The sequence below is a fragment of the Maniola jurtina genome, chromosome 4 (assembly GCF_905333055.1).
Source record: "Maniola jurtina chromosome 4, ilManJurt1.1, whole genome shotgun sequence".
NCBI classification, from domain to species: Eukaryota; Metazoa; Arthropoda; class Insecta; order Lepidoptera; family Nymphalidae; genus Maniola; species Maniola jurtina.
The window spans coordinates 8,974,702-9,093,672 of NC_060032.1; the positions used below are offsets into that span (position 1 = coordinate 8,974,702).

General features: G+C 35.8%; 11 protein-coding genes across 25 annotated transcripts; 7 read left to right on the forward strand and 4 right to left on the reverse strand.

The window, feature by feature from the left end:
- The first annotated feature begins 1,640 nt into the window (after positions 1-1,640).
- On the forward strand, positions 1,641-8,137 carry LOC123864491 (lipopolysaccharide-induced tumor necrosis factor-alpha factor-like). Its single transcript, XM_045904974.1, has 3 exons — positions 1,641-1,932; positions 6,212-6,500; positions 7,217-8,137. Exons 1-3 carry the CDS (start codon positions 1,920-1,922, stop codon positions 7,320-7,322), a joined length of 408 nt encoding a protein of 135 aa, XP_045760930.1. The 5' UTR covers positions 1,641-1,919; the 3' UTR covers positions 7,323-8,137.
- A 6,375-nt stretch (positions 8,138-14,512) lies between these two features.
- Positions 14,513-22,308, forward strand: LOC123864454 (integrator complex subunit 8). The gene is made up of 10 exons (XM_045904896.1): positions 14,513-14,750; positions 15,175-15,384; positions 15,583-15,680; positions 16,110-16,240; positions 16,519-18,109; positions 18,520-18,682; positions 19,036-19,384; positions 20,077-20,320; positions 20,601-20,859; positions 22,278-22,308. Exons 1-9 carry the CDS (start codon positions 14,633-14,635, stop codon positions 20,838-20,840), a joined length of 3,144 nt encoding a protein of 1,047 aa, XP_045760852.1. The 5' UTR covers positions 14,513-14,632; the 3' UTR covers positions 20,841-20,859; positions 22,278-22,308.
- LOC123864487 (S-formylglutathione hydrolase) lies at positions 22,177-26,042 on the forward strand. Of its 3 annotated transcripts, none has more exons than XM_045904968.1 (5): positions 22,177-22,324; positions 22,768-22,995; positions 23,619-23,864; positions 24,831-25,050; positions 25,497-26,042. In XM_045904968.1, exons 2-5 carry the CDS (start codon positions 22,781-22,783, stop codon positions 25,677-25,679), a joined length of 864 nt encoding a protein of 287 aa, XP_045760924.1. In that variant the 5' UTR covers positions 22,177-22,324; positions 22,768-22,780; the 3' UTR covers positions 25,680-26,042. The 3 variants fall into 3 exon arrangements, with proteins under 3 accessions (XP_045760924.1, XP_045760925.1, XP_045760926.1); XM_045904969.1 differs by having other exon boundaries at positions 22,182-22,267; XM_045904970.1 differs by having other exon boundaries at positions 22,210-22,271; positions 22,763-22,995.
- Positions 22,350-46,319, forward strand: LOC123864461 (sodium-dependent phosphate transporter 1). Of its 5 annotated transcripts, none has more exons than XM_045904916.1 (11): positions 37,133-37,221; positions 37,426-37,655; positions 38,273-38,903; positions 39,220-39,465; positions 40,320-40,502; positions 40,909-41,064; positions 41,450-41,940; positions 42,508-42,731; positions 42,926-43,111; positions 43,639-43,785; positions 44,794-46,319. In XM_045904916.1, exons 3-11 carry the CDS (start codon positions 38,711-38,713, stop codon positions 44,882-44,884), a joined length of 1,917 nt encoding a protein of 638 aa, XP_045760872.1. In that variant the 5' UTR covers positions 37,133-37,221; positions 37,426-37,655; positions 38,273-38,710; the 3' UTR covers positions 44,885-46,319. The 5 variants fall into 5 exon arrangements, with proteins under 5 accessions (XP_045760874.1, XP_045760872.1, XP_045760869.1 ...); XM_045904913.1 differs by having other exon boundaries at positions 37,139-37,348; XM_045904914.1 differs by having other exon boundaries at positions 37,139-37,276.
- LOC123864485 (presenilins-associated rhomboid-like protein, mitochondrial) lies at positions 27,001-35,563 on the reverse strand. Its single transcript, XM_045904963.1, has 9 exons — positions 35,335-35,563; positions 34,982-35,171; positions 34,514-34,642; positions 33,963-34,125; positions 33,729-33,824; positions 33,361-33,485; positions 32,915-33,016; positions 27,734-27,831; positions 27,001-27,219 (listed from the first exon to the last, which is right to left on the reverse strand). The coding sequence occupies exons 1-9, from the start codon at positions 35,379-35,381 to the stop codon at positions 27,132-27,134; spliced, it is 1,038 nt and encodes a 345-aa protein (XP_045760919.1). The 5' UTR covers positions 35,382-35,563; the 3' UTR covers positions 27,001-27,131.
- A 3,242-nt stretch (positions 46,320-49,561) lies between the features above and the next one.
- Positions 49,562-56,236, forward strand: LOC123864492 (lipopolysaccharide-induced tumor necrosis factor-alpha factor homolog). The gene is made up of 5 exons (XM_045904975.1): positions 49,562-49,638; positions 50,045-50,110; positions 50,655-50,720; positions 53,076-53,206; positions 56,064-56,236. The coding sequence occupies exons 2-5, from the start codon at positions 50,057-50,059 to the stop codon at positions 56,158-56,160; spliced, it is 348 nt and encodes a 115-aa protein (XP_045760931.1). The 5' UTR covers positions 49,562-49,638; positions 50,045-50,056; the 3' UTR covers positions 56,161-56,236.
- Positions 56,237-58,374: 2,138 nt separating this feature from the next.
- LOC123864489 (protein Mpv17) lies at positions 58,375-60,093 on the reverse strand. The gene is made up of 3 exons (XM_045904972.1): positions 59,954-60,093; positions 59,649-59,922; positions 58,375-58,753 (listed from the first exon to the last, which is right to left on the reverse strand). Exons 2-3 carry the CDS (start codon positions 59,838-59,840, stop codon positions 58,394-58,396), a joined length of 552 nt encoding a protein of 183 aa, XP_045760928.1. The 5' UTR covers positions 59,841-59,922; positions 59,954-60,093; the 3' UTR covers positions 58,375-58,393.
- A 551-nt stretch (positions 60,094-60,644) lies between these two features.
- LOC123864488 (dnaJ homolog subfamily C member 5) lies at positions 60,645-74,360 on the forward strand. The gene is made up of 2 exons (XM_045904971.1): positions 60,645-61,364; positions 72,618-74,360. The coding sequence occupies exons 1-2, from the start codon at positions 60,779-60,781 to the stop codon at positions 72,641-72,643; spliced, it is 612 nt and encodes a 203-aa protein (XP_045760927.1). The 5' UTR covers positions 60,645-60,778; the 3' UTR covers positions 72,644-74,360.
- A 14,529-nt stretch (positions 74,361-88,889) lies between these two features.
- LOC123864460 lies at positions 88,890-97,551 on the reverse strand. Of its 2 annotated transcripts, XM_045904912.1 has the most exons (8): positions 96,557-97,550; positions 96,179-96,424; positions 95,665-95,838; positions 95,009-95,221; positions 94,191-94,433; positions 91,306-91,509; positions 90,518-90,647; positions 88,890-89,120 (listed from the first exon to the last, which is right to left on the reverse strand). In XM_045904912.1, the coding sequence occupies exons 1-8, from the start codon at positions 97,076-97,078 to the stop codon at positions 89,011-89,013; spliced, it is 1,842 nt and encodes a 613-aa protein (XP_045760868.1). In that variant the 5' UTR covers positions 97,079-97,550; the 3' UTR covers positions 88,890-89,010. The 2 variants fall into 2 exon arrangements, with proteins under 2 accessions (XP_045760868.1, XP_045760867.1); XM_045904911.1 differs by having other exon boundaries at positions 96,179-97,551.
- Positions 92,591-94,164, forward strand: LOC123864481 (neuronal acetylcholine receptor subunit beta-3-like). Its single transcript, XM_045904958.1, has one exon. It carries the CDS (start codon positions 92,684-92,686, stop codon positions 93,941-93,943), a length of 1,260 nt encoding a protein of 419 aa, XP_045760914.1. The 5' UTR covers positions 92,591-92,683; the 3' UTR covers positions 93,944-94,164.
- Positions 97,552-98,529: 978 nt separating the features above from the next.
- Positions 98,530-114,720, reverse strand: LOC123864475 (antichymotrypsin-2-like). 8 transcript variants are annotated; one of them, XM_045904949.1, is made up of 9 exons: positions 114,408-114,626; positions 114,056-114,150; positions 113,522-113,656; positions 112,870-113,076; positions 111,996-112,094; positions 111,081-111,221; positions 108,869-109,078; positions 107,342-107,486; positions 98,530-99,724 (listed from the first exon to the last, which is right to left on the reverse strand). In XM_045904949.1, the coding sequence occupies exons 1-9, from the start codon at positions 114,433-114,435 to the stop codon at positions 99,591-99,593; spliced, it is 1,194 nt and encodes a 397-aa protein (XP_045760905.1). In that variant the 5' UTR covers positions 114,436-114,626; the 3' UTR covers positions 98,530-99,590. The 8 variants fall into 8 exon arrangements, with proteins under 8 accessions (XP_045760905.1, XP_045760906.1, XP_045760903.1 ...); XM_045904950.1 differs by lacking the exon at positions 98,530-99,724 and adding an exon at positions 100,668-101,285; XM_045904947.1 differs by lacking the exon at positions 98,530-99,724 and adding an exon at positions 101,292-101,465.
- Between the last annotated feature and the right edge of the window lie 4,251 nt (positions 114,721-118,971).

Below are 118,971 nucleotides of genomic sequence, written 5' to 3' on the forward strand. Positions count from 1 at the left end.
CCAGTAATTATAACAAAATCTTATATGCTATTGTTTAATAATGTTTCCAGCTACATGGCCCAATATCTAGAGGCACCAATGACAACCAAGGAAGAAAGACCTTACTACAGCTTAAGTACAAGGAGGCCCAATCAAAATGCAACACGGAAACGAAGAAGAGAACATTTTGCATGTACGAGTATCTATGTAATCTGAGTGAATAGGCATCTTCTAGGTAAACGCGTCCCATCTTAGGCCACATCATCACTTTCCATCAGGTGTGATTGTGATCAGCGCTTACCTATAATTTAAAAAAACTACATAGGATTTAGGTACATAACACGTATAGATACGCTAGATATGGTCTCGCAATTTTCAAATTGTCATGGTGGTCCCATAATGCTAACAATTTGTATGCTAGCCGTGGTTAAACCTGCACTTTCAATATACAGGTTGATAGGTAAAATATTTCACAACATACATGCTGGTATATTAAATATACATATCAACTTGATGGGTTTCCTGCATACCCACTTAAGAATTATTGCCACTGATTCTTGACTCTATCACATTAAAACAATAAATTTATATTAAATAACTCTACTTATAAGCCCTGATTCTACATCTTGGTAAAAAAGTACCTACACCTTGTACATCTTGGCCGTTTATTGTTCGTAAAACTATTACGTGACATTACAGATTTTAAGTCCATAAGGAAATAGTTTAGGCGACTATCACGAAATTGAATTTTAGGGCCATCCATAATCCGTTGATTATGGACCGAAATGGCCCCAAAATGGATGGGCAGTGAAAAGATAAAATACGTCTGTTTTTAACTTTTGTATAACAGACAGACTTACAGACAGGCATACTTTTTTAATTATTATTTTATTTAGTATGGATTATAGCATCATGGATTGTTGTATCTTGTACCTAACCTACTTATGTAAAATAATCTATCTAGTTGTTATTAATTTAGGTACATGAAATGGTTGTTTGTTGATACAATATTTTATGGGAAGACACTGCCTCCCGAAACACAGTTTTCATTTCCTCAGGAGGTAGGGCCTCACACTAAAGCCTGTAATACTACTTTTTGTAAGTTAATAAAGATTTATTTATTGAATTATTTATTTAATCTTGTAAAAATATCTACCTACACATTGTCAGCTACCTTTTTTTTAACGTTGGGAAATACGTTTACGCATTAGTTTTTGTTATTTATTTTTAAAGAAACAAATGCGCGTTTTTTTTTTTTAAAAGTTCAATAACTCAAATAGGGACCATTTATTTATTTATTTATTTTCATAGTTGTTGATTTTGTCATCATTTGATAGCATTCCTACAAGGCCTCAACGGGATCGTTTACCGGTCACCCTGTAGTATTGTAGTGCTATTTTGATGACAATCGTTATTGCATTCGCTAACAACGATTGTGGCTATGTCACTCGCGACTCGCCAGACTGGCGCGCTCCGTTGCGCAAAAATGGATGATGGATTAAATTAGCTTACCTGCCCACCACTGTTGCTTATTGTTCAATTAATCGCAAATTCAGCGCTATATTTAATATAGTTCGACGTATAATTATGGTGACGCAGGCGCATGTCGTTTATCTCTGTCAGTCTACTGAGATGTCTCTTTCTCGCTAGCCTTCTGTTGAAACTCGCGGCTCGGAGTGCATTGGCATTCACTCGCACTGTACAATTCTCACGTCATCAAGTAAACAAGTTTTCCACACACGGAACACGGAGATTAGTCGTGTTTTACCTTTTATAACATTTATCCGCAGAACATTATTGTGATCTGGACTTGTCAGAAAATCCAGGGAAAAAACAGCTTCCTTTCTTTTATTAAGAACATATCTTATAGCGAATTGACATGAGTCGTGTACCAGCTTTGAAATATTAAGAAATCAGTGCAAAGGTTATATTTCATCATAATGGACGCAACCAGTAAGTTAATATTTGTTTAAAAAAAATTAAAGTAAGATTTAAAAAATTCCAACATTTCTTATCTAGTCAGTTAATTTATTTGATTTAATTCAGTTAATGTTGGATATTACCGTATTTATAAAATGTCAATGTTTGAAACTGTTTCTGATATGAAATGAAAACTCTTTGTCAGTAATTAACTAAATTGTATAGGAGATTACATTATGTAGGTACGTTACTCTAATTACGACACAGTATAAAATTATGACTTACGTTTGTTTGCCATTTTCTGTTTCTTACGATTAAACAATACCAGACGCTTACGTAAAGGTGGGTCGTGCTCTAGTTGCAATTGAGAATTTCAGAAAATATTTTTCTATTATAATCTAAGAGTTATCTGTTTCATATTTCCCTTTGCCTGTTTAATTTTATCTTTCCTATTTCTTACGCCTTTTCATGGCAAAAATATCAAGTATCTAAACTATTGCAAAATAGATTATTTTACCCAATTTAAGAATCTCTCCTTAACATACCCAATTAAAAGCATAATCTTACGTACCTATTTGTTCTTAAATTAGTACAATGAGAAAACGCACACTAGTGTACCCTATATTTTGTTTTGTAGTATTAGCTTAGGTACTAGGTATATTTCTAACGTACTCAAAAGAAATGCGATTAAATACTTAGGTAACTATTTATAATAGGTACCAACTACAAACTGTATTAACGTTCTTTCATTTTAACGAAGATCTTCAAATTAATTCCATAAAGTAGATAACTTTCTGTCCTTGATGATAACTGTGTTGTGCAAGTCACTTCTTGGAGCAAGATACTTAGAATGCGAAATTATTACGCTAAGCCAACAACTAAAATCCTATAGAATGTGTTGTATATTTAAGTTCATTTTTGTTTATTTGTCATACTAAACCACATTAATTCATAAAATTATTCCGTTATACACATTAAAACAATGACTTTTCCGCATTTTCTTTCGCATGGAATTCATGTTTTATCCATATTTTCTTTTATCCCGTGACATATTATATCTGTCTTCAGATACAAGCTGCCTACATAATAATAATATGTCTGTGCAAATCAGCAGTTAAGTAACACACAGACAAACAGGCAGCTGAAACATTTTCGTGTCTATAGTATTCTATAGTATAGTTTTGAAAATGTGTATACCTAGTATAAGGCAATAATTAGCAATTCTACTAGGTAGATCCTATTTTCGTAGGTATTTCCTTTACATTTTCACCCTTCCAGGGTAGCCCGCTTCCATCTTAGACTGCATCATCACTTAGTTACCACCAGGTGAGATTGCAGTCAAGGGCTAACTTGTATCTGAATAAGTAATTTTTTTTTGTTTTAAAGCTTCCGTACTAAAATGGTCAAAAAAGAACCCTATAGTGCTATTAAGTCCGACCTTCCGTCTATCCGTCCGTCACAGCTGCTAATTTCAGTAGCCATCGACTTGAAATTTGGAATAGCCTAATTGCAAATGAAAGAATTCAAAAACGTTATTATTTACCTTAATATTTTTATGACATAGGGTTTTCCGCAGCCTAAACAATTATATGACAACGCAATAATATGCTCAGTTGTTTTTAAAAGTATCACGGTTTTTAAAATAACACAATATGACTACAATGAATCATTGTTATGTTTTCAACTTTCATGATTTCCCGTTGTTTATTTAATCCAGTAATAATTATATAGGTATATACTTCAACTTTGATCACGTAGTAGGTATAGATAACTAACATAATGTACGCACATTGAGTTAGATAACGAACTATCGATTTGCGATGAGACTAACAAGTACGATATCAGGCCCATTTTATAGTTAACAGATTTGGAATTCTTCAATACATTTTGTATATTTTTAGGGTTTCGTACCTCAAAAGGAAAAACAAAACCCTTTTAGGATCACTTTGTTGTCTGTCTGTCTGTCTGTCCGTCCGTCGTATCTGTCCTATAGGGTAGAAACCTATATACTTCCCGTTGACCTGGAATTATGAAATTTGGCAGGTAGGTAGGCCTTATAGCACAAATAAAGGAATAAATCTGAAAACCGTGAATTTGTGGTAACATAATTTAAAAAAAATTAAAATGTGTTTCAATTTTCAAAGAAATATAACTATACCAAGTGGGTTATCATATGAAAGGGCTTTACTTTTACATTCTAAAACAGATTTTTATTTATTTTTATGCATAATAGTTTTTGATTTATCGAGCAAAATTTCGGAAAAAATTCCCGAGTACGGAACCCTCGCTGCGCGAGTCTTACTCGCACTTGGCCGGTTTTATCATAATAATGATGAGAAGCACAGGTCTCCTCTCAGGATGAAAAGGGTTGCTATATATAGTCTGCCAAGCTGACCCTGTGCTGATTGGCTGACTTTACACACCCTTGAGAACCATGGTGAACACACCATGGAGAACTCCCAGGCATGCAGGTTTCCCCAAGATGTTTTCCTTCACCGCTTAAGCAAGTTACTTGCTTAAAAAGCATATAACTCCGAAAAATATTTATTAAATTAATAAATCTAAAAATCTTTTTAGTTTGGTAAATATTTATTTAAAAATTTTATTGAATGCGATTTGGATATTATTTTATCTTACAATACATACTTATCTGTCTCTAGCAAAACCAAATTAGTCATTGGCAAAATAAAATGAAGCAGTTTTTAATTTTTAACGCTTTCCGTTTTCGCAAACCTTGGCTTAGATACGGCTCAAATAACTCGAAGTTTTAAAATAATTTTTCGTCATACACGCGCTTATTATGAATGGAGGAAAATCTTATAGAATATTTATCCATACTAATAAATATCAAGGTGTCTGTCTGCCTGCCTGTTTATCTGTAACTTTTCATGCGCATCCGTTCAACCGATTTTGACAGAAGGTTCAGTGATTGCTTGCACATTATGCATCCCAGAGAACTTTTTAACCCCCGAGCCAAAAAGTTTGACGTGTGTATCTGTGTATCTGTCTGTGGCATCGTAGCTCTTAAACTAATGAACCGATTTTAACTTAGTTTTTTTTTTGTTTGAAAGGTGGACTTGATCGAGAGTGTTCTTAGCTATACCTAATCCAAGAAAATCGGTTCAGCAGTTTGAAAGTTATCAGCTCTTTTCTAGTTACTGTAACCTTCACTTGTCGGGGGTGTTATAAATTTTTAATTAACGAGAGATTTTGAATACCTAAATCCACACAGTCACAAAGTCACGCGCATCATCTAGTATGTTACAATTGTTCATAATGGCTATAAAAATATATAACTTAGGAAATTAATTGACTTAATTAGTAATTGGTTCCAAACCGCGTATTTTACCTACTAGTTAAAGAGAATTGTTGGGTTAATGAATAATTGTTTATTAAGAGGCCATAATGAAGCAAAATGTGAGAAGGATAAGTATGTAGATTTATTAACTCGTAGTTAGTGTACCTGGAAAGAGATAGCTCAACTGGCAATGGCAGCACAGCAACGTTAACCACGATAGGCACAAAAAAAAGGTGTTTTTAAAATAGATACCTACTTGCTGAAAATACAAGTATATAGGATGACTTTTTTGGAAATTGTAATTTTACACATAATAAATTAATGTCACAAAACTAGGAATTGTATTATTATTTCAGATTGAAACTAAAAACCTAGATACTTAGGTAGGTATTAGGATTTTTTCGATATCTAAGAAAATGTATCCAACTGTGTTTCTAATTTCATGACGAACTTAGATTAAAAAGCACGTACCTACTTACACCTATCTAGTTTTCAAATAAATAGTTACCTACTTAGGATTCAAAAGTCGCAAACTTTCTTATACCTATTATTATTAATTGAATATATTGTCGGCAGTAACAATAATAATAAGCAATTAAATATCATCTGCTTTAACGGTTAAAGAAAACATCGCAAGGAAACCGCTTGTCTGAGAGTTCCCATAACATTCTCAAAAGTACTGTGAAGTATGCCAATCTCCACTTGGCCAGTATGGCAGACTATGACCTAAGCGGTTCTCATTCTGAGAGGAAACCCGTGCTCAATAGTGGGCCGGCGATGGGTTGATCATGGAGATGATGATTTTTTAATCTCCTCTATTTATTATCTCATTATTAGAATATTTACAAAAATAAAATATCAGAAATAACAAAAAATAAAATAACAGACACAACAAACTATAAAATACCTAACTAAACAACAAAAGAAAATAACAGAAACAACAAAAAGTAAAACAACAGAAACAACAAAAAATAAAATTACATACCTAATTGTTATTTTCTATTTTATTTTCAGTGGAAAACAAAATGGGCCTACCACCGCCGTACGAGCAACTACCACCAAACCCTGCTCCGCCGCCATCATACTTCGCCAGTGCACCACAACCACCGGCCATCGCCCCTGTGCCGCCTCGCACTGTCGTCGTCACCTCAACGAATGAAACAAACCCTACTTCAATAAAGCTGGGCCCAGGTCGTACGGGCATTATGTGCCCCAACTGCCACCAGTCCATCGTGACTAGAGTCCATTACGTGGCTAACAATCGGACGCATATCGTATCAGCCGGTCTTTGTATTATTGCTGGGTACGTAACTCCATTTTCTCACTATTACAAAAAAAATGTAACATTCTACACGTTCAGTCTTGTACCAAGAAATATTTCATTCATCAGTGTTTAAATTGGCAATGGCCATCATGGCTTAGAGCCTCAAGATTGGGTGTCAAATCCAGCTCGTTGGCCTTGCCACTTTTCGCGTGGGAGCCGTGTCTATCCCGCTATTGCTCGCATTGTGTTCTTCATCGCTGTCTTCACCTGCGTTATTGCCGTGTTGGTGAAGGCGATCGTAGGAGCTGACGAGGTAGTGGGCGCCTGTTCGGTAGGTATAGCCTGGGGAACAGCCGTGGTGGTGCTCGAGCTTACGTCGAAAGTAACTTACAACGAACCAACTAGATGTTGTGGGTATATTCAATCACTCGCCATTCAGTCTGAATCACGCTACCGAAGTTTTCTCTTCGGAGCATTACAAGTTCCAAGATAAAATGGTGGGACCAACTGAGTCACCGAGCATACCAATAATCCAGAGGAAGAGCTTCTTATTGTTACCGACGTAACTTTATAACCATCACACACATCACGTATAAATAAATAGACATAGACAGCTGATGTAGTCGGACTGAAATATGATTTCTTTTACGAGAAGAGCAAAAGTGACTAAAATATAAACGTCACAGTTAAAGACTACATTTTTTGGTATTTAATTTTATTTTTTTTAAAACATTAAAACTTTATTTCCTTTACAGATGCTGCTGTGGTTGTTTCATCCCATACTGTATGAAGTCCTGCAAAACAGCAAATCACTATTGTCCGAAATGTAGAGCCTTTATCGGTTCTCATATACCTTCGTAATTCATTTCAGCCTTGATATCAGCTAATATTTTGAAAATCTAGTAGGTACTTATTACGGCTAATGTTTTAAAACTAGTGGCGAAACATTTCGAATTTAACTTGTACTTAAATCTTAAGTAGGTATAAAATTATGAAACATCTTATATTATCTTCAGAGATATTTTTGGGGTGTCAAGACTCATATATTAAAATCGTTTTTGACCTTATTTTTGCATCACTTGCATTTTTAAGGCTTTTCTTTTTTTTAAATAAGAAAATTATTATTATTATTATTTCAGAAACATCTCCCAACAAAATAACCCATTCAATTACATTTAACTTTCATTAAGGTCATTTTTGTCTTTCAGTGTTATATGTATTACATTGAAACAGTTTTGATTGTATTGGCAAATGGGATTCACACATAGTAAAGTTGAATAATTATATCAATAAGAACTACTTATACAAAACAGGGATCATAGTCCCGATTCCCGACAGATATTGCGTCGCCAACGAAATCAATAAATGATTTTATTTGCCACTTTAGACTAAGTATAATTAGTTTATAAACATAATATTATAATATAATTTTTAATGGTTGAAGGTACACAATACTTATACACCGAAATTTAATTGTATTTTATTATTTATATAAAAAACACAAATTTCCTACATTAAAAGTATATGTGAATACGTAGGTACTTATATACAACTTTTCTGTGATATATTTTGTGTGTGTATATCAACGTGTTTACTTTTTAGATAAGTATCTATTTGATTAAGATATACATAGGTACTATTTAATACGTTTTATTAAATCCTTTTAAAATGATAAACAGGCATTTTTTCTTGCTTTACTCTTTATTAGTTGTATATTTACACGATTTTACGGCTAATGACTTTTGTAAATATATAATAAATTATGCATTTCTTAGAACTGAATGCACTGGAATGCCCGTGACTGGAAAGCATTTTGTAGCCAATTAAATTAAGAATAGAACAAAAGGTCAACAAAGGAGTCCTTAAGAAGAAACTAAAAGAAGTAGTATTAGGGACTCTATTTAATAATATTTAACATTAGAGGTTAAAGGCACGGCTTAGGATAATTGAGCGCTAACTCGCCAACAAACTGTGATGCAGTTTGGTGAGATATATTTAATAAGGATTTCTTGTGTCGGCAAATTAATAAATTAAAAAAAAGTAGGTATGTACCTTATTATTGTTGCCAATATTTTTTAAGGACATTATTCCTTAAGACAATAGGCGGATCAAAAGCTTAGGTTGTTGCGTTGCGGTAGAGGAATTCAAAATTCTTGCTGAATTTTTATTATTGGTATTTATTTTTTATTTTAGTAAAGTTGCGGGACCGTCAAGGCGAAGGCGCAAGACGCATTTTAATTTCGAACAACTAGGTTTTCTTAAATTAGTGAAATAAATCAAAATGTAAGTAAGTACCTATGTTTACGGCTATATTAGTCCGCGATGCAACATCGTTTTTCAGTGAGCCTAACGTACGCCTTCAAAATAATGTATTCGTCGTATAGATACCCAAATATCGTCTGCAATTAGGGCAGTAATGTTCCACGTTTTTCCACCTCTTCACCACGTACGGTATGATGCAGCAGCATAGCCACCTGACAACAAGGTAGATACATCATTTTATGTAATTGTTACAAGATTATTCTAAAACTCCTATTCTAAATAAGGTTTCTTGGGACATGGATGGACGAAACAAGGGTCGGACGGACAGAACGACAGGCAGATAGTAAACGCATTGGTTTTCGAACGTAAAATGACGTCAACATCTTTATGGACTAAGAGCCATATTCGTTATATTTTTATAAAAGCTGAAAGTTTATGTGCGCTGATAATGTCCCCAACACAGGGAGGAACGATCAGCGACTATGAAGTTTGGATCATGTGGATTTGAGAGATAACATGAAATAAAGGTGTAAAAAATTTAACGTCAAAGTATAAAGCCTATATTTTTTTCTTCGGAATAGTATTAGAAACCACGTCATGCATTGCCAGACACTAAGTGCCAACCCCCGCCAGACACCCTTAAACTTTTACAATTTAGTAAACTTTACCTACTGTAACTAAGGGATGTAGTTAGGTAAAGTTAAAATAATAATTATGAACCCACCGCAAATGAAACTGAAAATTACTAAATGACCTGAACGAAGGTAATGAACCTGCTAATGTAACAATTCGTGCAACTAATCTACATTACTAGTAGGCATGGCCTACCTACTGCAGCAACTAATTATTCCTTTATTAACGGATCAGCTGTTAAATGTCGCAGAAAGATGTTAATTAGGACCTACTGGGCCGTGCATAATGTAGGTACATTGTCAAGGATTTAGATAAAATTACTGACTGCCGGGCTGACGCCCGCGACTTCGTCCGCATGGATTTAGGTTTCAGACTCCATTCAGAGTTTCAGCCAAATCCGTTCAGTAGTTTTTGCGTGAAAGATTAGCAAACATACACACATACATACCCACAAACTTTCGCCTTTATAATATTAGGTATAGTGTGATTATCATCATTATCAACATCATCATGATCATCCCATCGCCGGCTTCCTATAGAGCACGGGTCACCTCTCAGAATGAGAAGAGTTTTGGTCATAATCTACCACGCTGGTCGAGTGCGGATTAGCAGACTTCACACACCTATGTGAACATTATAGAAAACTCTCAGGCATGCAAGTTTCCACACCACATGTGATATTTGTAGCGCACATAGCTCTGTAACGTTGGAGGTGATGCCCGGGATCGAACCCCGACCTCCCGAGTAAGAGGGTAAGAGGGATCTCTCCGTCACTCGCTTCATACAAACGTAGTTCCAATTTCATTTGAATATTAAGCAACCAAAGTCCATGAAATTTTGCGGACATATTCTAGAAGCTAATATCTATGTCTGTGGTTTTCCAGATTTCTGTTAAAATATTCGGTTACAAAGTTACGCGGTCTTAAAAATTTACATACAAATCTTTGAGCCCCATTAATTTTAAAACTACATATTTTTAGAAAAATCTAAAACACCACAGACACAGATATTAGTTTTTAGAATATGTCTGCAAAATTTCATGGACTTTGGTTGCTTAATATTCAAATGAAATTGGAACTACGATTGTATGAAGCGAGTGACGGAGAGAGCCCTGTTAACCACTAAGCTATCACAGCTTTATTAGGCTTCATTATTTATTATTTATTAGCTCATTAGTGATTATTAACTTCATTGTTGGTACAATCTGCACGAGTATTTCCGGTAGCATGCGTAAAAAATGTTGTTTGTAGAAAAGGACACTACTTAGTCATAATTATCGATTTAAAAAATATCAATGATTGATTGGTTCATTTAGCACAGTGTTGTTTTGTGTTATCAGAGGTGATTGTGCCTATAGATATGCAAGTGATGATAATAATTTGAAGTGATTGAATTGAATATGTAATTTGGAAGAGGCTGAAGTTGGTACGACTAATAACTATTCATAGATACGAACTTGTCCCAGTGGATTTTGGGTTTTCAAAAATCTGGGAGCTCCCATTTCCGGGGAAAAAAGTAGCCTATGTCCATCTCCGAGATATAGTCTATCTGTGTACTTTTCATCAAAATCGGTTGAATAACCTTTAAGAATTCCGTGGGAAACCTTCGATTTTCCTAGGTAATAAAAAGTAGCCTAGGTCCGTACCACATAGCAAGCTAACGCCAAAATCGGTTAAACAAAGGGGCCGTGGAAAGGTAACAAACAGGCAGATACACTTTCGCATTTATAATTTAGTAGGTATAGAAGAATGGATAAGATTTTAGTTCCATAATGTCTCAGATACGTTAAACGCCCTAAAACTTTACCTCCTCACTAGGTATTAGATAGGTAGGTACTTAGGCTGAAAGCGTACCTACTTTGATTTTGCTCAGACTTATGTTTCAGTTAAAACGAGACAGATTTGTGCCAGTGATATAACGCTGTCTCGTTTCCGCCCTATAAATCTCAGCCTTAGATAAAACCTCTGAACTTACCAGAATAATATTCCTAACACTAGAGCGATGATGTGCGTCAATGTTGTATTTTTATAATTTGCTTTGGTCATAACATCTTCTTGGCAGTAGGGGCATCGCATCCCGACAGGCTCTGACCCCACTTGCAACAGATCCATCTCGATGGAGACCTCATTGCTCTGTGATATCTGTTTGTAGTTATTCGCCTCCACTAAAAAGATAAGTAGAAACAGTTAATTTGAAAATTGAAATATCTGCCTACTCTACAAATATTGGCCGGCAAAAGACCAGCTTTTTTATATAATAAAATAACGAGCAAACGAGCAGGCGGGTCACCTGATGTTAAGTGATTTCCGCCGCCCATGAACATTTGCAGCACCAGAGGTACCGCTGATGCATTGCCGGCCTTTCAGGAATTTGTTGGTCCGCCCCTTGAATAACCCCATTTTGTGAGCTAGTGGGGACACCGCCGACTGGAGTTGATTCTACAGTTTGCATGTGCGTGGAAAAAAGGACCACCGGTCGAAGAAGAACATCGTGGCTCAAGAATTTACACCAATGGTACGGGAAGAGATCCCGATCTCTTTTCCGCGCAGCAGCGTCCAAGGTGCAGATAGCCCTAATGGTTGTCAACCTCTGATAGGAGACGGCACTTAAAGAAGAAGAAGACTAAAGAGAATAGACTGAGAACTGACAGAGTGACATACTATCAACGCTGCTGGGGCTTGAATCTAGAGAGTTTGCACCTCTATAAAGTGGACCCTTACTTAAATATGATTTTCAGTAATTCTACCCGAACAATGCATAATGCCTAGGCAGTTAAAACACGTTGACGATAATATAAACAGGATAGGATAACTTGACATTTTTCAGTAATTCTACCCAAGCTATGCTGGGGTGCAGATCCGCCTATGTAAGTGTTTATAGATACCTACGCTAATTGGATTGTTAGTCAAGTAGGTGACTATAGTAGGTAAGTAGTTACGATTGGGGTTTTATTAATTAAATCTCAACCGTGTTTCACGCAGCTGTTTTGTGATTCTTTGCACTCTTATTACTTTGATCTACAATACTTATAAAATCTTTTATAATTTAATTTATCTGCAATAGGTCAACGGTTCAGTTAGGGGGTCTAGGTAGACTGAAACGCAAATAAATTGATTCTTTTGGAAATATCGCAAATCTAAACGTATTATATAGATAGCATACTTAGATAACATTTTTTTATGAAGTTTCACTTCAGTTGATGCAAAACAGATTATATTTAGAGATAATCTAGATTCGAGAATAGAAAACAGGTAAGTAGGTACCTAATCACGAACTACATAAGTATCTATAAGTACATAATGCTCTGTAAATAGGTAGTATAAAGTATTCAGCACTGAAACTGTATACATGTACATAGGTATCTTTGGACAAATGATAAAACTTTAAATGAATATATACTTAGGTATTTACTTTATTATAAATATGAATAGGCACTAAAAATATAAAGGTCCTAAGTATCTATACTTTATATTATAAGGGCGACAATTTTACTATGTAAGGAAGATGGCCATAACTACTTACTAATAATGAAACAGCACGAAAAAAAAAAGATTTCTATCCCACTGCAATTTCCTTACACTTTGTTCACTGTATTTGACTGGTAAAGTCAAAAAAATTAAATCATTTTCACAGAAATTACTGAGCAAATATTTGCAGGGAAATTGTTTTTTGTCGTCTTCCCTACTTAACTTCTATATACTGTCTATTTCGTCAATAACGCGATAATACCTAACAAGCCGATAATACGCCTTAGTTATCGAATACCTACCTAGATAAGGACTTTATAGGTAGTTGGGTACGGATAGATCAAGTACAGCTAACATTTTAATCTGTTGTCTTTACAGCGGGCGGACTGAATCCGTCGGGGCGACATCGGTTGATGCGGCCTCGATATTTTCGTTCGATATTTTTTTGGGATAATGAACTCTCGTAATGAACAACCCCTAACTTTTGGTTAGTTGTACAAAAAAGGTGCTTAAGTAGGTATATCTAATCAATCCCGGGCACGCACCATGGCATCACTATAACTTTTCGGAGTTATGTGCATTTCAAGCATTTAAATATCACTCTCTTTAACGATGAAAATGAAGAAAAAAATCGTGAGGACACCTGCATGCCTGAGAGTTCTTCATAATGTTCTTAAAGTTATGTGAAGTCTGCTGATCCGCCCTTGACCAGTGTGGTGGACTATAGTCAAAACCTTCTCATTGTGACAGCAGATCCGTTCTCAGTAGTAAGCCGGCGATGGGTTGATGATCATGAGGGTGTTTTGGGGTTTGTATTTAGTATTACAAACCCCATTATACCATATCCTACTTGGGGTGCGCCGCCGCGCCGGTCGCATGCCTTTCTGGGACGGTACAAATGGGTAACATTGGTAAACAGTTGAGTTCTTTTACTTATTTTAGGATACCAAATATATCCTAGGCTATACATACCCTAACCTAGGTTTATTATGATAAAATTTTAACCGTATTTCGAATCTTGCGATTTTTGGATGTTAGTTTTAAATACAGTTATCCCGAACTCTGGGATAATATTGACATAAAGAGATATAATAGGATGCGACTCATGAGAAGTAAAAACGGGTAACATTGATTTATAGCGAGGGTTTTTAAAATGTCATCTATAGGTAACATTTCGTGCATTGAACTAAAGGCAAGTATTTCTAACTCCTATTGAGTCCTCCTATCCTATTTTGGAGGGTTTGGCGTTTTGCGTAAAATTGTGGTCAGTTGTGATATGGTTGTGGTATACTTTTTTTTTTATTTAATAGGTGAGATGGCGGATCCACATGTTTGCGACAAACAACAAACAGCAAGCGTTTCCTAATTATCTGTGAAGCGTGTAAACGAGTGTTTGCGTATGCTGGCTAACGTTTGCTGTTCGATCCGATCAAAGCAGGCAAGCCAGACGCTTGTGACCTTTTATCTGTGCTTACGACAAACAACTAATATAATAGGTAGGTACTCACAGAACATTATTCGAAAACCTAAATAACCGCTAGCGGTATGCTACCAGAATTTATCAGCGCTTTCGGTGCTTTGGTGGTTTTGACCATTGACTATACCTCTGCGGTCAATTCGTGGTATGTGCTCTATGGTTTTGAGTTTTGACATAATCATAGAGTAGGATGGACATAATTTGACAACTTTTTTTGACATGATACGTGATCTGTGATACTGTGAATTTATTTTGATTTGTTTTGATTTCTGAGATGATGAGAGATTGAGGATTTGATATAATAATTATCGGTTCTTTATTTTTGGAGCAGAATGGATGTTGACTTACTGCGGCCGGGCACAGTGCCTATATCTCCTGATACTGTTTTGTGGTTTGAATTCCTATTAGATCCAAACTTGCTGAAACAGCATTTGTGTAAACCTAACCCAGGTTTGGAATGTTTTTTTTTATTATGGAACATTTAGTGCCAAATTATTTACCAGTAATTAGAAACGTTTGTTTCTATCTAGTTTTAAATAATTGACTTACCTAAAAGGTAAACAAATCGCAAATAATTTCTCAGTTAACTCAGTTTCATATTAGTTTCTGTGAAAAGTTACTTGTTTTAAATATTTTAAGCTTATCAAAAAAAATTATTATAAGTAAATAATAGAAGAAACTTGACTGCAACAGCCTACAAAACTTAATTTTATTATCTTCCGTAGACCGTATCCCTCTATCTGGTGCAATTGGATAAATAGATTGTAAACGAAATATAATTCAAAATTATCTTTATTCTGAAGACTTAAAAATAATTCTTAAGCATAATTCATATTTATTTATTTGATGCATTAAATGCTTTTTTTACATATAGAACCTACACCATGCGAGTTGATAGAAGAATTCTTGTCTGTGGACTCGAAGCACTCAAACTCAAAGCCTACAAGCGAGAGAGTAGTAGATGTTGATGCTCCGCCTAGCCCTCCATCTGTTACTACTCCCACAAGCTTACAGTTTACTCGTAAACAGTTAGCGCTGAAAATTCTTGCATTAAAAGTGGCAGCAACTTTACATTGGAACTTGGGTATGATAAAATATTAGTAATGATTAAGTTTCTCAGTAATTTATTTATTAATCAGTTATGCACTTAATTTATTTAAATAAGTTTTAACTCAAAAACTCAAAAATTATACAATACAAAACTAAGACTAACCAATACTATTTCATACAAATTAGTGTAATAACTATTTTAAGTCGATCTCCTTGAATTGTAAAATTTCAGATATACTTGAAAGTAAACTGCCGCCACAGACGCAGCAGCACTTGATGCAGGATCTTGTTTATATGGCAACAGATACTTCTTTTGCTGTACCACCTATGGTAAATAAAGAACTACTCTAATAAATAAATTATTAACTAAATAAAGAACTTTAACTACAGTTTTTCTATTAATGAAGTCAGCTAAGCCTTGGTTGTAATAGTGAGTGTATAGTGCATAACATTTGTGTGCATAAAGCTGGGTTTCCTGCGATCATATTTTACTGTGTCAGGCAAGACTTAGTGCCATGCACATTAAAATAATGTGAATGTGTGTGTTTGGCTGTTTGTGTGTGTGGGTGCACTTCGAACTGTGTTCGTTCACTGGGTGTGCAAACTTCATTAAATAGGACATTCTCTACCACTAAAGAAAGCTGTTTTGTGTTCAACTGTGCTATGCCCGTCTTAAAAACCCACCCTTTATATTTAAGCTTCACGCAAACTGTGAAAACATAATCCACACCTAATTTTTTTTCTTTTATTTTCTTACAGGATATACCATCAGAATTTATACATAAAGCTCAAGTACAGTTTGCCCTCATACTGTACCACAGATGGGTTCTTAGATTTCCAGTGAAGGCTGCTCTTTATTCTAAATCAACTAAAATGGCTTTTGTTCACATGTATGTACCATAACACTATTTACCTACTGTTTCTTTATATATCAGTTATGTTATTTTTGTGTACTTATTTCAATTTGTTTACATATCTAGCTAATAATTTCAGGCTTATTTTGTGTTAATGCAGTTAATTTAGTCTCTGTAATCTCATTCTCTCCTTTTCTGCAGGGAGCATTATGAAAAGGACAGCAATACATTTAGAACTTTCATTTTAGTTTTAGTTTAGTTATAAAATTGTGTACAATATAATTCACCACAATGCATATTATCTTATTGAACAGGCCTGGATTGCAAGGAGAGAGTGGCTACAGTCCGCTGAATCAAAATTTTGAAAAAATCCTTCGGATGTGTGAATCTTCCCGCATGCAAAGCATTAGATACTTAGATAGTGTATTATCTTACTATGAAGCAACAATAGGTAGAAGAGAGGCAAAGAAAGTGAAAATACCAATTATGGAAGCTTTTGTTCACCTCACTGAAGATTCTGATGACATGAACCATAATTGGAATGCTGGTGACATTCTTATAAGCCAGTACGAGTTGGCAATGCAGATACATTTTGATCTCTGCTACAATTACTTCTTTTATGGGCAACATGATCTGGCAAAGCAACACATATTAGGGTGTAGAGAAAATTCAAGCCTACTTGAAAAAGAAATTTCTACGTTTGGCTATGGGAAGCATGTCACAATGCCATGGGGTAACTTTTATTATGCCAGTATGACTGAGGATGATATTTTAGGTTATATAAGAGCTCTTAATCTAGGGTATGAAGTCCTGAATGAAGAACCATCCCTCCTACAAAAACTCCAAGAAGCTGTAGCTAACCACTACACAGGCATTATAGCTATTCTTCAAGCAGATAATCTGGCAAGAGAAATCCCAATGGTACACAGAGAAGTTGTTGAACTTGATATCCAAGGATCTGCTTCAAGCGGAGCATTTACTGTCGCTAGAGATCTATTGAATCGTGTTGCAGCTTTAAACGCGGTCAGATATGCTCTCGAAGGAGGAATCCCGTCCACTCATCCTGACTTCATAAATAAGTTTAAAACATTTGGAATCAAATTTTTTGATTTACTTTTTTGGGCGATAGCTCCAGTTTTGACGTCCGATTTATCTGATATCGATTGGGACAATCTGAAGATGTTCTTTTTACATCTAGCTACGTCGCAGTTGAAAATACCAATAGAAAGAATAGATGAATATTTGAAAAAGTATGTGGGCGATGCAGCAGAAAGTATAAGAAAGAGATTAATATCCAATGAACAGTTGAATGAAATATTGAACGACCCCGCCAACATTGACGATGAAAATGTTGATATTCCGCGGGAGCTTCTAACAGAGGATTGGGATGTGCCTGATTTCGAATGTAAATCTGTACCAGAGCTTGAAATTGGTAGATTGAAAAAACGCCTTATTGAGGCGTCTACGGCAGACGACGTGCGAATGTGTTTAGTGAAACTCGCAATGATGGTTCCTTCTTCACCATTATGGAAGTTGAATCCATCTTGGAAACCTCCAGGGGGATTAGGCAATGCTTTGATTTCATTGCCGCGTGGATTTTTGCAAGATTTTGGATATGTTGTGTCCGGTGCGGCGAGGGCTCGCGCTGAAGCCGGATGCTCGCGAACGGCCTTATCACTACTTTCAGTATTAGAAGGCGAAGCTCGAAGCCAACTCGGTGGTAGTTCGGATCCTATACTGTACAGGCTTTGTCGTCAGTTGTCATGGGAAGTGTTGTTGCTTCAAGTAAATGTCATGCTGTCTGAGTGGCCTCACCATCGTATTAATCTGTCGGTTTTGGCTGATAAATGCAAGGCTTGCATAGCTGCTGCAAATTCGGGCGACAGTATTATTCCTCGTCCCCAAGTAAGTTAAATACTAAAAATTCGTTTCCATACCTCAAAAGGAAAAAAGAACCCTTCTAGAATCACTTCATTGTCTGTCTATCTGTCTGTCCGTCCGACCGTCCCTCGTGTCTGTCATTAAAACCTATAGGGTGCTTTCCGTTGACCTAGAATCATGAAATTTGGTAATTAGGTAGGTCTTATAGCACAAATTAAGGAATAAATTCGAAAACAGTGAATTTGTGGTTACATCAGAAAAAATGCATTCACGAAAAAAATTATTTACTAAATCACAAATAGATGGCGCTGTTGTGATTAACTTGCAGTGCTGTACATAAAAACGTTAAAATATCTTGTACGATGGTACGGAGCCCTTCATATGCGAGCCCAACTCACACTTGACCGTTTTTTTTATTAATAATTATTTTCCAGGTAATTGAATCATGTTGGACTTGTCTAGTGAATGCTTGCGAGTGGGAAGGGGCGGGCGTGGCCAGTGGGCCAGGGGAAGCTGCGTCGGCGTTATGTGCTGCTTGTTGCGAGCTACAAAGAGGAAAGGGTTCAAGGAAATTCCCACGAGCATTGTGGGACTACAGTGAGTACAATATTTTTTTTATTTAGAATTATATACATACATATAGCAGTTCTCTGTACAATATTTACTGTGTGTAAATATTTACAATATTTAATACAATATAATCTTAACCTTCTATTCATGATTTCCAACTTTTTCCAAGATAAAATAGTCAAAGAACTTGAAATGCTTTGTTAATTTTATTAAAATTCACTAGCTGATGCCCACTCATCGTTCGCGTAGATAGAGCGAAATCTATAATTTTCCGGAATAAAAAGTAGTCTATGTGTTTTTGCGTGAAAGAGTAACAAACATACACACTTACACACAAACTTTTGGCTTTATAATACTAGTGTGATAATTATTTCCAACAGCTTTATCAATATACAGCAACGGATCAAGCGGCCCCGTTAAGCGGTCGGCGGGCGGGATGCCGTCACACTCTCGGGATGCAACGAACGTGGCAGCGGAAGCTAGAAACTCCTTTAACGGTTTCTTGGCTACATTGCGCGAACCTCTGGCAGTCAGCGTCATGATGTCCCTCCTTGCAAGGATACACAACCTGCTTATAGACGACAGTTCGCTGGAACTTGTCGTTGAGTACACAAATCTTTGGCCGTCGAACATCTCCAATATAAACAATTACAATGTGAAACACGTTCTGGAATCTCTAACTGAACTGCTCGAGAGGAGTTTGAAGCTGTACCCGTATAATACGTCATGGTGAGCTATTTAACTTGTTTTAAAATTCAAAATATTTTTATTGAATTAGACTTTCACAAGTTCTTTTGAATCGTCCAAAGCATCTACCACTGGTTCGGAATGCCTTTCCTACCGAGAAGAACCGGTTGCTCTTTTCAAAGGTTTGATATACAATATTATGCCATGTATAAAAGCAATTGAAGTCTCGCGCATTGCTGGAGCGAATTGCATGTCAAATCCACACTCTTTTATCATTTACATAATCTTCGATTGTAATTATGTCTTTCTCAAGAGCGTATTTTTAATAGATTTATTGAACTTGCGTAAAGGCAAGTCCAAAATTGATTGAGGAATTTTGTTTTAAAGTTTATACCCGTTCCCACAAATGACTTTTGGACCTTTCTCGTGGATAGCTTCTCCAACTCATTAGCAATAGAAAAAAACTGGAACATCTTCGAATGATTTTATTCATTTTAATTTATTTAATAAAAATTGATTTAATTGTATTCATTATTTCATGTAGAACCACTAGTGTCTCTTTTGCTTTTGCTAGTATGACTACCACTGGAAGAGCCAGCAAGATACTCAGCAGTTGCTCTTTTCTATTATTATCCATTCACATTTTAACTGTTCAATTGACAACTGACAGAAAAATAGGTAAGTACTACAAATAAATAGTGGCTTGTCTGACACTTTATTTATTTCCCTTTCAGGCTACGTCTATACGGCGACGTAGAAATGGCTGGAAGTCGTTGGGCGGCCGCTCTGCGCCGATACCTATGCGCCTTGGCCGCAGCCACGTGGCACTTCGCGAAGAGGGCGCCTGATGAGGGCGGGCTGGCTCGCCGCGCTGCTCGATGTTGCCAGGCACTCTCGGCGCCCACGCAGGCAGCTGCGCTGTGCCAACTGCCTGACGAGCCTGATTACGCGACCGCTTTTAAATGCCTTGCTGAGAAGGTATTTTTTTTTAGGTTTTTCTTTCAACACTTTAAGAAGAGATTTTTTTAAATTCAGATACAAGTTAGGCCTTGACACAATCTCGCCTGGTAGTAAGTGATGTCTACGACGAGTAAGTCTACGACGGAAGCGGGCTAAGTAAAAGCTGAAAGTGGTCCTTTGCAATTGTCGGTTTTTAGGGTTCCGTAATTTTGATTATTTTTATTCAGGCATATATCAAACCTGGACCTGAAAGCTGTTTCATACATTAAGAAAATATTTAATCTTCGTAATTTTTCAGACTGGTAATGCAGCTGATGCAATGGATGGCTACTATGGCTGTCTGTGGGACGGGACTCTGTTAGAAGTAGGCGTTGCTTTGCACGCGCGTCGCGGGGAAGGAGGGCGCCGGTCTAGGGCAGTGAAGGCCGCCGGTGCGCTCGAACTAAACGCGAACAATAGTGAAGACATACAAAGAGAAGCTGCTGCTATACGACGCGCTAGACTGCTCCGGGCACTTACTAATCAATATGTTGCATAATATCAAAATGTAAATAATAATAATTGAATAAATGAAATTTATACATTTTTAAATGTTTTTCTATCAGAAATTATGTAAGTATTTATGAAAAATGAAGATTTCCATGAGTCATTATTGTTTGTGGTTTAGCCTCGCCTCGACGTTCGGAAAATATCTCTACGAAAAGGGTCACGACAGCAAGTCAGTCATGACTCACAATATTATGGTTGAAGTTAGCTTGGGATACTAATGTAGTGGGTTCCCAATCCTTTCCCTTTATCTATTAAGAGAAAGAGATATCAATTCTTAACCAGTTAATAAGTAGTAATACCCGGGACCGACATTCCGAGACACGCAGAAAATGTGATTATCTCAAATACCAAAGTCGATCACCCATCCAGTTACCGACTTGGTTCAACGTTGCTTAATCGATTGATGTGCGTTGTCATAACTAGGCCACCATCCCTCGGTAATTATTGTCAGTGTCACAACTGTGAAGGAAGAAATAAGAAAAGATGGATGGACTTAGACAAGGAACTTTTGGCGTGTGGCCAAAATCGGAACTAACACCGCCATCCTGTGTAGTGTCACGCTGTACCTTTTTTTAACTGGTTGTACGGCTCTGGATTCTAACACGCTGTCCCCTTGCATGTGGTGTTGCTAAGTAAAAATCTGAATTTCACTGTTTTTTTTTTTAATATTAGAGTCATTCCTTATATATCCTGATATTAAATACAGCATTAAATGTGTCTGCATCTTATAGCTATATTTAGCACTAGATAAGTATAGTATTGAAGCTAGTAAACAAGTGCAAGTTGCAAGAGTATGGGCTATCAATAGTTTTATTATTATTTCCCTATCTATGTGGAAATAGGGATGGCTTTCCCAATTTCTCATTCAGTTAAAATTAAATACCCAAAACTTATTCGATGTTACACATTGACATTTTCAAAATATTCCCTAAAATTGAGAAGATCCTGATTGCTGGCAGCCATTGTTCTACAACTACGCCCCCCGTCAATGTCATTATAATGATCTATGGTTGTAACCTTTTTTTCTCTCTCTCTCTCTCTAGAGCTCTCTCGTCCTCGTCTGGCTTTACAAAGATTAGCCAATGTCAAGTTTGTAGTTATTTGTAACATGTTAAGGAAACTATACAAGTATATGGACCCCGTCTGTGCCGGCGCTCGCCGAGACACGCACGGCACCCCCTTAGAGCGCTTTCCAGTCAGTTTTAACAAAAACAGACACTCCAAAAAGGCAGAGCACACCCGCCAGCTAACACCAACACAGACTAAGTCCGGTTATAACCTTGGATGCCTTGGATTTGGAACTTATAATATTATGTAGTTATCTGTGATTTGGAACACAGACCAGTAATTCGGATTGGAACTCAAACTCAAAATAAAAAATATAAAGTCAAACTCAAAAGTGGTGGGAAAATATAGGTACTGGTTATTATTATTAATAATATATTTCAATTTTCAGTACAATAAAAAATATTGGTAAGTAGGCTACCTACTAAATAAATGTGATCAATTTACAAAAATATTAGTTCTGTTTTGTCTCCTGTGTAACGAATATTATTATTTTCTAAAAATAGATTAAACTTTTAATTATTAGTATTAAGTAGGTACCTATCTGGATGTTTTTGTCATAAACCTCAAGTGATATTACTTACTGAAATAATCTTTTTGATGATAACAACTTTATCCCAACTCAGTATAATATATCAATATTGATTCTTATTTCTGAGCAGTTCAAGTTCAAAATGCTCCAATTTTTTTGGATCTATCAAATAATATTTTGACTGCATTGATGATAAACTTATGAAATTATCTTATTAATTGCTTTATCAAGTTACGTAAAATGTTTTTACATAACCTGAAATAGCTAAACGATTTTTTTAGTGCAAAAATACTTTTAAAAAAATTAAGTAAATTTTCAGATTTTTACACAAGATGGATGGTTTGCAATTAGTTTCGTCTAATAAGATATTTGGAGGGTATCAAAAGGTGTACTCTCATGAATCGTCAGAGTTACAATGCAAAATGAACTTCTCTATTTATTTACCGCCTCAGGCTGAAGGTGGTGATGTAAGGCTGCCAGTTATATTCTACCTCTCCGGCCTTACTTGTAATGAACAAAACTTTATAACCAAATCCGGTTTTCAAAGGTATGAACTATGTTATATTCTTAATTTGATTTAATTTAAACATCTATTGCTAACTATAAAAGGTAAGTATTATAAAGAATAAAAATACAAGAGCCACTTAAAAACAAAGGGTGTCCTTATCGCTGCAGTGATCACTTCTAGGCAACCCATACTTAATAGAAAAGCTTATCATTCAAATAATCTCTTTAGATGCATTTCATCATTTGCATGCAATCATCAAGTGAATCTGACAGTAGTTCAAAATGCCCTACTTACTAAGAACAACCAGCAAAGAACTGGTTGTTTGTCCATTTCAAAAAACTTATTTAAGTAACTAGATGATGACCGCAACTTGTCCACATGAAATATTTTGTAATCCTGTGGCAACATTTTGATTTTCCGAGGCAGAAGTAGCCTTAGTCTTTCCGTCGGATGCAAGCAACTTTGTGCCAAATTTCATCAAAATCGGTTAGAACGGATAGGCTGTGACAAGCGAGCAGACAGACACAGTTTCGCATTTATAATATTAGCATGGTTATTAAATGAATATACAAAGATTCAAAGGGTTATAATCAAAGACTGCTTAGTTCATGTTGTTCCACTTCTGATTCTGACAAAACCGATGAACCCCTATATAATTTTAGATATGCAGCTGATCATGGTGTCATAGTAGTCGGACCTGACACCTCTCCTAGAGGAGTCAAGATCCCTGGTGATGATGAATCCTGGGACTTTGGTGTTGGTGCCGGATTTTATCTGGATGCTGCTAAGGATCCATGGTCCAAGAATTATAGGATGGGCAGCTATGTGAACAGGGAACTATATGAACTTATCCTGCAAAGTTTTAGTAATGTTGTTGATGCCAACAGGATAGGAATAATGGGACACAGGTAACAATCTATACTAATAAATAAAATTGGAGTGTCTGTCTGTAATTTCGAAATAACTACCTCATATTAAGCTCATATGGTTATTTGAACGATACCATAACTGAATCACACGTTTTTAAAATTTTTGTCTGTCTGTCTGTCTGTCTGTCTGTCTGTCTGTCTGTTTGAAAAAGCTAATCTTTGGAACGGCTGAACCGATTTTGACGGGACTTTCACAGGCAAGTAGAGGATTGACCAGGGCGTAAAATAGGCTACTTTTTTAACCGACTTTCAAAAAGGGAGTTGTGTTTTTCTACCTATGTACACCGAAATCTCCGAGATTTCTGAACCGATTTGCGTCATTTCTTTTTAATCGATAGAGGAACTTTGCGACATTGTTTCATAAAAAATTTGGAGTCCAACTCCTCAATCCTGATGCTGCTGGGGATCTGACCAATCCACGCGGGCGAAGCTGCGGGTATCAGCTAGTAACATAATATAATCACAATTAAAACCACCAGATAGGCAAAGCTCACCCATTCTTAGTTACCTATTTTAAAAAAGGGCCTAGGGTTTGGTCACTGGCATTCACCTCTATCTTTCAAAATTATGTGCATCTAAGCAATTAAATATATCTTGCTTTAATTTTTTATTTTTTTAATGGCAAAAGAAAACATTATCAGGAAACCTGCAAGCCTGTAGGTTCTCCATAATGTTCTCAAAAGTGTGTGAAGTCTGCCAATCTGCATTTGGCCAGTATGGTAGACTATGGCTTAAAGGAGACCTACCCGGCTAGCATGGACAGTAGATAAAAATTATATCCCCCGATTATATCCACTGATGTCATACAAATCAGTGGATATAATCGGGGATATAATTTTTATCTACTGCCTATGCTAGCCGGGCTGTAGTAGGCCAGCGACGGTTGATGATGATAATGATGATGTATAAAATAATGGTAATTTTTGTAACTCTTGTATTTTTCAGTATGGGTGGTCATGGAGCTTTAGTATCAGTTCTAAGAAATCCTGGACTATATAAATCAGTGAGTGCATTTGCACCTATATGCAATCCAACAAAGTGTCCATGGGGTGAGAAAGCCTTCACAGGTTACCTCGGAGATGACAAGAGCCAGTGGGTTGAATGGGATGCCACTGAATTGGTCAAGAAATATGACGGACCACCACTTACATTGCTAATTGACCAGGCAAGTTAAAACTTAAAATTGTAAATCACTCTTACAAGTTTATTAGGGTTCCATACCTCAACAGAAAAACAGAACCCTTATAGAATCACTTTGTAGTCGGTCTGTCTGTCTGTCTGTCTGTCGTGTCTGTCAAGAAAACTTTCTCATAAGAGTTTAGACGGCTCTAAACTCTTACGAGAGAGATATAAGGGATATGTTTAAGCGATAGAAAGAGAGGCGCTTATTAAATTTTAGACTGCAGCACTGTGCAAGCTGAATTGCAATTTTTACGGATTAACAAGAGGTACAATTTATTTTAACGTTTTTCAGAATGGACCTTCTTAAGTTGAACTGGTGCTATTAAGTATTCTATTAAGTAGTAGTGCCTAAAGCACTAAACTAAGCTATCAAGTTATCAATTTAGTTATTCTATTCTCAGAATAATATCAAGTTTTTTTTTATTTTAGGGTGCTGCAGACAAGTTCTACACAGAAAAACAGTTGCTACCTGAAAACCTGGTCGAAGCCTGCCGCTCTGTAGAAGTTCCGGTCATTTTGAACTTGCGCGAAGGATATGACCATTCCTATTATTATATTTCCACTTACATTGGTGAACATTTTGATTTTCACGCTAAAATACTCAAAGCATAGAGTTAAGGATATTGCCACATTGTGGGCTAATTCTGTTGTACACAATTTCTATGGATATTTACTGATATAGTATCTGATAGGTTGAAATATATTTCTTTTTTGGTTAAATGATGGATTTTTTGGTTAAACTTTATTAGTTGAAGGCTTATGATTGATTCTCTTATGGACTAACAGTAATTATAATGAAATCTTATAAGCTATTGTATTAATATTTCTTAATCCAACCTACATAATTTTGCATCACCTTTCTTCTAATTCGATGCGTTTGCGACCTACATATTAAAAGGTCTAAATGTATTGCTATCCCTTTCAGAATGCTCCCTGCGGAAAACGATAGCACTAGATCAATTTAGAGGTTATGTACCTACAACAGAATTAGCCCCAATATCAGTTCTTGTCTGTGATGAAATAATTTGCACTATAAGTGCAAGACAGTTAAGGATGCAATATTCATTACCTAATTTTTTGTAACTTAAAATGCATTTATAAAGTGATAATTTTGGTTCATAATAAAAGATGTTTCACAGGATGTTATAATTTATTTTATAAATTTATACTACCTGATCCGCCTGGCTTCACTCGGGTAAAATTTAGTAGGTACCTATATATCACTACCCATATTATAAATGCGAGAGTGTTCCTTTGTTGGTTTGTCCTTCAATCATGTCGCGACGGAGCAACGGATCGACGTAATTCTTCACAGTTAAAGACCTGGAGAGTGACATAGACTATACTTTTTATCCCAGAAAACCAAAGTTTCTACGGGATGTTTAAAAACTAAATCCACTCAGGCTTTGCTAGTGATAGACAAAGTAACTTTGTAATGGTGAAGGAATTATTGAAATCGATTGATTAGTTTCATCGACTACAAACAAACAAATCTATCCTCTTTATAAATTAATTACAATGATACAATGATTATGAGGAGATCCATAGGAGAAGCAGAGTAACCGACATAGTTTGAATAGGAGCTGAAGTGGCATAGTGAAAGGCATAGTTCTTAAGACCGATAGACGTTGAGAAATGAGAACCCAAGGTGCTAGAATGGCGTCGGAAAGCGCGATTAGGCGCCGCGGCGCAAGAACCGTGCCGTGTGGAAGTCTACAAGAGACATATAGGACGACAAGGATATTTTGGCGCGTGGCTAAAATCGGAACTAACGCCACCATCTTGTGAAGTGTCACGCTATCAATGTCAATGTCATTCAAGTGCCAAAAGATCCTTGTCGTGCTGTTTGCCCGACAGTGGACTCGTTCGACACTTGAGAATGATGATGACGAGGATTATTATTATTTTAAGAATTGAAAGAACAAGAACAGAATTGGTTTGTAGATATATATATTTTATATATTTAGATTCAATTGACTAACAAGTTAGTTATCAAAATTAGATTATCTAAAATAAATATAACCGTTACTATTTAAGTTACACCGTTTCCTTTTCATCTATATATCATGAATCTTTCCTGATACTATGGTAATACTGCAGGAATTTGTCTCTATTTCCCCAAACATGCATGTTGCCCCAGTAGCACCAGGCCCTGAAAAAAAAACTTGTTCAGTTTATACTTTCACTAATATCAGATTTATTTTAAACTGATTTCAAAAACACTTGAAAGGCAATAAATAAATTTTATTACTTTCAGGCCAATTTATTGTAAACCAATTATTATTAAATACTTTAATCTAAACAATGAACAAGAAATCAAAATTAACTATTTTTGTATGTGCAGATTATTATTTTCTTTATCTACCCACATAACAATATAATATTCAACATACACGTACGTGTAGCACGTACACGTGACACGTGCGTAGTGACGCGCGTGAACCCATAGACATAAATAACTGCACGCATTACGTCTACATGAACGTTCACGCCACGCAAGTGGTATGCCATGTCTCATACAGTTCCATACATTACAACGCAGTGTACATGCTACGTCTACGCTTCCGCAGCCTGTTAGTGTTTGTACTTTGTGTACAACAGAATTAGCACAAATAAGTTCTGTGAACCAACTGCTTACACAGTATAATTTATTAAGAAACACTTACATGCCGAACAAAGCACCGCCAAGATGAGCCGCATGATCAAAAAATTTCCATCCCAAGACTACTCCCGCCAGATCCACGCTCATTATTACCTTTATTGCCTGTAAATCACACAAAATATTTACAAATTGATATCCACTGTAGTGCACAGGTATTCCCTGGGTGGGATTTTAGGTATGAAACTATTTAGTCATTATGAAAAATAAGCATAAAGTTATTAGGACTAGGGTAAGCAGTGCTTTTATGCCTCTATGACTTGCACAGTGATATAATATCCACTTCATGCACTCGTTTCCCACAAACTAAATGATAAAGGATAACCATTCATGGCTTAGTATTTATCAAGACACGCGATAGCGTGTCTCGCCAAGTTCGATTCTAATAAGAACGGCGGCACGCTGACAAGTGTATATTACACGAACCATTTCGAGCTACTTTTGACTCCCCCATAACTCAAAAAATATTAAACCTACACATTTATAATTTTGCATATCTATTAAGGTCTATTTGATCGCTTAGAAACCCAAATTTCATGAAAAAATCTTTTGCAGTTCTTAAGTTATTAACGTCTGAAAAGTGCCATTTTTAACACTCACTCACTCACTCACTCATCAAAAACCTAACCTACTTCCAGGTGAGTTAGAAACTTGAAATTTGGTATAGTGATAGGTAATTAGGTGTATACAAAGGAAAAAATCAGAAAATAGCAAATTATGTTTTAATATGTCATATATTATAGGACAAAGTTATTGGGGCGCCTTGTAGAGAACAGCAAGTATGGATCGAGGCACACATTTTAAGTTTGTAACACTGTGTAATTACCTACCTACTTTCACAATTAATAATAGTGCATTTGTTTATATACTCATCTTTAGAGATCCTTGACCTGTGATCAAAGCCATAATTAAGTGGTCGCCAGTTCGAATTCAGAAATTATGAACGAATAGGTATGAAGGCAAAGTTATTTCATATTATACCTACCTACTTGAAAACAAACAATAATGAACCCTATTACAGGTATGTGTTGTCTAATATACTAGTTGATGCCCGCGACTTCGTCCACGTGGACCTTGTCCTTCGTTTCAAAAACTGTGATTTTTTAAAAATAGCTTATGTCACTCTCTAGGTTCAAGTATACTCACGTAAAAAATTACGTTGATCCGTTGCTCCAATGCAACGTGATTGAAGGACAAATCAACAAAGAAATATTCGCTTTTTAATATGGATTGTGATGGGTCATTAACTTCCAAAGCAAGTAACATAACATTATAACTACATATTAATGTATGCTAGTGACCTGCCTCGGTTTTGCTCGGCTTTGCACGGGCATATAGTATGATATTAGGTCCTTACATATGAAATTGGCGTTTTGTAAGGGAAGAACAAAAAGTCGATTTTTTTAAATATAATATATTTATTTAATCAAAGTATATACCATTGCTGTCTATGCACTTTTGCCATGTCATAAAACCATTCGGAAGGGAATCAATAAAATCTTTGAAGGCGCTTTGGACTGCCCCATCGGAGTTGAATTTTTTCCATATATAAGAAGTTATCAAAATTTCTAAAAAAATGGTAATCTATTGGGGCAAGGTCCGGGGAGTAGGTACGGTGGATATCTTAGACATTCCAATTGAAGCTCCTCTAATTGGGTAGCCGTCTGTTGTGTGGTCTAGCGTTGTCCTGAAGCAGCAGTGGCCTAGAGCGATTGACCAGCTTCAGTTGTGTGGCAGCTAGCTTTTCCATCATGGTTTGCAGTTGCTGACAATAGACCTCCACCGTAATCGTCTGGCCAGTTTAAGAAAGCTGTAGTGAACGACACTGGTACTAGTCCACCAAACCCTTCAATTCTTCATTATCTACTTTGGTCTCCGGTCGTCACCGGGGCTTATTCTGCAGGTCAAAATTTCCAGATCAAAAACGTTGGAATCAAAAACGCACTATGTTTTCTTTTGCGAAACCACCGCTATACACGTCATTAATCCTTCGAGCTGTTTCGGCAGCACTCGTGCCACGAAGCAACTCGTACTCGTAAATAACGTGATATTTCAAGTTTTCCACTTGTTGTTAGTGACCTTTTTAGAAATCACATGGTTTGTTGCTGGACAGCGAAACGTTAAAAATTAAAAACAGGTATAGTCGTACCGGCCGGTTAAGAGCTAATAGCAATAAAACTTTTTAACAATAGTGTTTTATATTATGAACGGTCATAAGCCCTAATGCGGTCGAGTAAAACTCAGCCTAACGACTACTTGTTAAAGCTAAAAATTTATTACCTTTCCCGCAAACAAAGAAATTCTACGACTGCATAGGGTTGTCAAATAGATGTATTTTTCAAATTGCACTATCATAACTGCACATAAGGCACATCACACTTAATATTATAAAGGCGAAAGTTTGTATGTGTGTGTGTGTGTGTGTGTGTGTGTGTATGTTTGTTACTCCTTCACGCAAAAACTACTGGACGGATTTGGCTGAAATTTAGAATGGAGATAGATTATACCCTGGATTAGCACATAGGCTACTTTTTATCCCGGAAAATCAAAGAGTTCCCACGGGATTTTTAAAAAACTACATCAACGCGAACGAAGTCGCGGGCATCAGCTAGTTACTTATAATAATAATGAAACAAATAACAAGATAAACATAATAATTTTTAATTGAAGTTTAGGTAGGTGTAAACAGGTGGTTATTTTATCACTTCTAAAGGAAGAAGGACTGATCGGGATTTCCGGACTTTGGAGTTCCGTCACTTGTTGCAACCCTGTTGTAAAATCTATACATATAATAAAATTGTAGAAAAGTGGTGTCTGTACAATGGAAATATATAAAAAAAAGTAGCAGGGGTTGTTATTATATCGATGCCGAACCCGAAATTGTAATTAATATTTTTTTTGTCTGTTTGTCTGTTTGTCTGTGTGTTTGTGCACGCTAATATCAGAAACGGCTTATTCGATTTAGATACGGTTTTCACTAATATATTGTAGTAAGCTTCACTTAACATTTAGTGTTTATTTCATGTCAATCGGTTCATAAATAAAAAAGTTATGTCAATTTAAAGAACCACGGCGAACATTTTTAACGTACAGAGTACGTACTACACTCCTCGCACCTGAGCGTCCGTGGCTATATAAAGCGCGCTGAGAGCTATTCCACGCGAACGAAGTCGCGGGCACAGCTAGTATTAAGTAAATCTGTTGTAATTATTCATGACGGCATTTGCCTTTAAACCTTAGCGTAAACAGTTAAGTTAGCGTTTGGAATGGGTACGTACCGACTTATGATCTTTTGGAATATTTTACCTAATTAGTTAACTTTTATGGCTTTTAACTCCGAACCGGCCGGTACTACTATACCTAGTTTTGAAACAATATCGCACCACTTCTCGTTCAGAAATTACAAATTAGGCACCATTATCACGGTAATATTACATACCATTACCGTGCCATTATTCTGTATCGAAAACAAAGATCTTCAATGGGGCAAAACGATGAAAAAAAGCAGGTAGCTTAGAAACAATAGTGCACATGGGCCACTTTCTTGCAGCATGGTGGTATGTCAGCTGACTCGACACCAAAATATTTGCAATATTATGTTGTTTTAATAATAAAAATTGTATCCCATGAACTTCAAAAACATTTACTGATTAGTACTTAGGTAGGTACTGTACACATTATTGTTTTAATTTAATAAATAAATATTAATTAACTTTACAAAGTGGTAGTAGTGGTTGAGATGTCGGCCTGCTCTTTAGGTCTGGGGTCCAGGGTTTGTTCCCGGACACGCACCTCTAACTTTCCGAAGTTATGCGTATTTTAAGCAATTAAATATCGCTCTCTTTAACGGTGAAGAGAATCAACTTCTAATGTATAACTAGTAAGTGGACACTTGTGTTGAAAAACAGTTTATGTAAACTACTTTCATGTAATTTTAGATTCTAAGTATTCAAAAAGTTTTACCTGATATGCAAAGTTGTACGTGTTTAGGTTTAAGTATTTCTGTGTTATCAGGGGGTTGAAAATAGCTTTAAATGATTCGTATAATGATATATTAAGTATACACATTACGCATTACCATGCCAATACATCGCCTTATTAGAATTTGGCTGAATAGTGAATACTAATATGTATTACTCGGATAGTAGATATTAACCGGTTTTATTATTCTAATAAGAAAACTAGAAAAAAAAGAGTCGCTAATCTTCAAACGGCTGAACACATTTTCTTAGATTATAGCTATGAACACTCTTGATAAGTGACTAAGCGAAGTTGCATAGCTGCAAGCTTTTTCAATCACGCAAAAATTTACAGGTATAGGATAATCCTAATAAATGAAGAGAAATTAACTTAACAAAAATTGATGATATCCCATCAAAAACATAAATGTGAAAAAAGTGCCAAGTTCGATAGAGAAAATGAGAGATTGTAAGCTTCGCCGATAAAAGGTAAGCTTCGCCGACAAAAGCATTGATATCTAAATAGGTGCCAAGTTCTTATAGGTCTTTATATCATTCCTACAAGAATGTACAAGAAACTTTGATCGTTTTAAAATATTATTTTATGTTATCGAGTACATATAACTTGGCAAGTTTTAATAGTCGGTTAATTACATTTAATGTTTAATGTAAAATATAGTACACTTAGCAAGTTTTGATATTCGCCAATACATTCCTAAACTTAAACTAAATTTTATGTTAAACGTAAAATGTGATTTACTGACTTTTAAAACTTGCCAAGTTATATGTACTCAATAACATAAAATAATATTTTAAAACGATCAAAGTTTCTTGTACATTCTTGTAGGAATGATATAAAGACCTATAAGAACTTGGCACCTATTTAGATATCAATGCTTTTGTCGGCGAAGCTTACCTTTTATCGGCGAAGCTTACAATCTCTCATTTTCTCTATCGAACTTGGCACTTTTTTCACATTTATGTTTTTGATGGGATAAATTGACTAGAATAATGCCCGCGAATTCGTCCGCGTGGAGGGTTTTTGAAAATCTCCAATTTACCAGGGTAAAAAGTAGTACTAGTAAAAGTAAAACTATTAACTAACGCAGGTATTTTCTCTATTCTTTCATTCTCATATTCCGAAGGGACGGCAATCCGACACGACCGAAGAGAGATTAGGCATCGACAAAGCTGTCGCCCTAATTGAATGACAAAAAACATATACTTACTGTTCCAGCGGCAAATGTGTACATAGGCAAGAATATTATGCTCAATCTTGTATCAGGATACTGCACACAAACGTAGGACAAAACTGCCATGATCGCTCCAGACTGTAAAAGAAAAGATAAATAATTCATTTCAGAGCCTCGATAGCTCAACCAGGAGAAGAAAATCTGAAAGGGTGCCAGTTCAAACCACATGATTTGATTCCCATGAGTAGGTTCCCATCTTTTTCTTTCCAATGTAATAAGAAAAGGATAGACAAACTTAATTAATTAAGACCAGTTTAAAATTCATTTTCAGACCTTTTTAGCAATATTAAAAAGAATAACATGCAGATACTCTAAATTTAGTTTAGGGAAGAAAAACATCAGAATCGATGTGTGTTGAATTTTATCAATGTTGGTAAGAAATCTCATACTAAGCCCACAGCTTATGTAGGATGTTGACTTACAGCTCCAAGACTAAGCCCTGGCTGGCTAAGCATCACTTTGTAGAGGAAGCTGGTAAAGCTGCTTATGACGCCGGCACTCAGATACATTGCGACAAACTGCTCCTTGCCTAGTGATGCTATGGCAGCTGTTTGAAAAAAAAGTGTAGTTATTTAATGCGCTCACTGCTCCTGTTAAAACCAAGTTTAGCTTTGGCTATGAATGTATATTAATGATTATTATGTAGATATTATTCTAGGATATGGTTTTCAAGACAATTTCCATAGTTACTATTGATTAGTATGCCTAGATTTCGGACCTCCTTGGCACACTCTAAGATATCATCCTTATGATTTTGCAGTAGTTAAGTACTTACTAATAATATATTTACCTGGCATGAAACTATGTAGGACGTACATATTGGCAGCTAAATGTAATGTTGAGTAGTGACTAAAGGTGGATAAAACCATTGGTAGACATTTGGCACCTGAAACATTAATGGGACCATTTTAAAACTGTATCATGAGTAAACAATTTATAGATATATATGGCATTCAGTGTTGTAATTGCATTTTATCCTATCATGCAGTAGTCTGCCTAAAAATGCCACTACACATAAACTTACTGCCTGAAGGATTTGAACAGAAGTATTTGATCATGAATGGTTGTAGAGATCTCACTCTCCAAGCACCAAAGACTAGAACATTTGCTGCTAGTATGGGATAGAAAACCTTTTCGCTTTCTCTTAGTGACATCCACCATTTTTTTAAAGGTCCAGGTTCAGATCTCTGAAAAAAACCAATATTTATGAGTACATTCTAAAGCTTGAAACATACACAACACACGTTGGCAAACTTTCCAGTACTTCTTGGCTCTCGAAGGCTCCTTGTAAAATGTTAAACTAAGGCTATAGTTGTCAAAAATAAGTAACATACACATAAACCTATGCTCAGTTATGTTATATATGTTATGACCTGTTTCGCTGCCATTGCATGTTCTGTTTGTTTCAGCCTTCTAAATTCATTTTTTAAATTAATTAATTAATTTTAAGTAAAGCAATTGTCATATCCAGTCAGTTTTAATTAATGAAACAGATGTGTTCAAAGATAGTATACTTAAGTAGTTTATAATTTTTTTCACTGTATTAGGCATCTAAAGTAATAATGTAAAGTTTACGTAATGAGCTGAAACACGTTTTTGATGAGTGTTTAACCATGTGCCTGGCCTTTTGAGGAAGGAACTTGCATGTGAGCGTAGATTCTCATATTCCCATATTACACAACCAGCTAAGCTCAAAGATGTCACCTGAAAAAATTCTGAAATAAAAATCATATAAACCAAAACAGTTTTAATGGTTCAGAACATAATGTTAGTGTATAGAGTGTGTCTATGTTAAAATTATTCAATAAACAAATGGGAATCAAAGTAGTGAGAATATTGGTAGGTACAAGAAAATAATTCTTAATATAGAGTTTGAATTCTCAAAATGAGTGTGTTGAATGTGCATGATTACACATAAAATTGTGTATTCAATTCCAATTCCATCTTTACTTTTCTGTTCAGTAAATACTTTTTCTATTTATACAAGTATTAAATACTTTTATTTATATGAAATTTATATAACAGAGAAATTAAATTGCATACCCCTACAGTGAAAAAGAATGGCTTTAAAAGGCCACTTGCATTCAGAGGTCCTTCAATTTGTATGTTGTCGAGAGGATTCGGTACCGTGATAGGCCGCCGCCCACCACGCCGCGAATTGTGAAAGGAATTTCGCAACTGTAGCCGGACATACCCGAAACTATTTGAGTTTTGGTTGAAAAACACTGGTTTGCTGAAAAGTTACCTATTTAACTAAATATTTATTAAGACTTAATTTTTAAGCACATATTTACATAATTTGACACTGATTGTAGTTTCTATAGGTACTGTATAAAATTATGTTAATATAATTAGAAATAGTTTGATGAAAATGATGTCTTGTATTAAATTCTTACCAGCAAAGAGTCAACTCTGCTGCAGACCGAACATTTCTGAAGAACATAATAATTTTAATGTGGAATATTGGTTCCTATTACATTATTTTATACAGACAAGGTTTACAGGAGATTTTGTAATTAAATTTTGTTTTAAACAATTTATATTATATATTATTTTATTTAAAAAAAAACTTTGTGGTTTTTTTCCTGGTCGGTGGTGGTTTTTGTTGACAATTGACAAATGACAATGACAAGATGAGATGGAAATTAAAAGAAAAAGAAAAATAGTGACAGCTACCGATAGTGACAGTTAACGACTGATCATTTTTTTTAGTTGGCATTCTGGGTTCTAGCCTTTTTAAGCGTAGACGACTGACCAACCAGTGAATAGTACTGATTATTGCTGTTTTTCGAAAACAGAGACATGCAAAGATCCATCAACATGCAATCCTATTAAATATTATTCAATAGGATATAGGATAGGGCTATTCAGATTCCAAAGTAGGCATATAATTTTATTACCTACGTGTTGTGGTGTTGATGTGGTCAGTGAACCGTGAACCCTGATTCGTTTGAATCACTGATCAGTGATCACGATCAATGACATTGATTGATGATCAGCTAAAATGAGTTGCCCTCAGACCTGATGTCCTATCAATAGATACGGGTAACATTGGTTTAATAGCGCGGGTTTTTGGTTTAAAAAAAAAACTCCGTAAATATGGTGTTTTATAGCATTAGGTGTTTCCAAAGGTTACTAAATAATTGGCAATACAAAAGAAAAGATAAATAACCGGAGATATTAAAAATTTGACTTTTTTGCTATAACAAAGTTACATCACAATTAGGGATTGTCTCTCTCCGTTGCCTCTTCATTCAGCTTCACCTACTTAAGGTGGAAGCGACGGGTCTGCCCGTGAAATTCAAATTTACTTTGGTTTTTCGCTATATTTGTAAACTAATACGACAACGTAGGCTTATGGTATTTTAATTGCGACAATGGCAGTGTCATCCTCACAGGTTTATATAAAAATCTTTACTTGAAAGGGTCCAGTTTAAGAAATTAATTCTAGTATCGACTAATTTGTGAGAATAGTCGATACTAGAATTAATTTCCTAAACTGGACCCTTTACCTTGATTGATTGTACTAACTAACTACAACGTTGATTTGAAAATTACTTTTCACTACCGCTCCCTACAAATTGATTGTTAGTTGTGTTTGCTGCACTTCTAAATGGTTCGTAATTTTGTTTATCGGTCACTAGAGGATGCCCGCGGCTTAGCTCGCATGGATTTCATTTTTTTTTCAATCCCGTAAGAACTCTTTGATTTTCTGGGATAAAAAGTAGCCTATGTCCTTCCCCGGGATGTATCCCAAGTCTGTATCAAATTTCATTCAAATCGATTCAGCGGTTGGGCCCTTACAGAGCGTCAGACAGACAGACACACTTTCGCATTTATAATATTAGTATGGATAGTATGGATAAACCTATTTATACGCCTTAGATAGGTAAAAATATACCTAATATAATATGCGAAATAAGTATAATAGTTATGACCACATGATGCCCTTGAGGTTTTTAAAATCCTTTTTGATTTTCCGGGATAAAAAGTAGCCTATGTCCATCTCGCAATGCTCTGTACCTACGTCTGTTGCGTACCAAAGTGCGTCAAAATCTATGAGATAACAAAGTCAAAATCGATCTAACGGATGACCCGTGAAAGGCAAATATAGACCCATAGATAGAGACGTTCCTAATATTACCTACTATAGACAAATAATGAGACAGTCTATTATTTTGTTGACAAGTGGGATGAAAATTGAAAAGCAATAATAATAATATGCTGGTGGTGGTTCTTAATAATCTTGCCACCAGCTTGCCACAATATCCAAAAATTTATAGGTACTCAAAGAAAACTGCTAGTAGGTACTACCTAGGTACCTTAGCATTAGTGTAGGTACTTATTTCAAATAGGTCGTATTTAACACGGTAAAAGAAGTCTATAAAAAATTCCCATCGACTACACAAGGTCAACGAAGTGTACATAGGAATTGTGATGAGTCGTAAACTTGTTATAGCGTCTAGCTTTAAAAGGCCTGTTTCCAGGGGGTCCTTTGCAAATACCCGTGCCTACAGCTCTATAATTATTTATAATAGCGACGACAAGGGGGGTTGCAGAAGTGGGGAGACGGCGTTTTGCGCATGCTCCATTCAGACGATGAAATGGGGCGACCCTCGGTAACTTCAGTGTACAGCTGAGAGACCCAAGGCGACTCGCCACTCATATAATCTCGATTTTTGAGTCTCAGGACCATAAAACCCTACATTTTCAAAAAGTAAGTAGTTTTTCTTGCAATAATTATCAATGATTTTTATTTCCTGAATCATGTAGACCAAACATGTCTTCATATTGACGTAGTTTTGTTATGTTTCGGCTTTTTAAATTGAGAGTTAACAAGGCATTATAATTAGGTAAGAGACCACACTTATAGAGAGAGCACGTAGGGCACCTAGGGTATTTAAAGCCACCAAAGCCAGCGTGAGGTTTACCTACATGAAAAATATAATTTACATACTCTGAATAGAATTGCTTTGAATACAATACGACCGAATATTTATTTAAGCGCGAAAATTACATCGAATGGCGTCAGCAAATCGATATCATCGCAACCATGTGGTCTCTTGAAAATTTATAAATTATAACAATTGTAATACCCTACAACTCAAAATTAACAAGGAAATAAAACAAAATGTTTAAATGCCTCTAGAGAAAAATGCCGTGAGACCATTACTTCGTGAAATAAAAACTAAATAGATCGAGAAATTTCATAGTAGGTAATAAAAGTATAAAAAGAAAGAGGAGTAGGTAATTTTATGTAGATAATTAATTATTATCGAAGCGAGTAGGTAAATCAATTGTTGATAGATTATTCAGTAAATATTTTTGTTTCAGAAATGAAGCCAAATTTATTAAAACTGCAACAGCTCCAAAAACTGCGTTTTAAACATCTTACGTTGTGACGCACAATTTTGTAATTTCAATCAATTAATCTAATTTGGATACTCATAATTTATAAAATATTTGTTAAGGATCTACATTTATAACATCTTGTATGTTAAAGTATCTACCAACTAATTATATTATTATGACTATATTTTTGTACGGAACGATGATGATAATTTTATTGAATTGACGAAGAAGGAATTTGTTACTGTCGTGGTTAGTCAACGTTTATTAAAAGCGAAGCTTACTAGTTGTTATATCTGTAATATGTATTGAATTGCATAAAAATTAATTAGGTGCTAGAAAAAAAAAATTAAATTAAGTAGTAGTACCTATTATAAGTAGCTAATGCCGGTGAATCAACTACAGTTAAATTAGGAAGAAGAGATGGAGCCATATTCAGATGATCTGCTCTGGTTGGTGATTTGTGGTTTTGTGGTTGCATTTATTTTGGCCTTTGGGATCGGCGCTAATGACGTAGCAAATTCATTCGGAACAAGCGTTGGGTCAAAAGTCCTCACACTCACACAAGCATGCATACTTGCAACAATTTTCGAAATCGCAGGAGCAGTTTTGATCGGTAAGTTAAGTATTATTTCTTTCATTTTATATTCAATGTAAATAGGTTGAAGTTAAACGTTTTAAATGAAGGCTTTCTTTTCTCGGTAAGTCGGGTCGTTGGCAGTAGGTATGAAATGGTAAAATAAAGTTTACTTACCACTAACCTTTGACGGTTCAAATTTCAAAATGTATTGTTTATAATATCTAGGTATATCTAATATCTAGTCTCTCTAAAATGCTTTCAATTTCATTTTGATGAGCTGAGCCTACGTCCAAAATATTGAATACTTGATTGAAATAGTTGAAAATATTACTTATTTAATGTTCTTGGTTAGGTTACAAGGTATCTGATACGATGCGCAAGGGCATACTTGACGTGACTCTATACGACAACGGCGGTGAACGACTGCTGGCTGCCGGGTGCCTGGCAGCTCTGATCGCCGGAGCAGCCTGGCTGATCCTCGCCACAGCTTTGAGGCTCCCAGTGTCAGGGACACATTCGGTGGTTGGTGCTACTGTTGGGTTCACACTGACGGCAAAAGGCCCAGTTGGCGTGCGTTGGTCTACACTAGGGGCGATTGGTGAGTATGGGTATATTGGTATTAAATTAAAATTAAAGTGGTTGGTTGGTATTAAAATAATTAGAGCCGACAGACTACTAACATTCCTAACTTAAATTAACCACCTGGATTCCCACTAAAAGTTAACTATCGAGGAAATTTTATTTAACTGCCAAATAAATAAGAGAATCATATAACCACGTTATTTGAGGCACACATAGGAACTTTTGTTATTCGATGACAAAGTAAGCATGAACGCAATCTCACCTATTTGTGATAAGTCGTGTAAAACCCTAACCTGGGTATCAGACATCAGTTCCGGCTAGCGGTACGGCTTTGTTAACGGTGGTAACTATAGGTGTAGCAAGGAAAGCAATGACGAGGTTGCCTAGGAGATACCTACCTATTCACTCTTGCCGTGAGTTATACGTGACAGGAAATACGGACGCCGGCCGGGTTCCAAACCTTAGCGGCTTGAATCAGAAACGTTGAACAAAAACGTTTTGTACGTAACGTTTGTTATAGTAGATTGGATGTCGACCACATAAGCCAACATCTATAAATAAAATAAAATAAAATAAAATCTACGTTCACGCTTTTTCACTGTTCTGTGGCAGAATGGTAAAGAAGGGAGAAAGTATCAAGATTGTGGAATTCCCGAGCACTCTCCAAAATATATCCGATAAATAAGATCGATAAGCAGCCGACATTGCAACGGCGTTGTAGAGTGATCAATTTCGCCTGTATTAGCATTTAGACCTGCCTATGCCAATCCAGAAATTACCTACATTCCCGAATTGATCTCGGGCCATTTTGTATCTTCATTTAAATACCTAGCCCAAAGCTATCCTAAGATCCGTTTGATTTGGTTTCAGTTTTATCATGGTTTATATCGCCTGCACTCAGCGGTACGGTATCAGCACTACTATACTGGTTGGTCCGTAGATTCATTCTGCGCGCAAGTCAGCCGTTGACTGCAGGGTTGAAAGTCCTGCCTTTGTTCTACGGCGCCACTATTGCTGTTAATGTGCTAAGTGTGGTCCTCGATGGCCCAAAATGTGAGTATTATACTAATTTATCACATTATCTTTGAATCATTCATTATAATAATTAGGTATGTCAGCCTGTGGACGTTTACAATGTTCATATAGAGAGCTCTATTTCAGTCGCCAAATCTTGATCTCCCGACCATGACTCCTACGACTATTATCGTAGGATATTAATTAAGTATACAAGCGCACTACCTGAACTTCGTTCACATAATAAGTGGGTTTTTGCCATCTATATCTTTGTTTTCTGCTTCTATAGCCACATCATATACAATCATCAGCGCTATTAAGTATATTATCATGGTGTATGTATATGGTATTCTCGTGTTCTCTTTTCAGTAGAACATTAATTACCCGTATAATTGCCTAAATGTTTGATGCAAAATATTTGAATTACCTCGTTATTCCTTCACAGTGTTGGCAATGGACAATATACCACTATGGATGGCTTTGTCAGGATCCCTGGCTTTGGGTGTATTCGCGGCGATTTGCGTGCGCACCTTCCTCGTGCCCTATTACCAACGTCGTTTTGTGACACCGCCTGTTAACTTTACCCTCGGATTATCAAACGGTAAATACATACCTAGCACACAACTTTATGATTCAGTGAAGAGCTGTTTTTTTTTAAATTATGATAACAATTTAAATTTTGACCACATTTGAAAATGTGTAGGTGAGGGAATTTTTACTTAATGAATGAACTAAGCGTATTTTCAATGATCTTGCTTAGATGATCGTCATCGATGCTCATGATACTATTAGAGTTCATTAAATCAAGACGTAAGAACCATCTTTACTTATTGTTAATTATTATTGAAGGTAAAAATATTGATTTTTCATAACAACAAAATACCTAGTTAAGTAATTGAACCTCTAAATTTTATTAGTAAGTATATCAAAGTCACATCAAGTCTCACCGAATTTTGTGCTCATATATTTTAAATGTTTTATTTCAGAAACGACCCCAGCTAATACACCCACACATACAAAAAATAATGTACCTCAACGGCCAACTTCGTTACTATCTGAGGACGGCAAACTCCTCGAAGCTATAGAAGAGAGTGCAGAAATGGTTACCCTAAGCGATGCTGACAAATGTTCCGCCGGCATCAAAGAGATGAATGCTAGAAACCGAGCTCTACTGGCCACGATGGATGACTGCAGTATTCTTTCCCGAAGTTTAAGCCCACCAAACAAATCACGTTTACAGTTAATAGATGCTGACCCCCAAATAAATACTCTCAAATACATAGACGAGACATTAAGCTGTTGTAAGAGTTTAGATTCAGCTCAGCTGGTGGGAATGGGTGAAAGCTATGATTCGAAGAATGGGTTTCTGGGAGATTCGTGTGATACGATCGCACGCGGTGAGTTTGGGCGATTATCGGCGATGAGAATGCCTACCGTTGCAGTGGAATTTGACACTCCGCCGCCGAGATCTGATAAGGTAAGTGCCTTCCTCCAGCTAAAGACTTGGAGAGTGACATGAAGCCACTTTTTATCCCGGAAAAATCTTAATTTTCCGGTAAAAAGTAGTCTTATGTCCCAACGAGATTTTTAAAAACTTAAATCAAGGCAAATAAATGACTGATGATGACGGCCCACTGAGGACGAGTGTTTTCTGAATGAGAGGGTTGGATAATTAATAGTAAAAACTGAGGGACAAAATCCGTATAGAGGAAATTCGTAGGAGAACCAGAGCGACCAACATAGCTCAACAAATTAGCCAGCTGAAGTGGCAGGCCACGTCTGCCGCAGAACTGATGGCCCTATCGGCCATCAGTTCTGCGGCAGACGTGTTCTGGAGTGGAGACCGCGTATCAGCAAGCGCAGTGTGGGATCACTCCAACCTGCTGGACTGGTGACTATAAAAAGATAGTGTCAAGTGGGTGGATGGGGAATGCGGAGGATCGTAGCTGGTGGTGCGTTCTTGGGAAGGCCAAGTAGGTTCCAGCAGTGGACGCAAACAGGCTAATTGATTGACTTAATTAAAATTCGGCGTAAATGATTTCAGGGTCCAGAAGGTGGCAGCGCGTGGAGTATAGAGTGCGAGATACGAAATGCACGACTGGCGGCGATCACACCCAACTCCAGCGCTGCGCCTCTGCTCCGCGGCAGCAGCCCAGCGCCGCCGGTGGCGCCACCACCTCCGCCGGCGGACACTCTGCGACTGTTCTCCTTTCTGCAGGTCCTCACTGCTACCTTCGGGGCATTCGCTCATGGAGGCAACGATGTCAGGTGAGAGAATCTTGACATACTATAAAAGTTTGATAAAAGCGCGTCTGCTTTTTTACTGCGAATAATAACGTCTTAGTTGACAACTCTTTGCTCGATTAGCAAATTAAATAAAAGACGACGCTGCTGACAAGTAGGCTTCCTCGGAAACTTAAATAAAAATAATTTAAAATTATTCTATCGTCGTATAATTTCAGCAACGCCATAGGTCCACTAGTAGCCCTCTGGTTGCTATACTCGGAGGGAGGAGCGCACGCGAAAGCGGAGACTCCACTGGCGATACTGGTGTTTGGTGGAGTCGGCATCGCACTGGGCCTGTGGCTGTGGGGACGGCGGGTGATTCAAACTGTGGGCGAGGACCTCACCAGCATCACGCCTGATACGTAAGAATACCCTCTCTCTCTGCATCGTATTCCTCATTGCTCAGGGTCGTGAGTTAGCCCCTGTCCATTAATTACGTAGTGTTAGGGTAGTTATGGGAATGGCGTGTGATTTCAACGTGATGACAATCCGGGAGACGATGACAAAGCGACAACCTATCTTTAAAACAAGAGTGAATAGGCTTCTTCTAGGTAAATGCGTCCCATCTTAGGCCAAATCGTTACTTTCCATTCGGTGTGATTGTGGTCAAGCGCTTGCCTATACCTAATAAATAAATAAAATTAAAAATAAAAGAATATGTGTGTGGGTGGGTATTTTATTATTTTATCGTATTAAAACGATTTACCTACGCTAAAAGTAAACTCCGAAATATTAATATAGTAGGTCCTTAGGTACATATTATACAAAAATTGACTTATCGAGTTAAAAATAGATATACATACCTACATATCGAAAAATTTCGTCATCGGCAGTGAAGTTTATCAGAAATACATAACCAATTTTAACTTTACTTAAAACATTTTGTCAGAGGGTTTACCATCGAGCTGGGAGCGGCGCTGACGGTGCTGGTGGCGAGCAAGGCCGGGCTGCCCATCTCCACCACGCACTGCAAGGTTGGCTCCGTCGTCTGTGTGGGATATTTCTCCGAAAAATCTGTGGACTGGAGTTTGTTTAGGTGAGAAAGATTTAAACATTGTCCTACTAATATTATAAACGCCAAAATTTGTATGTATGGATGGATGTATATGTATGGATGTTTTTACTCTTTCACGCAAAAACTGCTAAGATGAATTTGACAGCGAAGTTGAGAAATATAGATAATAATTATTCGCGCGTAAAAAACATGGTGCGTAGGCAACAACCAATAGCGGACGCACGCGCTTTGTGGTTGGCTAAGATATTTTCGCGCCATGCAAAAATATATGTACCTACATCATTATTATATGTACATTATTATCATCGCTGCGCATGCAAAATCCGCTGTTTCTTCAGGATTTTCATTGATGTCATTTTGTTTGGTTTTAAAAGGTTTGTGTATACATAATATAGAAACCGGTTATCTATACATATAATAAAATTGTAGAAAAGTGGTGTCTGTACAATGGAAATATATAAAAAAAAAGTAGCAGGGGTTGTTATTATATCGATGCCGAACCCGAAATTGTAATTAATTTTTTTTTGTCTGTTTGTCTGTTTGTCTGTGTGTTTGTGCACGCTAATCTCAGAAACGGCTTATTCGATTTAGATACGGTTTTCACTAATATATTGTAGTAAGCTTCACTTAGGATTTAGTGTTTATTTCATGTCAATCGGTTCATAAATAAAAAAGTTATGTCAATTTAAAGAATCACGGCGAACATTTTTAACGTACAGAGTACGTACTACACGCCTCGCGCCTGAGCGTCCGTGGCTATAATATAAAGCGCGGTCACTATTCCACGCGAACGAAGTCGCGGGCACAGCTAGTTTAGCATGTGTGCGAGTTCAAGAGATAATCTTTTTAGATAAGTGACTTCTGATCTAAAAGTAAAGCATATTATTTTTTTGATTAAGTTTAAAAGTCCTGAAAACATGTTATTTTCAACATAGCGGAATTTTCATGCGCAGCGACGATATTACGATAAGCCATATATTAAGATAATATGTTGATGATAAGGTTACACAGGAATGTCGATTGTTGCAGGAATATAATATTCGCTTGGGTGGTAACGGTTCCGGCCGTGGCGGCCACGGCGGCGCTCGTTATGCTGGCTCTCGAAACGTTCGTCGTTTGAATTGAACTCATGAACTGCAGGCTTAGTACCAGTTTAAATATTCCGACAACGTTGATACATTTCGAATATCCAAACACCATAACGTCAAACCAGAGTGAACTGTCAAACTAAAATGACCTAAACGGCCTTATTTCAATAAAAAGAGGTTCTTTTCTGTGTTAGCCCGTAGCGTAGATATACCTACCTGTGATGTATGTATGTTGACGTTTTTCTCAAAAATCAATTTAGTTCAAAACTATAATATACTTAACTATCACTTACCTACCTAGTATTATTATGTTAAATAACACCACTTACGTAGCTTAGCGATCAGAAAAAAACTGTAAAATGAACAGACTGCAGAAACGTTGTTTAAATACTTAGTTGTAATTTTTTTGAGCAACAAAAAATAGAGTATTACCAAAATAACCCTTAAGGGTCCGTTCGCACTCTACGCAGTGGAAGTACGACTAGATTTTTGATTCGCCGTTAAATCCCGAAATTATAAAAAATAAATAATAGGTGAACATAAAAACTTTACAAATTAAGTAAAAAATTCATGAATAGGTGACTAATTTCTCTATAGTAATTTAGTAAATTAGACAAATCTCATCATCTAATTTAGACATATAAATAAAAAATATATATTCTCTCACCTCTCTTCCCGACATTTTTCTGGTTCTTCACCGGTATATCAATTAATCTAAATAAGTGTTTAGATATTTTTATTATATATTTTAAAAAAACTTGGGTCCAGAATTTTTATATATGTATTTTATTTACCTAAGTATATCACTCTTGTCCATTTTCAAAACTGTATACATACGTAATTGACTCAAGTATATCTTCGGATCTATACTTATCTACTCTACGTGTAAAGAAGGTAATAACTATCACGTGTTTTAATAATATACTTACCTATAATATAAGTTTACCTACACTTTTTGATCAACTTCGCTCAATTTCGTTTATAGGATCTCCAAAATTGTGAAAAGACAAATCAAATCATACCTAAATATTAAATACTAATATTAGGTTACATCATTTTAACCATTTACTCTTTTATTTATGCTATCGCTATTATATTTTAATGGTTCCTTCTTTTCCTAAGTCAAAAACGTTTTTACTAACAATTAGTATTTATTATATAATCTAAAATAACTAAGTCAAATATTTCTTTACCTGTCCATTATTTTCAAATAGGTCCCTTACTTACCACCTGCTTATAATATAGATCTGTAGGTATTCGTAAAATGGTTGTAAACAAGCATTTTAGAATTCCGTAGCCTCACTCGATCCATAAAATAATTACTTACAGTAAAAAACATAAATGTAAAATGCCTGAATAAACTCTTGTTTAATAAGTTAAGGATTGTCAATTTAACATCTAAAATGCCACTGATTATTATGTAAAAAAAAACAATTGTTAAATAAAGTAAATAGATTCAAAAGCTGTTTTATTATACACAACGCGCGACGGAACGAAATTTAACCATATTGTTGGCTATGGCTAATGACCTGGCATGGGGAGCTATAACTAGTATGTATACCTAGTTAATTTTTTCAATGCATAACCTCACTTTTTGGCAACCGCACTAGATAGCATCTTGCTAGATATTGCCAAAAAGTGAAGGCGTTACAAAATCTAACCAGATCAAATTATTTTATTTTTTACCGACTTCAAAAAAAGGAGGAGGTTCTCAATTCGTCGGGATCTTTTTTTTATGTACCTATGTTCCCCGATTACTCAAAGACGCCTGGACCGATTTGGAAATATTTTTTTTTTGAAAGGATACTTCGCAGTTGGTCTCATATAAATTTTATGAAGATCTGATGAATATGTTCGGAGATGGAGAACAGAACTCCTCAATGGATAAGAACAAATTGCTCGTGATCAGTGTAAACTATAAAGTAAAAAATAATTTTTGTTTCTACACGTGTAATGTACGTATGAAGTCGAGCGAGCATAATAAAAGAAACTAGAAATCCAAGTGTGAAGCTCTTTTACTTTTTAATTGATAATAAATTCTAAAAAAAAATTTTACTTTTTAGTGCTTGTGGTTTTTGAAGTCGGTTTTATTTTTCTTTTGGAATTTTTTTAACCGACTTCAAAAAAAGGAGGAGGTTCTCAATTCGTCGGAATCTTTTTTTATTAACTTACCTTGTGCAAGTGGGCCTTAAAAGTATACTTTTGTATCTTAATAGTGCGTACTAAGCCTTATGTTGATTTTTGTCTTTCATAAGTGTTAAGAAGCAATTCCTAAAGTGTGTTCCGTGCATCTTAGGGTTTTCAATTAATAACGAAGATTCTGCGAGTCCAGTGAAATTCTTAAGGTGCATGACACCGGTCACGGGTCTAACCGCAAAATTCAAATTTAATTTGGTTTCGCAATTTGTAAATTAATACGACAAAGTAGGCTTATGGCATTCTAATTTATATTATTATCGATTACACAAAAATCTTTACTTGAAACTGTTCAGTTTAAAAATTAGTTAAAATAATGAGTTTGATATTAGTTAATCACAAATTAGTCGATACTATAACCAATTTCTTAAACTCGACCCTTTCAAGTAAAGATTTTTATATAAACCTGTGAGGATGACACTGCCATTGGCCCAATTAAAATTCCATAAGCCTACTTTGTCGTATTAGTTTACAAATTCCGAAAAACTATATTCAATTGAATTTCGCGGGAAGACCCGTATCATGCACCTTAACAGGGGTGTCTGCGTCACTTACAACATACGATTGTAGTTCGATTCTCATTTCTAGAAACTAAAATCTGTGCCTGTGGTTTTTTAGATTTCTCTAAAAATATATACTTAGTTTTACACTACACGGGCACAAAGATTTGTATTTTTCTATCAAAATACATAAATTGGTTATCACGAATGTACCGAGCTAGTACCGAGAATGTACGAACCAGAATATAATTATAAGGATAGCAACAATAATATCATATTTAGGTACTTGACGAGGGACCGTCGAGTTAATACCTCTTAATTAGTGTAAATTATTTTTCGGAGTGCAAACATTTTAACATGCAATAGGAATAGCATGTGGTTAACATGTGTGGGTTGTACTTGTTGGTAGCTGCCAGAAAGCAGGGACGCACCGTGAGTAGGTGGTATGTGGGGCCCTGGGCTAATCCTAGTACCTACTTGGGGGACTGCCTAATATATTATTTTATCACACTAATATTATAAAGGCGAAAGTTTGTATATGTGTGTGTATATTTGTTACTCTTTCACGCCCAAACTTAGAGTTAGATTATACCCTGGATTAGAACATAGGCTACCTACTTTTATACCGGAAAATCAAAGAATTCCCACGGGATTTTAAAAACCTAAATCCACGTGGACGAAGTCGCGGGCAGCATCATGTCAACTATAAAAATCGATAATGACGCCGGTATACGCCGAATTGATGGATGAACCTTGTTCGATTGTGAATGACTGCGTTTGTGAAAACAAAAAAAGATGCATCGAAAGTGAATGGCATTGAAATGATACGAGAAAACGCTACCAAAACTAGCGACGGGGAATTCCCCGTTTCATTCGATAGGCGTGCACACGGTTTTTATTGATATCAGGGTTGCCAATCTTAGCTCACGATAGTATCCATTTTGTTCTCAATGGAGGCTGGGGGCTCTTTATATCCAAGGTGCCTTAGGTTGCAGGACTTGCAGCCCAAAAAGCCCTTATATAGATCCGCCCCTGCCAGAAAGTAGTTTTTCTAATCGCATTGCAGCCTTTTTCGGAAAAGTCAACGAAGTTGCTTCGTATTTGCAGGAAAAATAATAAATATTTTTTTTTGGATTCGGTACGAGAAAGGTAACTGTGTAGAAAATCACAATACCGAATGATTTCCACTTACCCATACTTATATAATTTTCTATAAAAAAAACTTTACAGCGCTTTACAATCTATTTAGGAAGTATTTGCAAACATAATATGTATCTAACTACCTATACTTGCAGAAAAAACAAAAAAAAAACAAAAATGGTTGACATTGGTTAGGTCCCATAAAATATGACGGAGGGTTCATTGGTTTAAAAGTTTGGGAATCCCTGGTGTAGAGCCACATGAACAGATATGTATACGTTCGTGCGTAGAGCATAGTCAAGAGCGTTTATTTAAAAATAAGATAGGTATTATTTTAATTTTTTGGGTTCCGTACCTCAAAAGGAAAAACGGAACCCTTATAGGATCACTTTGTTGTCTTTCTGTCTGTCTGTTCGTCTGCTTGTCTGTCGTGTCTGTCAAGAAAACCTTTAGGATACATCCCGTTGACCTAGAATCATGAAAGGCAGGTAGGTGGATCTTATAGCAAGTAAAGGAAAAGATTCGAAAACCGTGAATTTATGGTTACATCATAAAAACATAATTAAAATGTCTTCATGAACAAATAAAAAGTATTTTCAATAATACCAAGTGGGGTATCATATGGATCTGATCTTTCAATGATCTGATGATGACATGGGCTTCGGTCTTTTCGACTAAAAAGCTTGTTATAAAAGCTTTATGAAGCTTCTTTAGTTGTAAGGAAACTGAAAATATTAAATAAAACCTGTACATTCTAAAACATATTTTTATTTATTATTATGCATAACAGTAAAATACCCGAAATATCCGAGTACGGATCCCTCGGTGCGCGAGTATGACACGCACTTGGTTAGATTCTTTTTTTGATAGAACATTCATTTGAGTTTAATCTTCAAATGGTGTAGGTCGTTCAACAGTTGCCTAACGTTTGCTACATACCAGTTTTACAGGTTAAGAGGCTTGTTGTTTATTAAATTATTTTCGTGCATTTGATTTAATAATACTAATTAAACCTAACCGACCTAATTAAACTGTCATAGCCATTGTATTATAGTAGGTATATATTCCTAAAGATTATGATTTAGGCATGAGTTTATGAGTGAATTGGCAAGTGTAGCGTTAATTTTTTAAATAAAGCAATGTTTAGTTAGTTAGGTAAATAGATATAAGTATTTACATATAGTTTTGCTAAAATTTGTGCCCTTAGTTATAAAATTAATATCGGTGACAATTTATGGGTGACATAGGTAGGACTTATTAGGTAGTAGGTATCTATGGTGCACGTCTCTACCTGCCTACCCATAAGGATAATTTTGAATTTCTCAAATTCTTAACTATCTATCAATAATTTTAAAGGAATCAATAATAATGACTCAAGATTCGGAACTTCTGTATCCCAGAAAACCTGAGTTGGCGAAAGATGTAAGTACCTAAATTAATTTTAAAAAATTATTTAACTTAGTACCTACCTTCTAGACTTAGAGGATGCCCGCGGCTTCGCCCGCGTGGATTTCGGTTTAATAAAATCCCGTAGGAACTCTTTGATTTTCCGGGATAAAAGTAGCCTATGTCCTTCCCCGGGATGTATCCTATGTCTATACCAAACATTAAAATCGGTTCACCGGTTGGGCCGTGAAAACGTAGCAGATAGACAGACACACTTTCGCATTTATAATATTGGTATGGATCTTATTCTCTAAATAACTTGGCACCATGGCTTTGCCGGTAGGAACCTTAGCTACGGTTGAAAACTCCTACCAGATCAGAGCAGAGACAATTTAGAAATCCCAGTTTTCCCTTGCCGGGAATCGAACCCCGGACCTCTGACTTTTAAGACCACAGCGCTCACTACTACGCCAGGGCCCAGCGAGGCCGTTAAAACACAGACATGTGAGCGAGGAGACCTATGAGAGACATAAGTCTGAGCCATCTGTCGCCACTTTTAACCTCCAATTTTTTTTTTCAGGAGGAAATGGTATCAATGTCTCCAACATCTGTAGTTAACGTTTCCTCTCCGTACGCCCCGAAAGCGGTAAGTACCTCGCCCTATTTACTCTGATGAAAGAAAAAAGTACCTAACTATAGTTACCTACCTATCTATAGTTACTTACGTTACCAGAGTTGTTACGAATGCAAAAAATTTGACAGCCGCGGCTGCGGATTTCAGGATTTTTAAAGATTTAAGTACTATGTTTTATTTAATCAGAGAACAAAATAAAAAAAAAATCAGTCGTAGCTTTTACTTATCTAATAAAAGCGAAATACCACTCACTCACTCACTCACTGACTGACTAATCACGAAATCTCAGGAACTACAAAGCCTATCTATTTGAGTTCTTCATAATATTCTCAAAAAGTAGTGTGAAACCTGCTAATCCGCACTTGGCCAGCGCAGCGTGGTGGACTATGACCTAAACTTCTCAAATTCTGAGAGGCGACCTGTGCTCAGCAATGAACGCGATGGGTTGATAATGATGATTAATTGAATCATTTTAAACTACTTTTAGGGTTCCGTAGCAATAAAACGTCGTTGTCGGCCTCCTAATCGGGAGGTTGGGGGGGGTTCCATTCCGGGCACCTCTAACTTTTCGGAGTTATGCGTGTTTTATTAACTTTTAAGCAATAAATATCACTTGCTTTAACGATGTACCCTATAGGTTCTCTTGACAGACACGACAGACAGACAGACAGGCAGACAGACAACGAAATGATCTTATAAGGGTTCCATTTTTTCTTTTAAGGTGGATGCGACGGGTCTGCCCGCGAAATTCAAATTTAATTTTTCGCAATTTGAAAACTAATATGACAACGTAGGCTTATGGCATTTTAATTGCGCCAATGGCAGTATCATCCTCACAGGTTTATGGTTTATATAAAAATTTTTACTTGAAAGGGTCCAGTTTAAGAAATTAGCTCTAGTATCGACTAATTTGTGAACTTATAGTCGACCCGTCTCATGCCCCTTAAGGTACGGAACCCTAAAAATTGAAGTGTTACAATGTGTGGAATGGATGGTGAATTTGTAATAGTGAATAGGTATATCTACCTAGGTGTTTACAAGCGATTCTTTGTTTGCCACTTGAAAGCTAAGCTTTCAAGACGTGGCATTAATAAATTCTTACGTCTAGGTGAACAGGGCTCTCTCCGTCAGTCGTTTCATACAATCGTAGTTCCAATTTCATTTGAATATTAAGCAACCAAAGTCCATGAAATTTTGCAGACATATTCTAGGAACTAATATCTGTGTCTGTGGTGTTTTAGATTTTTCTAAAAATATGTAGTTTTAAAATTACAGGGGCTCAAAGATTTGTATGAAAATTTTTAAGACCGCGTAACTTTGAAACCGAATATTTTAACAGAAATCTGGAAAACCACAGACATAGATATTATTTTCTAGAATATGTCTGCAAAATTTCATGGACTTTGGTTGCTTAATATTCAAATGAAATTGGAACTACGATTGTATGAAACGAGTGACGGAGAGAGCCCTCTTAAATCAATCTTGCTGACAAGGTACCTACCTACTCCTTGCTCCGATTGTGAGTGGCTGCAGACTATCTATGGGTGTTTCTTAGAACTAGCAATTGAAATTTGAAACCAATGGGACGCTTTTAATATAAACACAATTTTAAAACTGAGCATAAATTCCAAAGGAAGTAGGTAGGTACTTAAGTAGGTATACCTAGTGTGAGTGCGAGTGGGAGTACTTAGTTTAGGTACAGGTAGGTACCATATAATGTTTGATCGAAAGGCTAGTAGTTAGGTTAGGTAGGTACGTATACTAACTACTAAAGTACTTACTATTGAGTCCTAGGTCGGGCCAAAAAGAATGCCTTAGTATTCATGGGTTTTCTGTCAAGCTGCTAAGATAGCAGCCCGTAAGTAGTTGAGAATTTTTTTTTAACTAACCCCCGACCCAAAAAGTGTTATAAGTTTGACGTGTGTATCTGTGTATCTGTCTGTGGCATCGTAGCGCCTAAACGAATGAACCGATTTTAATTTAGTTTTTTTTTGTTTGAAAGGTGGCTTGATCGAGTGTTCTTAGTTATAATCCAAGAAAATCGGTTCAGCCGTTTGAAAGTTATCAGTTCTTTTCCAGTTACGGTAAACCTTCACTTGTCGGGGGTGTTATAAATTTTTAATGTAAACACTTGTATCTTAGTTTATTTTAAAGGGTTTTTATAAGTACAATCTGTATAAGTATGACAGTCCTATCGTACCCTAGGTATATATTAGTAGAGATGATGGTTGAAGAAGTTGTTTGGTTGTGGAGGTTGGCATTAGGATAAGCGAACATTACGAAATTATTCGAACCTTTATGAAACCGGGAGCTAATAAAAAATTTATAGGCTATTTGTAAGTTAAGTCTACCTACTCCGTCTTCCAGATTCCGTTGTTGCTGGGTCCAGAGAATACTACGACAATATGTCCGTTTTGTAATTCCAACATCAAGACTTCCGTGAAATATAGAAGTACAACTCGAACACACATAACTGCTGCACTTTGCTGTCTTATATGGTACGCATTTATTCTCTTATTTGGCAGATTAAGTAGGTTACAAAATTAGCCCTTGACTGCGATCTCACGTGGTGGTGAGTGATAATGCAGTCTAAGATAGCAGCGAACTAACTTGTCAGAAGTATCTATGGTAATTTTTTATTGAACCACTTGAAACGCTACGCGGCATCGTACCGGAACGCTAAATCACTCGGCGGCACGGTTTAGCCAGTAACATTAAGGGGCAAGCGACGGGTCTGCCCGCGAAATTCAAATTTTATTTGGTTTTTCGCAATTTGTAAACTAACACGACAAAGTAGGCTTATGGCATTCTAATTGCGCCAATGGCAGTCCAATAGCCAATGGCAAAAGGGTCCAGTTTAAGAAATTAGCTCTAGTATCGACTAATTTGTGAGTTATAGTCGATACTAGAGCTCACAATATATAAACCTGTGAGGATGATACTGCCATTAAGGGAGGTTAAGGCTCGCCTTGCCGAACTCCGTGACGAACAATGGGACAGGAGGCTGAGTGAACTAACGCCTTCGCATGTAGCCTACTACAGCCTGGCGAGAGCTCTCAAAGCCGACCCTGTCTCGGCCACTCCTCCACTTTTACGTCCCAACCAACCTCCCGCTTTTGAAGATGTCGATAAGGCCGAATGCTTGGCCGACAGCCTAGAATCCCAATGCTCCCCGAGCACCATCTCTATAGACAAAGCCCAAATAGAACTAGTTGAAAGCAAACTAGAAACTATCTTCTCTTCCGCCCCAGAAGGCGACCCCATCCCCCCGACGACTAGCGACGAAGTTCGTCAAATTATCAAGGAATTACACGCCAAAAAAGCTCCAGGTCCCGATTCTATTAATAACAAAACCCTTAAGCTACTCCCCGATATACTAATCAACCTCCTGGTTGTCATTTTTAACACCCTCATGGCGGGTTGCTCCTTCCCCGATAGGTGGAAAGAAGCTACCGTCATAGGTATCCCCAAGCCAGGCAAACCTAGGAACCTCCCTACAAGTTACCGACCCATCAGCTTACTCAACACCCTTGGCAAAGTGTATGAGAAAGTCATACTCAGCCGACTTAAGTCCGTGGTAGAGGAGAAAAACCTCCTAAACGACGAGCAATTCGGATTCCGATCCAGACACTCGTGCGTCCACCAAGTGCACCGCCTCACGGAGCACATCCTTCACAACTTCAATCGATTCAGTGTGAATGGTGTCCCTACGGGAGCCCTCTTCTTTGACGTAGCCAAAGCTTTCGACAAGGTGTGGCACGCCGGCTTAATATATAAGCTATACCATCTAGGCGTGCCCGAAAGACTCGTACACTTACTACGAGAATTTCTCACCAATCGAACTTTCCGCTACCGACTGGACGGGACTCTTTCCTCCCCAAGGCCTATCCGAGCAGGTGTCCCTCAGGGCTCCGCGCTCTCACCCCTCTTGTACGCGCTGTACACCAGCGACATTCCCAGATCCCCCGATGTCCACATAGCTCAGTTCGCGGACGATACCGCTCTATTCAGCTCTCATGTAAAACTCCAAATTGTTAAAGCTCGACTCCAAAAGGCGGTCAGTAGCCTAGGCCACTGGTTCCGCCTCTGGAGAATAGAGGTTAACCCGGAGAAAAGCGCAGCAGTGCTCTTTCAAAAGGCAAAAAGAAAATCACTTGACACACTCCGACGGACCGAATTAACCCTTTACGACCGCCCCATTCCCTGGCAAACTAATACCAAGTATTTGGGTGTAACCTTCGATAATAAGATGAGCTTCAAGGCGCACATACGTAGAGTCCGTAAAAGGGCATCGTATGTTATGAGTCGTCTCTATCCCATGATCTGCGCTAAGAGCAAAATGTCACTCCGACATAAAGTCACGCTATATAAGACGTGCATCCGGCCAATAATGTCATATGCCTGCATCGCATTTGCACATTTGCCACCCTCCTCCCTCAAACCCCTCCAAGTCCTACAAAACAAATTCATGCGCATGGCCACAGGCTCCCCGTGGTACGTGCGTAATGTAGACCTCCATAGAGACCTCCAGCTCCCGACCATAGCCTATTACTTCAAACAACTTTCCAAAAATTATTTTGAGAAAGCCACCAAACACCCCAACCCCCTGGTAGTTGGGGCATCAACTTATACCCCCGACCGTAACGACCCTCCCGACAAAAGACGCCCAAAGCACGTCCTTAACGATCCCGACGACCAAATTATGACGGACAATGCTCCCTTTCTTGTAGGGCTACACGATTCAAACAATTTACAGCGTCTTCGCCGGCGAAGACGAGGTCCCCGATTTCTTACGTCACCCGGACGTGGACTCACGCCACGGCCTCGGGGACGTGTGGACTAGCTAGTCCGACCAATCCACCCATCCCAACGTCAGCCTAAGCCGTGGTCCGAGCCTCACAGGAGGCGCCCTTAGGAGGACGTTGCCTCCGACCTCTACATCTATTTTCTTCGAGCCCTAGGGCTCATCCCAGGCGGAGCTTCGCGCTTGCCACCCCCCCCGGTGACGCTGTAGCGGCCAGTAGGGCCTACGCAGCATAGTCAATCCGAAACAACACACACACACAATACTGCCATTAGTAACCATTTTGTTTTGGTTGGTTGAATTTTCAAAAATCCTCCCTAGTGGATTTTACGTCATACGTAATAGCTTTCTGCATGCCTTTCAGCCCAATCCGTCCAGTAGTTTGAGTTGTGCGTTGATAGATCAGTCAGTAGGTACTATATTTAGATTGATGTTTACTGTTGTTATGAGAATGAAGTCATATCAGTTGATTATTATTATTACCTATTTATTCTACTTAAATAATTTTTATTAGGTACCTATAGTAATTAACCGTGGATTTTTATTTTCAGTTGCTGCTGTTGCATCCCGTATTGCATGGACTCTGCGAAAAATTCCGATCACTACTGCCCAAGTTGCAGTAGCTATATCGGAACTTATGAGAAGTAAAATTGAATACACATCCAAAGAGCGGCACACCCAAAGACATATTTTATGTACATTAAATCTACCTACTCGTACCACACATGAATATTCTGTTCCTTAACATGCACGAGACTGGTCTGCCCGCGAAATTCAAATTTAATTTAGTTTTTCACAATTTGTAAAATAATACGACAAAGTAGGCTTGTGGCATTCTAATAGCGCCAATTATAGCAGTATCATCTACACAGGTTTAAATATAAAAATCTTTACTTGAAAGTGTGCAGTTTAAGAAATTAGTCAGAGTATCGACTAATTTGTGGGTTACTCTCGTCGAATTATTATGACTACCATTTCTTAAACTGAACACTTTACTCTTTACTTTACAGTAAAGATTTTTATATAATCCTGTGGAGATGATATTGCCATTGGCGCTATTAGAATGCCATAAGCCTACTTTGTCGTAAATTGCGAAAAACCAAATTAAATTTGAATTTCGCGAACAGACTCGTCTAGTGCACGTTAACAAAATCCTTCTTTTTTTTAAATTTATTTCAGAATTCAGAACATCTTTCTAGACCATGATGAAAATTCTCTTTGTGGAAATGTTTTTAAATATTTTTTATTTTATTTCTTTTAAAAACTCTTTAAGAACCTGTTTTAGGCGTAATGTAGCGTAGTATAAGTTATAAGTATCGGGATTAAGAATAAATGCAGCGGCATGTGGATATTGTAAGGGCACGCTTTCTCTAAAAAATGTGACCTGCCCTCACTGCCATTTTTTACCCGACCACATTAAAGCCAAAAATTTCAGTCTATGAAATATTATCTAGTACGTTTGTTGTAATGATCCACCGTGGCGACTAGACTACTGAGCCGATTTTGATGAATGAGGTATCAATCGATTCGTTACTATGGTCCGGGTGACTTAGGTAGTGTACATCGTTATTATTCTAAGATACATTTTAATTTTTTTTTTAATCGTATCGAGTGAAATTTCAAAATATGAAAGAGAAAAATTCTGAGTTCATATCTAAGTATAAAATTAAGTAGGTGCCTACCTCCTATATTTTATATTTATGAATTTTACTTACTGATTAATTAAGACAAAAGAACAATTTTACTATATTTCAGCCTTTACTATTGGCGCCGAACGCAGCGTCGCGGCTGCGCGGGCGCCTTGATTTATTTTCTATAACTTTAATGTAGTGGACAATACGCTAAGTAAACGTACACTTTTATACCATAAGTAGAATTTAAATACTTATTATTTTTGTGCACTAGGTACCTACGTAGCTAGGTATAAGCGGTAAGAATGGCTACGGATGCTGCTTTCGCAGGTCTGTTGTTCGGTGTTTATAACACATTTATGTAAGATTCTTTTAATACACTTATTATAAATTCATTAATATTGAGTTTTATTTGCTTATCCCTCGACACTCATTGATAAATTAAATAAATAACAATCGGTCAAGGCGGGTCGGACTCGCTCGCGAAGGGTTCCGTATCTACCATCTTAGTAACAAGAAATAACACTTGGGTAACGTTTAACTGGACGTCATATTGTATAAATATCATACAAATAGATTAAGAAATATTAAAAATTATTTCCCCGCTTCAAAACGTTTCTAATTTTAAGGTGGATGCGACGGGTCTGCCCGCGAAATTCAAATTTAATTTGGTTTTTCGCAATTTGTAAACTAGTACATCAAAGTAGGCTTATGGCACTTTAATTGCGCCAATGGCAGTATCATCCTCACAGGTTAATATAAAAATCTTTACTTGAAAGGGTCCAGTTTAAGAAATTAGCTCTAGTATCGACTTATAACTCACAAATTAGTTGATACTAGAGCTAATTTCTTAAAGTCGTTCGTATTAGTTTACAAATTGCGAAAAACCAAATTAAAATTTGAATTTCGCGGGCAGACCCGCCTCATGCCGCTTAAATAATATTAAAAAAACGAAAATTTGAAAAAAAACATCAAAATCGGAGGTGTTTCTGAGGACTCCCTAAGATTGTCTGTTTTACGACTTCATTGATTCCACTATAATATGTGTTATAACAAAATATTCCTTTTCATCACAACATTTATTTTTAAAACTATTAAAGATTTATGTATGAAGATACAAATTAAATAATTACTACAATAATATGAGGTAGGTACATAAGTAGGAACTAGGATCTAATTTTGGTAAAATTATTTTTAAAATTAGACAAGGTATACCAAAGTAAATAATGTGATCATTAAAAATATTATTTTTATTCTAGTAATTGTTTAGTACTATTTGTTTTCCAAGACAAATATGTATTCCAAAATAGTGCAACAAACTGTACGAGTAATACTTGGTACTGAAGAGGAATATAATAAAAATTAACTAATTGTACCCAAGGCCAAATGTAGTAGTTTGATTTAAGAACATCAAAGTAATTATCATGCATGTCTTTTTCTATTGAATTCCAAGACTTTCCTTGCATAGTGCCAACTGCAACTAAGATGAAAAATAAAAATGTTGGGGCAAATATAAATTGATCTACAAATACTTTTTTCATAGCCACAGTTTTACCAGTTGCACCTACATACTTGTTTAACAGGCCATACCATACACGCAGAGCGGGTCCCTGAAAAAAAACAAAGTTAATGCAATTGCAAGCTATAATTTGTATACTTAAGTAAAAATATTATATACTTTCTTACATAAGTAAAAACCAGCCAAGTGCGAGTCGGATCTCGCTCTTTTAGGGTTCCGTACATAATTAAGAAAATCATGTTTTGGGTGTATGAAAACATTTCTCTTCTGAGATAAAATCCAAAAAATGTAAGTTTTTTTGGTCACACCTTACAAACTATTTTATATTTCAGTATTTATTGTTTAAACACAGCATAAGGTACATATTATACCGAAATTTCATATTCCTAACTAGTTGTTTTTGAGATAGCTCCCATCACAAAAATGGTATAAACCGACAACTTTGACTTTTCCTTATTTTTTTAAATAAAAAATATATTCGTAATCTACTGAATGAGCTCTAAACAATGACACCCCACATGCTAGAAAAAAAAAATTTCATGGCTACTCTTTCATGTAGCCTTACATGAAAGAGAAGCGGGGAAAACATTTTTTCCCAGCTTTTTTAGCCCCCCTGAAAAATATTTTAATTGAATTTATAATTCCATATTTAGTTTTAGGTCAACCTTCTACACTAAATACCATAATTTCAGTTTTGTCATTTAGTCTACGAGCTAGACCTGTAACACGCGGACAAACAGACGGACAGACAGACAACAGTGACATTAAAAAGGCTCCATTTTTACCATTACTAAAAATTAGATAAGTAAGATAAACTGACTGACTTATCAATGTAGGTACTACACTAACTCAACTCAACTAACTCGAGTTCTGAAGTTTTGAGATTTTATGTAGGAAGGTAAGTACTCTTTATAATTAATTAAAAAAGGGTTTAGAGAAATCTCAACATCATAAATCTTAAAAAACTTAATATTTATTCAACTTACACCAACAAAAAGTCCAATAGATGAAAATTTAAGAGTTCTTTTGTAATCAACTGTGGACTTTTTCTCTATTATGATTTGTGCAATAAGATCACCAGCCCCCATTAAAGCTCCAGTTTGAATAGCTTGAACTAAGTAAGGCCGTCTAGCAAGTACTTTTTGATATATTTGAAAAATACCCCGAGCTTTTGCCATTGTAGTACTTACAGCAAGGCTTAATGAGTTAACAGTTTACACTTTACAAACAATCAGTATTCAGTATTATTCATCTTCATAGTTCATCGGAAGAAGGAGTTAATGTATTCTGTTAACAAGACTGACAAGAGTAGGTAGAGTAAAGATTTAGATTTCTCGGAACGCTGATCACATCACAGATCACTAGTCACATCACAGGTGGGCCGCAAAGAGTATGTAATCACTACGTTAGTGGCCCGGCTCCATCCCGGCCCGTACCATACCTATCTGACCTATATTCAATGTAGGTATATTCCTACTCTGTGGATTAGACGCTTTTTTTTCTAGCCATAGATAATAACATTTAGACAGTGCTACCAACTGCGTTGAAAAAAATATAGGTAAAAGCCAACTCGTTTCATATACCTATTAGCTCTAGGTACTCCTTATCTTACATTTTTTGGAAGTTTTTGCTGATTATATGCAAAAAGCGGCCCAAGATGGAAGGTTTTACGGTATTTTGCGTTATCATTTTGCGCCACTCTGTGCGACCAACTCGTAGAAAATTTTGTGTCACCTTTGCGCTATTTGTAGCAATATGTACGGCCTGATCCGATTAGATGACGCTCGCTCACTATTGGTTACTATGCATTGTTGCATCAAAAATGCCATAAAATCCAATCACAAAAATTGAGATTATTATCATGATTGATGCAGTTTTTCTGCAATCAACCAGCCGGTTGCGCTACGGTTGCAGTGCTGCCAAAGTGATTACATACTCTTTGGTACTACCGGCTGTTGGTTGGCAACGCTGACACAGGAAAATTGACGAAGTGAGAAAGAAGACGATTGTGATCGTTCACTTCTTGTATCGTTTTAATGATTTTCTTGTAATTGTATGTAATTGTTGTAACGCCTTTAATTTACAATTGTGAACTTAACTAAAGATATTAGTGAAAATGGATAAAAGAAAACTATCTACCGCGGGCGACAGTCTTTACCAAATACTGCAACTTCCCAAAACTGCAACGGCCGACGACGTCAAGAAAAGTTATCGCAAATTAGCGTTAAAATACCACCCAGACAAAAATCCAAACAACCCGGAAGCATCAGATAAGTTTAAGGAGGTAAATCGCGCTCATACGATTTTAAGTGATGCTACGAAACGAAATATATATGATAACTATGGATCTCTCGGGTTGTATATAGCTGAACAATTTGGAGAAGAAAACGTCAACGCCTATTTCGTCGTTACGAGCACTTGGTGCAAAGTACTATTTACTGTATGCGGTATTTTGACTGGGTGCTACTTCTGCTGCTGTCTATGTTGCTGCTGTAATTGCTGCTGCGGCAAATGTAAGCCCCGTCCGCCGGAAGAGTCCGGCGACTACCACACGCTGGAACGCGACGACTCTGACGGCGTCCAGCCCGTGACGGCGCAGCCGGGCGGGGAAGCGCGTCCGGCGGGCAGCCAGCAGCAGCCGCCCATCGCCATGCCCGCGCCGCAGCCCGCTGGCGCCTCGGAAAACACGGGCCTCAACACAGGTGGGGTCAATTATGGAATTTCGCAATAACTTTTCTCATAGCTATGAACGATTTGCTTTTGCATCATAAATTTCCAATATGTAATGTGTTTTCCTTTTACTAATTGAAAATGTCTAATTTAGCTACATATTATTTGTTCCAATTTACTTATAATATTGGTCAAAGTATGTACATACTTGTTGTTAGTTCAACTTAAGCCAACCAGTGGGGAAATTTTGCATTTATAAGTGAATGGTTAAAAATATCAACATTACTAATTAAACTTATAATGAATCACAATTTTGAGGTATGATCGAAGGTGTTATCTAATCTGTAGATTAAGAAATTGTATACTCAAGTTATGTGTACAGAAATGTATATTAGGTTTCCATTGCTTTTAAAGAAAGTAACAAGTCTGTTTTTGGAAAAAAGGTATTTTATTTAATAATTGTCACCTCTTAAATTAAATATATTCCTGTTGAACTCAATAGTTAAAACTCTAATTGTAAATATTGTCACTGTAAAAATTTATTACAATGGCTGTCTAAATTAATTATTTGGTCCATTAATATATTTAAAGTATTTGAGCTATTGAGTGCTGTTGGTATAAAATGTATTGTAGTTTTTATTTAACTATATATTATTACAAATCCTGCTTTAATAATTTTATTGATTAAAATTAGCACTTATTAATGGCTCTCAAGTTGGTACATATTGCAGATAAATGATACTACATTTTTTAACTTTCACTAAAGAGAATTGATCCTATAAGTTTTTCCAGTTTACTAAGGCTTTGGACAAGGATTCTTCTTCAATTAACGCAAAGGGTTTATCACATTGTGTTTATATTTGAAAAGAGATGGTTTAACATTTAATTTGGGCCTTGATATTATTATTATGAACCTTTACCAGTTCAATGAAAATAAACTATTAGAGATACAATGAATTTAATTTCATAGTTTCTAAGTCGTAGAAAACATTTAAAATTGAATATTTTGCAAAATTTTTGAATTATTTTAATTTATGTAAAGTATATTATTATACAATGCAGAATTTTATTATATTGACAATATTCATTTTTTATTGAGCTCAAATATTTTTTATTTTGAACTATGTAAACAAGTATTTACTTCATAAATTCAAAATTTTAACTACACAGCTAAGTTATAAACAAAACACATCACAATACTATCAATCTAGAAAGCCTAATTATTTCTTATAAATTATATAATTATCTCATATTTATGTAAGTATAATTTTTAACATGCTGAGAATAATTATATTATGTAAATTAGGAATTATGTAGATACTAGTTGATGCCTGTGTCTTTGGCTGTGTGTGTTAGGTTTTTAAAATCCTATGGAAACACTTTGATTTTTCAGCACATAAAGTCACTCTCCAGCTCTAATATATCCATTATCCATGCAAAAAAATCTGTTGATCTGTTGCTCAATTGCAGCATAATTGATGAACAAACCAACAAACACACTTTTGCATTCATAATAATGTTATATGGCCAGTTATAAAATATAATATGAAACTTAAAAAATTAATAAAGACTATTTTGAACTTATTTTGGTTAAAGTATTGTTTTGTATTATTATATTCTTGAAGTGAAACTTCTTTATCTATATTGAAAAGACTGCATGGAGAGGATTTTTTGAAAATTCTTTGATAGAAGTTACTATATTTTAAATTAAAATATAGTAACTTCTATCAAAGAATTTCCATTAAAATTTTTAATGGACGTGATGTCTAACTACAGGTACTTCCATCACATAAAGCAGAAGAGGTACTGTGAAAAAGTTTTTTTCCATGCTATACAACTACCTACTTGTTTATTTTTAAAAAAATAGCTGTGACATACAGATATACTGGACGTAACTATATTATGGGTTCCTTATTTTACTATGGAACCCTAAAAAGGAAATTGTAGTCTAATTTTTTTTTAAATGCACATCCTTTTGAAGTCTTTGATATTGAACTTATTTCTTTCAACATCAATATCTGGGTTATGAATCCCGCCAAAAAAAAAAAGTATATTAAGTAATAGGTAAGTATGTTCTGAATATAGCAAAGAAGTTTCACTGCACAATGGATACAAGTAACGACAATTTTCCAAAGTTCCAAGTACCACAATTTGTTTGCACATAGTATATTAATTATTAATTTACGTGAGCTTTTTTCAAGACAAAACTAAGTTATACTGACAGGCTTAAAAATAATGAAACTTATTACATTGAAAAATATTCAGTGTACATTTAATGTGAATTGTGAACATTGCAGTGCAGTCTACTTCATAATTTTAGCTACAGATTTTCGTCAATATGAACATGTACCTATGTTAGAATTAAAAAACTAAGATTATTTATTTTTGTCAATTTTAGGAACTATTTAAACATTCCAATTTTAAATTTTTTCATGAAATGAAGAGACAAAAATAATATACTTTTCATAATGAACAATATAGAATATCATTGAACATTATGAAAAAGCGATGTCCCACTGCAGCACACGGTCACGCTACGCACGTTGACTTAGCTTCGCTATGTATCAAAATGACAACTACGAACAAGCTACGCACGAATACGTGGGGTTGGTGACGTTATTGCTACATGCGTGGCCTGCTCGATATGTTGGCAAAGAAAACATGAATAATGTTTTGAAAATATTTTCCTTCCAAAATAACTACCTATTGTTACTAATGGTGCGACGTGAATTGAACCCTCGCGCCCTATAAGTTTGTACCTATTGGCAAAGAGAAAATTTTATTTCTGTTGATAATTGACTGATGTTAAGAGTATTTGTTGTTTAACTACACGATATGACAAAAAGCTTATATTTGCTTACATAAGTTTTTGATTTAAAGCAATTGTAATAAATCCCGGGAAAAATAGGTCCCCTCCCCACTCGTTTTTCCTCCCCTCTAAAAGAATTTAAACTGCAGACAGACAGACGGACAGAGTGCTAATTCAGCCGACTAGGCTTGAACACTTCACTTGACCCTTCGCTTGGTCAAAAAGTTCAATCCTATTACTTAAGTGCACATCTTCTATTTATGAAACCAATCGGTATCGCAAATTAATTTATTAATAATGTAAGTAGGTATATAAATACCACAATACTATTCACTTATATGTTCTATAATTTGCAACTATAATAATGAGCAACTCGTGTGAAATACCTCAGGTAGGAGTGTAACTTTAGCAAACTTTAAACTTGTTAATTTATTAGGCTATGTCAGGTTCAGTCAAAGCTCCTTGTTTACAAACACATAAATATACTTAATGATATTTTAAATAGGTTTGCCACTTTTCTAAGATCTTCCAGAGGTTTGAAAGTACATACTTGTTCAATTTATCTTAACAAAGAATTAATTAATTACAGTTAGTTGTTTGTTATGCAAGACTGCAAAGTTGTTATTTTGGCGCGAGCGTTTGTACCTATTGAATTCCTGACCAGCGAAGGATTCTAAGGTTGAACTATGAGCGAACCGAGTGGTTCAAAAATAGAATCCTTAGCGTAGCGAGAAATTCCAAAGCACGAGCGCAGATAAATTTGCATTTGTGCGAAACATCTCGCTACAGCGAGGAAAACGCTAGATGCTTATACAAGAGGCGCCAGTAGGTACCGTGGAGGTTTCAACAAGAAGTTTCATTGTTAAGGCGCAAGTCTTAAGCTGAAATCTATAGAGCGTACTTTGACTTTGCTCAGACTTAAGACACGGTTAAAACGAGACAGCGCTATAACGCTCACATCGATCTGTCTCGTTTTAACTCTAACTTAAGTCTGAGCAAAGTCAAAGTACGCTCTATATAGATCTCAGCCTTAGACTGTCAAGGAGGTTCTAACTCAAGAAGATTCTTCAAATGAATAAAGTTTTTCCGGGTGTGTTCAGAATTCAAAACAATCACACTTTAGGACCTACATCATAATACTTAATGAAGTAGATTAGTTCAGTTGATCCAGCATGCCTTACTATTATGTGCCTTACAAATGCATTATTGTATGGTCATAATTAGGTCTGCTTACAATTAAATTCTCTGCGAGTCTTAAAATTATCACAAATTATGGAAACTAGGAGCTTTGACTGCAGTTATAATATCAGTAAGTAGTATATTGATCTAATAACATGGATAACACTTGCAGCAGCACAGTGTAGTAACCTAAGGTCTTATGTTACGATTATTTTATTTTTGATTCAAAATAGTGTATACTTAATGATTTAATATTTGACAATGCATGGATTGATTATGGCATTGGTATGAGTTTAGACCGAAACCACTGTGAAACATTGTTTGATGCAGGTATTATAATTATTTATAATGGTCTATAAACGAAACTAAGCTATAAGTATTTTGTTTGTTTGTCTATTCTTTATAAGTAAAGTTTAAAAAATATTGAACTTAGTTCGCAAAATAAGTAAGTAGTCTAATCTAAACACGAGGCGTAAAAAACGGATTTCAGCTGTGCGTGTGTGCTAATCCTTAGGCTATGACCTGCGCAAATCGCCGTGTTGCAACTTCGGATTAGACTAGTTGCTCGCTTTGCGATCACTATAACATGTACTTTATATCAAAGTATTCATGAGCATGACTTTCGTGTATAGGAACTGGAATTTATGTAACACAACACACTTTCATACTTACACACATTATGCAGTAATTAACATTGCATTGATTTTTTTATGATTGATATCTAATCCCTAGGTTTTTTTTAGTTCAACTACCTACATTTGAAAAAATCATAGACTTTGTTTTCAAAAAAGTGAGGTAGCTAATTTCTACAACCAATACATTATATGGCCTTTCAAATAAAGCAAACTTAGAGCAAGATTGTATTCTTACATAATATATACCTAGATAGGTATTTTCATCTTGAAAGAACAAGGTTTTAATCTAAAAAAACAGCAAGTGCTTCTTATGAGGCCGTAAAATAGTTTAAGATTTGTAGTGAATCTTACAAACATTAGAATGCTAGCTATAAAAAGTGTCCAATAACTATGTGGTTAAAAATATCTCTCTCTTTAATATAGTTAAATTTAGGTTTACTTATAAGTAGGTATTAACAGTAAAGTAATAGATATGTTATAGTGTCAGATCACTTGTAATATACATATTATAGCTTTGTTTACTGTATTAAGTAACAATTCTGTTGTGCACAAAACTTAAACTAAACAAAAAGAATGGCTAAAAATAAAGCTATCATTTCACCATAGACAAGACTAAAAGTATGGTGCTATTTCAGTCCTGCAAATAGGGTATTTTACTCTAATTTTTTTATTACTTTATTATAAACTAGGATAAAAATAATGACGTAAACTGAAAAAACTAATTAAATCGATCGAATAACAAAAAAGTTATAAGCATTTAAATATTTCAGATTAGACAGAGATAGCGATAATAACATTATGACGTCACTTCGTGCTAATGCCACAGTAACTTCCTGCGGTTTCATACAATTTTCGTTTTGCGAGAAAGGGATAGAAGACCCTCCCACTCCAAAATTAAAATGCCTGTAACTTTGTAAATCTTTGTTGGATTTTAATATTTTTTCAGCGTACGTCATTATTTTTATCCTAGTTTATATTAAAGTAATAATATTTATCAAATTCAAAAGTAGGAAAATACCCAATTGAGTTTAGCTACAGTTTTGTGTACTATATAGTTGTGTGTTATATATAATTGAGGCCATGTTGACCATTAAAAATGTTACTATATTATCAATAGTAATGGGGTATTTGACAGTTCCTAAAATAATCATTAATTTCTTTACACAAATACCTAATATAATAATGAAATGCTTAAATATCTGACCAATAAGAAGTTACTTTATAGTTCCATAAAAGGACTCTCGCCTCTCAACATACTGATAAGTCCAAATAAATATAAATTGAAAATATATTTATCTATCTACTTATCTATTATAGTTTAGTATTAATTTGTTAGGGGCATAATTATTATTATTAGTGACACAAAGTAAACATTACTAATTTATATAATTATTATGATTACATATAAAATATAAATAACAGTTGAGATGAATTATTTATTATACTTACTTAATACATATAGAAAGTAGACTTTTTGTTTTAATTTGAGGAAACAATAGTCAAATACCCTATTGTATATTATAAATACTTACCTTAATACCTAATGTTTAATTTACATTAATAAGTAAGTTTATTATTATTTTAAGATCAGTTTTATTGTTTAAGATTCTTCTTCTTTGTTTCTATAATTCTTTGTTTTAGGGTTCTGTAAGGGTATAAATGGAGCCCTATTAATGTCGCTCTGCTGTCTGTCTGCCCGTCTGTCTGTTCGTCCGTCTGTCTATCTGTCTGTCCGCCGGTCACAGGTCGTAGCCGAAATGAGTTACAATCTGAAACTTTGTTATTTAGTGTAGAATGTTGACCCAAAACCAAATAGGTATTGAATTAGACATTTAATTCAGTTACTTTTCATTACTTACATTATATACATAAAAAAAACGAGCCGTAAATTATTTTTTTACCATAGCATGTGGGGTATCATTGTTTAGAAGGCATTGAGTAGAGTACGAATATATTTTTTATTTATTTTTTACCTTGAAAAATAAGGAAATGGGGGGGCCATCAAAGTAGACCATTTTCGTGACGGAGGCTATCTAGAAAACCGTACTAGTTTTTGAAATTTTGGTATATTATGTACCATATATTGTATTTAAACAACAAATACTGAAAACAACGATTTATGAAATATGAAATGAAGTTGTGACCAAAACAAACAAACGTTTTTTGAGTTTTTCTTTCACGGTTTATTGCGAAGTGCTAGCTCGGAAAAAAATATTTCATACATCCAAAATATGATGCTATTACGATAATTTATATTCCTACCCAGTTTTTAAAAGTTCGTGTTTCTTTGTTTCAAAATATAAAAACCACGTGTTGGATTTTCAAAAAAAACTGAAAAACGTTCCGCGTCTTTAAACTGGGCGCGGAACGTTTTTATATGAATTGATGAGAGAAAAAATAATTTCATATGTCTCCCGAACATAATCCACAATTACATGGATCAATATAATGGTAGGCGCGGGCACTAACCCACATGTGAAGAAGTCATTAAATACTTACATGGCATTAATTTTATGTCAGTTGTTTAAAATACTGTTGCCTGTCCAGTGTCTTTGTAATTGAAATTTCTTAGTTTTCTCATCAAATACATTAGTCAATTACCAAATAAACTCTAAGGCTGAGATCTATAGAGCGCACTTTGACTTAACCTGACTTAAGACACTGTTAAAACGAGACAGCGTTATATCGCTGATATAAATCTGTCTCTTTTTAATTAAAACTTATATCTGAGCAAAGTCAAAGTACCCTCTACAGCCTAAAGGTCTATCCGCACACAACAGTGCCGGCACAGTGCCGACACGTGGCGATCAGTAATGTATCTATCGGTGTCAGTGAAAAATTATATTGTAGCATACATTTTGTTCGACGCTATCCGTACTCGTCAGTGACAGTGACGTTCAGTGATGTCAGTACTGCGCCGACGCTCGCCGTGATCCGACGTGAATTTCTGGCGGACAATATTTTACCTGACACGGTCGCAGTATTCCAAGATGGACGACGAAAAGTTGATTGAATTGGTCTATGTAAATCCTGCAATTTATGATAATATTTATGTTTATATAGAGTGGCAAACTCCCCTTCTTCTCTTTTCCTCCACGCTTTATGAACCCATTGCCTTCTTCACACGTAAATTTCTTCATCTTCATCTAATATTAAAGCAATCGCTGCTAATTGTGATTTTGAATATCGAGGCATTTTGACGCGAAACTGCTGTGGTACAAGGGAGAAATTACTGCACCTATCGATACGGTACTGACATATATGAATAGCACGTCACGGAACTGTACGGTACGGAACTGTCGGTCACGTGTCGGCACTGTTGTGTGCGGATAGGCCTTAAAAAGTGTGTAACGATTTATATTTGAGAAAATTCGACGCGTGCATCTATATACCTAAAAATTCAGCACGAAACAATTTTATAGTATCGTATTATAAAATTATAATAATTTATAAGGTATATAAATGAAACTAAGCCATGTTTCTTTATAATATCAGTCTCCGTTTGTCGTATTTTTTATACTTATATTTAATTAACATTTATTAATTGACAGGAGTACCTACCATTTATTAACCCCCGACCCAAAAAGAGGGGTGTTATAAGTTTGACGTGTGTATCTGTGTATCTGTGTATCTGTGTATCTGTGTATCTGTCTGTGGCCTCGTAGCGCCTAAACGAATGAACCGATTTTAATTTAGTTTTTTTTGTTTGAAAGGTGGCTTGATCGAGAGTGTTCTTAGCTATAATCCAAAAAAATTGGTTCAGCCGTTTGGAAGTTATCAGCTCTTTTCTGGTTTTCTTATTACTTTTATCCCAGGACCACCAGAGGTTACGTATTTTCTGACACAGGAAATATGTACGATTGAGTAGTGTTAGTAAGTACTAAGAAAGCATGCCTAGCCTACGTGCTAGCTTGCTTAGACGGCCAATTTTCAGGTATCTGATAATCAAGGTACATAAAACCATTACTTACCTCACGTAAATTCTCCAAACTGATTTTTACGTATATTTTAGGCAACATCCTTAAAAATATGTCGCCAATACTCCCAGACACTTCCCGCGTCGGCCGTATTGCTTTGCAGACACTTTAAAGCTCCCAACATAAGTAATTACTTAACTGCACGTAAATTCTGATGCTCCATTTTTATATATGTCCACCAGACAACTATTTAATAACCTTTTACAAGAAGACAGACCGATTCAGAGGGCCAATCATCCCCTAAATTCAATTTTAATGCCTCTGTGGGTTTGAGCGCGAGGTCATCATTATCTACGCGCATGAGACTGAGTAAGACATGTATTAGGATATATATTGACTTCTCTCTCACTCTCTTATAGTTTACTTATGTCAATTAATTATTAATATTAAAAAAAAATCTGCTGAAAATTAAAAAAAATGGAGAATTTACGTGAGGTAAGTAATGTTTTTATGTACCTTGATTACCTGATACCTGAAAATTGGCCGTCTAAGCTAGCAGATCCGTAGGCATGCGTTCTTTGTACATACTAACACTACTCAATCGTCCACATTTCGTTCGTCAGAAAATACGTGACGGCTGGTGGCCCTGGGATCTTTCACTATTGTAACAGAGGTTCATAATATTATGTCAATTGGCAAATGTCAAGCCGTCAAGATGGACGTTGCCTAGATACATCATTATTTATTTGAAAATAATGTTTTGGAAAACTCCGATACTTTGGATCGTAGGCGCGGAGTTTCTAATTTATAAAATATTATAATCACAGTTAAAGCGAGAAAACATCAATTCAATTATAATATCCAACAGTCAACCAAAGGCCACGAACAATCAACCCAAACCCAAACCATAGTCAAACAATTTTTAGGGTTCAGTAGGTATCTGTAGAAAAAAAAAAAGATGTAGCCTCGACTGTTGTAGTCGCGTAGGTGTGCATGGCACCATTAAATATCGTAGGAGGCGATGACCCTCCGCGCGGCTGAGGTTCCCGCATCGTAGTCGCTTTGTCGCGCAGGTTTGGATGATGCATTAGGCGCATCTTCTTTTTATTTTATCTGCTTGAACTCAGCTTATTTACTTTGACAAAATACGTTTAAAATTCATCATCATCAGGATCAACCCATCGCCGGCTCACTACTGAGCTGCTACTACAAGCTGAAGCTACCACACTGGCCAAGCACGTATTAGCACACCTCACGCACCTTTGAGGGAGCATTATGGCCAACTCTCAAGCATGCAGGTTTCCTGACGGTGTTTTCCTTCACCACTTCATTGTCTGTCTGTGGGTCATCTTTCAAGAGAATCAAAACTTATAAATTGGGTACTTCCCGTTTACGTAGAATCATGAAAGGCAGGTAGCAATATCTTATAGCCCAAGCACTCTACTCCTGTGGCCCAAGTAAAGTGAAAAATCCGACAACTGAATTGTCATTACATAAAAAAAAACTTGTACGGAACTCTTCATGTGTGAGGCAGACTCGCAATTGACCGGTTTTTGAAAGTTATGTCAAATAAAATTTTGACATGCAATAACAAACAAAATGAAATACAAGCCACTTTATTCTTTATTTCATCGGGTGAAAGTCGATTTCAATTTAATCGTAGGTATATCTTGAAAAGCGAACTATTATACGACTACGTAACATGGGTACATTTTTAAAGCAACGACATTTAGAAACAGATATTTCGTTTTGGTCGTGTTAAACTATGTGAGTCATTCAGATAATTCTTGATTTAGTGATGTTCGGTTAAAAATATTTCATGGAACGTATAATTAACATAACATTGATGTTACTTTTGAAGAGATATTAGCTGCCTTATTGGATTTATATTATTATAGAAATTGGGTTTTAACACAAATAAACGGTAATTTATAAATAAAAGTTTAAAAAGCGTAAAATAAAAATTAAATTAAAAATTTAAAAAACCCCCGACACATAAACCTCTAAAAAGTAAAAAAATAATAGGTAAGTATGTATGGGCCCTTTAAGAATAGTATAAATAGTAAAGTTTTTATCCAAGCGTTCGTTGCGTCGGGGGACCGCTAAAGTTAACAAAAACTATTCTTCCTACAACAGATGACTTTCATAGTTTATGATAGGTAGCGGTCCCCTGGCGCAACGAGCGCTTGGATAAAAACTTTACTATTTATACTATTCTTAAAGGGCCCATACATACTTACCTATTATTTTTTTACTTTTTAGAGGTTTATGTGTCGGGGGTTTTTTAAATTTTTAATTTAATTTTTATTTGTATTGTCTCCTGTTGAATCAGAGTTTTTCTCTGTTGATAATGAAATACCTAAATTGATTTTATAAAGATCCATCGAAATATATGTAATATGTATACGTAATTATTTAGAAAAGGAAAAGATATATTATTATAAGTACATATTATTTACTGTATTGTATCCAATGAACAATCGTTGTCACCCATATTTTAATGTTATGAATTATGATACTAGTCAACGAGTATTTATAAAGACAAGTATGTCAAGCTATTAAGATGTTAAATTGTAATTACACGAAATACTTTCAATTAAATAAATTTCTGCATAACTAAACCAACATCTATTATTATATTTACCGATGCCTCTCTGTTCTGATCTTTGTTCTATATTATATCTTAAACCTAAGTACATACACTATAAGCATATTATAAAAACACAATTTACTTCTTATTTCCAGGGGGCAGTATTCCAAAATACACATGAAGTATTAACAACTAATCTAACGTTATTTGTAAGAGAAATGAGGAACTGACCACTTAGAACCACCTTCATGCAGCTTCTTACAGAATATTATGTAAGCCGTAGTTATTTTTTTATACTTTTGTTACCTATTTATTTTCTGAAAGTTGTTTTATTATTGTCATTAAGGTGCATGAGACGGGGCTGCCCGCGAAATTCAAAAATGTGGTTTTTCAAAATTTGTAAGTTATATTACAAAATTGCGAAAAACCAAATTAAATTTGAATTTAGCGGGCAGACCCGTCTCATACATCTTAATTTAGTCATTATTTGCGTTTCCCTCTACTTCCAACCTGTATTGTTAAGATCGTAGTAGAACAAAAAGTTACAATCGTTATAATTGCATTACGATAATTCTGATTACTTTGGGGCCTTAAATAACGGACATACCTACCTATCAGTATTTTGATTCCAAAAGTTGTGTTTAGATTGCACCAATTAAATACTTACCTATACCTGGCTTAGAATACGTGAAAATAAATAATAGCTCTCCGACGTAAGGTAACTTTTATACTAATTGGAATTATTAAGTACCTACTCAGTATTTATGAGATCCCTTAATTTGTGGAAATTTAAATCCCGACATGTTTGTTTTAACATACAAAACAGTTGAACCATTTCGTTCTAACTAGTTGTAAATTATTGTAATCATAATATTGATACTTATTCATTTCTTAATTTAGAAAATCATTAAAAAGTATAGGTAAGTATATTAAATTCCAAACGATGTATTAAACACTAAGTAAGTACCTAAGTACATTTTTTGTTGAATCGTAATAATTTATAGAAATCAAAGGGTAGGTATGGGTAATGGGTGCATCAAAAATACCAAACGAACTATTAGATACCTAAGGACATCTTAAGTACATTTTTAGTTCAATTTTTAGCAAGCGTTTATGGCATATTGGCACAGAAGAAAAACGATGCATTTTTTCTAATATGTTGCGAAATATAAAATATTCAATTTTATCTTCACTATAACTTTATCGCACCGAATGCTAACAGGATTCCGTACTCGCGTATATTTTTTACATTTCACATTTTTACATTATAGACATGACAGACAGACAGACAACAAAGTGATCCTATAAGGGTTACGTTTTTCCTTTTGAGGTACGGAACCCTAAAAAATTAATTAAGTACCTGCCTATTATTTCAAAAAGAGGGTTATCAATAAACCAACCAAACAATATCTTGATACAATGTATTAATTATGTAGGTACATACTTACATCCGAAAATATTACCTTCTGGCGCAGTCGGGTAAAAAGACAAAGACGCTAAGAAAAAAAAAATTGGCTCAAATAAGTACATGTAGGTATTTTACTGAGAGGAGATAAAGTTTAACTACCTAGTTACTTAAGAGGGGGTCTCTCCGTCACTCGCTTCATGCAAACGTAGTTCCAATTTCATTTGAATATTAAGCAACCAAAGTCCATGAAATTTTGCAGACATATTCTAGAAACTAATATTTCAAATGAAATTGGAACTACGATTGTATGAAGCGAGTGACGGAGAGAGCCCTGTTAAAGGTACCCCTGCAGTCTGCAACATCATAGAAAAGACGCGTCGTTCGGTTCTGCGCCAATATACCTTGATCCAGATCACATCACATTGGAATACATATGAATACTATTTAAATTGTGTTTGTAAAAAATAAAAAGATTACTTACTTATCTACTTATTTAAATTTTATTTTAAGAGACCATTATTGCACGGCGGCAGTTAAGAGTCCGAGCGTAGCGAGCTAATATTATTTTATAGCTGATTTAAACCCGCGTACCAATCATATTTTATCTGTGCCTTATGTAGTCCATTATTGCACGGTGTAAGTCATAGTGGATATGTAAGTCACGGATAAAGCTGGTTTAAGTCGCGCAGCGCTACAAGGTCTTTCCTATCTTAGCTAGGCACTAGATAGGTAACTTATTTAAAATTTTAAAGCAATGCGTCTCGTGATTTATGTTAATGTAATAGGTACCTCCTTACATGTTTTCTAATATACTTAGTCATAATTACTATAGGAACTGCCTGACGGACAAGCATGCTATATTACGCATTTTACCTTATATAGCGGCCCTTCTTTTCTGTTATCTACAATTTAGCTAATTTTGTGTTACACATTGTGTCCTACCGAACCTTCGGCTTCGGCCAGAATGGACCGAAATCGACCTTCGGTCGGACACTAATACGGTAGCCAATAGGTAGGTACAGATTTTGTAAACTCAAAAGCGATAATATACTTGCTTATTTTTATTAAATGCCTTAAAATATGAAATGATTAGATAATATTAAGTATATTAAGCGGTTTGTTGATATGTAGGTAAGGTTTAATATTATGAGCCCTGATACCGGTTTCAAGAGGCCGATATTTTTTAGGTGTTTAGTATCTTAATAAGTGGTGGTAATAATGGTCTGTGAGATAATGAATTTACAAAAAAAAAAATTGTCTTTTTGACTTTAGAAGGGTGTATTCGAAGTGCGCTCCAGACAAACATAGTTTGGCTCTCATTTGAATACTTACCATAATCGAACCCAATTTTTGTAGATTCGTTCTAGAAACTAATATCAGTCTTTGGTATCCCAGATTTCCGTTAAAATATTCAGTTTCAAATTATATGGTCTCAAGAATCTCCATACAAATCTTTGACCCCGCGTAATTTTGAAACTAGTTATTTTTACGGAAAATTGGCAAACCATAGATAAAGTAGTTTCTAAAACGTGTTACAAAACAAAATTACATCGAGTTTAATTGGTCAGTATTCAAATGAGAACCAAATTACGTTTGTATGGAGCGAGTAACGGACAGGCCCCTGAACTCAAGAAATCAGTTAGTTTGAGTACTAGCTTGCATTACAGCCATCGTCGTCGAAGTAGTTATGAATTAATAAACGTTACCTATGTAAAAATTCAAATGATTTTTTTAACTATACCTATTTAGCTAGGTACCTATAGTCCACGACAGGTTGATATGGCAATTGGGGTATGAGGCGGGGGGACACCCGCACGTCACCGGCGCTCGCCCGCATCGGGTGTGCGGGGGGTTCCCTCCCCGATTGCAATTTCAACCTGTTGGGTACTATTTAACTATAGCAGAAATCCAGGTTATGACCAATTGGTTAATGTAGGTAGGTATAAGTACTAACTACTACTTACCGAATGACCTTATACTTTAATAACCAGGTTATTAATCTAAGTAAGTATAAAAAGTAAGCTAATTAATATCGAATGAAAGCATAAATTTATAAATTTATTATATTATGCATGTCCAGGTAACAACACCTTAAAGGATACTTACTTCGAAAAATAGTAATCTACTAAATCTTAAGCTGTGATCTTAACTTCTAGTGGTTCTTTAGAGTCCCGAACCTCAAAAGCAAAAAAGGAACATTTTATAGGGTACTTCCCGTTGACCTAGAATCATAGACTTTGGCAGATAGGTAGATTTTATATAGCACAAGTACCTAATGGAAAAATTCGAAAACTGAATTTGTGATTACATCACAAAAAAAATTAAAATGTTTTTCATTTTTCAATTTTTTAATGAACATGTATTTTCAATTTAAAAGTAAGTTAACTATATCAAGTGTGGTATCATATGAAAGGGCTTCGGAAAAGTACCCGAGTACGGAACCCTCGCTCCGCGAGTCTGTCTCGCACTCTGCCGTCCGCTTTTAATGCGGTGAAGACAGGGTCACCAGCATTATTACACTATGCTCTGGCCTCTGATGTAATCTATCAACGAAAACCCGTTTTTAATTGAGTCTACCGTTTCAATTATGAATTCCTCAATTGATGGTTTATTAAGCTGCTTCAACACATGAGTTCTAAAATTTTACTTAACGTTATAAAATAGCATAGGTATAGCATTTTTTTTTTTGACGAGTAGGATTACGTTGATAACTCCCTCTTAAAACGGTTGTAAACTAAACCTGTACCTACCTATTTGTTATTATTACATTATATTCACAAATTATAGGTACCCTTAATAAATTATCTATACTAATAAATAAAATTGGAGTGTCTGTCTGTAATTTCGAAATAACTACCTCTTATTAAGCTCATATGGTTATTTGAACGATACCAACACTGAATCACACGTTTTTAATTTTTTTGTCTGTCTGTCTGTCTGTTTGAAAAGGCTAATCTTTGGAACGGCTGAACCGATTTTGACGGGATTTTCACAGACAAGTAGAGGATTGACCAGGGTGTAACATAGGCTACTTTTTAACCGACTTTCAAAAAGGGAGTTGTGTTTTTCTACCTATGTACACCGAAATCTCCGAGATTTCTGAACCGATTTGCGTCATTTCTTTTTTAATCGATAGAGGAACTTTGCGACATTGTTTCATAAAAAATTTGGAGTCCAACTCCTCAATCCTGATGCTGCAGGGGATCTGACCAATCCACGCGGGCGAAGCTGCGGGCATCAGCTAGTAATAAATAATTTATTAACATAATCATAATAATTAGTGTAAATAAATGAGAATAGGTAGGTATATTATGAATTACTTAGTGTAAGTTATAACATTTCACTCAGATTCAAAAGTTACTAGTAGTTTATACATTACTAGCTGATGCCCGCAGCTTCGCCCGCGTGGATTGGTCAGATCCCCTGCAGCATCAGGATTGAGGAGTTGGAATCCAAATTTTTTATGAAACAATTTCGCAAAGTTCCTCTATCGATTAAAAAAGAAATGACGCAAATCGGTTCAGAAATCTCGGAGATTTCGGTGTACATAGGTAGAAAAACACAACTCCCTTTTTGAAAGTCGGTTAAAAAAGTAGCCTATGTTACTCCCTGGTCAATTCTCTACTTGTCTGTGAAAATCCCGTCAAAATCGGTTCAGCCGTTCCCAAGATTAGCCTTTTCAAACAGACAGACAGACAGACAAAAATTTTAAAAACGTGTGATTCAGTTATAGTATCGTTCAAATAACCATATGACCTTAATATGCGGTAGTTATTTCGAAATTACAGACAGACACTCCAATTTTATTTATTAGTATAGACTATAGATTAAAGTAACTACCTAAGTATACCTAGGTAGTAGGTACCTAGACTTATTTGCCTACCTAGTATTTATATCATTCGGATTTCAGTCGATCAAATATTTCAAAATATTATTACAACTAGCTGACGCCCGCGACTTCGTCCGCGTGGATTTAGGTTTTTCGAAATCCCGTAGGAACTCTTTGGTTTTCCGGGATAAAAAGTAGCCTATATGCTAATCCAGGATATTATCTATCACCATTCCGAATTTCAGCCAAATCCGTCGAGTGGTTTTTGCGTGAAGGAGTAACAAACATACACACACACACACACACATACAAACTTTCGCCTTTATAATATTAGTGTGATGATTGATATTATTGAAGTTGATATTTAAAAGCATCTACCTACTTATCCTAACTAATTCCTATAAACGTCCCGGAAGGAGATTAATGTTTATGAAGTACAGAAACCGCAGTCGCCTGGATTGGAGCAAATGATTGTTGGAAGTCGCTTTACGCAAACACTATCTTCAGGGAACTGGCAATCGGAGTGGCTTACGAAAAATAATGTTAAATATAGTCACAGAAACAAGATTTTATTGCTTGTACTTCTCTACTCTACAGTTAAAGGGTAAGTATGAACACCCCTTAAAAATATACCTATTGGAAAGTGCAAAAAAAGATTCTACCCCGCATTTACGTTACGTTACGTTACGTTACGTGCTTGACCAACGAGAGTCTGTAGGAGTCTCAAAACTACTATTTTAATCGAGTTAGAACAAGAGAAGTAGTGGCATAACTTAATATTGTATCTAATGATTTATTTTATTTACCAACTAGCTGATGCCCGCAGCTTCGCCCGCGTGGATTGGTCAGATCCCCTGCAGCATCAGGATTGAGGAGTTGGACACCAATTTTTTTATGAAACAATGTCGCAAAGTTCCTCTATCGATTAAAAAAGAAATGACGCAAATCGGTTCAGAAATCTCGGAGATTTCGGTGTACATAGGTAGAAAAACACAACTCCCTTTTTGAAAGTCGGTTAAAAAAGTTGCCTATGTTACTCCCTGGTCAATTCTCTACTTGTCTGTGAAAATCCCGTCAAAATCGGTCCAGCCGTTCCCAAGATTAGCCTTTTCAAACAGACAGACAGACAGACAGACAAAAATTTTAAAAACGTGTGATTCAGTTATAGTATCGTTCAAATAACCATATGACCTTAATATGCGGTAGTTATTTCGAAATTACAGACAGACACTCCGATTTTATTTATTAGTATAGATTCACCGCACTTAGAATATAAGAACAGTCTCCATTGTGCCACTATGAAAAACAATAAAATATGGGCAGCTCTCTTCAGATTCTAATGAATGCCGAAAACAGCAAAGTACGAACCTTTCGTAATCGTAACAGTTAACACTCCTGTCTAAATTGAGTTTGCTTTTTCCTAAAGTTTAGGTAGGACTAACGTTTGCTATTTAATTTTATTAGGCGCATTTTGGAGAAAATTTAGAATCTGAAAATCTATAAGTCTATAATTTATCAATACCTACTTATTAGTGGCAAGTTTCCCTTCTCGGTTTTAACTAATTATATTATTGGCTTTCAATCTATTCTATAGATTCTTCAGCGGCAGTGTCTTAAGAGGAAAACCATCTCGAATGACTTAGACGATTTCACCTTCAAACTAGCAATTTTGACATGTCATGACCCTCTATTGACAATTAATCAAGCAGACATTTCAATCTGCGAAATTTACGCGGACTTTTAGTATTTTGACGTAGGAGGGTAAAAGATCCAGTACATGAACGAATAAGGATTACCCTTTCACCTAAAATTAAAATACATATATGAGAATTGTTCTATATATAATTTTTATTTTTTGTGTATCTGTACACAGTATATCAAAAAATCAAATAAAATGCGTGGTATTAATTATTATAAATTATTTTATTTAACAAAAGGATAAATTGCCAGTAAATGAACTGGAAATTTCAGTGAATGAACGAACTCTATCTAGTGCATAAACTCTCGATTCCTATTAATAAATTCTTAAGTATATTTTCGGCTTGGAATTTAAAAAAAAATGTCAGATTTTCAGTTTTTGACTTATTGTATATTTTTTTCTACATTTTGCGCGATAAATCAAAAACTCTTTTACATAATAATAATAAATAAAACCTGTTTTAGAATGTATAATAGAGCCCTTTCATATGATATTATCCCCTTTGGTATAGTTATCTTAGTTTGAAAGTCACCTAAATTTTCTGGAAAACAGTCCAAATGACTACAGAGAAAATGAAACTTAACGCCCTTGTTGCATCCAAGTCGCTGGAAGTGCAACATCAGCTACTGAATGTGTTAAGAGTAGTGAGAATAATATACCGTAACACAAGTGTCTGATGTTATCAGATTTGTTCCTTTGAGCCGAGAAGCCACATGTTCTGATACTTTTTAGACAATCTAAGATCTCTCATTAAGTGATCCAAATAATTTTGATTGAATGGTCTAAGTTGAGATGTAAAAAAGTCACTACATCGTCACTACCTTCTGAAAGTTCTTGAAATGGTAGATTAGAGGTACTGGGTTGGGGCTGAGGTACAGATTTATCACCAGAAGTCAGAATCGTTCAAATTGCAGACTGCAAGTTACAATAGAGCCGCTTGGAACAATTTTTTTGCTGTTTCTTCTGGTAATATTCACAACGCAGAAATAATAATCATCATGGTGTTTAGATGGTTCGCGCCAAATAATAAATTTTTTTTTTAGTAAAAGTAGTTAACTATTCTTATTTGCTCATAAACGCAACGAGGAAATACAGCTTCCACATATAAAAATTGGAGTCCAGGCCTTGCTGTTAGCTGCTAATGGGTTCTCAAAGTAGCCCGAGTATGCTTGTTTTACTGGACACAAAAGGAAAGAATGAAAGGAGCTTACCCAGTACATCTTAAAAGATCCGTTATAGATACATGCATCCTGCCATGCCTTACCTATGCCAGCCAAACATGGGTCCAGGCAAAGAATATAAAAAGAAATAGTAACTTGCTAAAGGGCGATGGCAAGTTGCATAAATTAAGCAAAAAATATTCAAAGTGAGAATTGAAGACATAAGAAAAAAGACAAAGCCTACAGACACCTTGAGACATGCCCTAAAACTGCAATGCAAATGGTCATATTGTATCGATTTTTACAGATGAAAGAAGGACAGGTAGGTAGACCGAAGACGCGTTGGTCTAATGCTATTGTGCAAATCGCGAGAGAAAATTAGCTTGATACTACCAAAGACAGAGAGAAATGGGGATACCCAAGAGGGATCCATATCCAAGAAAGAAGAATACCAGAATAAATATAAAAAAAATTCAAAAGAAAAATAAAACCGATTTCAAAATCACAAACACTAAAAAGTAAAAAATAATTTAAGTTATTGTGGTTTTTGAAGTCGGTTTTATTTTTCTTTTGAAAATTTTTTATTTCAAAATTTTTAGTGGCCCCACTGTACTATAATAATATGCCATGCCCAGCTAAAACCCTACTGTTTACTAAGCAATTACACTGATCGCGAGCAATTTGCTCTTATCCATTGAGGAGTTCTGTTCTCCATCTCAGAAGATATTCATCAGAACTTCATCAAATTTATATGGGACCACCTGCAAAGTATACCTAGCTTTTCAAAAAAAAATAATTTCCAAATCGGTCCAGGCGTCTTTGAGCAATCGGTGAACATACATTAAAAAAAAAATTGAATTTGCTCTTATCCATTGAGGAGTTCTGTTCTCCATCTTCAAAGATATTCATCAGATCTTTACCAAATTTATATGGGACCACTTGCAAAGTATACCCTATCAAACAAAAAAAAAATCCAAATCAGTCCAGGCGTCTTTGAGTAATCGGGGAACATACATAAAAAAAAAGATACCGACGAATTCAGAACCTCTTCCTTTTTTTAAAGTCGGTTAAAAATATACTAAGATTTACTAACATGGTGTTATACCACAGAGTAGCAAACAGAGGCAAAGCTTCTAAGAAGCGAGCAAATTTTATAACTATTTTGGTAGGGTTGGCACTGGAGGATACAATTTAATTAACAATAGTTATTTGTTCAACAAGATGGTAAAGTTTGTTTTTGTTGTGATTGCCTAGTTTAAATATCGATCAATAGATCTAAATATCGATTTTGAACGAAATCAGTCAATTTAGAAAGAATTATAAATGGTGCCAACTTTTTTAAATTTTGGTTACAGTTTCCTATTTTGTGATCCCAGGGAGCTCTAAATATCGATTTTGAACGAAATCGGTCAATTAACAAAGAATTTCAAAATGGCGTCGACTTTTTTAAATTTTGGTAACAGTTTCTTATTTCGTGATCCCAGGGAGCTCTAAATATCGATTTTGAACGAAATCGGTCAATTAACAAAGAATTTCAAAATGGCGTCGACTTTTTTAAATTTTGGTAACAGTTTCTTATTTTGTGATCCCAGGGAGCTCTAAATATCGATTTTGAACGAAATCGGTCAATTAACAAAGAATTTCAAAATGGCGTCGACTTTTTTAAATTTTGGTAACAGTTTCTTATTTTGTGATCCCCAGGGAGCTCTAAATATCGATTTTGAACGAAATCGGTCAATTAACAAAGAATTTCAAAATGGCGTCGACTTTTTTAAATTTTGGTAACAGTTTCTTATTTTGTGATTGCAGGGAACTCTAAATATCGATTTTGAACGAAATCGGTCAATTAACAAAGAATTTCAAAATGGCGTCGACTTTTTTAAATTTTGGTAACAGTTTCTTATTTCGTGATCCCAGGGAGCTCTAAATATCGATTTTGAACGAAATCGGTCAATTAACAAAGAATTTCAAAATGGCGTCGACTTTTTTAAATTTTGGTAACAGTTTCTTATTTCGTGATCCCAGGGAGCTCTAAATATCGATTTTGAACGAAATCGGTCAATTAACGAAGAATTTCAAAATGGCGTCGACTTTTTTAAATTTTGGTAACAGTTTCTTATTTCGTGATCCCAGGGAGCTCTAAATATCGATTTTGAACGAAATCGGTCAATTAACAAAGAATTTCAAAATGGCGTCGACTTTTTTAAATTTTGGTAACAGTTTCTTATTTTGTGATCCCAGGGAGCTCTAAATATCGATTTTGAACGAAATCGGTCAATTAACAAAGAATTTCAAAATGGCGTCGACTTTTTTAAATTTTGGTAACAGTTTCTTATTTTGTGATTGCAGGGAGCTCTAAATATCGATTTTGAACGAAATCGGTCAATTAACAAAGAATTTCAAAATGGCGTCGACTTTTTTAAATTTTGGTAACAGTTTCTTATTTCGTGATCCCAGGGAGCTCTAAATATCGATTTTGAACGAAATCGGTCAATTAACAAAGAATTTCAAAATGGCGTCGACTTTTTTAAATTTTGGTAACAGTTTCTTATTTTGTGATTGCAGGGAGCTCTAAATATCGATTTTGAACGAAATCGGTCAATTAACAAAGAATTTCAAAATGGCGTCGACTTTTTTAAATTTTGGTAACAGTTTCTTATTTTGTGATCCCAGGGAGCTCTAAATATCGATTTTGAACGAAATCGGTCAATTAACAAAGAATTTCAAAATGGCGTCGACTTTTTTAAATTTTGGTAACAGTTTCTTATTTTGTGATTGCAGGGAGCTCTAAATATCGATTTTGAACGAAATCGGTCAATTAACAAAGAATTTCAAAATGGCGTCGACTTTTTTAAATTTTGGTAACAGTTTCTTATTTCGTGATCCCAGGGAGCTCTAAATATCGATTTTGAACGAAATCGGTCAATTAACAAAGAATTTCAAAATGGCGTCGACTTTTTTAAATTTTGGTAACAGTTTCTTATTTTGTGATTGCAGGGAGCTCTAAATATCGATTTTGAACGAAATCGGTCAATTAACAAAGAATTTCAAAATGGCGTCGACTTTTTTAAATTTTGGTAACAGTTTCTTATTTCGTGATCCCAGGGAGCTCTAAATATCGATTTTGAACGAAATCGGTCAATTAACAAAGAATTTCAAAATGGCGTCGACTTTTTAAATTTTGGTAACAGTTTCTTATTTCGTGATCCCAGGGAGCTCTAAATATCGATTTTGAACGAAATCGGTCAATTAACAAAGAATTTCAAAATGGCGTCGACTTTTTTAAATTTTGGTAACAGTTTCTTATTTTGTGATCCCAGGGAGCTCTAAATATCGATTTTGAACGAAATCGGTCAATTAACAAAGAATTTCAAAATGGCGTCGATTTTTTTAAATTTTGGTAACAATTTCCTGTTTTGTGATCCTAGGGATCCTCAGATATTGATTTTGAACAAAATCTATGACAGTTCAAGAAAATAGATTTTAAACACTATTTAAATTATTATCATTAACATTAAATTAAATGAAAACACGACGCGCGACGTGTACTGCAGCCCCTGAGCTTGAGCACAGGCCGAGCCGGTATAAACCGATTTCTCTCCGTACGCGACGTAGCGCCTGTGCTCACGCACACACGCGCCTCAAGCTTGTAGTAGTGTACCTATCGTAGCGCGCTTGTATGAAGCTTTGACTCTGTTCGCTACTCATGTGGTTATACAACGCAATACCACACTCACAAACACTCGTACAAACATACAACACACTCACACACACACATGGACGCACGCACACGCACTTTTGAACGGTTTGAACGGAACACGGTTTTGAAATTGAAATTGAAAAAAGTGTAAGAATTTGTAAGAAAATATTTAAAAAAGGTATATCAGCCGGTTTTTTATTCCAGCTCTTAATACATGTAAAAACGTCCAATCTGTTCATTTACTCGAGCCTTTACCCTAGTACCTAATTATATCGACCGCCCCATATCAAAACAAAGTAAATGTCATTTTTCCGAAAATCGTTTTATGTCATAAGCCTAACTTTCATAGTATGTCCCGTTGTATTGTAAGGACACCCACATTAAAGTAAAATTAAAAGCTAGTAAGTCGCTTTGACCATTTTTAAACATAGTAAGTCTTTGAACTGGCTAGGTTTTTATAGATTAATGCGCCTTACTAAGTTTTTAAAAGGAATTAGATTAAATAAAATAAATATCACCCATTATCTAAATACCATGTCAAAACAGTAAATACTTAATAATGCATTAAAACTTAAAAGTAAGATAGGAAAAGTCAATGACCTCTACATGTCAACTGTTAAAATATGGTTTGCAAGGGAAATACTTTGCATACTTACATAATGTTTTTAGGGTTCCATATCTCAAAAGGAAACACGGGACCCTTATAGGATCACTTTGTTGTCTGTCTTTCTGTCCGTCTGTCCGTCTGTCGTGTCTGTCAAGAAAACCGATAGGGTATTTCCCGTTAACCTAGAATTATGGGCAGGTAGATAGGTCTCAACTCTCATAGCCCAAGTAAAGGAATAAATCCGAGAACAAATTTCGTGATTCTAGATCAACGGGAAGTACAGTATAGGTTTTCTTGACGGACGGACGGACAAATGGACAGACAGCAAAGTGGTCCTTTAAGAGCTCCGTTTTTCATTTTGAGGTACAGAACCCTAAAAAAGAAAATGATGCACATGTAATGAATAAATGTGTTGGCCAGTCTTCACACTAAAATATTTAAACCCCTTTAATTTAAAAACTGTCATAGCCTAGTGGTTAGAACGTCCGCCTCCTAATCGAAGGTCGGGGGTTCGATCCCGGAATCACGCACTACTAACTTTTCAGTTATGTGCGTTTTAAGCAATTTAATATCACTTGCTTTAACGGCGAAGGAAAACATTGTGAGGAAACCTGCATACCTGCAAGTTTTCCATGTTCTCAAAGGTGTGTGAAGTATGCCATTCCGCATTGGACCAGAAAGAACTACGGCCTAAACTTCTTTTGAATTTAAACCACTTACTAGGTTTTGATCTGAGAAAGAAATTTGACATTAATTGACAAAATTGAGAGACCTAAGCTTGTATAAGAACACAGAAGTGTCATAATTCGTGTTCACTTTGCCTAACGTCTCTCAGAGAGCAGAGAGAGATTTAAACTGTTTCTTATAATCACTGGCCATATTTCAAATGCGAAAGTGTGTTTGTTGGTTTAATATTCAATCACGCTGCAACGGAGCAACCAGTCGACGTGGTTTTTTGCATGGATACATTTAAAGACCTTGAGAGTGACATCTCTCTCCGCATCGTATTCTTTATTGCTGAGGGTTGTGACCTCTTTCCATTATTCCTACATCTAATGGTAGGTTTTCTTGGGATAATAATGCAGTGGGTTCAAAGAGCCTACGGAACTCGACTAGAAAAACGAGATTTTGACACTTAGGTTTAACGGTTATGAATTAGTTATTAATATCAGTGATAAAATTGATTAGGGCTGTCAGGTAAAATGACATTTATCTCGGAAAATCAAAGAGTGTCCACGAGATTTTTTTCCAAGTTTGCGCTACTAACTACATATATTATGAAGAGGAAAGGTTTGTTTGTTTGTTATCGATAAACTCTGAAACTACTGAACTACTTGCACTAAAGACATAATCATCAACATCAACCGACAGACGTCCACAGTGAACATAGGTCTTTAATAGGGTCTTCCACATGCTACGGGTTTGCGCCGCCTGAATCTTTGCGCTTGCGCTTGACGACAATCATGCTTTAAAGAAAGCAATGATGAGGTCCAAGTTGGAGCACGCTTACCTAGAAGATGCCTATTCACTCTTGGCTTGCAGGTATCTAAGGTATATATGGCAGGAAACACGGCCGCCGAAATGGCGTTCCAACCTTTAGGCTCTCCCCATTGCCCGCAGCATGAATCTGAGCTTTCTTATGAGACCCATGGTTATATTATGTACATATAATATCTCATAAGAAAGCTCTAACACACAATCCAGCTAAGTAAGTCCAATTTCGAAAAAAGCTAGCTAGCCGACAAATCTAACTCAGGCAGCCTTCGGGAACCTTCGAGATGTCTCTGTCCAAAATTCCTCAATGCTTGAAGAACAGTCTTTGAATAGTGCATATTGTCAGTGATGAAATATGGATCCGAAATATAGGTCTTTTTTTTGTACACAGGAAATGCCTGACGCATACCCCTCCGTCATGTGGGGCTTGCACCAAACTTGCACTACCTACTACGAAATCCATTTCGGAACACGGCACCCGGAACGAGGCGAGCTATCTCCTAACATAGGTATAATACCTATTTAGAACACTTACTATCTGTCATCATAATCTATGACAACCTCCGAGTATTTACCTGGTAAAACCGTAACTTTAGAATAAAATTTAGTATATAAGCAGGCTTCATTTAGAAATGAAAAAATCCCTATTTTATTTTTCAACGATTATAAACACAACTTTCATTCAAAAATAATAAGCTTAAATTCATTTTAAATAATATTTTGCGACGAAATGACGCGCACAGTCCTTCCGCCATGACAGTCCAGTGGACACTGAATTCCATAGAGCGCCTGCAAGAAAATAAATAGCACAGGAAGTTTTTTGGTTAGTTTTAGATTATTTAAGAAACGAAAAACATTTAGTATAAAACTAACAGTTAAAATTGATTGCTAAACCTAAACATATCATTTTCTGGAGGTTGGCTTCAAAGTATCAAGATGTTAAAGAAAACTTTTACAGAACAAGTTGCGAACAGCAATGTTTTCAACTTGGTTTTTTTTTTTATTGGGATAATGTATACTAAATAAAAAGAGGCCCTTATAATCTTCACAAACTGAAGTTTTTAATTGCATGTATTTAATAGCTGTTAATGCTTTAGAAAAATAAACAATTTACTTCAAAGTACAGCATTTTTGCGATTTGTCAAATAGCAATTACCTTAAGTTAAGATTCATCTCAAGACTCTTATGTAGGTAATTGTTATCGACAAAATGACGCGCGCGAAGCGAAATCTGCTAAGATGCCTAGTAGAAACGCTTATTGCTAAAAGTCTAGATCTTTGGCAAAAGAATAGAATAAAATGACCCGATTTTATTTTTCTAGTTGGCATCACATAATTTCCTTGACCTATGGGAAATGGGTCGCCCGTCGTGCGACCCGAATTCTATTGAAAAATTGCCATAATGTAAGTAGGTACTTGGGCTTCGATTTGGATAATAGAATATTTAATAAGATGATCTACAACTACCTATTTAATCAATACTTATTTATTGACCTCTCGAACAAATATGGGTTCCTACTTTATGTGATACTGGGAAATATACCTTCCTACGTCATACACGGTTATTCCCAGTAGAGTAAGTATCGGTAGCTAAATATTATCACAGACGAATCACACTAATGATAAGTACTACATAACAGGTAAATTGTTACTCCCTAGGCTACGTGCTTTTGTCAATATTACGCACGGGCGACTAGTTGCCCTCAGTCGACGGGCAACTCGGATATAGGCTGGGAGCTGGGAGACTATAGCCGACTGCCGAGCAACTGGTGTTTCTTGTAGTCATGCAGAATGGACGTTGAAGAAATTGCAACAGCGTTGATAATACGAGCGGTTGTTACACAAAAGTAAAAATCCCTTTTAATCGATTTAAGTACCTAAATATCGATTTATGAGTTACGTCTGTTATCGCACATGTTTGCCGCGCTTTTGAACGGAAGTCACGTGGCATCTGTTGGTAATGTTTTTGGTGGCGCCACCTCGGAAAACTATCTTGAAAGTGGCCTGCGAGAGTTCGACTCACTTTGGTTCGGTCGATCTTAGTGTGCGGACGTGTTTTATCAATCTGTTATTATTGCGCTAACTTAGTTTTGTTGAGTATCAAGCCTTAATCATGCAAATAAGGGTTATATTTATTCATTCTTATATTTTTATTGCGGTTCACTTCTGGTACGCTTATACGTCTGGTGCCGAGGACGAAGAAAGCGCAAGCGGGGCAGATAGCACCGTAGTAGATAGGTATTCATAGTAGTTCAAAATATGGCGAGAATTATTGTCAAAGCATAAAAGTTTTACCTAAAAATTAGATAGATACGAGGAAATTGAGGTACAACTATCTACCTAACTCGGCCTTTAGCAGCACCACGTGTTCCAGTTGGGGTTGAAAGAAAAAACAATTTTAGGTAGGTAAGTATTTAAAAACATTTTTATTTTAAATAGGGTTAAAACATGCTTAACTTTAAAACGATTTAAAAAATTAAAACATGATTAAAACACTTGTTTTAAACATTTGTTTAAAATAATGTCAACCCTAGTTCCAGGCCTTGAAGAAGAATATACTTACGAGGTTAATTCAATAAAGCTTTTCAAACATCATAAGTTATTTATTATACTGAACTACAATATGATACGAGTAACAATACGTATCTAATTCTATAATACAAAGTTTCCATTCATCAATGTAACATTTTTCCAACGCACGTAGAAAAGATATGGACGATCCACGATTATTTCTATCTCCGGAGACTCATCCCATTCAATACCTAAAATTATAACAAGTATAATATTAGTAGGTAAGTATTTATGCCTTCGTAATAGGAACAAAAACCAATACCAAAGAGTTTAGGTCGTTTTATGCTATCGTAGTTTAGATCTCATGGCCACGTATCAATACAACCGACATTAGACTAGTGTCAGGTACTAAATCGTTGTGATCTGTGATGTATGCGGAGTGAGGCATGCAATAGCTGCATCGAGCATTCAACCACTGATAAAAATTTCAATCGCAGTTTCTAGCTTCCAAAAAGCGAGCGTAGATTGCAAAGCAATCAATTTTTTTTTTAAATTCTGTTGCAAATAAGCTTTGACTGCGATCTCACCTGGTAGTAAATGACGATGCAGTCTAAGATCAATCAAAAAGAATCATTCTTCTACGCGGCATCGTCACTTGGCAGCACGATATTGCCGATAGGGTGGTACCTAACGACTAACTAGCTTCGGCCGAAGCCTCCCACCAGACAGACAGACAATTTATGATATTATCAACTCCCAAATTGCACCTGTCGGTAATCGGACTCGGGACCTCCCACTGATAAAGCCACAGTGCTCACACTGCGCCAGGATGGTCGTCAAATTATGCTGAAAGTAAGGCCGGTAACATATTTACGTGTCGTGGCGTGTCGTGCCGTGATGCGCCGCATCATACATTTAGTATGATTAAGAGAGATACGACACGAGGCGTCACGACACGCTGTTCCACTACAACGTGTCTCTAACCATACTAAAGGTATGAAATGAAACCGATATGCTTCTGGCGGATCACTATACGTAAGTGTGTTTCCGCCTTAAAGCACATAACTTGACGCGATGAAGTGACACGAGAGCTGTGATTCCGAATCACAGCTCTCGCGTCGCGTCATCACACCCCTCCCGCGCCGCTCCACTACCGCAGGAACCTACTCAGTTATGCGGTATGCCTTTACCTATTATTGGCGTCACTCAGAATAGCAGGTATTATTTAAATATTTTTATCGAATTATTGGAATGGCCTCCCATAACCAACACAAAAAACACAAGTTCAATGTGTAGAGGTTATCCGAGAGTTTTTATCTAAACAAACTAATGCCAAAATAAATAATTTAATTAGAGCGTGATTGCTATCACAACATCTAATTATTCAGTTCACAATCCAAATACCGAAAATATGCGATATCGCTCCGAATCTCAGAAGGAGACTAAACTAAAACCTTCAAAACACCCGTATTTATGCAAGTTCAATCTTGTCGGCCTCCTAGCAACAGATTGTATGACATCGAATGAGCCAAATATCGATTTTATCAAACTACCTGCATTAGATAAATTAATAATTTTATATTAATTGTTGACAATTCAAATCAATTTTTAAACTTAACCTTACACTATCATACAATTTGTTACCTACCGTCATCTTTATAAGCATTTCGGCCAGCCTCCGCCCAAAACATGATTCGCTGAACTGCGTGAGATAATCTCAGTTGCCCGCATCCACTGCTCGTTTTATTATTTATCTCTACCAAACGAGATATACCCATCTGCAAGAAATGTAATAAACGTTTTTGCATATTTATTTAGAATTCTTTATTGCACACACAAACATACATAATATACGGAACTCACAGAAGAAACTATACCTACATGAGGGTGCAAAGGCGACTTTACTGCTACAGCAATCTACAAGCAACTTTGGTGAAAGAATTAAATGACCAGAGCGAGGGATGGGATGGCGCGTTATTTTTTTCCACAATTTTTAGTGGCCCCACTGTATTAAAATGTGCTTGCTATAACCTGGTAAAAAACCTAGCTGTACTGTTTACTAATCTATTACACTGATCGCAAGCAATTTACTATTGTAATTTACTCTTATCCATTGAAGAGTTCTGTTGTCTATCTCCGAAGATATTCATCAGATCTTCACCAAACTAAAATGGAACCACTTCGGAAGTATGGCGTACCAAACAAAAAAAGAATTATGAAAATCAGTTCAATATTTGGCGGAGTAATCGCGTAACAAGCATACAAAAAAAAATATATAAAAAACATTCGAATAGAGGGACTCTTCCTTTTTATGAAGTCTGTTGAAAACGCATTGACACACGTTTGGTTTTTGTGTCTAGACCCTAGCCCTTGTTGAGCTAACGGTTTAGTTAAACGCAACCTGCTTAACGGAAATAGTTATAGGTAGGTACATACCTCTTGAAGTTTCCCAGGCAACAGTAATGTCATACGCAGTGTGTAAATAGGCATTATCGCAGCTACCCGCATTGTACGCAATTTCTCATCAATGCCCCGCAAACTACTTGTAGTCATAATTGTCGTCAAGTTCTTTATTGTATGACCTTCAGGAACCAGTAACACGAGAGTGAGGCCGGGTGTTGCATATCTGATCTCTATAGCCTGTAGAAAAAAAACTCATTTATAAAAATATATAATTAACATGAAAAAAATCAAGTCATCCAAAAAGGGTTTATTGCAAACGTTTTAAAAGTAGGTATAGATACACCGAAAATGGGAAAAAGAAAGTATGAAGAAAATAAGTAGGGAAGAATAAAATAATAATAATAATTATAATTCTTAGACAGGGCGACGCAAATGAAATCCGCTTTCAACGCCGACGCACATAAGTTTTTATAGAGGAATGCACACGAAGCAACTAATCGAAAACGCATTTACAACGCGTACGGACGACGAAACAAGACTAGCGTTAGTCGCCAGCGCGTTGCCAACGCATCATTACCTGGAGTTGAACCAGCGAACAATACCTACCTATTTTTGTTCAAGAGGTAGGAATAACGACTTTACGACTATACTTTACGGCATGTGAATTATGCACAAAATGATATTACGGAAGAGTCTTGTAATCATGTCGGAAAATTAGTACTTAGGTATATTAAACAACAAAGGCCGATTGTGCTTCTTTGTCGCTCGTTCCGCGCTCTCGCTTGCACTTCAAGCCTTACATGGAACGCCTCAGAGCGAGGTAACACCGCATGAGTCATGTTTTTTCGTGCGTGCAGCCGGCTCTATCGAATTATAAGACGTTGTCACGTCAAAAAGTAAAAAGTTTGCCCTCATCATCAGTTTAACACATTTTGATGACATCTAAGCAGTCAGTAGACGTAGGTTTGTTTGTATAACCGGTGAACGGTGCCGCAAGATAATATGACTGAATTTAGTATAACTAGGAGTCACGCCGTGTGAGAATATCAGTCGCAACACCGGAGTAGGCAACACCAGTTGCGAACTAAACAGTTTCGTCCACGGCCGCGATATTCAGAAGGATATTGGTTCCGCGATTTTGATATGTATAAAAAAATTATTTCTAAATAGTTTAGGTTGCGTCGCCATGTGAGAAATAAAATGGCTATTTGCCAACAAACCAGCAATCACATATTGAAAGTCTCAAATAACAGCTCTGCTAGGTTAATATGAACTATGATAAAATGATAAATATCAAATATCAAGTTATCATCATTGGGGGCGGTGTACTGGATCAAGTTTTGTGTATCTGCATTTGGTTGCCAATGCAATCATTGACGCCTCTTTCAGTGTCTCTCAACACATCGTGAGGATGGCGCGTTACGGCGCTCTGCTCGCTTTACTGCTGTACCTTCGCATACTCTCCTACGTTTGGAGCGACTGTCCACCTGACCGTGAGCAGCAAGAACATGACGAGTTAAAATTACACACCGATTTATTATGTGCATACAAAAGTGACATGCGACCTGTGAAAGACCACAAAACTGCCGTGCTCGTCAAAGTGCGTTTGGCGTTGAAATATTTATCCTTTGATTCTTTAGAGGAAATGGTCACAGTGCACAGTTGGGTAGCGCTAAATTGGAACGATCCGTTTCTAACTTGGAAGCCCAGTGAATACGGTGATATAAACGAAATCCAAATCGAGAGTCACGAAATATGGACCCCAGGTTTGGCCCTGTTCAACGCAGACGCTACGGGGTATTTAAGTGACTCGATTTACACCACCTGCCTGGTCACTAGCACGGGAAAGGTAACTTGCGTGCCGCACCTCGCTCACACCGGAATTTGTCGAACGTCACTAAGCAGATGGCCGTATGATGTGCAAAATTGTACGCTCTATTTCGGTTCATGGATGCACACCGGAGAACAGATAAATTTTACGTTTTACAACGTAAGGCCGGTAGTGCTCGAGGATTTTCAAAACGGCGCCGGTTGGAAACTTTTGAACGTCGCTAATGAGCGTTTACCGGGAAAGTACAACATAAACAGCACGTATCCTATGCTTAAATACACGTTCATGTTGCGTAGAGAAGCAGCTGGCCTTGCAGCTATTGTTGTCGCGCCATCGATTGTTTTGGTACTGGTGACGCTAGCCGCTCTATTGCTAGACGTTAAGGATAACACGAGATTAATTCTCCTGTGTTTCAGTTTGTTCGGTCATTTTACCATGTTAAGTGAAATAGGTTACGTGGTACCAAAACTGAGTGCAGATACGCCGATTATTCTGCTGTTTGTGAGAGATTCCCTGGTTATCACCCTTACCGCTATATTAGTGACTATGGTTCTGACGTCTTTACGAAAGCAAGTGTTGCCGGCACCGGCTTGGATCATGTCGCTCAATAGACTAGTTAGTATCGGACCAGGAAAATATATTATATTTACAGAGTTCGATCCGAGCGATGCCACAGAAAGCAAGATAGTGTCCGAAGATTCGAGATCCGAGGAGCAAAATTCGCGTACAACCTCCGACTGGATAAAATTTGCTACCGTTCTGAATAATCTAACGTTTGTCGTATCGCTCTTCGTTTATTTGATTTTAATTTGCATATACATACCCAGTGATAAAAAGTAGTGCGTATCGAACCGGGTCGGGAAAAACGAAAACCTAAGTTTCTGAAACTCCAGACCTAATTGTAGTTTAATTCGGCCTGACGCAGCAAAAAAAAAAGCTCTATAAGAATTAAGACTCATTTCAATGTTATGTATGTATTGTTTTGTAAAAAATGTTATGTAATAATGTGCAAAAATTACTTTAATAAAGTAGAGCCCCTAAGATGGGGTGTAAGAACTGTTGTTACGGATGAAATAATATTAGTTACCTCAGCATTCCATTCCTTGAGAGCAGCATATCGCATGACGTCGTTTATTCTGATCATCCTCACTGAACGTTGAGGTTGCGTGTGCTCAGAGTCTCGGAAAGGCCATGAGCCGTTGAGCACGGTGGGCGGAGCCCGCCAGCGCGCGCGGACGTACATCGTATTCAGAAGAATCGAACACGTACCCTCTGAGAAATCGTCTTCTTCGAAAGTATTGCGCAGCGCACCACCAGAATCTGTTTCCACCTATTTAGGTACAATAAGAGTTAACTATATTATAATAAACTTTTTATATTATAATAAACTTTTTAAGTAGTTTTTTTTTTGAGAGAGTGGATAGTTTATTTAGGTAAATGATAAATCTTTAGAGTAATTTTATCTTTTAGGTTCACTAGGTGATGCCCGCGACTTCGTGGATTTAGATTTTTAAAAGTACTGCAGAAATTTTTAAGACTGTCCGTGATAAAGAGTAAGTAGCCTATCGAGGCCCTCTCTGGAATGTAAGCTATCCACGGTGAAAAGGTAACAGAAGACAAATTTTCATACTGGATTAAGGTTTTTAATTAATTAATTAATTTCACTCGTGGATTAGATTTTTGGAAATTCCGTGAAAACTCTTCGATTGTCCGGAATAAAAAGTACCTACACTATGCTCGTCTCCAGAATGCAACATATCTTTGCACCAAATTTCGTCCAAATCGGTTAAACAGACCGGCCTGCGAACATAGAGGGTAGGACAATACGCAGCAAGAAATAAGTGTCTTAGGCGCCTATAAACTTGACTAACTTAGTAGTGTTAGGAGAGAAAAAAATCCACCTACCCTGCTGTTTAATGTGTTAGTAAGATTTGCCATTGTTTCTGTTCCATTTAACCATTCTACTTGTATTCTTAGAGCTGAAGCAGTTCCATTCAGAAATTTTCGACTAACTGGCAACCCTGGTTCCAGCACCAAGCGCGTAGCCCAGCGGAACTTTAGGTTATCATTTGACGGAGGTAGCCACGATGTGATCTGCCTCAGAAGTTTTATTTTGTCCTGTCACAGAAAAATCTCTTAGAATTCAACCCTTTAGGCCTGTGGGTGTATTTAAATTATTGCATTGTAATTGGGAGTGAATTTACAGACATGGAAGAAATAAGTTTAGAAGAATATTTCCGACAGTTAAGGCTAACTATTCTATCTTCCCCAAAAACAGACAAAAATATTTTTTATTAAACTTTTTCAAAATAACCATTGAAGAAAGGAGCTCAAAGTTATTCCTATGACTTAGATTTAGCTTTAGAAATTGATATTAGATACTATTCTACTCTAGGGCTAGGATTTAGGTATAGAGCTTACTTAGACTTTGCTCAGAAGTTTCAGTTAAAACGAGACAGATTTATGTCCGCGGTATAACGCTGTCTCGTTTTAACAGTGTCCTAAGTCTGAGCAAAGTCAAAGATCTCAACCTAAGTAGGTATAACAAAATGTTGACTTACCAGGTTAGATGATGCGAGTTGTAAGTTGGAGTCAATTTCGGCAGAAGAAACCCAATCGACTTCCGTGGACAGCGCCATAAGCGCCAAATACAGGAACAGGCCGGATTGAGCAAAACTGATCCCATTTTCAAAGCGGTCGGGCGGACTTATAGATAAAAGTTCATTAAATGTAGTCTAAAACAAACATTTCTAATGTTGGATAGAGGCAGGCGATTGGAAACCAGAATAGCATTATCACATTATTGCCAAGATATCACTATATTACCCTATTGTCACATACTTGCCTACTTATAGGGATAAGTAAAAAGGAATAACATGAGAATAATTTCTGATTCAAAATAATTAAATATAAAAAAGTGTCACAATTAAATACATTATCGTTAATATACAATTTAAAAAAAGATCTAAATAAAAACTAAGTATAAGAAAAAAACGTATTTAAATTCTTATATAGCCTAACTTTACCCTGTATTATGTATTACGCATGAGTATGAATTATCTTTAAAATACTCGCCTCATAAAATTTACGTTCAAATCGATCTAGTGATTTCGTAAACTTATCAAAGAGAGACTCGTGCACTTTACTTCCTCGGTCCGGCTTCGTCACACTTGTAAATATATTATGTTCAGTTGTAGACCCACTTTCATCTACCACATTACTGTGTGAAGGCAAAATTGAGTATTCCGACCAAGGTTTAATTATATTCTTCACGGTTGTTACCTCATAGTTAAATTTCTTATGGTCCAATGGACGCGAATTGGATTGATATTGGAAAGAAGAAAGCAACTGTTTCTGAGGATAACTATGCAATGAAGGCCGATGAAAGACACTTGGATCTACTGAGTCTGGACTGGCTGGACCATATTTTTTATGGTCCAATGGACGCGAATCATATAAACTGCCATGATGTTCGCAACTGGGTTGATGTTGGAACGAAGAAAGCAACTGTTTCTGAGGATTACTGTGCAATGGAGGCCGACGAAAGACACTTGGATCTACTGAGTCTGGACCGACTTGATCATATTTTTTATGGTCCAATGGACGCGAATTATATGAACTGCCATGAAGTTCACCACTGGGTTGATATTGGAACAAAGAAAGCAACTGTTTCTGAGGATTACTGTGCAATGGAGGCCGACGAAAGGCACTTGGATCTACTGAGTCTGGACTGACTTGATCATATCTTTTTCTTTCTCTAGCAGGATTAATGACATAGGGTTTAATGTATGGAGGGCTAAGAGAGGATTTCGGACAAAATAACGGATTATTGTCAATAAAACATAACATTTCAGAATCCCTCAGGTAATTTGGGATGTTAGATAATATTGGTGGTAAAACTGAAAAACCAAACGATCTCACGAACACTTGTAGCCTAAGTAATATCAGTATCCCAACACAGGCCGGAGTTCTCATTAGAGCGGCTTATTGCACGCAGCAATTCATCAGTCACGGCAATAAATCTCTTGAACACTGCAATTTCAAATCTATTTTACCGCTTAGAACAATTTTGGTTCAAGTAGGAAAAAAAAATCACTGAAGCTTTGTTGGTAACGGTGTTCTTACTACTTACTGCAAGCTGAATGTTATTTCGCTGAAAAAAATCAGTTTATTATCTGTAGAAAATGAGTTCTGTTCCGCTTGCGACTAGTTAACTCTGTTTAAGTTGATAGACGGTTTTTGAATGATGTTAATTATGCATTAATTGGCGGCATTAATTTATTTCATATGCGCGACTACCTACCTACCTATTGTTTTCTTGATAAGTAACTAAATAGGTACCTAACTAATTACTTAACCATTTTTTTAAATTCCTTACATTTGTTACACTTCCAGCTCGTTCTATCTACTACTAGTCTATAATTTCTATACTAATATTATAAAGAGGAAGAATTTGTTTGTTTGTTTACGTAAATTCTGAAACTGCTGAATTTATTTTAATAATTCTTTCACCATTAGAAAGCTACTTTATACAGAAGTAACATAGGCTATATTATATTATGTATGTATACTTTTATATATCAATTTTTACCTGAGCGAAGCTGGGCGGATCAGCTAGAATAAAAAAGTATTTTATACACTATATTATACCTATAGTAGGTAAAAGAATTATTAAAGCATTTAAATTGCCTACTACTTAGTTAAAAATCTTACCTAATATCTGACGAAACCAAATAAATATCTACTTAGACTAAAGGCGGAAAATATTAAACCTGAATTCTAGTGTTCCCTTTAAGAAGGGTGACGTTAGCGGTTAGAATACGTTTTATTTAAGTACCTAAGTAGGTATCAAAATGTTTTTATAATATAAATAAATACCATAGTAACGTAAGTAGTAAATTTTCTTGACTAGCGCCGGGGAATTATATATTCAAACCAGAAAAAACTATATTTCTTCAACATTACAATGGCTACAAACGGATGGCACGCTATGAACTGTTCACACAGATCTTCACTTAACTTTTCCAAATGTACGGCTGAAAAAAAAAGTGAATAAAATAGGTATATTATCTTTTCATAGATTCAAAAGCATATTTTGTAAAAGTTTACTTGAATCTTTCAATTTCTATTTCATATTTGATTTGAAGGGCTGGCTGTAGGCTCTAATATAGTTCTAGTTTCTGTCGACTTAGGCTCAAAGCACGTTGCGACAAAGACGAAGTAAACAATGCATATTTTCTAAAATGTTTCAAAGTTTTTTTGAGTTGTACGAAACGTACATATTTTGTAAGAAACAAAAATAACAAGGAAAAAGAAATGGTAAACAAGTAATTATAGCAATATGTGTACTTATTTAAGTATAAAGTTTTTTTGTTTTTTTTTTATTATGTAGGTAACAATTTGGGTTAGGTATAAGAAAAAATACATTTACCAATAAATAATATTTATTAAGCAATAATAAATAAATCTTTACAAATACTATTGTATAAATTTGTTTGAACCGTATAATAATCCCGTATTGTACTTTGTACTCTATTGTATATTACAATATTTTACATAAAAATGAACATAGGTATAACATGTTAAAACTCTTATATAAAATGCACTAACTGGTAAATGGGCATAAAAATAGAAAATCATATTCACTTTTAAAACATCACTGTCATAATTAATTCGGTATTTCAGGCCTCACTATATAATTATTATTAATTAACAAAAGTTATCGATTTGTGTTACCTACAAAAACAACATATTTGCAAAATTGAGTTTACTTTTAAATTTAACCATACTTACCATAAAATAGTTAAGTCACATAACAACCAGCTACTATTTCATGGAATAAATAATGTTTATAAATTAATAAATTGTCGACACGCTTAGTTTTTAGCACCTAAAACTACAACATTTCTTCTTATAGTTTCTTATTACTATTTAAAGGTTTAACCATTTATGCAACTTTACAAAAATAAATAATATGAAAATCATGTAACTTTTTAAAATACATATTTGTTTTACTGAACGCTAAGCTAATTCTGAATTAGTAGTGAATTAGGACGGAACACTAAAATTTATACATGTTATTAGGTATATTTATATAAATAACACATAAGAAGTGATGAGTTTTGATGCTATGCAGATATTTTTTAATTGATTAAGTAATTAAGTAATACTGCAACATAGTTAATTTCAAGAAGACACAAGGCTTTACGGCAAAGATGCGACTTTTCTATAAATGTTTCAAAATGAGCTCGACTTTATCTCAACCTTATACCTGAATTGGTGTGAAAGAAATTGCAAAATTGAAGCGAGCATTCGAATTTGTTTCACACAAAAATGTGAAAATGTACAGTATGCTGAGGAGTTAAAGTTTTGTTAACATTGAAATATTTTGGAAAAGTTTCGCGTGTTCAGTCTCAGCCATAATGTGCCTTGAGTCTTATGGTGTATAATTGTTCAAACTTTCAAGATGAAATCCAATCAATTTTGATTACTTTCCAGAGTAAGTTGCAGTAAAGTAGATCGTATTGTCAGCCACGACAGCTGCCACGAACGGGTGATCAGCAATGAAACTCGGCACGGGCTCCTCACCTATCATTGCCGAATACGTCATGACGAGCATTGCTGTAATACAAACAATTAAACACCATCATCTTTTGACTGTATATCCCTCGAATACTGAAAAGCCTCTTATAGGAACTTAAAAATTAAATTATCGTCCTTAGGTAGGCGCAACAAACGCAAAAATATTGGCTTAATATTATTTGAGGCAGTCCTTTCTTTAGAAATTCTATGCTTTAGAAATTTTAGTATTTACCTTATTTTATTTGTAACACAGACAACACATTGCATTAAGCATTACTCAGTCCAAATGCTAATAATATAACCTTGAAAAATTCCAACTGACTTCGCTTAAAACTTCGTAATGTTATCAATATATTTTTTTTTTTTATGAAAAGTTAGCAGATGTCTAGGTCATTATGTTATAGCATTTGTATTGTAAGCATGAGTATATTCGTGTTGCAACTCGCAAAACCCACGACATGAAAAAAAAGCAATTTTGCGAGAGTATTTTGAATACTGTATTTATACCGTAACAGCACACATTATTTTGATTAGCAGTTATATCGATTTTAAATAACCATACTCTTCAAATCAAAACAAAACCAGCAAATTAAATTACGGTTGACTTTTAGCAAACAAAATTTAAGAGGAGTCTCTCCGTCAATCGCTTCATACAAACGTAGTTCCAATTTCATTTGAATACTAGCTGATGCCCGCGACTTCATTCGCGTGGATGTAGTTTTTTAAGAATCCCGTGGGAACTCTTTGATTTTCCGGGATAAAAAGTAGCCTATGTGCTAATCCAGAGTATAATCTATCTCCATTCTAAATTTCAGCCTAATCCGTCCAGTAGTTTTAGCGTGAAGGAGTAACAAACATACACACACACACACACACACACACATACAAACTTTCGCCTTTATAATATTAGTGTGATTAAGCAACCAAAGTCCATGAAGTTTTGCAGAAATACTCTAGAAACTAATGGTAGCTGCTGGTTGCTTAATATTCAAATTAAATTGGAACTACTATTGTATGAAGCGAGTGACGGAGAGAGCCCTGTTAAGTTACTAAACTTAGCGTTATTAAAATCAAGCGAGTAATATGTGTAGTTAGGTAGGTATATGTTTATCACTTTTGTATAAAAATAAGTTTTACGACTAAGTGTTTTAGTTAACTAGCATTTGCCATTTTCATCAAAGTTTAACAATGTAATAAATATCTAGCAAAAATTAATTAGCAATAATATTATCATCCATACCATATGGAATAAATATGGAGTATGTATTTGAACACGCAACATCAAACGGCTGCTTATTTTTACTTGACTGGCAAAAACACTATGTCAACATTTTATTAAATTTTACATTCAATGAGTAGGTAACACTTAAAATTAAATATATTTAATGAGTTAATATTACTTGTCTTGAAACACAATATTAGATTGCAAATAAATGCTTCGTGGTGAACGTGTATAGTGTCGGTTCTGGGTCGCTTTAAGGGGCGCGATAGACGCCGATGAAGAGCTGCGTTTGGGCTTCGAGCAGCGCGTAGAGGAACGGCCGATCGGCGAAGAACCTCAACGGCGGGGGCCTGGCGCACCGCAGCATGAACACCATGCCTGCACGCAACAGACTCAGCTCACAATCTCACACCTATAGCTCGTCGCGAGGGGCGCGGCCGGGGACGGGGATGAGCGCGAATAGCGGCACTCTGTGCGTCAAGATGCACCACAGTGCGGGTCGATTCACATGCACGCTTTTCGGCATCACCGCCATACGCCGCGTCCGCACTGCCGCCACTAGCCAACGCATTCCAACATTTAACATAGCTGTACGTTCACATACCGCGCATGCACGATAACATGAAACCAGCAGGTCGATTCCGAAAGACTATCACTATTACAATCGCATTTGTTGTGATTGGCTGAATTTATGGTATTCTTGGTGCGAAAATGTATTGTGGCCAAGCAAAATAAGCAAGCATCGACCAATCGAAGTTGATTGCGATCGTCACACTGTGGCTATTAGGTAAACTACTGAAGTAGGACACCTGAGCCCCATTAGCTCCGCACCCAGAAAGTTGTTATTATCATTGCTAAAGTCGTAATAATTATTGTGATTGTCTGAATTTAAGGTATTTTTACTGCAACATAGTAAAGGGATATCAGCCAATCAGCGGTAATTGCGGTCGGTAATATGTTGCTCGCTATACAACGTGGGCACACGCGTGGAAATGCGATTTGGGATGTAGGTATAGCGGGCGGGTAGTCGCATGCCACGCAAGTCTCATGTTATTGTGCAGGCGTATATACTAAACACAAACTTTTTTCTCCGATACCCAAAGCAGTATTTATAGCCAAGCCAAGCGGAGCCACACGCAAAGTATTTTATTGGTACTGAATTCGAAATTCCAAATCCGGCTAACGTCATCAGAATACATTTCCAGTACAGTACAGATAAATGCGGTTCGTCTTGTAATATGTGATCAGTTTTAATATGATAGCCCGTAACTTTTGTGAACTATTTATTATACGATGACTATCGTAGGTATACCTACTTCGAGAGGTGCCATAATTAAGCCATAATGTAAAATATATACTATCGAACGAACAATGTTTGTTTATGAAAAGTCCCCATTAGAATTTATTATTTATCGAACAAGCTTTTCAACATATTTTTTATATGATTTCCACCAAAGAACATATTATGTACCTTTCTAGTAGTTTATATGGACTATGACATTTATACAAATAAAAGACTGATCGATAAATAATTATAATATTTTGTTAAAAATTAACATTTGATAACAAATAAATGGTTGTACTATATTTGTTATATTAGTAAAAATATTTCTTACATTTACATTTATATTTTTTAATAAAAGCCTGTCTGTCATTTTATAGTCGGTTCGTAATAAATGCAGTAAATAATTATATATAAAGAGTAAGTATTGAACTTGAGGCAGATATTTATTGTCTTAAAATACTTGATATTTTATGCATACAAATTTAAAAAAAAATACAAACAAATAAGTGTATAAACATGTTAACTTTACCATGAAGGTTACAACAATAAATTCAGTTCACATCATAAACAACAAAATTAATACCGTTAGTAAGTATTATACATACCGAAAGGTATTAAACAATACAAGCAATACATTAAAAGACAATACTTCAGACAAACTAATAATACAGAGTTGCATTCTCCGAGTACGTGGAGATGTTAAGCTTATTTTCCACGGTAAGTAGCAGAGAAATGGAAGGTATTGTCTGCTACAATAGCTGCAAGGAAAGGCCGGTCGGCGACGAACCTCGGCACGGGGATCTCGTCTATCATAGCACAACATGCCATGAAGAGCATTCCTGAAACACGAACGCCTTCAACAATGTCCATTTATCCAATATAATTTACGAAACCGAACATTCAATAAGTAGATACATTGCAACAGCAAGAACACTTAATTCGTTTGCGTACAACAAAACATGTTTGAAATGAATGCGAAGCGATTGAGCTTTAGATAATTAAATTAGGTACTTGTTGCAGGTAGGTACATATTATATCAGTTAAAACATATTATTATTTTTAATTCCAGACATTTTGGATACTTTTCCTATTTTCTAGAAAAGCTGCAATTAATAGCGAAGCATTTTTAATGGAAAAAACTATGTATTTAAAAGTTCATATTGAGACTTTGAGATATATGGTGTACGCAAAATTAGAAAAAATTGGTGCTCGGTTGGGAAATTGCTATTTTGATAGAGCAACAACTATGCCTTGAGTTGAGCAACAACTATGCCAACTGTGCCTATGAGTTGTAAAACTTATTCTTTTTCACGGTTTTAGCCGTAAAAAGAAAAGTACTGCCTGCTGATGCAAGGAAACAACACTAATTAAATACATCCTGTGCATGCAACATTGGGCGACCCGCATATTACCGTTATAAGTATAATATGATACATATCTAAAGTTAATAATATATAATCAATCAATACATATAAAAATAAAATTCCCTACTCATTTAGTGACTGGCCCTTGGACCTAGAAAGCTAAAATTTTGCATAGAGATTCCTTTTATAATGTAGGCAAGAAATAAGGTCAGATTTTTTGAAATTGCCTGGGATAGGGAACAAAACGGATTTACATTTTGGCCAAGCGAAGCCGCGAGAGCTCGCTAGTAAATAATGAAGGCGAGAACGATATAAGTTAATATATCACTGAATATTTTTAAGGTTGTATTCACCGACCGCGTTAATTGAGATGTTAAACTTATTTCCCACGGTATATAGTCGAGAAATGCAAGGTATTGTCTGCTACTACAATTGTAAGGAACGGTCGGTCGGCGTTGAGTCTCGGCCCGTCTATTATAGCCGACATCGCCACGAAGACCATTCCTGAAACAAACGCCTCCAACAAATATGGAAATGAAGAAGTGATAGGGTAAGTACTTAATCTGGGATTTTCTAACTGCCCTCTATTTAATACGAGAAATAGTGAGCGTCATGTAAGCGTACTCGGACTAAATGTTGAGACTGATGAGATCTGTCAACATAAGACCATTTGATACAAAGTAACTATTTTAATTCCCGATAAGCTCGGTGGTCCGTCTTCAAGCGTATATGTTTATTTCAGTCGATTTTTTTTTTAATATCTACAGACGTTTATAATATGCTTCCTATTATATAAAAAAAAAAACAACTTAAGTTAAGAACGAATTATTTTTAATGGAAACCATTTTATTTGGACTTATTAGGAGACATACACATGATGTTTACGAAGTCAGGAACAATTTGACTTTGACGGAGAAATGGATATTTTAATCTAGAAACGCTGTTGCCTTTGGGACGTCTGAAAACTCCAATGAAGAGCTGAGTTTGTGCATTGTGTAGTCCGTAGATAAATGGACGATCGGCACGCAGATATAGAACCTTGCGCTGCCGCTTGCAACATTTGTGGAACATTACCGCTACACACAGGAACAAATGCTGTTTAATTTTTAAATAAACATGCCATGATGACGCCCTGAAGCTTAGAATTCAATCTATCATGCCACTGAAGAGCTGATAGTTTGATATGATGGTCCCAGACATTCCACTTAATAAAATCTACAATTGATATAAAACGCGGAAAACCAAATTTGTCAAACGTCAATTAGGGGCGAGACGATGAAGTCACATGCCAAGTGTTTTTGAGTCCGATGCTAAAATAAAAATAAGAGTAAAGGGATTTACGGTTTAAGTCGCAGAGGACCCGCACTAACGTATGTCATTTTAATCATTCATATTATATGTATTTACAGCACGTTCAGGACCCCTTTATAACAAACATTGCTCGTTTATAAAAAGTTTCCAAGTCATCTTATAATAGGATAATGGCAACTATCAAAACAGGTTCTGCATAATAATAATATATACTTTCCTAAATACTACCCCATGAATATAAACTTGTGAGTATGGTTAGATGTAAAGAAAAGCGTTGTGTATTAGGTAATAAGCTTTTAGAATAAAGATGCATGAGACGGGTCTAACCGCGAAATTCAAAAATGTGGTTTTTCGCAATTTGTAATATAATACGACAAAATAGGCTTATGGCATTCTAATTCTGACAATGGCAGTATCATCTTCACAGGATTACATAAAAATCTTTACTTGAAAGTGTTCAGTTTAAGAAATTGGTCAAAATAATGAGTTTGACATGGGTTACTCACAAATTAGTCGATACTACGAGTATAGCTAATTTTTTAAACTGGACCCTTTCAAGTAAAGATTTTTCTATAAACCTGTGAGGATGATACTGCCATTGGCGCAATTAAAATGTCATAAGCCTACTATGTCGTATTATTTATTTATTTATTTATTTAAACAGCTTTATTGCACAAAAAATACAAAGATAATAAATGATACAATTTTAGAAATGCAAAGGGCGACCTTATCACTAAAGTGATCTCTCCCAGGTAACCCGTATGTTCGAAACTACAGAACTATAAGACGAGGAGTCGTCGTGCAGCTTTATATTATACAATTAGGTATACATAAACATACACTCTAATAGGTACATACTATACAATAAATATCTAAATATATATATATATATATAAATAAATATATATAAAACATTAAATCTGTGTAATATAATTAAATAAATAGTACATAGTTAAACAAATAGCGTCGTGTACATAATATACTATGACAGAAACTAAAGATTTATAGTGATAGATAGTGTTTCTTGACACGTGTTGTATTAGTTTACAAATTGCGAAAAACCAAATTAAAATTGAATTTCGCGGGCAGACCCGTGTCATCCACCTTAAACAATTCTATTATCTATTCAAATTAGCATGACTGACTTATTAGAGTGTCGAATTCCCTTCACCGCCCACTAGATTCGAAACGTGTGTTGTATAAAATTACCATTGTGAATCAGCGGTACTCACATTATTTTGTACTATCAGTACTCTACAGTCTACACATTCCATACCCTACATATCAAACCATTTATTGCATTCGTTACCCAAATAACAGTTAGAACATTTCAAAAATTCTGGTTTTATGAGTTTCGATGTTATAACGACAGAATCTAACGAATCAATAGCTTCATATTGTACTGATTATAATTTATACTACCAATATTTATTTAACTTTTTTTGCTAGGAACGTTGTACGGAGGAACTCGACATTTTATTCGACATTTTAAAGTTCACGAAATAAAAAATAAAAATTATTTTCGAGAACAACGCGAAACTTTAAAATCTCGAAATAGTAGTAACGTATTGGTCCGACAGGAATTTTTAACGACTGTATCATAATCTATCGACTGTTAGTAGTAATATGTAGGCATATATAAATCGTAGGTTACAATAAAATTTTAATTAAAATAGCTCACGCGCAATACAAAGAAATTTTTTGAAGTTAAATGTAATGATTTCTTTTTATGAAAGCGTAGTGAAATTCAATTAATGTTATTATGACTTTATTAATTATATGATATGAAAATTTGCCACATAGCACGCTAGCCCCAAAGTATAATATTCAATTATAACAAGCACAATAAATTATACAGGGTTTTAGGTAATCAACTTCAATCTCCTGAACTAATTATTCAGATAGACTCGGATACTGCTTTAAAAAAATTGGCCAAGTGCGAGTCGGACTTGTTCCATCGTACAAGAAATATCACTATTTTTTTTCATAGCGGCTATTTTGATTTTTCATTTTTTGTTGGCATAGTGGCAGTAGAAATACCACTCTGTGAAAAATTTCAACTCTCTACCTATTACGGTTCACGACATACAGCCCGCTGACAGACGGACGAGCGAATAGACGGGCAGACGGACGGACAGCGGAGTCTTAGTAATAGGGTTCCGTTGGTTGGTACAGAACTCTAAAAATTTCCAATGCTGAAATTTTGTACATCTTGTCACAGATTAGAGCCACTCGCCAGAAGCCACAGCCAAAAGCGGTCGCGACAAAGTTGCAAACTACATCCATACTTCCATACCACATCGTGTTCGTCATTACATTCAATTTCGTGACATTGACTCCATAGAAATGCATTTTCATATTTTGTCACAGAACATATGGCCAGACTAGTTATAACTGTAGTTCAGAGGTTTGAAATGAAACCTTAAACCCTGTCTATGTACGAGTATGTATGGATATTAAGTAAAACAACATACCCGTGGCAGCCGCGGCCTCCGCGCCTTCCTCGTTAACTTCAATAAACGCCTTCTGTATGGCCTTGGACACGAAGAGACTCTCTGGTTTATTCAACATCTTAGTCAGTCCAGAATTAGCTTTGTCGAAGATTGTTTTGATGCCAAGCTGGAATAAAGGGTGAATACTTAAATATCTGTACTTATCACACTTAATATTATAAAGGCGAAAGTTTGTATGTGTGTGTGTGTGTGTGTGTGTGTGTGTGTGTGTGTGTGTATGTTTGTTACTCCTTCACGCAAAAACTACTGAACGGATTTGGCTGAAATTCGGAATGGAGATAGATAATATCCTGGATTAGCACATAGGCTACTTTTTATCCCGGAAAACCAAAGAGTTCCCACGGGATTTCGAAAAACCTAAATCCACGCGGGCGAAGTCGCGGGCATCGGCTAGTAATGAACTATAACTGGACGATTTCTGTACATTAAATATTAAAAATTCTAAACAGAGGAAACATTATTATTGATAAAGAGCCCAAAATAATGTTATTTTCTGTCTGTCTGTGTTCACGCTTCAAACTACTCAATGAATTTAATCGCAATTTGAGATATATACTCCATAGCTCTGTCAAATCTTAACTGTGATTTTGACAATATTTTATCTTTACCAAGGTTGTTCTGTCGAGTTAGTTCCATGTTCTGATGGTTAGTTTCGAAGATCGAAGACAGAACTTCTCAACAAGTAGCGCTAAATCAATGGCGACATGTTCACAGATGTCTCTACACTAAAAAGTTCTGAGTAGACAGACTGATATGGCGCTCATTGCTGCTATAAGCGCCAAAATAGTTAAAATCAAGTTGCTTCAAAAACAGATCAGTTATCACAAATGAGTGTTTTTTCCTCTTCCTAATTTAAATTTCAAGAAAATTCAACAAATTAAGCCATGAATTCCAAAAAAAAATATTTTTGCAAGAACCATTTGTAGGTTATAAATAGAATATGAATAACCAATCAATATTCAGTAATTATCGAAATCCTTTACGGATACCACTATCTTATCTAGAAAAATGCAATGAGTCGCTTGCTCGTAATAATCGTTTGTCTACAGATAAGAACATTCTTTACATGTTCGGAATAATATGTTAGTGGAAAACAGGATTGACGTATTTATTTTCAACCTATGAGTAAGCACCGAATCTAATTATGGTTTGCGACAGGTCGACATGGCAATCGGGGTATGAGGCGGGAGGACGCCCGCACACCTGCACGTTAACCGCGCTATACCGTACCGGGTAAGCGCAGGCGCTGTGCGGGTGTGCGGGGCGTCTCCATGTCGACCTGTCGCGAACTATAGGTACCTAATAGTTTTGGTTTTTAGGGCCCTGTTGTAAGCGAACGAACCCTAAAAGTTTCCACCACCCATCAGTCTGTACACTCCCGCGGCATGCTCAGCTCATGCGTTCTGGTAATTGTTCTAACCTAACCTAATCTACAAAATAATCACGCCTAAAGTTAATAAGTACATAAGTGCTGAATTACATCATTACCTTTGGCAATAGTTCACCGAGATCGATCTCAGATTCGATCTTGAATTTAGGGATGCTGACTTGGACCTTGGTCTCGTGCATCTTGTCCAGCTCGGCCATGAGGTCGAAGCCGTCCGCCAGCTTGGCGAGCACCGCGTCCAGGCCGCTTATCTCGTTGGGCAGCACGATGAGCATGCTGGCGTCGTCGCCCACGTATGTGATGCGGAGCAGCTGCAATAGCGTATTTAAGATGTTATGTTCACAATGGTACTGATTCTGTTGGCAACAAAATTTTAGAGTCCTCTTCTTCGAATCCTCTTCTTACTTAATGTAATATGAAAAGCACAGACACATCTTGACAGTTCTGAATTTAATTTAAAGCTGTCAAACCTCGTGACTTTAGCGGCCAGTCGCGAGCCTATTGTTTAAATTTATAGCGTGCACTAAAATTTAGAGTCTTCAAATATAAAATTCATGTTCTGTCCCTTTTCAACAATATTAAAAGGAGGAGGACGCAGATACTCTAAATTTAGTTTAGAGAAAGACAACAGAATCGGCGCCAATGTTACACGTCGAGCTAACGTACGTAAATTGGTAAGGAAGGTCCTTACCAATTTACGTACTTTTATAGGCAGGTTAGCATCAGCATTAGAAAAATGAATGTAAAACAGGCACTACGGCGTATACAATAGGTCCGAACTACCGATACAGTTCTTTAAATACTAAATAATATGGAGAAACGTGTCTCTCTCTCTGGGTCGTATTCCTCTTTGCTGACGGTCTTGACCCCTTTCCATTAATCACATAATGGAAAGGGGTCACGAGTTTTCTTGGGATAATAATGCAGTGGATTCCCAGATCATTCCACATACATAACGCAACTCGACGAGAACGAGATTTCTAGTTTTACAGTTATAATAAGATATAATTTGGGCCCCCAAAGTCGGTCAAACCATAATTATGAAATATAATCATTTAACAAACCAAGCAGTGCCTGTTCCCTCAATTCATCAATATTATATAAGACTATTATCATCACGGCAACCGTTATCATTATCAGGCAATATGAACGATAGCTGTATCGATCTAATGGCAAAATAAACCTTCACCTACTAAAGCAATACTTACAAAGTTTGGTACAATTATATTTTACTGAAGATAACGGTGGACGGTGTTAGCGGTGAAGGAAAACTTCGTGAGGAAACCTGCATGCCTGAGAGTTCTGTATAATGTTCTCAAAGGCGTGTGAAGTCTGCCAATCCGCACTGGGCCAGCAAGGCAGACTATGGCCTAAACTTTTCTCATTCTGAGAGGAGATCCGTGCTCAGTAGTGGCCCGGCGAAGGTTTGAGCATGATTACGATAACAGCTCAAAGTGCGCATTGCTATCCGAGCATTTCAAATTCCATTACACGAATATTTTATCTTCCTATTGACCTAACGCAATTGTAGGTAGAAATGGCAAGGAAAAATTAGACCTGCTTAAAAATGTCTGTTTCGCATGAGTTACTTGTAATAAAATTACTTCACACAATCGTTTAGAATTCCCCATTTTAAATAGTCATTGTCAAATGGTGATTCACTTTTGTTCAATATTAGTATTAACATGGAATAAGCGGACAGATACCTACTCTGAAGTTGGTATCAGTCTCTAAAAGCAGTTTTCAAATATTTTAAACGAGAGCAATAGCGAAAATAAATAAATAATAGATGCATTCCAGATGGCTCAGTGTTTATTATTTTTAGTCTAGGTATTTCTAAAAGCTGCTTTATCCGTGTGTGAAAAATTCGAATCTATAGCACAAGACTTAAAGTTCGAAATCGCGATTTATCGACAAAAGTTCTTGAAAATATTTTTACGCCACAATGTTATCTCGTGCTGAGATGAAACAAACATGGTTTTCCCACGATGATTTCTCTCATTCTAAGGGACTACTACTTAAAAGTGCATTAATATTTTTTTAGTTACGTACATTCTATCTGATTTAGATGATTAAGCCCTAATTCGCACGAGTGTTAAAAAGGCGTTGCGTTAAAACCCGGCGTTGCGCTGAAAATACAAAGTGCTCGTTAAGAAAGCGTTGACGTGTGAACAGATACTTGGGAATGCATTTGTTCTATTTGAACGATTTTTTAACGGACGTTAAAAAAGCTCATATTTTAGCTGATATAAATATTTTTTTACTGTATTTCAAAAAGTGGAATTTAGAAAATAAATAGTATGAGAAGATTACCTGTACTCCTAATTCCTGGCTTTCTCCATACCAGTAGTCACCTTCTCTGTACATCATGGGTACATCAACAGTGGTTTGCTCGTTGATATAGAAAGGCTGGTCACTTGTGTTATTGGGGTCGAACTGCTTACTCCAAGTGCCCTAAAAAATGATCGCAAACATCAACCTCTAGATAGTACATGATTAGACATTCCAAACAAAATTGTTTGCAGGCTGCAACTCGTTTTTGCTGACAACTTGATGAACTTACTTCATAGAACACGATTTTTGTTTAAAATAGCTCTTCTATAAGTACTAATTTGCATCAATAGTGGCAAATTGAAGAAAATGCCTTTAAAAATAATTGCAAAAACCATAATACAAATTCATACAAATTTATTTAACTAGGTACAGGCATACTTAAGAATCTAGAGAACTAGCCTCACAGTTGAATTGAATGCACCATTATTTACACATTTGTGTCTATATTTATATACCTATAACATTTTGTGCAAATATTATCAAAACATTCAAGAATTCTGGGTAAAAATCAGTAATTATTATTTACACATGACTCACTGGGATGGAAAATACATTTTTTACTGATAACAATGTGTTAGTCCTACTGCCGATTTCATCATATTTTTAAATAGCACAATAGCACAATTTGTATATTTTATCTTGGTTTAGGTCTAGGGAAAGCCAACCTTGGTAACGGGCTGCACGCTTGTAGGAATCAAAAAGGAAAAAAGGCGCAACCCTGCGCCAATTATCTGTAAAGTCTGTTTCGCTACGTGTATGTGTCACACACACAAGCGTTTTTGTTTTCACTGTTTAAAATACAATTGTATAAATTTTCTTTTCTGGAGTTTAGTAATACATTTGGGAAAACACTATTTTTATATTTTGTAGACACATATAATATATTAATGTTACCTTAAAGTAGAGGGCGTTAACAAGCACAAGTCTTGTGTCCTGGTTGAGGCAGTCTGATGTGATGAGGTCCTTTATTTTTTTATTGGTTTTGCTCTCAACCTTTATTGAAACAAACAAAAAACCAATTACTTTTTATATGAATACTTATTCTTTGTAAGCATTAAAAAAAATATTTTCTTAAAGAAGTTCTTTAGATCTTATCTGTACAGTATGATAGGGCATAAGGTCACAATGCATTTAGTAATTAAGTTTCACAGAAGCTAACAACCAAGCTAGGCACTGCAATCCCAAGGTGCAACATTGCAAGTTTTTTTTGTTGTTGTAAAAAGAAAATTGTATGAGATGTAGAATGTAGATACAATAAGTTTTCACAATCATTACATAGTACTGGCCAAAAAGGTAATGTCACTAAAATTAATATAGAAATATTAAAAAGTAAGCCTTTTAGTATTTCTATATTAGTTTCCACTATTAAAATTTGTTAAGTGCTAAGGACTAACAGCAAAATATGGAAATTTTGAATCAGCAAAATATTGAAATTTGGAACAAATCTCATACAAACTAAAAATGTGTATTTCTGAGAAAATGCACATTCATGACTTTCTATTTACACCCTATCACATAATAAATTATTTTGATCAATCAAAATTTGGCTATGTTTGGACAAGGTCCTTTTAGCTTTTATGAATTGTGAATGAATTGTCAATTTTATTACATTTGAGTATAGTTTAACACAAAAAGGACATGTACAGTCAGCAAAAAAGCTAGTTTGCACCCGTCCAATAGTAGCTTGCACTGGTGGGTGCAAACCTATGCTGCTGACTGTACATGTTAATTCCACAACAATAATTATAAACAAGAATTCGAAACTCACCCATTGGTTAATTAGATTAGCAGCAGCAGCCCCATCGTCGAAATTGACTTTCTCAAGACCAGCATCAAACACTTTGATAGCATCTGTCTTCAACTGTTCATTCAAGTCATAGTCACCATCTTTAATATACACCTTATTAGCAACATTTAGAGTTACTCCCTTTACAGCTCTCAATTTTTGGGATACACTCGTAAATGCTGAACGAATCTAAAACAACATACTTAAATCAATTGAATATAAATTAAAGTTCTAAGAATTTTATCATTCAAATGAGTTGGACCCATAACATGTAAATATGTATTATGTTGGCGCCTTGTTCATGTATGGGAGCCTCCCTGAAAAATTATTTAGTTAAATTTCTAATCCAATATTTATGTTTGGGTCAACGTTCTACACCAAATACCTAAACTTCAGGTTTGTAACTCATTTAGTCTATGAGCTAGAGACCTGTGACACGCGGACAAACGGACATACAGACAGCAAACTGATACTAATAGGGCTCCATTTTTTGCCCTTTGGGTACAGAACCATAAATATCAATCTTTTTCATATTCTTTAAACAAACACAATATCATTTTAATACAATGGTTATATATTTTTCTCTATGTATATTATGCTGATGACAATTAAATAGGTAAATAGATATACTTACAGCATCATCATTAGGAATGCCGAGTCCCTTCAACAGTTCAGAATGAGCAGCACCCTCGGATCCTAAAGCGACAAGGGCAAGTACAAATTCAGCTGACAGTGGTGAGGACACCACATTCTTAGTCTTGTCCAATTCCTACAAACATTTATAAATATTGAAGAAGTAACGGTCACCATATCCCATGCAAATAGGATGACCTTGACAGCTCCAGCTAACTTCATTTGTCTTCATTTGTTTATTTGTCAGTGAAATAAGCAGGTGCTGACATGGTTATCATTTAGTATTTGGCATTAGTAATTATTTTTCATTTTATAGAAATTATAATAAGTATTACTGTGAAAAAATCATAATCTCCATTATCATAAAATAATATTAAGTAAGTATATGCATGCTAAATAACTTTATCACATTCATTAAATAGAGCACAGTAAAAATCATCTAAATTCTAAAGTATTAAAACAAACTCAGGAAACTTTTGTATGTTGTATTGGATCAATACCTTCAAAATAAAATAAAAATAGATAAACGACTTACATTACAAAATCTGGCTGAAAACTTGGCAATGGAAGCAGAGAGGGCTTTAGAATCCATGTTAGAACTCACTGTCTGGACTGCCGCAAAAAGAACTGCTGTAAAGCAAATATTAATTTGGAGGAAAACTAGCGGTAAATTTTACTTGCTTTGCTAAAGGCGTGTAACAGCTACTGCTTAGTCAGAGGGAATGATGTCATACTTCGTGGCGGATAGACTTTTATAGGATGCGGAGAACATAACATAAACACGAAAAAACCGGCATGGGGTTTCAGTACACGATAGCATGATAATATTATCGAGACGTGCCTTACCAAAATAAAATTACAAAGAGTAATAGAAAATAAATAGTTACAAATGCAAAAGGAAGTGCGGATCCACATTGATCGATGGTTTATAGTTGTTTCTTGATATCAAATAATTACTATCGAAAATAGATAAACCGATGATTAATATTCGTATCGTGCATAACAAGATTGAAGTCGCAGACAGTACACTCGCTGACCAATCAAAAGTTTGCTGCTCATTAAAACAGTAGGAGTAGTTTTCGTAGTTATTTTACACTTAAAAAGTTTTATCACCTGATTCACAGTCCTGAAAAATGAAAACTGATTTTTTAAATCAACTTTTGTCCCAAAGAGTAAATGTTTTGTCCTTTTGACTTGACACTTAATTTTTTCATCTGTGCTAATCATAACTTCATCAAATTTTTTATCTCTGTCTTTAAGGGGCATGAGACGGGCCTGCCCGCGAAATTCAAATTTAATTTGGTTCTTCGCATTTTTTAAACTAATACGACAACGTCGGCTTATGGCATTTTCAATTGCGACAATGGCAGTATCATTCTTACAGGTTTATATAAAAAATTTAACTTGAAAGGGTCCAGGTTGAGAAATTAGTAGTATCGACTAATTCTGACAGATTAGTCGATTCTTTTTTTTTTTTTTTTTTAAATAAAGAATACTAGCCATGTTAAATGACTAATATTCCCCTAAGTTCCTCTCCAATTAAGCGTCAGGCTTGTGCTAGGAGTAGGTACGACAATAGTGAATATACAATAACCGAAAAGTCGACGGTTCAAACCCCGCCCGTTGGGGCGGGGTTTGAACCGTCGACTTTTCGGTTTTCAGTCCACTCCTTTACCGGTTGAGCTATTGAGGCTAATTTCTTAAACTGGACCCTTTCAAGTAAATATTTTTATATAAACCTGTGAGGATGATACTGCCATTGTCGCAATTGAAAATGCCATAAGCCTACATCGTCGAATTAGTTTAAAAAATGTGAAAAACCAAACAAAATTTGAATATCGCGGACAGGCCTGTCGCTTCCACCTTAATCTATTGATGGCTACACTGGCATACACATACAAGCGTGTGGATGGACTATAAAAAGATGATAAAACCATAGACATACGATTTTTCGCTACGCTCAAAGACTGACAAAGCGAGGGAGCGAGAGTAGTTAGATAAGATACACTGCCGCGAGCGAAAGCGACATAGCGAAACAAGATGCCGATAATAGACTACAGGCCCATGTTTAAAAATGGGTGGGTCATATGAACCACCAGGTGACGTATACAGGACGATATAAGAGCATAAAATAATAAGTTTCAGCACTATGCCGTCACTTGTAAGCTGTCCAACAGAGTGCTGGTGAGAATTGAAAAGTGCAGGTAGAGTGAGTACATTTTGGTCATATATTTTTGTACGGCATTTTTACCATCGATAGATCCATGAAAAATAATAAGAAAGCGCGCAGTGCCGTAAAAAAATGGTGCGCCACAAAGTCAGTAAATGTTTTGATTTTCTGACAATTTCCGGGGTAAATTTGGTCATTTGATTCTGTACGGCACTAGTTTCATACTGTTTCAATACAGCCTCTAATTCATTATTCCGCAACGCCGTACAAAAATCAATAATTATCTTAATTTCATGGTATACTTAATTTTTAAAGCTGTAAAATCATTTGACTCTGTACGGCAACTTTTTTTTTAACATGATAGTGTAAAATACTATTGTTATATAGTATTGCCGTTCAAAAGAAACTGTTCTAAAAAAAATTATAGATAAATACAAAAACTGAAATTTTTCAAATTATTGCAAAAGTTTAAATATTCATAGATTAATAAAATATAGCAGTTTTCTACGTTTTTCCCTTGTTTTAAATAGTATTAAGATAAATAAATTAGGAAAAAATTATGCCGTACATTTTAATGCAGACCATATCTTTTAGGCTGATGAAAATGACGCTACCATTTTAAGGGTAGTACTTTATGGCCATCTGATACTGTACGGCATTAACATATTTTTGAAGAGAACAATTGATAATATGATAAAATCACTATGCCGTCTAACTGAAGTGAACGGGTGTGTATATAATTTCCACATCCCCTACAAACCTTTGGACCAACGAAAATGTACGGCATGTAAAAAAATATTATCTATGCATAAAACACTTTCAAAATAAATTAATTTTATGTTGTTTCAAATCACCCCCCGGACCACGGAAAGAGAGGGGGTTGCTACCCTCAATTTTTTCCCCTTGTCGCATGATTTTTGTACGGCGTTGCGGAATAATGGATTAGAGGCTGTATTGAAACAGTATGAAACTAGTGCCGTACAGAATCAAATGACCAAATTTACCCCGGAAATTGTCAGAAAATCAAAACATTTACTGACTTTGTGGCGCACCATTTTTTTACGGCACTGCGCGCTTTCTTATTATTTTTCATGGATCTATCGATGGTAAAAATGCCGTACAAAAATATATGACCAAAATGTACTCACTCTACCTGCACTTTTCAATTCTCACCAGCACTCTGTTGGACAGCTTACAAGTGACGGCATAGTGCTGAAACTTATTATTTTATGCTCTTATATCGTCCTGTATACGTCACCTGGTGGTTCATATGACCCACCCATTTTTAAACATGGGCCTGTAGTCTATAAGTCATTGTTTACGTGAGTATCGGTCCGTAAGAGTTCGGCCTGTTCCAAGTCGAGGTGATTTTTTGCATTTACTAAATAATTTTACTATTAAAACGTAAAATCTATGTCCTGCCACCATGGTGTCTTGTTCAGTGAGCGAATGTGACGTTACAAGACGTTATAATCCGCGTAAATACACGTTTCACAGGTAATTACTGATTATTTATACTAATTGTTTATAATAATTATTTCATCATTTGTTGTTTGAAAATTAGGCAAAATAGCTATTGGAAGCTTAGATGATAGGTTTCCCTTAAGACTTATCATCAAATTACATTGCTAAATGAAGAATTTTTGGATATTTTGTGTATTTAAAAACGTTTGTTTACGATAGGGATTGACAAAGTAATGACGTCACAAGTATCGATAGTCGATAATCGTGTCTACCGGTAGGTTTGATGTGATACGTTTCATGTGATGTATGTAAAATACAATATAAAACACTAGGTACTTTCCAATAAAAGAAAAGAACGAAATAAATATTTTCACTAATTTTTATTTTATTTAGCGTGACTTAGATTTCATATACAGGGTTAAGGGTAACCCGTACATTACTGTATTTAAGTGCTTATCGGGGAGGTCATTAGCTATGAATTGAGCGCCATATATACTATTTATTTTTATTAACTTGTCACTTAGACATTATATCAGAGTGTTATTGTAATTAATCAAATTAAATTTACTTGCACCCTTTAAAAAAATAAAGGTGGAAAACCAACAAATTCCGGTAATTTATATGAAAATCCCAAAAATTGCTCTATTTCTCAAAAAAAAGATTTTTTAAAAACGTCTTTTAATAGTTTTCTATCGAAATATCAATAAAAAATGTTATAAGGGGTTAAAATAACTATAAGTATCTCAGAATTCATTAATAAATTATTTATATAAAATATTAAAGTCATTTCATTAATAAATAATAATCTGTTACCTAGCTTTAGCTTTGTTACTATTTGTGTATTTGAAATGTATTTGATTTTTTAAGATTATAAGATGCTTTTTACTTCACTTCGTTAAACTAACTCATTAGTGTCCTATGATTTCGCCAGTAAGACTATCGATAATACAAATGCTAAAGTCAGGACAACTCTATTTCACGCACACATTTACGTTTCATTTTTTGTAACACCGTTAATCTGTCACTGTTAGTCTTGTAAGTCTTTGGATAAAACATTGATCATTGATAAAAAGTTTTCTATGGTGTTTTTGTTTGTCGCAAGATATCAAGTCAATAGTGGCAAGCGTGTGGTGCCCGTAGTCGTAGGTACAGCACGACAAGGATCTTTTGGCGCTTGAATGACATTGACAGGGGGGCGTAGTTGTAGAACATAGGCTGCCAGCAAATAAAATCTTCTTAATTTTGGAGAATATGCTAAAAAATATGTCAATGTTGAAAATCGAAGAAGTTTTATCTAATTTTAACTGCAAGTAATATAGTTATAAGATACAGATACACTTGTGCTGTATCTATTAACAGTATATCGTGATGTTAATGGATATGGAACGACTCCTATATTTGAACAAAAACAGCGAATTTCAGATTTTTTACTTAGCAACACCACTTACAAGGGGATAGCGATAGTAGATAATCTATGGGACAGCGTGTCACTTCACAAGATGGCGGCGCTAGTTCTTATTTTAGTCACGCGTCAAAAAATCCTTGTCGCACTGTAGTTCATATTCTGTGATCTCGGTTTGTTTTGAGTGGACTTTTCTTTGGCGGGAAAAGAGAAGCGCGAAATTTAAATTAAAGTAATTTGTTTTCTAATAATTAAAGTTAATCACACTAATATTATAAAGGCGAAAGTTTGTATGTGTGTGTGTGTGTGTGTGTGTGTGTGTGTGTGTGTGTGTGTGTGTGTGTGTGTGTGTGTGTGTGTGTGTGTGTGTGTGTGTGTGTGTGTGTGTGTGTGTGTGTGTGTGTGTGTGTGTGTG

Excerpts from the sequence above, each read along its gene's own strand:
- LOC123864481 (XM_045904958.1), top strand. The coding sequence starts at position 92,684 with ATGGCGCGTTACGGCGCTCTGCTCGCTTTACTGCTGTACCTTCGCATA.
- LOC123864491 (XM_045904974.1), top strand. Across the intron at positions 6,501-7,216 it reads GGTCTTTGTATTATTGCTGG|ATGCTGCTGTGGTTGTTTCA; the intron begins GTACGTAACTCC and ends TTTCCTTTACAG.
- LOC123864475 (XM_045904944.1), bottom strand. The coding sequence starts at position 114,435 with ATGTGGATCCGCACTTCCTTTTGCATTT. Across the intron at positions 112,095-112,869 it reads CTAATCTAATTAACCAATGG|GTTGAGAGCAAAACCAATAA; the intron begins GTGAGTTTCGAA and ends GTTTCAATAAAG. Across the intron at positions 111,222-111,995 it reads TTAACGCCCTCTACTTTAAG|GGCACTTGGAGTAAGCAGTT; the intron begins GTAACATTAATA and ends ATCATTTTTTAG.
- LOC123864488 (XM_045904971.1), top strand. The coding sequence starts at position 60,779 with ATGGATAAAAGAAAACTATCTACCGCGGGCGACAGTCTTTACCAAATA. Across the intron at positions 61,365-72,617 it reads AAACACGGGCCTCAACACAG|GGGGCAGTATTCCAAAATAC; the intron begins GTGGGGTCAATT and ends TCTTATTTCCAG.
- LOC123864460 (XM_045904911.1), bottom strand. The coding sequence starts at position 97,078 with ATGAGAACTCCGGCCTGTGTTGGGATACTGATATTACTTAGGCTACAA. Across the intron at positions 95,839-96,178 it reads TTGAACGTAAATTTTATGAG|ACTACATTTAATGAACTTTT; the intron begins GCGAGTATTTTA and ends TGTTTGTTTTAG. Across the intron at positions 94,434-95,008 it reads CTAACACATTAAACAGCAGG|GTGGAAACAGATTCTGGTGG; the intron begins GTAGGTGGATTT and ends GTACCTAAATAG.
- LOC123864454 (XM_045904896.1), top strand. The coding sequence starts at position 14,633 with ATGGATGTTGACTTACTGCGGCCGGGCACAGTGCCTATATCTCCTGAT. Across the intron at positions 14,751-15,174 it reads TTTGTGTAAACCTAACCCAG|AACCTACACCATGCGAGTTG; the intron begins GTTTGGAATGTT and ends TTTTACATATAG. Across the intron at positions 19,385-20,076 it reads TACCCGTATAATACGTCATG|GCTACGTCTATACGGCGACG; the intron begins GTGAGCTATTTA and ends TTTCCCTTTCAG.
- LOC123864492 (XM_045904975.1), top strand. The coding sequence starts at position 50,057 with ATGACTCAAGATTCGGAACTTCTGTATCCCAGAAAACCTGAGTTGGCG. Across the intron at positions 50,721-53,075 it reads CTCCGTACGCCCCGAAAGCG|ATTCCGTTGTTGCTGGGTCC; the intron begins GTAAGTACCTCG and ends TCCGTCTTCCAG. Across the intron at positions 53,207-56,063 it reads GCACTTTGCTGTCTTATATG|TTGCTGCTGTTGCATCCCGT; the intron begins GTACGCATTTAT and ends TTTTATTTTCAG.
- LOC123864489 (XM_045904972.1), bottom strand. The coding sequence starts at position 59,840 with ATGGCAAAAGCTCGGGGTATTTTTCAAATATATCAAAAAGTACTTGCT. Across the intron at positions 58,754-59,648 it reads CTATTGGACTTTTTGTTGGT|GGACCCGCTCTGCGTGTATG; the intron begins GTAAGTTGAATA and ends GTTTTTTTTCAG.
- LOC123864461 (XM_045904918.1), top strand. The coding sequence starts at position 38,711 with ATGGAGCCATATTCAGATGATCTGCTCTGGTTGGTGATTTGTGGTTTT. Across the intron at positions 42,732-42,925 it reads CATGGAGGCAACGATGTCAG|CAACGCCATAGGTCCACTAG; the intron begins GTGAGAGAATCT and ends GTATAATTTCAG. Across the intron at positions 43,112-43,638 it reads ACCAGCATCACGCCTGATAC|AGGGTTTACCATCGAGCTGG; the intron begins GTAAGAATACCC and ends ACATTTTGTCAG.
- LOC123864485 (XM_045904963.1), bottom strand. The coding sequence starts at position 35,381 with ATGTTCTTCAGAAATGTTCGGTCTGCAGCAGAGTTGACTCTTTGCTG. Across the intron at positions 35,172-35,334 it reads GCAGAGTTGACTCTTTGCTG|CAAACCAGTGTTTTTCAACC; the intron begins GTAAGAATTTAA and ends GTAACTTTTCAG. Across the intron at positions 33,486-33,728 it reads CCTACATAGTTTCATGCCAG|CTGCCATAGCATCACTAGGC; the intron begins GTAAATATATTA and ends TTTTTCAAACAG.
- LOC123864487 (XM_045904968.1), top strand. The coding sequence starts at position 22,781 with ATGGATGGTTTGCAATTAGTTTCGTCTAATAAGATATTTGGAGGGTAT. Across the intron at positions 22,996-23,618 it reads ACCAAATCCGGTTTTCAAAG|ATATGCAGCTGATCATGGTG; the intron begins GTATGAACTATG and ends ATATAATTTTAG. Across the intron at positions 23,865-24,830 it reads ATAGGAATAATGGGACACAG|TATGGGTGGTCATGGAGCTT; the intron begins GTAACAATCTAT and ends TGTATTTTTCAG.